Source organism: Cherax quadricarinatus, chromosome 18, assembly GCF_038502225.1.
Source record: "Cherax quadricarinatus isolate ZL_2023a chromosome 18, ASM3850222v1, whole genome shotgun sequence".
NCBI lineage: Eukaryota > Metazoa > Arthropoda > Malacostraca > Decapoda > Parastacidae > Cherax > Cherax quadricarinatus.
In genome coordinates, this window is record NC_091309.1 from 2,976,915 (window position 1) to 3,121,093 (window position 144,179).

General features: G+C 43.5%; 5 protein-coding genes across 10 annotated transcripts in view; all 5 read right to left on the reverse strand.

Moving 5' to 3' along the window:
- shep (alan shepard) overlaps window positions 1-25,088 on the reverse strand; it is a 442,703-nt gene extending 417,615 nt beyond the window's left edge. For 4 of the 6 annotated variants that reach the window (XM_070086068.1, XM_070086069.1, XM_070086067.1 and 1 more), the window contains exon 1: window positions 24,731-24,886. Coding sequence is in view for 1 of the 6 variants with exons in the window: in XM_070086071.1 (XP_069942172.1) it covers window positions 24,731-24,760 (30 nt within the window). In the remaining 5 variants the exon portion in view is untranslated. Of the gene's footprint in view, window positions 1-24,730; window positions 24,899-24,946 lie in introns of those variants that run through there. The other 2 variants (XM_070086066.1, XM_070086071.1) reach the window with 2 other exon arrangements.
- A 15,855-nt stretch (window positions 25,089-40,943) lies between these two features.
- Mapmodulin (acidic leucine-rich nuclear phosphoprotein 32 mapmodulin) lies at window positions 40,944-58,937 on the reverse strand. The gene is made up of 8 exons (XM_053777513.2): window positions 58,800-58,937; window positions 54,635-54,778; window positions 53,956-54,075; window positions 50,287-50,399; window positions 49,791-49,828; window positions 43,876-44,096; window positions 42,315-42,387; window positions 40,944-41,129 (listed from the first exon to the last, which is right to left on the reverse strand). Exons 1-8 carry the CDS (start codon window positions 58,845-58,847, stop codon window positions 41,083-41,085), a joined length of 804 nt encoding a protein of 267 aa, XP_053633488.1. The 5' UTR covers window positions 58,848-58,937; the 3' UTR covers window positions 40,944-41,082.
- A 20,860-nt stretch (window positions 58,938-79,797) lies between these two features.
- Window positions 79,798-95,452, reverse strand: Ufm1 (Ubiquitin-fold modifier 1). Its single transcript, XM_053777512.2, has 4 exons — window positions 95,377-95,452; window positions 91,072-91,128; window positions 82,614-82,744; window positions 79,798-81,048 (listed from the first exon to the last, which is right to left on the reverse strand). The coding sequence occupies exons 1-4, from the start codon at window positions 95,379-95,381 to the stop codon at window positions 80,978-80,980; spliced, it is 264 nt and encodes an 87-aa protein (XP_053633487.1). The 5' UTR covers window positions 95,382-95,452; the 3' UTR covers window positions 79,798-80,977.
- Window positions 86,953-89,752, reverse strand: LOC128689336 (uncharacterized). The gene has a single exon (XM_053777511.2). It carries the CDS (start codon window positions 88,845-88,847, stop codon window positions 87,810-87,812), a length of 1,038 nt encoding a protein of 345 aa, XP_053633486.2. The 5' UTR covers window positions 88,848-89,752; the 3' UTR covers window positions 86,953-87,809.
- Window positions 95,453-134,224: 38,772 nt separating the features above from the next.
- Window positions 134,225-144,179, reverse strand: part of LOC138852899 (uncharacterized) — a 36,942-nt gene continuing 26,987 nt past the window's right edge. Inside the window, exon 3 of the mRNA XM_070086487.1 lies at window positions 134,225-135,041. Coding sequence (XP_069942588.1) covers window positions 134,722-135,041 — 320 coding nt within the window. The 3' untranslated portion in view covers window positions 134,225-134,721. The remainder of the gene's footprint in view (window positions 135,042-144,179) is intronic.

Below are 144,179 nucleotides of genomic sequence, written 5' to 3' on the forward strand. Positions count from 1 at the left end.
CTCAAACACCCAACCTCCCACTCACACCCAGCCACCCACCCACACCCATCAGTTAATAAAGTATAAACTAAGTATTCTTATTCTCATGTGCTATGTGTGTCCAACTGTCTAGTAATTATAAGTTTTAAGCTGCCTGAAATGTTTTGCATAACAAGGAGCTTTCTATAAAGTAGTTTAAACATGTCAATTACCATAATTATATACTGTGCAGTACCCCACTTTATATAAATATTTGTTTGTTTATTTTTACCCACACCCACCCACAATATATCCACCCACTCACACATCATCACCACCCACCCACAACACATCACCACCACCCACAACACATCACCACCACCCACAACACATCAACCCATCCACACCCACCCACCTTGGAGTATGCAGCACCAGTATGGAACCCTCACCTGAGGAAGCATGTTAAGAAACTGGAGAGAGTGCATTAGTATGCAACAAGGCTTGTTCCTGACTTGAGGGGAATGAGCTTTGAGGAGAGGCTAATGGAGCTGAATGTAGCGACATTGGAGGATAGATGAACAAGGTGTGACTTAATAAAAACATAAAAAATACTCAGGGGAACTGACATGGTAGAGGGGGACAGCTTTTTTTTTTTTGATAGGTTGATAGGTAAGAAACAGATACTCAGGGACACAACTGGAAGTTAATAGCACAGATGAGTCACAGGGACATCAGAAAGTATTTCTTCAGTCTCAGGGTGGTCGGAAAGTGTAATGATTTCACTGAAGAAGTGGTGGAGGCAGGTTCTATATATCGCTTTACAGCAGATATGATAAGGCTCACAAGGCTAGAACTGAGTGACTCTGGCAAGAACTAAATTGAAAGGTGGGGCCAGGAGCTAAGACTCAACCTCAATAGCCACATACAACACTCACATTCTGGAGATAAGCCAAGTGTAGGGGAAGGGGAATAATAATTAAAAAAGGAGGAATAGCTAACAGTATGGGAAATGGAACCTCTCAGCCATAACAAAAACAAATGAGACAATGACAAATATAATACAGGAGAGAGCAGAGAGAACTCTGATGATTTTTGGACTGTCAGAGCAACACGGGGAGACAAGAAGTAAGCAGAGGAGAACAAGATATTATTATAATCATTAAACACTAAGACCAAGAGAGAAGATTTGTTAACAGCTACAAATTCAGAGGAAAAAAACTGAGATGGTAACTATTTTTCAGAGTGGATTCTACAAGAGAGAGATAGATGACACCCAGTGAAAGTGATCTTTCAATCCAAAACAATGAAAGACCAGGTACTAAACAGGAACTCAAATCTCAGGAATTGGCAAAGACACTTTGGAATCTTCATTCTGAGAAATCAAACATATAAGTAGAGAAAATCTGAGAAACTGAGGTGAAGGGAGGGGAAAACATATAGAAAGGCAATCACAGAAACATGGGTAGAGGTGCAAGAGCCAGTACACCCAGAGATTCAAGAACTAATAACTAGGTAGTGGGAGTAGTAACCCCCTTTCTTCTGCATCCTCTACCCAGCTTCTTCCCTTCTCAAGCTCCTTGCCCATCCCCACATGCTTTCTCCCACCACACATACCTGCACTAACAATCAGAAACCAGGAGTAACAAACATGAACCTAACCTATTATCCTCAACTCTGCCTCATATCTCCCTGTGTTTGTTTCCTTCTAGAAATTTAATAAGATTGGTAGTGACAGTATCCCTAGAGGCTGGAAAATACCTCTGATGCTTGCAACATATATTAAGTCATATTTGGGATATGCAGTTTCAAGGACCCAGTGGAAAAAAAGTCACTTTGTCTGACTTGTTTGGGTTATCCCAGGTTCTATACACATATGCTGCTATGTATGATAATCTATGTAACTGTATTTGTGTATACCTGAATAAACTTACTGTGTGGTGTTCACACCCAACAAAACACAGTGAATCAAATAGAAAAGTCTAGAACTAAAATATGGATCCTAGAACTAAAGAATATGAGTTATGATGAAAGGTTGAAAATATTAATTTAAGATGCAGTTGCTGGCTGACAGGAGGAAAAGAAGAGATATGCTAACAATGTACTGTACTAGGTCATAGAAGGATATGAAAGACATATTAAGGAAATTTTTTAGTACCTTCAGTGTGAATAATGAAAGGTCACAGATAAATGATAATTAAGAAAAATGGAGCTGGAGGAGGAGGTATTATTACAACAGAAAATTTTAAGAAACCTAAATGACAAGCATATTAATGAAGATGGGTACTACAAGCAAAACTCTGCTCCTGTAGCTATGAATAGGCAATTACATATGACTAATTATACATACTACTTTATAATCTGTACTGCATGTACAGTGTAAATTTAGAAGGAGTAAAGGAGGTTTTGAGTAATAGAGGCTTGAACATCCAGCAGGATTCTGTCAGCATGTTTAATAGGAGTGTAGACATGTGTTTTTTATGACTTGACATGATGCTGGAATATGAGCAAGGCATCACTTGTGCAGGAATTCAGAGAAACTGATTACTACTGTATTTATAATCATCTCATTTACCAGTAGATTAAATAAATAATGAGCTGTACTGTATTGGTCACAGACTGGGCCGTGGGCGTTGACCCCAGAAACTCTCTCCAGGTATGTAAACCTCTTATAACCTGTAGCTTATTTAGTCTTTTACATGATGTATATACTGTACATTTATTTAGTGTTTATGTAATAATAATAATAATAATAATAATAATTTTCTGAAAGTACATTACATTTGATGTGTTGACAAATGCAACTTGTAGCTATGTGTACTTTTCGAAAAGTCTATAAATTTATAATAATAATATATTTCTACAAGTACATGTACAAGGTAGACAGGCCTAGCCGACATCAATGACATTACTATATAGAAAGCTGCTTGTTATGCAAAGCATTTTGGGCAAATTAGGTCAGTTTTGTCCCAGGATGCAACCCACAACAGTTGACCAACACCCAGGTGCCCATTTTACTGATGGGGAACATAGACAACCGGTGTAAAGAAACACATCCAATGTTTCAACCCTTGCTGGGAATCAAACCTGGGCCCTCGCCGTGTGAAGTGAGAGCTTTAGCCACCAGACCATGGGGCACTTATGGAGAAAGAAATGATAGTGTGAAATGTCCAACTGAAGTCCAGAGCAATGATAGGAAAGCAAACCGAGATGGCAAAACCAGGAACAGGTACCACCTTGAGGGTCTAACAGGTCTAATCTCTAGTGTTAAAGACCTACAAAGGCAAAGGAGAGAAAAATACGTACAAACTATACTGAAACCTGCCTCAAAGGAAATAATGATAGCAACAGGAATGGCTTAGAAAGAATAAAATTAGAGTGCACATATCATCTAAAGACAAGGATTGAGGACAAAAGAAGTGACAATTTCCCATTAGTACATTTATATGTTGTCACTCTTTACATTTTCCCTTGAAACAAAAAATTCACACATAATGCAGTGATTTGCCTTTTCATTCCTTAGTAGCTTTCCTATTTCCCATATTAATTCTTCATTGGACTTTCAAAATTCTGTTTGAAATCTGAGTAAATGTAGAGAGTACTAAACCTGTAGGGGCTCATAAAGTACCAAGGGGAATAGGAGGTAATCAGGTACAACCTAAGGAATATAATAACAATAATAATAATATATCTTTATTTACTACATGTACAAGGTGTACAGATCTAGCTGACATCAATGACATGCTACTAGAAAGCTGCTTCTTATGCTGAGCATTTCAATTCAATTCAAGTTTATTCTCTATAAGGGTTACAATGTGGGGTTTACAGGTTTTGGGTATTGTGTGGTTTACATGTTATAAAATACTAATTACAGAGGGGGCCACTAGGACACCTAGCATGGCTAGGCATTTTGAGCAGACTTAGATTAATTCTTAACATTAAATCCTTACAGATTATAGTATTAAGGCTAAGTGACTACATCATAATTTGTGAGTTTAGCAATGTGAATGCTTTTGTTTTGGCACAATACAAAGTGTCTATATTGGAGTATCATAGGCAAGCTTATGACTAGTTAGGATTTATTATTTTAAGATTAAGATTAGTATTTCTGGGTTTATAGTCAGTGGGTGAGTGAGTGTAATTGTGAACCACCAGGTGGTTATCATGTAGTTAGTTGTCGGGGTGGATCAGGGAGATAAGATGTTTTCTAACTGTAGTTTTGAAAGTGATGAATGTGTCTGCAGTTCTAGAGTTTTCAGGCAGGGTGTTCCAGATTTTAGGTCCTTTGAAATACATTGAATTTTTGTAAAGGTTTAGTCGAACACAGGGAATGTCATAGAGATGTTTGTGTCTGGTGGATCCTGTCATAACTATCAAGAAAGCATTTTAGGTCAAGGTTAATATTGGAATTTAAGGTCCTGTAGATATAGATTGCACAGTAGTAAGTGTGGATGTTCTGAACAGGGAGTAAGTTTAGATGTATGAAGAGTGGGGAGGGGTGGTGTTGCCAGGGATGGGATTTAGTGATTATTCTTACTGCGGCTTTTTGTTGGGTTATTATTGGCTTTAGGTGTGTTGCTGCAGTTGAACCCCAAGCACAGATAGCATAGGTGAGGTATGGATATACAAGTGAATGGTATAGTGTGAGAAGGGCAGTTTGCGGCACGTAGTATTGTATCTTGGAGAGGATCCCACTGTTTTGGATACTTTTTTGTTATGTGTTGGATATGGGTGCTGAAATTTAGGTTGTTGTCGAGGTATAGGCCAAGGAATTTGACCTCATTATGTCTGGCAATTAGAGTGTTGTCGATCTTAATGTTAAGTTGCGCAACACCTGCTCTGCTACCAAACATAATATAGTAGGTTTTGCCAGTGTTAAGTGTAAGTTTATTGGCTGTCATCCAAGTCGATATTTTGAGCAGCTCCTCGTTAACAATGGTGTTGAAGGTGGCAAGATTAGGGTGGGAGATGACATAAGTCGTGTCGTTAGCAAAGAGAATGGATTTCAGGTGTTGGGGTATGTTTGGAAGATCATTAATGTAAATGAGGAAGAGCAGGGGTCCAAGGACACTTCCCTGTGGAACTCCAGTATCAAGTGGCCGTATTGATGAGGCTGTGTCTTTAATGGTGACATACTGATACCTAATAGAAAGGTAGGATTTAAAATATGCAAGCGCATGGCCTCTTATACCATAGCGGTCAAGTTTGAGGAGTAGGATGCCGTGGTCTACACTGTCAAATGCTTTTCTTAGGTCAACAAAAATTCCTAGCGGATATTCCTTATTTTCCAATGCTGTGTAAAGCAGGTCTAGCATTTTTATAATTGCATCATGTGTTTATTTTTCCTGAATCCAAATTGGCAGAGGTTGAGTATGTTTTGTGACGTTATAAATGAATATAGTCTCCTGTGCACGAGTTTCTCGAAGATTTTGGATAGCAATGGTAAGTTTGATATTGGCCTATAGTTGTTTACGTCTGTAGGGTCACCACTTTTATGTATTGGTGTAACCCTTGCTGTCTTCAGTAGTGTCGGGAAAGTGCTAGTTTCTAGTGACTTGTTAAAAAGTAATGTAATAGCATGTGAAAGGACATGGGCCGCTTGCTTGTACAATAATGGTGGGACGTGAGACAGATTCCCCGAGTTATTTTTAAGTGACTTTATGATCGCGGTGACTTCCGTGGGCTCAGTTGGTACAAGATAGAAGGAATTTGGGAAATTCCCATCTAGGTAGTCCCCAGCACGGGCAAATTAGGTCAGTTTTGTCCCATGATGCGATCCACACTGGTTGACTAACACACAGGTACCCATTTTAAACTGATCACAAAGCTCACAAAGGGAAAATTCTTAAGAATCCACCTTGATAATACTCAAATTTCAAACACATGTACAATAAATTTCCAAGAAAATTTCCAAGACCGTAGGCATACTATCGAAGATACGGTACTATGTTCCACAGTCAGCCCTCCTGGCCCTATATCACTCACTTATTTACCCCTATCTCACCTATGGAATTTGTGCATGGGGCTCAACAACAATAAACCATCTCAGATCATTAATTACCCAACAAAAGGCTGCAGTCAGAATGATAACAAATTCCCACTACAGTCAGCACACTCCACCAATATTCAAAACTCTAAACCTACTCACCATACAAAACTTCCATACTTATTACTGTACCTACTACATACATAGAACAATTAACTCGGATATAAACCCTCCCCTCAAACGTCTCCTTACCAACCTCAACAGAACACATGACCATAACACAAGGCAGAGATCACTCTTTGATGCTCCTCGTGTCCATCTCAAGCTATGCAAAAACGCAATTGACATAAAAGGCCCAAAAATCTGGAATTCATTACCTGTGAATATAAAAGAAACACTGTCTGTTTATAAATTCAAAATTCTTCTTAAAAACCACTTACTCATCCACAACTAAATAAATACTGAATAATTGTATCTCATAAATGTTTAACCTGTGACCCAATCAAACTTTGTTATTTTTAATTACATTACCTAATAGAATACTCCATTCTACTGAAAGCACAGCAACACAGTAAATGACCACATGACCTGTCTTTGAAATACTCATTTGTGCTTAATTGTTATTTGTTTATAATAATGTTTAGCAATGAATATATTATTGCTTAGTTGTCAGTGCACTAGCGATCGAGCTACAGAAAGGGGAAGTTAAGTCAAATTCCTTGGTTCAAGAGCCCCTTACTAGCATCTCTTGAGGAGTAAATATGGACTACCCATTTACTTTTTATAATAATAATAATAATAATAATAATAATAATAATAATAACAGTAATAGTAATAATTATTATTATTATTACTATTCTTTTTATTAACATACTTGCCATTTCCCACCGAGGTAGGGTGACCAGAAAAAGAAGAAACTGTCATCATCACCCACTCCATTTATTTATTTATTTATTTATAATTTGAGCACACTTACAGAGGTACAAAAAAAAATACAGATAAGAGCAGCATGCCAAAGCCACTTATACTATGCATAGCATTACGGGCTGGCTTAAAATTAACTTAAGATTAACTAAGCAATGATGAAATCAGTGAAAAACATTAATGTAAACTGATTACTATAAAGCACAAGTGAGTATTACAAAGACAGGTCATATGGTTGCATGCATTGTTGTAAATTCAGTAGAATGGAGTATTCTGTTAGGTAGTGAATTTAAAAAATAATAAAGTTAGATTGGGTTTTAGGTTTAACATTTATGTGATATAATTGTGAGAAACATTTAAGATATACAATTTATAAGGTTCAGTTATTCAGTATTTATTTGGTTTTGGGTGAGTAAGTGATCTTTGAGAAGAGACTTGAATTTATAAACAGGTAGTGTTTCTTTTATATTAACAGGTAATGAATTCCAGATTTTAGGGCCTTTTATGTGCATTGAGTTTTTGCATAGCGTGAGATGGACACGAGGAATATCAAAGAGTGATCTGTGCCTTGTGTTATGGTCATGTGTTCTGTTGAGGTTGGCAAGGAGATGTTTGAGGGGAGGGTTAATATCAGAGTTGAGTGTTCTATGTATGTAATAGGTGCAGTAATAAGTATGGATGTTTTGTATGGTGAGTAGGTTGAGTGTATTGAATATTGGTGGAGTGTGCTGCCTGTAGTGAGAATTTGTTATCATTCTAACTGCAGCCTTTTGTTGGGTAATTAGTGGTCTGAGATGGTTACTTGTTGTTGAGCCCCATGCACAAATTCCATAGGTGAGATAGGGGTAAATAAGAGAGTGATATAGGGCCAGGAGGGCTGACTGTGGAGCATAGTACCGTATCTTCGATAGTATGCCTACAGTCTTGGAAATTTTCTTAGAAATTTGTTGTATATGTGTATGAAATTTGAGTCTATTATCAAGGTGGATTCCTAAGAATTTTCCCTCTGTTAGCTTTGTGATAGGTGATCCGTTTATCATTATGTTAAGAGGGACATCTGTAGCTCTGTTACCAAACTGAATGAAGTAGGTTTTGTCAATGTTTAGTGTAAGTTTGTTAGTACTCATCCACTGTCTTGCTAGAGGCATGCCTACATGAGAGTTAAAAAACTGCAACACGACACCCCTCCTTCAGAGCACAGGCACTGTACTTCCCACCTCCAGGACTTAAGTCCGGCTAACCAGTTTCCCTAAATGCCTTCATAAATGTTACTTTGCTCACACTCCAACAGCACATAGTCATAAAAACCATTTGTCTCCACTCGCTCCTATCTAACACGTTCATGTGCACACACACTACAATGGATCAGGGAATACCTGTCAGGAAGACAACAGTGAGTCATGGTACATGGTGAGGCATCAGAGTGGGCACCAGTAACGAACGAGGTGCCACAGGGATCAGTCCTAGGACCAGTGCTGTTTCTGGTACGTGTACTTGTGAACGACGTGACAGAAGGAATAGAATCAGAACTGTCCCTGTTTGCAGATGATGTGAAGTTGATGAGAATTCAATCGGCTGAGGACTAGGCAGAACTACAGAGGGATCTGGACAGACTGCAGGCCTGGTCCAACAACTGGCTCCTGGAGTTCAACCCTACCAAGTGCAAAGTCATGAAGACTGGGGAAGGGCAAAGAAGACCACAGATGGAGTACAGTCTAGGGAGCCAGAGCCTACAAACCTCACTCAAGGAAAAGGATCTTGGTGTGTGTACAACACCGGGCACATCTCCTGAGGCACACATCAACCAAATAACTGCTGCAGCATACGGGCACCTGACAAACCTAAGAACAGCATTCCGACATCTAAATATGGAATCATTCAGGACCCTGTACTCTGTATACATTAGGCCCATATTGGAATATGCAGCACCAGTTTGGAGCCCTTACCTAGCCAAGCATGTAAGGAAACTAGAGAAAGTGAAAAGGTTTGCAACAAATAACAAGGGGGGACATGAAAACGACATATAAAATATTGAGAGGTATAGACAAGGTGGACAGGGACAGGATGTTCCAGAGATGGGACACAGCAACAAGGGGTCACAGTTGGAAGTTGAAGACTCAGATGAACCACAGGGATGTTAGGAAGTATTTCTTCAGTCACAGAGTTGTCAGGAAGTGGAATAGCCTGGGTAGTGATGTAGTGGAGGCAGGATCCATACAGAGCTTTAAGAAAAGGTATGATAAAGCTCATGGAGTGAGAAGAGTGACCGGGAAGCAGCCAGCTGAAGAGGCAGGGCCAGGAACTGTGACTCGACCCCCGCAATCACAACTAGGTGAGTACAGTTTTAATATTTTTAATAAGACTGACAAATATTAGTATACAGTAGCTGAATATTTTTATATACAATGCTGTGCTGTAATGTACAAGTTTTTGCTGATCAAAAATTAAACTTTGATATCAGGCTTTTGCAAGCTCTCTTAGCTTTACTCTTAAATTTTTTTCAGCATTTTACAAACCAAGTCAATAAGAAAGGCCTACCAAAGGGCCTTCTTTGTCACCTTTTTTTAAATATCTGCACAATGTGTGCCATCTTCCTTTTGTCTGCCAGTTTACCTTCTTGTAATAAAACCCAAACATTTTCCTTGAATCAAGCACAGACCTTTTGTGCATTCTTTTAAAATCCATGGTGATACCTCATAGATTCTTGTTACTTTCTTTCTTATCAAAATTCAGCAGAGGCTTTTTTATTCTCTCTCTGGACACTTCAATGTCTGTTGCTTATTTGAGGCTCAAATTTGCTACAATTAACAGTGTCGTCTTCTGTAAGCACACACCACAACTGAATGCTGTTTGCTTTTAACGAACTAAAATAAAAATGTTTTGTTCTATTTTGCTCTTCTCCTCTATTTTACCAAGCTACTGTCTTCTTCGCTCCTTACATTTGCAAACACATTTATTTCTGGCAGGTTTGGATCTCTCGATCTCTGGGCTGGCATGCTTCTTTTATCAGTTTCACTAAACCCACTAGGTTCATACAGTGCTGTTTCTAATTCACACCTATGAAACTCCTTCCATCAAATCATTCTTTACTGTTTTGTCATTCTTACATTTTGGAATAACCTATTTGATTAAATTTATAAATATGTACACTTACCATCCGACTTACGACCGAGCTTGGTTTCGACCAACTGGTCGTAAGTCAAAATGGACGTAAGTCGAACCTTACTACTAAATATCAACATCACATTTTTGTAATGACTTTATTTTATTGTTTTATTCTGGTATTTCATTTTTTACATTACTTTTTATGCTATTAGTACTGTGTTTTATACTGTGAGGTTTAGGATAAACACTGTGTACATCACAAACAGTTGTTTATTTCCCAGAAATCTGGCATACAAAACATGGTCGTAAGTCGAGTGGTCGTATGTTGAGCAGGTCGTAAGTCGGATGGTAGGTGTATATGAATATGTTACAGAACTTTTTGCCTAAATTCTTTACCTTGTAATATTTTATTCAATTATATTTGTCATATATACTATCTCAGATCATATAATTCATCTGAACCTTTGTGATTTTTTTCTTTTTCTTAAGTCATACAACAACTTGCAATTCACAACCCAAAATTTGAAAATGACGCTTTAGATGACATTTCAGCCAGTCCTGGACCAAATCTACACACTACTGTAACATCATGCTAAAGTGAGAGCTATGGGAGAATGTGTAAAAACAACCCAAAGAAGGAACACCCATGGGCTCAAAAAGAGAGCACTGCATCAATTGTGGTCCGAGCTTTCAGAAGATACCAAAAATGTTGCAGAACAAGTAAAACAGTTCTGAAAAGGAAACCAGATCACTACCTCAGGCAAGTGTCTGATCAACCAGGTTATGATGGATAGGCAAGCTTGGAGTTAGTGTTCACAGCATCGTGGTGGAGGAGAGTCTGGAGCAAAGGCAAGAAGACTGGCGTTTTTATAGGCGTCAGTGGAAGGGACGGGCAGCAGACGAGGGCAGTCACTGGTAGGCGGGATTTCCCAGTGGAAGTAGGTCCTTCCCAAAGAGATGGGTTAGTTGCAGCAGCCGTGAAGAAGGTCTTGTAGATGTCCTCTGAACCAAGATTCCATGATGTTGCAGTGTCTGACAAGTTGTGCAAGAAAGGTATAAAATACCGACAATATGAAAGTTAAGACACATGTGCAACATCTGGATATCTTTATTGTAGACGTTTCGCCATCCAGTGGCTTTATCAATACAGATTCTAGGACATAATAGGAAGACAGTAGAACTATATACAAAAGATGAGGTAATCAGTCCCTCGGCCTTGGAGTTAGTGTTCACAGCATCGTGGTGGAGGAGAGTCTGGAGCAAAGGCAAGAAGACTGGCGTTTTTATAGGCGTCAGTGGAAGGGACGGGCAGCAGACGAGGGCAGTCACTGGTAGGCGGGATTTCCCAGTGGAAGTAGGTCCTTCCCAAAGAGATGGGTTAGTTGCAGCAGCCGTGAAGAAGGTCTTGTAGATGTCCTCTGAACCAAGATTCCATGATGTTGCAGTGTCTGACAAGTTGTGCAAGAAAGGTATAAAATACCGACAATATGAAAGTTAAGACACATGTGCAACATCTGGATATCTTTATTGTAGACGTTTCGCCATCCAGTGGCTTTATCAATACAGATTCTAGGATGGCGAAACGTCTACAATAAAGATATCCAGATGTTGCACATGTGTCTTAACTTTCATATTGTCGGTATTTTATACCTTTCTTGCACAACTTGTCAGACACTGCAACATCATGGAATCTTGGTTCAGAGGACATCTACAAGACCTTCTTCACGGCTGCTGCAACTAACCCATCTCTTTGGGAAGGACCTACTTCCACTGGGAAATCCCGCCTACCAGTGACTGCCCTCGTCTGCTGCCCGTCCCTTCCACTGACGCCTATAAAAACGCCAGTCTTCTTGCCTTTGCTCCAGACTCTCCTCCACCACGATGCTGTGAACACTAACTCCAAGGCCGAGGGACTGATTACCTCATCTTTTGTATATAGTTCTACTGTCTTCCTATTATGTCCTAGAATCTGTATTGATAAAGCCACTGGATGGCGAAACGTCTACAATAAAGATATCCAGATGTTGCACATGTGTCTTAACTTTCATATTGTCGGTATTTTATACCTTTCTTGCACAACTTGTCAGACACTGCAACATCATGGAATCTTGGTTCAGAGGACATCTACAAGACCTTCTTCACGGCTGCTGCAACTAACCCATCTCTTTGGGAAGGACCTACTTCCACTGGGAAATCCCGCCTACCAGTGACTGCCCTCGTCTGCTGCCCGTCCCTTCCACTGACGCCTATAAAAACGCCAGTCTTCTTGCCTTTGCTCCAGACTCTCCTCCACCACGATGCTGTGAACACTAACTCCAAGGCCGAGGGACTGATTACCTCATCTTTTGTATATAGTTCTACTGTCTTCCTATTATGTCCTAGAATCTGTATTGATAAAGCCACTGGATGGCGAAACGTCTACAATAAAGATATCCAGATGTTGCACATGTGTCTTAACTTTCATATTGTCGGTATTTTATACCTTTCTTTGCACAAATCCCGCCTACCAGTGACTGCCCTCGTCTGCTGCCCGTCCCTTCCACTGACGCCTATAAAAACGCCAGTCTTCTTGCCTTTGCTCCAGACTCTCCTGCACCACAATGCTGTGAACACTAACTCCAAGGCCGAGGGACTGATTACCTCATCTTTTGTATATAGTTCTACTGTCTTCCTATTATGTCCTAGAATCTGTATTGATAAAGCCACTGGATGGCGAAACGTCTACAATAAAGATATCCAGATGTTGCACATGTGTCTTAACTTTCATATTGTCGGTATTTTATACCTTTCTTGCACAAGCCAACAAAAAACACCCTGGTTGAACAAATAATCACCAAAGTTTTTATTTTTAATCAAGAAATATACAAAACCTATATGGGTTAGGGGTTATATAACACCTGGAGAATAGTAAGTATGCAAGCTTGATTCAAGGCAGGGGAGAATAAGTCGAGTTACTTAAATCAGGGGCCCTTACTGGCATTAAGGCACGTCCCATGAGTCAAGTCTGATGCCCAGCAGGGATGCAAGGGTAGAAAAACTCTCAAAACCAGTGACAAGTACTGTATTGCAATACAATTATAAATTGCACTAATTTGCACTTTGTAATGATATTCACTGTACAGTACTATGTATTTTGTGAAAGTGCTGAATCCACAGGGGTCATATAGCACCTAGGGAATGGGAATTCAGGTTTGATCCAGGGAAAGGAAGGTAGCTACAATTTGGGGGGGATCAAGATATCTTCACTAGCATCAATGCAAACCCCCAACCCCCCCAGTAAGGAAATTAAAAGGCCCAAGTGCACAGGAGCCTGGTCAGATACATTATGTATGAGCTTGTCTCTCCCAACACTGCTGCTACAAAATTAATCTGCAAAATGGCAAATATTTCAGCATTTTTATAATACCTAGTACAGTGTGGGGGATCCTGGGTGTACAGTACGGCACTGAGGCATTGTGTGGTAGCTCCAACATTTTATTTTGTGAAGCACTAAACTTGTGCCATGATAGCTTCAAAGATAACAGGACAATGTTAACAAACTCTTTTACACATGTATATGGAAATTCATTTCAACTTTTAATTCAGTGTAACATTTATAAACAATTCAGGGGAAACCTACAGTCAACCAGACTTGAGTCTTAGAGTATGAATATTGTAGTTTGGAGGGGCATCTGAGCTGTAATGTCAGCATGCTTGTGGCAAGAAAGATGGTGATGAAGTAAATGATGGTGAAACTATTTCCTTTTCAGGTTGCCCTATCTCAGTGAGAGTTGGCTGGTGTGTTAACGAAAAAATGCAATAATCTGAAGGCCCATAGGGTGCACAGCATTTTGGACAAAACCCCAATCACCTGGTGTGGATAAACTGCCCACCCCAATTACCTGGTATGTGGAGGCCCTGCCAACCACCATCACCTATGGTGAAGAGACCCTGTGGCCCCATAGCCTGACTGGCAAAGCTCTTGCTTCACACACAGAGGGCCCGGGTTCGATTCCCAGCAGGGAAGAAACATTTCAATGCATTTCCTTACACCTGTTGTCCTGTTCACCTAGCAGCAAGTAGGTACCTGGGTGTTAGTCAACTAGTGTGGGTCACATCCTGGGGGACAAGATTGGGGACCCCAATAGAAATAAGACAGACAGTCCTCAATGATGCACTGCCTTTCTTGGGTTATCCTGGGCGGCTAACCCTGCGGGGTTAAAAATCCGAACGAAATCTTATCTTATCTTAGCCCACCACCATCAGCTGGGATGTAGAGACCCTGCCCACTCTTTTGGGTTATCTTAAGTAATCTACACATATGCTACTGTGCTGTGTATGATAATATATATAACTGTATTTATGTGTACCTGTACCTGAATAAATATATACCACCAGCTGTAATTTAGAGGCCCTGCCCACTACCAGCTGTGGTTTAGAGACCCTGCTCACTACCAGCTGTGGTTTAGAGACCCTGCTCACTACCAGCTGTGGTTTAGAAACCCTGCTCACTACCAGCTGTGGTTTAGAGACCCTGCTCACTACCAACTGTGGTGTAGAGACCCTGCCTACTACCACCTGTGGTGTAGAAACCCTGCCCACTACCAGCTGTGGTGTAGAGACAATACTCACTACCAGCTGTGGTGTAGAGATCCTACTCACTACCAGCTGTGGTGCAGAGACCCTGCCCACAACTACCACCAGCTGTGGTGTAGAGATCCTGTCCACCACCATCAGCTGTACTCGCCTAGTTGTGGTTGCAGAGGTCACGTCACAGCTCCTGGCCCCCCTCTTCACTAGCTGCTACTAGGTCACTCTTCCTGCTCCATGAGCTTTATCATACCTCTTCTTAAAGCTATGTACGGATTCTGCCTCCACTACATTACTTCCCAGACTATTCCACTTCCTGACAACTTTGACTAAAGAAATACTTCCTAACATCCCTGCGATTCATCTGAGTCTTCAACTTCCAACTGTGACCCCTTGTTGCTATGTCCCATCTGGAGTTTACCTGGAGAGAGTTCCGGGGGTCAACGCCCCCGCGGCCTGGTTTGTGACCAGGCCTCCTGGTGGATCAGAGCCTGATCAACCAGGCTGTTACTGCTGGCTGCACGCAAACCAACGTACGAGCCACAGCCCGGCTGGTCAGGAACCGACTTTAGGTGCTTGTCCAGTGCCAGCTTGAAGACTGCCAGGGGTCTGTTGGTAATCCCCCTTATGTATGCTGGGAGGCAATTGAACAGTCTCGGGCCCCTGACACTTACTGTATGGTCTCTTAACGTGCTAGTGACACCCCTGCTTTTCATTGGGGGGATGTTGCATCATCTGCCAAGTCTTTTGCTTTCGTAGTGAGTGATTTTCGTGTGCAAGTTCAGTACTAGTCCCTCTAGGATTTTCCAGGTGTATATAATCATGTATCTCTAACGCCTGCATTCCAGGGAATACAGGTTTAAGAACCTCAAGCGCTCCCAGTAATTGAGGTGTTTTATCTCCGTTATGCGCGCCATGAAGGTTCTCTGTACATTTTCTAGGTCAGCAATTTCACCTGCCTTGAAAGGTGCTGTCAGTGTGCAGCAATATTCCAGCCTAGATAAAACAAGTGACTTGAAGAGTGTCATCATGGGCTTGGCCTCCCTAGTTTTGAAGGTTCTCATTATCCATCCTGTCATTTTTCTAGCAGATGCGATTGATACAATGTTATGGTCCTTGAAGGTGAGATCCTCCGACATGATCACTCCCAGGTCTTTGACGTTGGTGTTTCGCTCTATTTTGTGGCCAGAATTTGTTTTGTACTCTGTTGAAGATTTAATTTCCTCGTGTTTACCATATCTGAGTAATTGAAATTTCTCATCGTTGAACTTCATATTGCTTTCTGCAGACCACTGAAAGATTTGGTTGATGTCTGCCTGGAGCCTTGCAGTGTCTAAATGGAAGACACATCCTGTCTCTATCCACCTTTTCAATTCCTCCCAGTATTTTATATGTCATTATCATATCCCCTCATCTCTCCTGTCCTCCAGTGTCGTCAGGTCGATTTCCCTTAACCTCTCCTCGTAGGACATTCTCTTTAGTTCCAGGACTAGTCTTGTTGCAAACCTTTGCACTTTCTCTAACTACTATGTATGATAATTTACATAGCTGCATTTATGTGTAACTGTATCTGAATAAACTTACACCACCAGTAGTGGTGTAGAGGCCCTGCCCACCACCAGCTGAAGTGAAGATACTCTGGTCACCACTAGCTGTGGGGTAGAGGCCCTGCCCACCATCAGCTGTGGTACAGAGGCCCTGCCCATCACCTGTGGTGTCGAGGCAATGCCCACCACCATCAGCTGTGGTGTAGAGACCCTGCCCATCACCATCTGCTGTGGTGTCAAGACCCTGCCCACCACCATCAGCTGTGGTGTAGAGATCCTGCCCACCACCATCAGCTGTGGTGTAGAGATCCTGCCCACCACCATCAGCTGTGGTGTAGAGGCCCTGCCCACCACCATCACCTGTGGTGTAGAGGCCCTGCCCATCACCATCACCTGTGGTGTAGAGGCCCTGCCCACCACCATCACCTGTGGTGTAGAGGCCCTGCCCATCACCATCACCTGTGGTGTAGAGACCCTGCCCACCACCATCACCTGTGGTGTAGAGACCCTGCCCACCACCATCACCTGTGGTGTAGAGGCCCTGCCCATCACCATCAGCTGTAGTGTAGAGGCCCTGCCCATCACCATCAGCTGTGGTGTAGAGGCCCTGCCCATCACCATCAGCTGTGGTGTAGAGACCCTGCCCACCATCAGCTGTGGTGTAGAGATCTTGCCCATCCTCAGCAGCTCTGGTGTAGAGACCCTGCCCACCATCAGCTCTGGTGTAGAGACCCTGCCCACCATCAGCTGTGGTGTAGAGACCCTGCCCACCATCAGCTGTGGTGTAGAGACCCTGCCCACCATCAGCTGTGGTGTAGAGACCCTGCCCACCATGAACTGTGGTGTCAAGACCCTGCCCACCATCAGCTGTGGTGTAGAGACTGCCCACCACCATCAACTGTGGTGTCGAGAACCTGCCCACCATCAGCTGTGCTGTTGAGAGACTGCCCACCATCATCAGCTGTGATGCAGATGCCCTGCCCACCACCATCAGCTGTGGTATAGAGGCCCTGCCCACCACCATCAGCTGTGGTGTTGAGGTCCTGCCCACCACCATCAGCTGTGGTGTAGAGGCCCTGCCCACCACCATCAGCTGTGGTGTAGAGGCCCTGCCCACCACCATCAGCTGTGGTGTAGAGGCCCTGCCCACCACCATCAGCTGTGGTGTTGAGGTCCTGCCCACCACCATCAGCTGTGGTGTAGAGGCAATGCCCACCACCATCAGCCATGGTGTAGAGGCCCTGCCCACCACCATCAGCTGTGGTGAAGAGGCCCTGCCCACCACCATCAGCTGTGGTGTAGAGGTCCTGCTCACCACCATCAGCTGTGGTGTAGAGGCCCTGCCCACCACCATCAGCTGTGGTGAAGAGGCCCTGCCCACCACCATCAGCTGTGGTGTAGAGGTCCTGCTCACCACCATCAGCTGTGGTGTAGAGGCCCTGCCCACCACCATCAGCTATGGTGTAGAGGCCCTGCCCACCACCATCAGCTGTGGTGTAGAGGTCCTGCTCACCACCATTAGCTGAGGTGTAGAGGCCCTGCCCACCACCATCAGCTGTGATGTAGAGGCCCTGCCCACCACCATCAGCTGTGGTGTAAAGGCCCTGCCCACCACCATCACCTGTGGTGTAAAGGCCCTGCCCACCACCATCACCTGTGGTGTAGAGGCCCTGCCCACCACCATCACCTGTGGTGTAGAGGCCCTGCCCACCACCATCACCTGTGGTGTAGAGACCCTGCCCACCACCATCACCTGTGGTGTTGAGGATCTGCCCACCACCATCAGCTGTGGTGTAGAGGCCCGGCCCACCATCAGCTGTGGTGTAGAGGCCCGGCCCACCACCATCATGTGTGGTGTAGAGGCCCTGCCCACCACCATCAGGTGTGGTGTAGAGGCCGTGCCCACCACCATCAGGTGTGGTGCAGAGGCCCTGCCCACCACCATCAGGTGTGGTGCAGAGGCCCTGCCCACCACAATCAGGTGTGGTGTAGAGGCCCTGCCCACCACCATCAGGTGTGGTGTAGAGGCCCTGCCCACCACCATCAGGTGTGGTGTAGAGGCCCTGCCCACCATCATCAGGTGTGGTGTAGAGGCCCTGCCCATCACCATCAAGAGTGGTGTAGAGACCCTGCCCACCACCATCAGCTGTGGGGTAGAGACCCTGCCCACCACCATCAGCTGTGGTGTAGAGACCCTGCCCACCACCATCAGCTGTGGTGTAGAGACCCTGCCCACCACCATCAGCTGTGGGGTAGAGACCCTGCCCACCACCATCAGCTGTGGTGTAGAGACCCTGCCCACCACCAACAGCTGTGGTGTAGAGGCCCTGCCCACCACCATCAGCTGTGGTGTAGAGACCCTGCCCACCACCACCAGCTGTGGGGTAGAGACCCTGCCCACCACCATCAGCTGTGGTGTAGAGACCCTGCCCACCACCATCAGCTGTGGTGTAGAGACCCTGCCCACCACCAACAGCTGTGGTGTAGAGACCCTGCCCACCACCAACAGCTGTGGTGTAGGGGCCCTGCCCACCACCATCAGCTGTGGTGTAGAGACCCTGCCCACCACCATCAGCTGTGGTGTAGAGACCCTGCCCACCACCAACAGCTGTGGTGTAGGGGCCCTGCCCACCACCATCAGCTGTGGTGTAGAGGCCCTGCCCACCACCATCAGCCATGGTGTAGAGGCCCTGCCCACCACCATCAGGTGTGGTGTAGAGGCCCTGCCCACCACCATCAGGTGTGGTGTAGAGGCCCTGCCCACCACCATCACCTGTGGTGCAGAAGCCCTGCCCACCACAATCACCTATGGTGTAGAGGCTATGCCCACCACCATCAGCTGTGGTGTAGAGGTCCTGCCCACCATCAGCTGTGGTGTAGAGGCCTTGCCCACCACCATCAGCTGTGGTGTAGAGGCCCTGCCCACCACCATCAGCTGTGGTGTAGAGGCCCTGCCCACCACCATCAGCTGTGGTGTAGAGGCCCTGCCCACCACCATCAGCTGTGGTGTAGAGGCCCTGCCCACCACCATCAGCTGTGGTGTAGAGGCCCTGCCCACCACCATCAGCTGTGGTGTAGAGGCCCTGCCCACCACCATCAGCTGTGGTGTAGAGGTCCTGCCCACCACCATCAGCTGTGGTGTAGAGGCCCTGCCCACCACCATCAGCTGTGGTGTAGAGGCCTTGCCCACCACCATCAGCTGTGGTGTAGAGGCCCTGCCCACCACCATCAGCTGTGGTGTAGAGGCCCTGCCCACCACCATCAGCTGTGGTGTAGAGGCCCTGCCCACCATCAGCTGTGGTGTAGAGGCCCTGCCCACCACCATCAGCTGTGGTGTAGAGGCCCTGCCCACCACCATCAGCTCTGGTGTAGAGGCCCTGCCCACCACCATCAGCTCTGGTGTAGAGGCCCTGCCCACCACCATCAGGTGTGGTGTAGAGGCCCTGCCCACCACCATCAGCTGTGGTGTAGAGGCCCTGCCCACCACCATCAGGTGTGGTGTAGAGACCCTGCCCACCACCATCAGGTGTGGTGTAGAGACCCTGCCCACCACCATCAGCTGTGGTGTAGAGGCCCTGCCCACCACCATCAGCTGTGGTGTAGAGGCCCTGCCCACCACCATCAGCTGTGGTGTAGAGACCCTGCCCACCACCATCAGCTGTGGTGTAGAGGCCCTGCCCACCACCATCAGCTGTGGTGTAGAGACCCTGCCCACCACAATAGTGTACAATAAGTGTCAGGGGCCCGAGACTGTTCAACTGCCTCCCAGCACACATAAGGGGGATTACCAACAGACCCCTGGCAGTCTTCAAGCTGGCACTGGACAAGCACCTAAAGACAGTTCCTGATCAGCCGGGCTGTGGCTCGTACGTTGGTTTGCGTGCAGCCAGCAGCAACAGCCTGGTTGATCAGGCGCTGATCCACCAGGAGGCCTGGTCACAGACCGGGCCGCGGGGGCGTTGACCCCCGAAACTCTCTCCAGGTAAACTCCAGGTAAACCACCATCAGCTGTGGTGTAGAGGCCCTGCCCACCATCAGCTGTGGTGTAGAGGCCCTGCCCACCACCATCAGCTGTGGTGTAGAGGCCCTGCCCACCACCATCAGCTCTGGTGTAGAGGCCCTGCCCACCACCATCAGCTCTGGTGTAGAGGCCCTGCCCACCACCATCAGGTGTGGTGTAGAGGCCCTGCCCACCACCATCAGCTGTGGTGTAGAGGCCCTGCCACCACCATCAGGTGTGGTGTAGAGACCCTGCCCACCACCATCAGGTGTGGTGTAGAGACCCTGCCCACCACCATCAGCTGTGGTGTAGAGGCCCTGCCCACCACCATCAGCTGTGGTGTAGAGGCCCTGCCCACCACCATCAGCTGTGGTGTAGAGACCCTGCCCACCACCATCAGCTGTGGTGTAGAGGCCCTGCCCACCACCATCAGCTGTGGTGTAGAGACCCTGCCCACCACCATCAGCTGTGGTGTAGAGACCCTGCCCACCACCATCAGCTGTGGTGTAGAGGCCCTGCCCACCACCATCAGCTGTGGTGTAGAGACCCTGCCCACCACCATCAGCTGTGGTGTAGAGGCCCTGCAGACCACCATCAGGTGTGGTGTAGAGACCCTGCCCACCACCATCAGCTGTGGTGTAGAGACCCTGCCCACCACCATCAGCTGTGGTGTAGAGGCCCTGCCCACCACCATCAGCTGTGGTGTAGAGACCCTGCCCACCACCATCAGCTGTGGTGTAGAGACCCTGCCCACCACCATCAACTGTGGTGTAGAGACCCTGCCCACCACCATCAGCTGTGGTGTAGAGACCCTGCCCACCACCATCACCTGTGGTGTAGAGACCCTGCCCACCACCATCAGCTGTGGTGTAGAGACCCTGCCCACCACCATCAGGTGTGGTGTAGAGACTCTGCCCACCACCATCAGCTGAGGTGTAGAGACCCTGCCCACCACCATCAGCTGTGGTGTAGAGGCCCTGCCCACCACCATCACCTGTGGTGTAGAGGCCCTGCCCACCACCATCAGCTGTGGTGTAGAGACCCTGCCCACCACCATCAGCTGTGGTGTAGAGACCCTGCCCACCACCATCAGCTGTGGTGTAGAGACCCTGCCCACCACCATCAGCTGTGGTGTAGAGGCCCTGCCCACCATCAGCTGTGGTGTAGAGGCCCTGCCCACCACCATCAGCTGTGGTGTAGAGGCCCTGCCCACCACCATCAGCTCTGGTGTAGAGGCCCTGCCCACCACCATCAGCTCTGGTGTAGAGGCCCTGCCCACCACCATCAGGTGTGGTGTAGAGGCCCTGCCCACCACCATCAGCTGTGGTGTAGAGGCCCTGCCCACCACCATCAGGTGTGGTGTAGAGACCCTGCCCACCACCATCAGGTGTGGTGTAGAGACCCTGCCCACCACCATCAGCTGTGGTGTAGAGGCCCTGCCCACCACCATCAGCTGTGGTGTAGAGGCCCTGCCCACCACCATCAGCTGTGGTGTAGAGACCCTGCCCACCACCATCAGCTGTGGTGTAGAGACCCTGCCCACCACCATCAGCTGTGGTGTAGAGACCCTGCCCACCACCATCACCTGTGGTGTAGAGGCCCTGCCCACCACCATCAGCTGTGGTGTAGAGACCCTGCCCACCACCATCAGCTGTGGTGTAGAGACCCTGCCCACCACCATCAGCTGTGGTGTAGAGACCCTGCCCACCACCATCAGCTGTGGTGTAGAGGCCCTGCCCACCATCAGCTGTGGTGTAGAGGCCCTGCCCACCACCATCAGCTGTGGTGTAGAGGCCCTGCCCACCACCATCAGCTCTGGTGTAGAGGCCCTGCCCACCACCATCAGCTCTGGTGTAGAGGCCCTGCCCACCACCATCAGGTGTGGTGTAGAGGCCCTGCCCACCACCATCAGCTGTGGTGTAGAGGCCCTGCCCACCACCATCAGGTGTGGTGTAGAGACCCTGCCCACCACCATCAGGTGTGGTGTAGAGACCCTGCCCACCACCATCAGCTGTGGTGTAGAGGCCCTGCCCACCACCATCAGCTGTGGTGTAGAGGCCCTGCCCACCACCATCAGCTGTGGTGTAGAGACCCTGCCCACCACCATCAGCTGTGGTGTAGAGGCCCTGCCCACCACCATCAGCTGTGGTGTAGAGACCCTGCCCACCACCATCAGCTGTGGTGTAGAGACCCTGCCCACCACCATCAGCTGTGGTGTAGAGGCCCTGCCCACCACCATCAGCTGTGGTGTAGAGACCCTGCCCACCACCATCAGCTGTGGTGTAGAGGCCCTGCCCACCACCATCAGGTGTGGTGTAGAGACCCTGCCCACCACCATCAGCTGTGGTGTAGAGACCCTGCCCACCACCATCAGCTGTGGTGTAGAGGCCCTGCCCACCACCATCAGCTGTGGTGTAGAGACCCTGCCCACCACCATCAGCTGTGGTGTAGAGACCCTGCCCACCACCATCAACTGTGGTGTAGAGACCCTGCCCACCACCATCAGCTGTGGTGTAGAGACCCTGCCCACCACCATCACCTGTGGTGTAGAGACCCTGCCCACCACCATCAGCTGTGGTGTAGAGACCCTGCCCACCACCATCAGGTGTGGTGTAGAGACCCTGCCCACCACCATCAGCTGTGGTGTAGAGACCCTGCCCACCACCATCAGGTGTGGTGTAGAGACCCTGCCCACCACCATCACCTGTGGTGTAGAGGCCCTGCCCACCACCATCAGCTGTGGTGTAGAGACCCTGCCCACCACCATCAGCTGTGGTGTAGAGACCCTGCCCACCACCATCAGCTGTGGTGTAGAGACCCTGCCCACCACCATCAGCTGTGGTGTAGAGACCCTGCCCACCACCATCACCTGTGGTGTAGAGACCCTGCCCACCACCATCAGCTGTGGTGTAGAGACCCTGCCCACCACCATCAGCTGTGGTGTAGAGACCCTGCCCACCACCATCAGCTGTGGTGTAGAGACCCTGCCCACCACCATCAGCTGTGGTGTAGAGGCCCTGCCCACCACCATCACCTGTGGTGTAGAGGCCCTGCCCACCACCATCAGCAGTGGTGTAGAGACCCTGCCCACCACCATCAGCTGTGGTGTAGAGACCCTGCCCACCACCATCAGCTGTGGTGTAGAGGCCCTGCCCACCACCATCAGCTGTGGTGTAGAGACCCTGCCCACCACCATCAGCTGTGGTGTAGAGGCCCTGCCCACCACCATCAGCTGTGGTATAGAGACCCTGCCCACCACCATCAGCTGTGGTGTAGAGACCCTGCCCACCACCATCAGCTGTGGTGTAGAGACCCTGCCCACCACCATCAGCTGTGGTGTAGAGACCCTGCCCACCACCATCAGCTGTGGTGTAGAGACCCTGCCCACCACCATCACCTGTGGTGTAGAGACCCTGCCCACCACCATCAGCTGTGGTGTAGAGACCCTGCCCACCACCATCAGCTGTGGTGTAGAGACCCTGCCCACCACCATCACCTGTGGTGTAGAGACCCTGCCCACCACCATCAGCTGTGGTGTAGAGACCCTGCCCACCACCATCAGCTGTGGTGTAGAGACCCTGCCCACCACCATCAGCTGTGGTGTAGAGACCCTGCCCACCACCATCAGCTGTGGTGTAGAGACCCTGCCCACCACCATCAGCTGTGGTGTAGAGACCCTGCCCACCACCATCACCTGTGGTGTAGAGACCCTGCCCACCACCATCAGCTGTGGTGTAGAGACCCTGCCCACCACCATCAGCTGTGGTGTAGAGACCCTGCCCACCACCATCAGCTGTGGTGTAGAGACCCTGCCCACCACCATCAGCTGTGGTGTAGAGGCCCTGCCCACCACCATCAGCTGTGGTGTAGAGACCCTGCCCACCACCATCAGCTGTGGTGTAGAGGCCCTGCAGACCACCATCAGGTGTGGTGTAGAGACCCTGCCCACCACCATCAGCTGTGGTGTAGAGACCCTGCCCACCACCATCAGCTGTGGTGTAGAGACCCTGCCCACCACCATCACCTGTGGTGTAGAGACCCTGCCCACCACCATCAGCTGTGGTGTAGAGACCCTGCCCACCACCATCAGCTGTGGTGTAGAGACCCTGCCCACCACCATCAGCTGTGGTGTAGAGACCCTGCCCACCACCATCAGCTGTGGTGTAGAGACCCTGCCCACCACCATCAGCTGTTTTGAAGGGCTGGTCAGTCTCATCAGCTGATATGAGGAGTGGCTGCCCACCCATCAGCTGTTGTGGAAGGACTGCCTACTCCGATCAGCTGTTGTAGATAGGTGCTGCCCACCCCGGTCAGCTGTTATAAGGGTGGGCAGCCCACACTATCAAGGCCTATAATAGGGGGGGGCATCACGGCTCTCCCCTCCCATTTCCACTCCTTCCACCCCCCACCCCCCAACACCTCAAAACCTCAATAACCCCATAGCAAATGTTAGCGGTAAGGTGTGTAGAAGGCAGACTGGTATGAGTGTGAAGGTGTAAAGAAGATTATTGATGGGTAGAAGGTTCAGCAGTGGGTAGAAGGCCATGTAGAGGTTAGTGTTGCTCCCAACAGCTGGTCGCCACCCACTACTTACACTCCACATTTACTCTCCTACACACTAACTACAACCGCTATAACACTCACCTTTCGATACGGGTAAGCTTTGGTGTTCATAACGCACAGCCGTTTCGGTAAATCAACCGCACAGACATCAAGTATAGAGTTAATTGTTAACGTAAAATCCTAAGCTAGAAAACATATATGGAACGTCAAGTGACGAGTAGCGCACCTCAGGCAAAATAACAAACCACTACTCACTCTACACTACCTTCTGTTAAACAACTTGTTTTCTTGCTTTACCTTTCTGTATTGGTGTTTAGCCATTCCAAATTATTGCTAGGGTGGAGTTGAGTTTATGAGGCGGGAGTTTGGGGAGGGAAAGTTAGTTAATATTGAGGAAAATGGTATTATAGTGGTGGTTGGTTAGAGATTATTGGAACGTGCGGCAAGTGGGATGGGCTGGGTGGCTGCCGCACCGACACATATATTACTCTTAAACTTTATAACTCTACACTACTACATCAGTATATCTTAACTGCTGTATCTGAATGTATATCCTACATGCGGTTTACACCAATAATAACCTCAAGACTTATCCTATATTAATATTCACTAGACAGTAAGCGTGACCCTGGAATATAGTTCAAACACCTTGACTTTTCACATTAATATTGCTGACCAGGTATTAAATAATCTGTCAATATCTTACCAGCAGTCGTAAATTAACGAATCTCAGTAGGGTTCATAATGGAGAAGACATCAATTAAAGTAATGAACTTTAGTTCGATGTCACAAAATTCCCAGAAGTCGGCGCGGCAATTTCAATCATTGCCGCGACAGAAAACTTTTGCACCCAAAAAAAAATATTAAGTGCCAACAATTCATGTATATACCTATATGAAGTGTCCCCTTAAGTGTATGAAGTGTATGGAGAGGGTAGGAAGGAGCAGCAGCCAAGTAACAAAGTTTAAATCAAAGAGTCATGACAAGCATGTTGGTGTAAAGTGACCATCCCACACAGGCCGCCTCTTACACGCTAATTGATAAATGACACTAATTCATATTCTGGTGTCAGAGAAGCCCTGATGGATGACCCTTCTATCGTACTTCCCTTCTATCGTGCTTCCCTTCTATCGTACTTACCTTTATCGTGCTTCCCTTCTATCGTACTTCCCTTCTATCGTACTTCCCTTCTATCGTACTTCCCTTCTATCGTGCTCCCCTTCTATCGTACTTCCCTTCTATCGTGCTTCCCTTCTATCGTACTTACCTTTATCGTGCTTCCCTTCTATCGTACTTCCCTTCTATCGTACTTCCCTTCTATCGTACTTCCCTTCTATCGTGCTCCCCTTCTATCGTACTTCCCTTCTAGCGTACTTCCCTTCTATCGTACTTCCCTTCTATCGTACTTCCCTTCTATCGTACTTCCCTTCTATCGTGCTCCCCTTCTATCGTACTTCCCTTCTATCGTGCTTCCCTTCTATCGTACTTCCCTTCTATCGTACTTCCCTTCTATCGTGCTTCCCTTCTATCGTACTTCCCTTCTATCGTACTTCCCTTCTATCGTGCTCCCCTTCTATCGTACTTCCCTTCTATCGTGCTCCCCTTCTATCGTACTTCCCTTCTATCGTACTTCCCTTCTATCGTGCTCCCCTTCTATCGTACTTCCCTTCTATCGTACTTCCCTTCTATCGTACTTCCCTTCTATCGTACTTCCCTTCTATCGTACTTCCCTTCTCCCTCACATACCTACACCTATACAATCCATTCACAAAACTCAGGATATTGAAAGGTATTTGGAAGTATATGGTGAAGAAGACACCAAATATCATATCCCACTAATAAAGGAAGAAACTTCAAAAAGAAAGATTCAAATAAGTATTTACTTATAAAATGAAGACCCTGTGATCTTATTCAAACATCTAAGATACAACAAACTAACACTCAAATATGAAGATTATTTAAAAACAAATACAGTACTACAGTGACATGAAATTTCGAGGCAAAAGGTGCAACACAAATGTAGGTTAAGTTTCTTTAAGCAAAAAACCATTAAGATAATTCCCTCAGAATTTATAAGCACTTAAAGCACATGGCATTTTTCCTTAAAATTAAAAAATTTACATCACATTGTGTAACTACCCTGATATATATTATATTATACAATGTTAAAACAAGAACTAGCTATAAGATTAAAGTAGATATAGGTGCTAGCTAGGTACAGTGGAGGGGTCAGCTAGAGACAACAATGTTAGCTGTGACCACTAAATCTCTAATATTGGGTAACAGCATCATTATAACCAAGTGACCAAAAGAGTGCTGATAATGTAATGTTATTAATTGTAGTAGTAATTTATCCTTTCAAAGGGGATGGGGAGAGTCCCTTGATGTTGTGAAGGGATCTCGATCCAAGGAACTGATATATCCTCCTCTTTCATCGAACCTGAGTACTCCTCACCAATCCCATTCATTCAGCCTGAAGATATTTACTCCCTTTTGTGAAATTCAGCTAATAGACAGGAAAAAGGAATCACTATCTAGTGCGTTTTTAGCAACTAGTGATTGTTACTCACCAGACACAACTTGAACCATCTTAGGACGTGTTAGACAAGATGTCTTGACCGTCTGAGGACGCTAGCAATAATGAAGGTTGCCTGTAGAACCACAAGTGGCAACTAAAGGTGTACTACTGGGGTTCTTTTTGGTTCCCCCCAGTCATTATTATTCTGGTTCCCCTACAGTCATTATTTCTTAGTCATTCTGAGGGTTGCGTGCTAGTGCGAGGTAGGGGAAAGTGATTTCTAGGGAGCATTTATAATTAAAATTATGGGGGGCGCTAAACCCGTAGGATTATACAGTTCCAGGGAGCAGCAGCAGCACTTGTGCTGCATTTGGAGTGACTGCAGTTCAGGATGGGTATATCGTTTTTCTCTTTTTCTTAGAACTCCTTCGCCATTTTTACCTTTATTTATGAACAAATCCATACCTTACCCTCCTGGATCCCGTGTCCAAGGCATCCTTTATGACACTTGGTACGGACATGAACTTTCCTCAGAACCTGGAACCACTCCACAAATAACCCTCACATAGGAGACACTAGTGACGATGTTTGTCCGTCTTGGACCATTAACTAGTGGCACAATCACTGAATCTGGTACCGGCATTGTACCTATTCTTTCAGGCCCTTCTGACCCCCCTCCCTTACTTGGACTCTTAGAGCTTCCTTTTGTTTCATTTTCCGCACAGCTTGCGACCACATTAATGAAACCCCGTGCAGCAATGTGCTTTAAATTATCATTCACGGGGGAGCGCTAAACTATCCCATAAGGATCAGTGTCCATGGAAATGGAGGCAATTAAATTCGATTCATGAAAAAGAGTAGCAGCTTCAAATTTCTTGGGTTGAGATTATTATAATCAAAAAGAAGCGCTAAACCACAAGGGCTATACAGCGCTGCTTGGGTTGAGAGCCCTTCCCTTCCCTTCGAAGGGAAATGGACTTTAAAACAGCTGATCTGAGACTATCTCCCACTTCCTGTGGACGGTCAGTGTTGATCCTGAAAAAAGTCAAGAAGAGCTAAACCCACAAGGGTCATACAGAACCCGAAGAATTAGTAGTAATTAGGCTTGATCCAAGGAATGTGTTTGCAATAATTCTTAGATCAAGAGCCCTTCAACATCAAGGCACTTTAGAACTAGACCGATAGCAGTAACATCCCATATCATAAAAATCTTTGAAAGGGTCCTAAGAAGCAAGATCGCCACCCATTTAGATACCCACCAGTTACACAACCCAGGGCAACATGGGTTTAGAGCAGGTCGCTCCTGCCTGTCTCAGCTACTGGATCACTACGACAAGGTCCTAGATGCACTAGAAGACAAAATGAATGCGGACGTAATATATACAGACTTTGCAAAAGCCTTCGACAAGTGTGACCATGGTGTAATAGCGCACAAAATGCATACTAAAGGAATAACAGGAAAAGTTGGTAGATGGATCTATAATTTCCTCACAAACAACACAAGAGTAGTAGTCAACAGAGTAAAGTCTGAGGCGGCTACGGTGAAAAGCTCTGTTCCACAAGGCACAGTACTTGCTCCCATCTCGTTTCTCATCCTCATATCTGACATAGACAAGGATGTCAGCCACAGCACCGTGTCTTCCTTTGCAGATGACACCCGAATCTGCATGACAGTGTCTTCCATTGCAGACACTGCAAGGCTCCAGGCGGACATCAACCAAATCTTTCAGTGGGCTGCAGAAAACAATATGAAGTTCAACGATGAGAAATTTCAATTACTCTGATATGGTAAACATGAGGAAATTAAAACTTCATCAGAGTACAAAACAAATTCCGGCCACAAAATAGAGCGAAAAACCAACTTCAAAGACCTGGGAGTGATCATGTCGGAGGATCTCACCTTCAATTGCATCTGCTAGAAAAATGACAGGATGTATAATGAGAACCTTCAAAACTAGGGATGCCAAGCTCATGATAACACTCTAACAGCACCTTTCAAGGCAGGTGAAATTGCTGACCTAGAAAATGTGCAGAGAACCTTCACGGCGCGCATAACGGAGATAAAACACCTCAATTACTGGGAGCGCTTGAAGTTCCTGAACCTGTACTCCCTGGAATGCTGGCGGGAGAGATACATGATTATATACACCTGGAAAATCCTAGAGGGACTAGTACCGAACTTGCACACGAAAATCACGAAAGCAGAAGACTTGGCAGACGATGCAACATCCCCCCAACGAAAAGAAGGGGTGTCGCTAGCACGTTAAGACAACACAATAAGTGTCAGGGGCCCGAGACTGTTGAACTTCCTCCCAGCATACATAAGGGAGATTACCAATAGACCCCTGGCTGTCTTCAAGCAGGCACTGGACAAGCACCTAAAGTCGGTACCTGACCAGCCGGGCTGTGGCTCGTATGTTGGATTGCGTCCAGCCAGCAGCAACAGCCTGGTTGATCAGGCTCTGATCCACCATGAGGCCTGGTCACAGACCGGGCCACGGGGGCGTTGACCCCCGGAACTCTCTCCAGGAGAGGTGAGATCAGTGATATCAATAGGTGATATTACATTCATAAGGAGTGTTAAACCTGTAAAGACCACACACAACTATATGGAAAGAAGAGAAAAAGATGGAAGGCAGGAGAAGGGTTGAAGGAAGAACTTAGGGCTGGAAAGATGGAGGTTATACCTGGTGAAGCAAACCAGCGTCAGATAGAACAATAAAGACTGCCTGCAGTAAAGGTGGGATGGAAATGGGAGGTAAGCAAGTTGCATCCATAAAAAGCTAGTTTTTATTCCCTGAATGAAGTGCCCTTCTTGGAAAGTCCAGGATGTCACGCTTTTACACCGGCATGATCCTACACTAACTTAACATGTCAAGTAAAAATGTTTCTACGCACTTTATGCTCATTCGGCACTGTTTTGAGCTACCATGATGTAGACTGGGGATGGAGTCCCAACAATAGAAACCAAAAATGGATTCACTGCTCGGATAGCGTCTACAGGCTGGAAAATAGGATTTCAACTTTGGTAATAGGGAGACAATGCAGCCTGAGTTGCAAGGTAATCTATCAGGCATGTTGGTTAAAGGGAAAATAATTGCTTTCTGTACAGGTAATAGGGGTTCAGATGGCGAGATTCTTAGGAAGTATATGAAAAGGCACATGTATATTGTGTTGAGGTCTATTGGCTTGGAGCCAATATATCCACTGATGTGCAAACTAAGAAATGTTACTGCATCATGGTCTATGGTCATGGTAGAGCAAGGGTCTGAGGCACCAGAAGTGTTAATAGAATGCTGATACTGGGGTCAGAAAATTGTTGCCAAAAACTGATTCCAGATTCCAAGGGCTCAAGGCAATACCATGATCTGTAAAGGAAAAGAAAGTTGCTTGGAATCTAGGCAAATGATCCACCATTGTCCTTTGATCATTAAGTAAACAATGGGGAAAAAGGGCAGTTCCAATAAACAAAGAATTTGTGTACCCATTTTGAACCAGTCACCTCTGCCATCCTAAGATGATCCAGTTTAGATCAGGTGGATTTTAGTAGCCTATGGAAATTGTTAGACCAGGGGCAACAGTGATTCTTTTACCATCAGTCTATTAGATGATTTCAAATTTAGAGGTCATACAGCTCTTGGGAAATGGGAACCAGTCAAGTTCAATCCGAGAGAACAGGTCCAATTCCTTAAATTAAAGAGCCCCTTGCCAGCATCAAGATGCCTTCCTGAAAGTTTATTAGCAAGTTATTCTATGTCCGTAGTGTAGGTGGTAGTCACACTATGTCCTTAGTGTAGGTGGTAGTCACGCTATGTCCGTGGTGTAGGTGGTAGTCACACGTGTGTCCGTAGTGTAGGTGGTAGTCACACTATGTCCGTGGTGTAGGTGGTAGTCACACTGTCCGTGGTGTAGGTGGTAGTCACACTATGTCCGTGGTGTAGGTGGTAGTCACACTATGTCCGTGGTGTAAGTGGTAGTCACACTGTCCGTGGTGTAGGTGGTAGTCACACTATGTCCTTAGTGTAGGTGGTAGTCACGCTATGTCCGTGGTGTAGGTGGTAGTCACACGTGTGTCCGTAGTGTAGGTGGTAGTCACACTATGTCCGTGGTGTAGGTGGTAGTCACACTGTCCGTGGTGTAGGTGGTAGTCACACTATGTCCGTGGTGTAGGTGGTAGTCACACATGTCCGTAGTGTAGGTGGTAGTCACACTATGTCCGTGGTGTAGGTGGTAGTCACACTGTCCGTGGTGTAGGTGGTAGTCACACTATGTCCGTGGTGTAGGTGGTAGTCACACATGTCCGTAGTGTAGGTGGTAGTCACACTATGTCCGTGGTGTAGGTGGTAGTCACACGTGTCCGTAGTGTAGGTGGTAGTCACACTATGTCCGTGGTGTAGGTGGTAGTCACACTATGTCCGTGGTGTAGGTGGTAGTCACACGTGTGTCCGTAGTGTAGGTGGTAGTCACACTGTCCGTGGTGTAGGTGGCAGTCACACTGTCCGTGGTGTAGGTGGTAGTAACACATCTATGTCCGTTGTGTAGGTGGTAGTCACACATCTATGTCCGTTGTGTAGGTGGTAGTCACACATCTATGTCCGTTGTGTAGGTGGTAGTCACACATCTATGTCCGTTGTGTAGGTGGTAGTCACACATCTATGTCCGTTGTGTAGGTGGTAGTCACACATCTATGTCCGTTGTGTAGGTGGTAGTCACACATCTATGTCTGTTGTGTAGGTGGTAGTCACACATTATGTCCATTGTGTAGGTGGTAGTCACACATCTATGTCCATGGTGTAGGTGGTAGTCACACACACATGGTTCATAAGACTGCTTCCCCACTTATAGTGTGGTTGTCAGTTAACACATACCTGCTGTGAATAGGTCATTCCATACTTGTGGTGACAAGTAATTGGTTGATTTATATCCATCATGAGTAGCCAATCCCATACCAGTTCTGTGAGTGGTAGTCAGAGGTACATACCCTAATGGGTCCAGGAACTAGGCCCCAACATTGCTAAGTAAATTACACCAGTACTAGCATTGGATGAGCCACATGAATGTTTTACAAATATTATACCTTAATACTGCATTACATTTAGGGAAGGCACTAAACTCCTAGTAAAAAGGGTCAGATACAGCACTTAGGGAATGGAAAGCAATTAGGTTCAATCCAAGAAGGAAACAGGTTCAATTTCTTGCATCAAGAGCCCCTAAACAGTATCAATTACTATATAATAATAAATTTTATTCATGGGGGTGCTAAACCCATGGGAATCATCTGATTACTGGGAAAATAAGGGGCATTCAGGTTTGACTCAAGGGGAAGACAAGTACGAGTTCTTGGATCAAGAGCCCATTACTAGCATGTAGGAATCTCCCCCCTCAAGGGGTGCCTTGGTGGGCTCTTGATCTAAGGAACTTATCCTCACTTTTCTTAGATCAAACCTAAATACCTCACATTCTACAGGTGCTATATGGTTTTAGCATATCCCTGATTAAAACAGGGTGAGGGGGTGACTTAAAAATTTATTACCAAATGAAGAAAATTTACTTACTTTCCCTCCTCATACATAAAATTAGAATTCTCTAAAGATCACTATCTCCATTTACAGTAACATGAAATACACTTTTGTCTTATAATTAAGAACGAATAATCTGATGCTTAGGAAAAATAAACTACCCTTTACAAAAAATGAATGTGTATTTGCAATTTGCTTTCTACATTATTCATTAAAACAACCTCCCAGGAACACAGTCTTATGATCACCTCCCAAAGCAGAATTAGGAATTAAGAGTTCACAGTATCAATGAGCATTGTACTCAAATCCAATTCAATGTAGTAAAGTACAAAAATACTTTTTTTTTTTGTTAAATCACATGAAATTGCAGGTAAAAATTACACTATTGGAAAAATGCCAAGAGTTTCAAATTCACAAAATACATACAACATTCACTTATCGGAACAACGGTATGACGTACGTTAAATGAAGACAAATTCATAAGTACTTGAAGAAAAGCTTTCAATGCTACACTACTGATGACACGTTGTTTTTACTAACAAACTATAATTCCATTTAAAGGAAAAATTCAAGAGTTTAGGCCATAGCTAAGAAAATTACCTTTTTCACTCTGAAAGCCCGAAAGTTTTTCCAGTTGGTGGGGTTCAACACTGAAGGTGAAAAACAGGAAAAAAGTCATGGAATATGCAACTAGGAAAATTCCCAAGCAACAGGACTAAAGAAATAAGATATTAATAATACTGAACAACCAAGGTCAGATTTAAATAGCATTCAAAACAATAGGATGAAAAATTAATACAATTTAAGATATCTACCTTAAAGCTGCATGACTACCATTACTTTTTTTTGACACCAGCTGCAACTCACTGGGAGCCCACCAAGGTATCCAAAGATTATAATAACACGATTCCAAACAAAGCAGGGAACGGGTGGGGTTTGAACCCATGGCAAGCGAACTGTAAAACTCCAGGCCAGCTGGCTACACTAAGATTCATCCAACTAGGTATATTTATACACCATAGGAAGGTTAGCCTGGGCCCCACTCCAGCTGGCCTGGAGTTTTATAACTTGCTCACCATGAGTTCAAATCCCATCCTGTCCATGGTTTATCCTAAGATCCTTTTACACAGCCAAGGTATCTTAGAATCATTTTCAAATAACTAATGGTTTACTTTTGCTTCAAGACAACCCCGTTGACCCTCAGCGAGTTGATAAGCCGATCTCTTGAATTAATATAAAGTTATTATTGGACCCAGTAAACAACAATCACCTGAACACTTTTATATTAGGCATTGACTTTACATAAAATTAATCCACTGTTAAGGCAGACTATCTCTCACCAGTCACAAGAGTTGACATCAGTAATCACGCTCAGACAATGCCAGTCAAAGCAGTCACAAAATTAAGTCAGACTTGACTAGGAATTGTTCTTAATTGCGCTTTTCCTGAATTCACCTGATATCATGAATGCCACCATTGTGTTATCTTTACCTGACTGAAGGGGGCACTGTGATACACATGAAAGGCTCACTGACACTACACCTACATACACAAGATGTCTACTTTGTAATACTGTATGTACACTCAATTACATGCCTATGTGGGGGGAAAATAAAGGTGTTCACTGGATAAGGAAGCAGAGGCAACTGGTAGGGCCAGATCCTACAGCAGTAGTTAAATAAATGTAAAAAATAATGATCTTTAAAAACCTGCCTTGCCTTTTCCAAAACAGCTGTATCCTGCAATCAAATCAGAACCTCAACCCGCCAAAAAAGTTTATACCACTTGATGCTGGAGTTAAACAGTCTGGATTTAAAACAACTATTACAAATTAAGATGAATTATAAAATATATGTCTAGATTTTGCATATCTTTGATTCTAAGCAATTGTGAAACTCCTTGCCTAACATTTATCGCAATTCCTTCATTTACACACACTAGTTTCATCTGAATATGCTTAACATGTTTAACTTACTTATTTTGGCATTCAGAAAAACTTGAAAAGTCAATTCCAACCACCTGTGGTTGACTCTGCTTTTGTAGTTTCAAGACTGAAGACTGTTGACACTGGAGCAGGGGCTTCATATGGAAGCATACATATGTAAAGTATAACACACATGAAGTGAGGGATGAGAAATTTATGTAAGAATGAGAAAACAAGGGAAATATAGATAATGCTTGCAGAACTATCACTTGTATGTGGAGGATCCAACAAATTAGAGATCCACATAAAGAAAAGCTGTTGACTCAAACTAAAAAAAAAATATACATGGTAATAGTTTAAATAAAGAACAAAATGAATATTTTAACCTAAAAGTCACATGTAAGAACCACACCGGTCATTGCAAAATGTTAAAAGGACCTTGCAGCCCTCAAACTCTTTGGAAGAGGCCAAAATGTCTTTATTAAACAATGAGGATTGCCAACATACTGAGGCACTATGGAAACTTCCATTTCCTACTCTCCTTCAGGGGCTGAATGTAACAAATGTGTGGCAGCCAGATGTCACATTTAATGCACTTACAATGAACATCTCAATCAGATGCTCACTACAGAACTGATCTGAATTCACTAAAGGCTATGAACAATACAACTACTGTAAACATCCAGTTCCTCACCCTTTTATTGTGCATTTTTATGATGATATTGCATCAAGCCTCAACAAATGTGCTTAGAACAAGCCTCCAGAACAGTTCTAAGGGGTGTGGTAGTAAGCCTCCAGAGAAGTTCTATGGGGTATGGTACCAAACCTCCAGAACAGTTTAAGAGGCACAGTACCAAGCCTCCTGAACAGTTCTAAGAGGTGTGGTACCAGGCCTTCAAAATAGCTCTGAGAGGTAGTACCAAGCCTCCAGCAGTGCTTAGGTGTGGCACTAAACCTTCAGAAAAGTACCGAGAGTATGTGTGGTGGCAAGCTTCTAGAAGCGTTGAGAGCAAGCATGGTACCAAGTTGCCAGAGCAGGTGTGGTGTGGTGCATCTTCTGATTACAGACATAGGTTTCATGCAGTGTCAGCCATATGGTACCTGCCATGCAAGTTTGCTAGATAAATGCTTAGCATTCTACCTCAATGCTTAAGTTTTGTGCTATGTAAGTTGCCACAATCATTTGCACTTGCAGACTAGGTGACCAAGTTCTTCCTTGATAAAATGACTTCTAGCCTAAAATGATAATCATATTCATGTGTACCTTGTTCAGAGTGATTCAGCAAGATATTTTACTAATATAAAGCAAAATTTATAAGGTTTATAACTCTTTAAAGATTATTACATTACATTCATGAGAAATAATGCTGAATTTTTGGTAAAGCATGGCATAAGAAAATTTTTTACCTTCAAATTGGTGACATCACCACATTCTTGAAAAAGTAGCAAACTTGCTGATATATAAATTATGACATTTCAAGCTGCCAGCTCTGTAAAGTAACCCCCCATTAACTAAAACCATGCTGATAAACTGGAAAATAAAAATGTCTGAAAATAAGTCTTCACTGTATATTTGTAAAAACTCCCATTACTCATGTTTATTTAATCTTATCTCCCCCTAATTAATATATCTGCTTAACCCTTTCACTGTCCATCACATAGAACTACGGCACTGAGGCCAGGGTCCCTGTAGTAGTTCTACATCATGAGCTCAGCTCACTCAGATATGCTATGAGTGGTAAATTTTGGCCTAGATACGAGAGAATGGGTCTGTGTGGCGAGTGCATAGTATAAAAAAAATCCTGCACCTCACAGTGCATGAACACAGGAAATGTTTTAGTACCAGGAATGTCTATATTACATTTATTATGGACTATTTTAAAGTTGGCATTTTTTTTTTAATTTTGTGTAAAACTGGCCAAATTACCAACTTCTGTACACTTTAGATAGTGGTCAAAATAGCTGAATGGGCAGTCTTGTACTCATTTGACAATGGAAGTAATACTAACAAAATAGCTAAGAATTTGGTTGAACAGAACAATGGAATTGGCTTAAAATAGGACTCAAAGTGGGCAGAATAGCCAATATGTTAAATGCAGTGAGACTGCAAAGTTTGCACTTGCATAATTCTCCAAGTTTTCCAGAAAATTTCGTACTTTTGGTGTCATTACCTTCAGAAAAAGTATCTACCTTTTCAGGTAAAAACCAATAAACATTAAGAGCAATATTAATTTTGAGGGTCTAAACAGTGAAAGGGTTAAACAAAAGTGCCCTCCAACCAGAAACTTTTCTAAAAACTTAGAAATTGTCTTTTATTAATGTAGAATATCTGACTTGGAAAAAACATGACAAACCACAGGAAGCTTTTCTTCAACATAAAAGTGAAATGAAATGAGCTAAACAAGAGTGTGGAAGCAAATTCCATGCCAGGGTGGAAGGGATCAAAACGATGACAAGACTCAGTCACGTTAATCTTTAGGAATAAAGAGCATGACCAGGAGCTGGAGCTCATCCCACAAACTCAACCAGGTAACTAACGTCAGCCTGTCCACAATTAACACAATGCCAGTAACAAAAATGGCCCTGGGCCAAGCAATTCCAGTGCACATATTCAGAAGATGCACTACTTGTTTATATTCTCAAAACAAACTTGAGTGTGTAGGCTATGATGTATGAGAGCCTTAAGGTGCAATGGTTTTCTGGTATAGTAATGGATGTTTATTTCTGGGAGTGAAAACATGACTGTCAATACATAAAAAATACATACAGCGCAGTACAGAGATAGACATCATACATGTGACACCGCTATTTCCAGCAGCCTTGCGTACTGGAGCCTTGACTGACGGAACATAAATGACAAAACTGTCAAAGTGAAACTCAATAGCAGCAAACATTAAAAACATCTATTCAAGCTTAGAAGATATCAGTAATGGCCAAAATTTGGTACTAACTGCTGACAATATAATTATGGAAAAAAAAAAAAAATATTGGTTAAAATGAAGCAAGGTTATGTTAACCACAAACACTGGGTGTGAATACAGACTGGGGCCTCCGACGGGATCATTGAGGGGTGGGAGGCCATGGTGGCACCCCTCAGGGAAGGCACCTCTCTCTGCATGGGGTCTACAGGTCTACTTCTCCATGAGGAAGCACTTAAGGACTTCAGTCTCCTTTATTATTTAAGAGATTCCCCATAAGAAGCTTGTACACATAATTATTGTTATTCATAAGTTCATTACCATAGCAGATCTCCTGAATTTTGAACATTTGGTGGGGGGATTCTCATAGTTAACTCAGGTTCCAGTCCCAAAATGCCACCCCTACTAACTGTTCTGGGAGGTGATCACACTTATGATCTGAGAGCATGCAGTTCAGTGTGACCTTGATGGCACCTCATGCCTCCCATGTCTTCACACAGTGTAGACTATATTTGGCAAGCACTCAGCCCTTCACATATAACAGGGCCTCTTCTATCTCTGGTAAATACTCTATAATAAACCTATGAGTACATGATAAGCATTCCTAATTAATTTGTAACAAATATAAGCCCAACACTTGCCATATTTTGAAAATGTGAAGTTCCTAGTGCCAGCAAAATATGAACTACACGAGACAAGTTGCATCGAATTGCAGCAGGTTGTTAAAAGTTTGGGCATGGGCAGCGCAGGATTATACTGGATGCTCACCAAGGCCAAGTGTGCCACTTTGCGCACCCATACATAACAGCAGCCCAAACTGACTCCTATGTTGCACCCAAAGTTAATTCAAGTTATTTTGTGAGGCATTACACTCAAATCATTTTTCATTAACAAAATGGCAAATACCTCTAATGTCACTCATGAAATAAACATTTCAGTATCTCACTGAGGGCAATTCCTGCTGTTCCAATTTTTTTTTTTTTTGTAATTTTAGTGTTTAAGAAAATATTTCTTTGGTTGCCCCAACACAAGTAAAGTCAGTGGCTGTGGAATGAGAAATTCCTGGAACCAGAAATGCTACTAATCTCTGTTTACTGACAAAACACACATACGAAGAGTGCAATACCTCTTATTCCTACCTCGTAATGAAGAGTGCAATTCTACAATGAATCCAAAAAGTCGACTTTAATGGGTGTTGACAACCTCACATCAATGTAGAGGCACATGGGCTAACTATGTCTTTAACAAATGTGTGTATACTTCACTGTTATAAAGCCTCCTGCTGGCTCAGATGACAGAGCCCACACTAGAAAAGTTCTATGGGGCGAGACGGATAACTTGGCGCAATGCTGCTTGGCCTGTTAAGAGCCTGTGTTCACTGGCTGCAGCAGAGGCATAGCGGCGGGATACTCAATGACGGCTGGGCCCTGTACTTTGTACTCTAGTAACTGTGTGGTGGGCACGCCAACCAAACATCTGCCACCTCCACATCCACCACCATCTTGTTCTCATACATACATACATACACACACACACACACACATACTCATGCATGCATGCACACACAATATATATATAGCCTTCAAATTATTGATATTATTTAACAATTCTCATTTAATAAATTGATTTTAATTTCAGTACTCCTTAAAAAATAAATAATAACATTTACTCCTCTCATTTAGTTATATAAAAGTTGCCCAATTCCACAATAATATAACTTGTAACAAGAGACATGTTAAAACAGGTGGGTCAAGAGAAGTGGTGGTGGTGGGGGTGTGCAAGCTGGTGGTGTGGACCTGCGTGGTCCACACACACACAGTTGGGGGTCATGGCTGCTGCGGCTGTACAAGATGTGGCCTTCACTCGGAGATCAATGACTGACAGTCTTAGTTAATATGTGCCACTCAAAATTTAATCTTGTTACCATTGCACCATTAAGTCAATGTTTTCTTTTTAACATTCTATGGCCAGGTATCCAAGAGACCTTAACTCAATGTCCTTCATATTTTTACTTATATATCCTATTTACAAGATGGTATAAAACTTAAGAAAACTACCTTATGTTTACACTGTTATGACCACAAACACTTTCTGCTTTTCAAAGATTATAGCCACTTTTGTACCCTAACTTGACCACTACACATGAATCTCCATAACTCCCATTTAGTTGGTCCTTGAGTGCAAAACCCAGTACAGTAATAAAACCATTTTAATAAGTGAGTAATAATTAATAGCAACAATAAAAACCTACTGCAAATTTCACACTAAAGGACGGCCCTATTAGATGCAACAAGAATGGGAAAGACTATGGAACTTTCATGGCAGGAGTCCAGCCAAAAACCTAAAAACCAACCTCACCCAGCCTGGGAAGCCATGACAAAGCTCTCAGCCAGACGCATCGAGTCTCGTGAGGCAGACATTGCCTATCATACTAATACACAACAATCTGCTACTATACAAAGTATGAAAATTAAAAAAATTAATCCATTGTCTTATATAATCTTGTTTCAACATGTCTTACAATTACTGTACTGATGATGTTTTCATTATATTTTATATACAAGTCTCTTAGCTAACCATCATAACTAAAATCATGATACATAAACATTGTCCATAAATCACAATTCAAACTCAAAATATTATTGCTGATATCAGATTTAAAAACTGAACTACCATTAAACACATAACAGTTAGATTTCTGACAACATTCCCATTACTTCAACAAATGCAAGACAAACATCAAACGCAAGAATGCAAATTTATGAGATGCAGAGCAGCTGAGATGGATAAATTAATGGGCCATGTCTTGTTGCACAATGGCTCAAGCAATTCACCGATCATACCCTCTTGATGCAATATTGCATTTTCACTGGCACTGACACACACCAAGACCAAACACATGATGTCTAAGCAATTCCACTGGGGCCATAAATTTGATATTATCCTTATCTTCCAGCCAGCTAGCTGTTTCAATGTATGGTTAATAATTGCATAATCCTATGAGTTGCACTTGAGGACCCATTACATGTACTGCTATCCAACAGCTCAGCTAAAACATACAGTATTTATTCAAAGTACGTTAACAAAGTCCCTTAACATTCACTTCAGTCGTGTTTGGGTCAAGTGAGGTAAGTGACGGCTAGGGCAATTGCAGCAAGCTAGGCGTAGAGCTCTAGTCAAGACGAGAGGGCAAGACTTACGCCCCCAAGGGTACAGAAAGAGCTGGGAGAGGGGTTTGTGGCCAGGTCCCGTGGCCATCATCAGCATTCAACCTATGTCTGGTGCAATGAGCAATTCTAATTGGGTAGTTCTTGTATACAGAAAATTATTATAAAACAAGTTGCATTTTGGAGATTATTAAAAAAGAATTAAATTTGATTTTTCCTGAACACTTCAGTTGAGGATCAAAAACTCTAACTGCTAAGTTGCCCAGCAGTATCATTGCGCTTCGAGCCACACACAAGCCCAACGGTATAGCTGCAACGGTGCCTCCACTCACCCCCCTGCTGCCCTCTCGGCTACAGGTTGCCACGTGCCCACTCTTAATGTTAATTCTAATCTCCGTCCGACAGCTTCCTCTTTTGGCCTCGGTTTACATCACCTGGAAGGATAAACCTAGCTTTAGAGACATCGTACACAAGATCATTGCCCTACTTTTCATTCTGATGAGATGAAGTACTTGCTTGGAAATGATGTAAATTATTTAAGGGTACAGTAAATAGTTTCAAAATATTCAATGATGCCAGCTCTCTCATAATATTTTCTATACATTGTACAATCAAAAGTACTAGTACCATCACACTAGCAAATATCCTCACCAGAACCTCACCTACTTCACACACACACACAAAATCTTGGGCTTGGTCACAAGGAAAATAACAACTGCCATTTAAGACCCTACTTCTACTCTGTTCTAGTTCTCATACAATGGTAGCTTACAAGATGAACAAGTGCCCTATCCCTGCCCTTCCATGTGTGAAAAAAAAAAAAAAATGCTAGCACATTTCCATGTGATAATACTTCATTCATATAAATGAAAAATTAATGTTGTCACAATAATCCAGTGAACAAAATGTTGATAAAAAAAAACTGATTTAAACTTTATAGTCTTCCACACGTGAATAAAATGAACATACATGAAATAAGAATGAATTTGGTGAAAAAATCTGGAAAATAGTTTTGTGTAAATACAGTTATTACATCTGCAGATTGACAGCTCTAAGAAATTAACTGATTCTAAAGTGCCTTGCTCATAATTGTGGATAAAGTGGGGACCTGGTGCATAATCATTGAAATAATTTGATATGTATTAATATTCACAGTTCAAACCATGCCCCTGGATCATTCAATCACAACTGGTGAGTGTTACAGGTTGGTAAAAGGTAATAAATCACAACAATATTAAAAAGAAAAAAATACCTGAAATTTAGGCTGAAAATGGGTGGTTAGATTCTTTAGGCAACAGGGTCACAAACTCTGCCACCAAAGTACTGCGATTTAGCGTCAGGGACCTTAAATCCTGCCACCACAAAACAATGATCCAGAATTGGAGAAGAAAAAAGGGCCCTCTTAATTGGAGGGCACTCCAATAACCACAGAAATTAAATAAAACCAGCTACACTTTGAATATATCCCACAAAAAATTTACACAATGTTTATAAAAAGTAATCCTCAACTTCTTTAGCAAGTTGATCTGTATTTTATTTTTCTACATTACTATTTAAAAAATTATCATGCAAGGAAGCACAAAAGTACGATAAATAAGTTGAACTACTAAAAATCTTACCGTCTTCCTCTTCCTCGAGAACATCGTCATCTTCACCTTCTCCTTCTGCTGCTTCATAATCATCATCACCAACCTGATAATACAAATGATAAACCTGTTGATAAAAGATACAGGGAACAAGTTCTATTGATGAGGTTAGTAAATAAAACTACCAAACCATATACAATCAGCTATTCACACTCAAAAGGTCACATTCCAAAAGGCTCCTGCAAATACAAAAAACAACTACAGCTTCTCCTCACTTAGCGACGTACCTGTTTACCGACGACTCGGACTTACAACGGGTTCTCTGACCAGTATGCATACCCAAATAATGTATATAACAACGGATTTCCTCTATTCTGTTTATTACAATATATAGTGCACTATTATTTTCATGTAGTCGGACTTGAGCCCTGGAAATGGGAAGTACAATGCCTGCACTTTAAAGGAGGGGTTTGGGATATTGGCAGTTTGGAGGGATATGTTGTGTATCTTTATACGTATATGCTTCTAAACTGTTGTATTCTGAGCACCTCTGCAAAAGCAGTGATAATGTGTGAGTGTGGTGAAAGTGTTGAATGATGATGAAAGTATTTTCTTTTTGGGGATTTTCTTCCTTTTTTGGGTCACCCTGCCTTGGTGGGAGACGACCGACTTGTTGAAAAAAAAAAAAAAAATAGTGCACTACTGTATAAACATTTAAAAATGCAGCTTCTCCTCGTTTCACAATGGAGTTCCGTTCCTAAGACCATGTCGTTAAGTGAATTCGTCACAAAGTGAGGAGCATACTATAATGGTATTGAGTTTGTGTCAATCATCTGTGATATTGTTTTAATGTCACCTCTGCACCATTTATAACATTCCTGGTACACTTTTAATGTTTACAGAGCAGTGTACTGTATATTGAAATAAACAGAATATACATTATTTAGGCATGAATACTGGTCAGAGAACCTGTCGTAAGTCTGAGGCGTCGGTAAGCAAGTACATCGCTAAGTGAGGAGGCTGTATACCAGAAATGTCACAAATGGTGCAAAGATGACATTAAACAATATCAAAGATGGTTGACACAAACCCACTACCATTTTAATGTGCTCCTAAGACCACCAATGTGGTCTTAGGAATAGAACTTCATCATTAAGTGAGGAGAGGCTGTACCACTTAACATTGTATAATAAGTTTTGTTTCAGATTTGGTTTTATTTTGGGTTTGAGAGACCATCCCAGGGTTCTGGCCATGCCCCGTTAAAGTATTAAAGATGGATCTACCTGCTATATTTAGATTCACGTGAACATCCAAAATGAAAGGATTTGGGAATGTGAAAAAAAAAAAGAAGTCCCTCCAAGAAAACACTGACCAGTTGTTGATCTGGGAATCGTGCATGAAGCTATAACAAAACTGATCCTGGAAAATACCAACGAATATTCAAATTTATTTGTGGGAACCTCTCAGTACAAGCACTGAATAATCAAAATCTAGAATATTGTAAATTTGGAGGACTGACTGTACTATGCAAATCCACCTGTATAATCCAGCTAAAACTCTTCATATATACAACTGCAACAATGTTAAGACATACTGGGTTGTACTCCTTGTAAAGTGCATCTAATGGGACATCTTCCTCCTCCTCATCTTCGTCTTCCTCCTCTTCTACCTCTTCCTCATCAATTTCTTCCTCCTCTTCTCCATCTATGTCATCCTCATCATCATGTTCGTTGTCACCCTCCAGGACCTCTCCACCATCATCGTCATCATTTTCGCCTTCACCCAACACCTCTACTCCATCCTCCTCTTCCTCACCTGTGAGAAAAGAATAAATTAATATGCATATTTCCTATGCTGCTTCCCAGTTTATTTTTTTTTCCAACAAAGAGGCCATATCCCACCAAAGAAGGGTGACCTAAAAAGAAAAACTAAAGTTTTTCTTATTTAAATTTAGTAATTTATTTAGGAGAAGGGGTTACTAGCCCCTTGCTCCCAGCATTTTAATTGCCTCTTACGATACACATGGCTCAGTTGCCTGAAGGTATTCAGGCAGCTGGAGCACAGATCCAGTTCCCTAGATCAAGAGCCCCTCACCAGCATCAAGGAACCTCCCTTGAGGGGCCTACTGAGCTAAAAGCAAGCATTTCATACCAATTCAAGACTGCAGATTTCTAATCTGAAATCAAAATTAGCCATGCATAATGATTTTTAGCTTAAAAAATTAGTATTGAGTAGCTGAACACTTCTTTAAGTTGAAAGACTAACCACCTCAAAAACTATTTCCCCAAGGTTGATGGACTGATTACACTCTTGTATGGGTGTGAAGCATGGGTTTTGAATGCTGCAACGAGGAGGTTGGAGGCAACAGAGATGTCAAGTTGGAGGGCAATGTGTAGCATGAATATTATGCAGAAAATTCAGAGGGCTGAAGAAGGGGGATGTTGAGGTGGTTTGGACATTTAAAAGTTGGAGAAAAATAGGATGACTAAGAAAGCACATCAATCTGGATTATGAGTCACCCTTGGAAACCTTGGAGAGAGGGGTAAAGGAGGTTTTAACTGCTAGGGACTTTGGCATTTAACAGGTTTGTGTGAACAATTGGTGGCATTTTTTTTATGTGCAACTGAAGTATGAGGTAACATTTATAAAGGTATTCAGGGAAACTGATTAGCCAAACTGGAGTCTTGGAGGTGGCAAGTACAGTGCCTGTGCTCTGGAGGAGGGATGGGGATGATGCAGTTAGGAAGATCATCAGAACTGTAATGTAACTGCACTTCTCATAAACATGCAAGATTTCAGGTACGTCTTGCTACTTCTACTTACACTTAGGTCACACTACACATACATGTACACGCTTATTTATTATACACACTCATCTGAGTTTCCTTTGATTTTATCTTAATAGTTCTTGGTCTTATTCCTTTTCCTTTTATATCCATGGGGAAGTGGAATAAGAATCTTTCCTCCGTAAGCCATGCATGTTGTAAAAGTCAACTAAAATGCCGGGAACAATGGGCTAGTAACCCCTTTTCCTGTAATAATTACTAAAAAGAAGAAGAAGAAAACTGTCAAAGTGGGAAGTCTGAATGTGCGTGGATGTTGTGCAAATGATAAGAAAGAAATGATTGTGGATGTTATGAATGAGAAGAAGCTGGATGTCCTGGCTTTAAGTGAAACAAAGCTGAAGGGGGTAGGAGAGTTTCAGTGGAGAGGAATAAATGGGATTAGGTCAGGGGTTTCAAACACAGTTAGAGCTAAAGGAGTAGTAGCAATAATGTTGAAGGATAAGTTATGGCAGGAAAAGAGGGACTATAAATGTATTAATTCAAGGATTATGTGGAGTAAAATAAAGGTTGGATGTGAAAAGTGGGTTATAGTAAGCGTATATGCACCTGGGGAAGAGAGAAGTGTAGAGGAGAAAGAGAGATTTTGGGAAATGTTGAGTGAATGCGTGGGGAGTTTTGCACCAAGTGTGAGAGTAATGGTGGTTGGGGATTTCAATGCTAAAGTGGGCAAAAATGTTGTGGAGGGAATAGTAGGTAAATTTGGGGTGCCAGGGGTATATGAAAATGGGGAGCCTTTAATTGAGCTATGTGTAGAAAGAGGTTTGGTAATAAGCAATACATATTTTATGAAGAAGAGGATAAATAAATATACAAGGTATGATATAGCACGTAATGAAAGTAGTTTGTTAGATTATGTATTGGTGGATAAAAGGTTGATGGGTAGGCTTCAGGATGTACATGTTTATAGAGGGGCAACTGACATATCGGATCATCATTATTTAGTTGTAGCTACAGTTAGAGTAAGAGGTAGATGGGACAAGAGGGAAATGGCAACAACAAATAAGAGAGGTGAAAGTGTATAAAGTAAGGGAGGAGGAAGTTCGGGTGAGATATAAGCAACTATTGGCAGATATGTGGGCTAGTGCAAGTATGAGTAGTGGGGAAAGTTGAAGAGGGTTGGAATAGTTTTAAAAATGCATTATTAGAATGTGGGGCAGAAGTCTGTGGTTATAGGAGGGTGGGTGCAGGAGGAAAGAGGAGTGATTGGTGGAATGATGAAGTAAAAGTTGTGATAAAACAGAAAAAGTTAGCTTATGAGAGATTTTTACAAAGCATAAGTGTTATAAGAAGAGTAGAGTATATGGAGAGTAAAAGAAAGGTGAAGAGAGTGGTGAGAGAGTGCAAAAGGAAAGCAGATGATAGAATGGGAGAGGCACTGTCAAGAAATTTTAATGAAATTAAGAAAAAATTTTGGAGTGAGTTAAACAAGTTAAGAAAGCCTAGGGAACAAATGGATTTGTCAGTTACAAAAACAGAGTAGGGGAGTTTGTAGATGGGGAGATAGAGGTTTTGGGTAGATGGCGAGAATATTTTGAGGAACTTTTAAATGTCGACGAAGAAAGGGAAGCGGTAATTTCATGCACTGGCCAGGGAGGTATACCATCTTTTAGGAGTGAAGAAGAACAGGCTGTGAGTGCGTGAGGCATTACGTAGAATGAAAGGGGGTAAAGCAGCTGGAACTGACGGGATCATGACAGAAATGTTTAAAAGCAGGGGGGGAGGGAGGGGGGAAGAGAGACAGAGAAAGAAAGAGAGAAAGAGAGAGAGAGGGAGGGAGAGAGAGGGAGGGAGAGAGAGAGAGAGGGAGGAAGAGACAGAGGGAGAGAGAGAGAGGGAGAGAGGGAGAGAGGGAGGGAGAGAGGGAGGGAGAGAGGGAGGGAGGGAGGGAGGGAGAGAGAGGGAGGGAGAGAGAGGGAGGGAGAGAGAGGGAGGGAGAGAGAGGGAGGGAGGGGGAGAGAGAGAGAGAGAGAGAGAGAGAGAGAGAGAGAGAGAGGGAGGAGAGGGAGAGAGAGAGGGGGAGTGAGGGGGAGAGGGAGGGGGAGAGGGAGGGGGAGAGGGAGGAGAGAGAGGGGGGAGAGAGAGGGGGAGAGGGGGGGATAAAGAAGGGGGAGAGAGAAGGGGGAGAGAAGGGGGAGAGAAGGGGGAGAGGGGGAGAGGGGGGAGAGGGGGGAGAGGGGGGGGGAGAGAGGGGGAGAGAGAGAGGGGGGGAGAGAGAGGGGGGGAGAGAGGGGGGGAGAGAGAGGGGGAGAGGGGGAGAGAGAGGGGGGAGAGAGGGGGGAGAGAGGGGAGAGGGGGGGAGAGGGGGGAGAGAGGAGGGAGAGGGGGGGAGAGAGAGGGGAGAGAGGGGGGGAGAGAGAGGGGGGAGAGGGGGGGAGAGAGAGGGGGGAGAGAGAGGGGGGAGAGAGAGGGGGGGAGAGGGGGGGAGAGAGGGGGGAGGAGGGGGGGAGAGATAGGGGGGAGAGAGAGGGGGGAGAGGGGGGGGAGAGAGGGGGGAGAGGGGGGGGGAGAGAGAGGGGGGAGAGAGGGGGGAGAGAGAGGGGAGAGAGGGGGAAGAGAGGGGGAAGAGAGGGGGAAGAGGGGAGAGAGAGAGAGAGAGAGAGAGAGAGAGAGAGAGAGAGAGAGAGAGAGAGAGAGAGAGAGAGAGAGAGAGAGAGAGAGAGAGAAATCACCATGTACTATTTGGAGGCTGTTTTCTTTTAACACAGAACATAATACTAACACCCAATACAATATTTTAATTTGCAAATGTCCTTTAATAATTAGGGAAGACTTGTACATAATATAAGAGAAAGCAAGTTTTTCAGCCAATATACAGGGGTTAACTTTACATGAAGTCAGCTTATGTATTTTCAGTATTGCTGATAAATGAATAGCATTCAAACAATATGCTTGATATTTTAAACACTGCCTAAAAAAAAAAAAAATGCATTTTCTTCAAAATTATATGTATCTTGAGTACTGCTGACAAGTTACCAACAATTGAACAGCATGTACATACAGTAGACCATCGATTAAAATGTTGTTCCTTTACCACATTTTCTCCATTACACCACCGTAAAATTGCAGCATATTTTCAACCAACACACTGTAAAAGTCAATTAACAATGTCATTTCTGTGGAAAAAATTTGGAGCACCGCGTGCCGATTCGCAGGATTTCCCCCCCTCAATCTGGTAAGCTCGTGGGCAGCCTAACTGTAGGTCAGCCCACTGTCTTCGTAGGGAAGACTTAGCTTCCTCCCATTCCAAATCTCATTGGTCCATACATACGTGTCCCATACAATTGTCAGATCTGTGTTTGTGATCAAATTAGTCGATTCCTGCATACCAGTCAATACATGCAGTGTTTTCCTATCCATAAGTCGCTTCGACTTTTTTTTGGGTTATCCTAGGTAATTTACACTATGCATGATAATTTTACTTATGTGTACCTATGCCAAAATAAACTTACTGTGCTCAAATGTGAGCTTGCTGGGGACAATGTTTATATACAAATTGAGAGGGTAGACATGAACTGCACCTGTCCATGTGAGGGACCTTCCCAGTGTTTATATACCCTCTGCTTATCTTCCTTTGCATAATAAAGGTTAGAAGATGAAAGAAACCTGGATGTGATATGCATACAGTACCTACTTCATATACATTTGTGCATCAGTTAAGTTGGTACACTTGTATATAGTTTGTTTTAGGACATGTGCGAGAGTTTGTTGTTGGGGGTTAAGGACTAACAGCCTGAGCATCTCACCCACCCTTATACTGATATTTTTATTGAAAATGCAAGGGAAATGATAATTTTATCACATTCCTTTATTGTAATAAATTTATTAATAACAATTTCCAAGGTAGTAGACAGTAACTGCCCAGGGAAGTGCTGCCCTCCTGCCAAGTGAGTGTTAAACGAAAGCCTGTAATTGTTTTACATGAAGGTAGGATTCCTGGTGCCTTTTTCCGTCTCATGATCATGCAAGATTTCAGGTATAGCTTGCTACTTCTACTTACATTAAGGCCACACTACACATGCCTGTACAAGCATATATATACAAACCTTTCTGGGGTTTCTTCTATTTTTCTTACTAGTTCTTGTTTATTTCCACTTATCTCCATGGGGATGTGGAACAGAATTCTTCCTCCGTAAGCCATGTGTGTTGTAAGAGGCGACTAAAATGCCAGGAGCAAGGGGCTAGTAACCCCTTCTCCTACAATTGCATTATCTTTTTTTTTTTTTTTACGATTTGGACCTAAAATAAAGTTTGCCACTTTTGGGATCCAATGAACATAACCTTATTTCCCCCATAGGTTCTTCACTTTATTTTACATGATTTTGTCTTGCACCGAAATTTCAGAACATAATTACCATGTTAATTAACAGTCTACTGTACATCAATTGTACAACATGCTTGAATTTTTAATAAACAATCCCTAAAAATGTGCATTCTTCAGTAACTAAAAATCCAAATATACTGGGTACATTCTGACCACAGATTTGGAATCAACATACTTGAATTAATAATGCACATATACAGTTACCTCAGTAGTAGAGGGAAAGTTCTGTTCCACTGTACAGGGTTATCTATCAATACCTCCATTACTACTTACTCTCCACCACAATTGAACATTTTAGAAACGTACAACATACAGTCAAACATTAATAAGAAATTAACTCACCATCTTCCTCTTCTTCACTGTTATCCTCCTTATCAAGCCTGTCAAAAAATATACACAATATTCAATGTAATATAATTTAGTTTAATCCCACAAAATGACCCATCCCAAGTCTGCCAAAATTTATTTGGAATTATTTATCATGAAATATATTTCAGTAATTTGTAATGCTCACTGATTTTAGTCACTGGAACATAAAATACCAATGAATAAGGCAAATCAACCAGTTCAGCACAGTGATGTGTATGTACCACATGCATAACACTGTTTAGTTATTATCCAGGCATGTGACACAGAAGTAAACACATTCACCATCACTTGCTCCCTGCCTGTAAGTGCAAACTTCCCAATCTAACAACTTTAAGACTGCTTCAATACAAGCAGGTTTTGGACCACTATCAAATGTGAATGCTTAAACCCAAGGAAAAAGTTGAGAGCTTTGAATGGATTTGAAAACTGAAGCCGATTATTTGCAAAAGGATTGCAACAATTAACTCACCCATCAAGATAGACAAGCGAGGGGATGAGAGAAAATACTTTTTCTCTGTAGTTCTCTACCAATGACACCTCACAGTTGAACAGATCCAAGTTGAACAAAGACTTAAGGTTCTTCTGTAACAAGGAAAAATAGGATATGATTATTAATGATGCTGACCATCAAAGTCATGCAATAAAATGACTGCAATTAAAAAATACTGTATAAAGAGCCAATGAAACCTATTGCTAAAATGAAAAATATCACCAAATTTATACACCATCTTAGTCATCCTAAACTTCTCTCTTTTCCTTAAATACCCATAGTACCTCTGCCCATACTCTCAAAACATTACCTCTCCACTACCTCAAGCCTCCTCTTTGATGCAGTGTTTAAAGCCAATGTTTCACACCCATGGAAGTGTAGATACCACTACATTCAGGTACTTTCCTATTTTTTTTTATTAACACATCGGCCATTTTGCACCAAGGCAGGGTGACCAGAAAAAGAAGAAACACTTTTGTCATCATTCACTCCAACGCTGTCTTACCAGTGGCATGCCTACACCACTGTTAAAAAACAGCAACATATCAACACCCCTCCTTCAGAGTGCAGGAACTGTACTTACCACCTCCAGCACGTCAAGTCATAAAAACCATTCATCTCCACTCGATCCTACCTAATATGCTCATGCACACTAGCTGGAAGTCCAGGCCCCTCGCATACAGACCCTCCTTTACCCCTTCCCTCCAACCCTTCCAAGGATGACCCCTACTCCACCTTCCTTCCATTATAGATATATATATGCCCTCCAAGTCATTTCGTTTTGTTCTATCCTCTCAATGTCCAAACCACCTCAACAACTCTCTCTGCCCTCTGGATAATACTTTTGGAAACCTTACACCTCTTCCTAGTCTCCAAGCTATGGATTATCTGCATAATATTCACACCACACATTGCCCTCAGACACGACATCTCCATTGCCTCCAGTCTTCTTGTTGCAACACATTCTTTCCATAGATGCCTGAACACAATGCCTACCTTCTTCCTTCCCTGTATTCTACAGTTCACCTTATCATTCATAGACCCATCTACTGCCATGTCCACTCTGAAATATCTCAAAACATATACAGTGGAACCCTGGTTTTTGTCTGGTCCGGTTATCGTACAATTCAGTTTTCGACCACTTTTTTTTGGCGAAATTTTCCCAGTTTTCATACATCATCTTGGAAATCGGCCATACCAGATGTGTCCGCCTGCCCGCGGGACGTGGCCACTCATACATTTGTGACTCAGTCTGTCTCTATTACTTGTTCAATGAGCCTTACTCCACAAGTTCATCAGAAACAAGACCTTAATCTGGAGCAACACCAAACCTCAGCTGAGGAAACTGCTTCAGAAGAGGGGGAAGAGAGAGGGGAGAATGTGCCTTCTTCAGCGATTAAGGACATTTGTGCAAAGTGGAGTGAGGTGCAAAGTTTTGTGGAGAAATATCACCCTAACAAAGCTGTTGCATGCCGTGTCAGCAACATGTTCAAAGACAATGCCATGTCCCTTGTTAGGCAAATCTTAGATGCCAGAAACAGACCTCTCTGGATAGATTTTTTGTGCGACAGGGGTCCAGTGACTCAAGCTGGTCCTTGTGTCAGTAAAAGACAAAGAAGGGAAGTAACCCCGGATAGGGCTTTGATACCTGAAGTCCTTATGGAGGGGGATTCCCCTTCTAAATAATCTCTCCTCCCTCTCCCCTCCTTGCCATCTTCCATACGCCAATAAGAGTCTTCAGTAAAAGTCATGTTAAATGTTCATTTATCCATTTCATTAGTCATTTATATTTATTTCTCATTGTTTTCTGTATGTAAAACTATAGTTATTCTCTATAAAATGTATTTGTTTTTAATATTTTTGGGTGTCTGGAACGGATTAATTGGATTTACATTATTTCTTATGGGAAATATTACTTGTTTTCATACAAATCAACTTTCAGTAGACCTTCTGGAACGGATTAAAGACGAAAACCTGGGTTCCACTGTATGTACTTCATACTACCTCCCTAAAATCCAATATTAGATACCACATAAGGCTATAAAAGAATAGATTAAAAATTCACTTAGTACAGTACTTCAACAGGAGGAACAAGAGGTCACACATGCAAATCAAGAATGAATGGAGCCAAAGGTACACCAAGAAAAAATTATGAAATGTATCTGAAGATGGGATACCAAGATCATGCTTCACTCCTGTTGCAACAAACAGGTAAAAAACATGAAATAATTTGATTTTTTTTTTTTTTGTCCTTGATTCCTTGTATTTCATCTTTTACTAAATTAAGGTTTGAATTTTGCCAACTTGAATAGGACAGATAGTTTTGTCAGGCTCTTGTCCACTATTTCTTTTTCTAATTCCCCCCCCCCCCCAACCTCCCACTACATTTTTTTTATGCATTTTTGACTTTTTAATTCCCTACCTATTCAGTGTATTTTTTTTTTTTTTTTTTTTGCCTTAGCATTCTAGCACTGTGCTCAACAGTTCATTATTTCTGATGGTTTTCTTTTTCAAGATGAAGTGTGTTGTTCTATTTTCAAATATTTTGCAAAATGTATACTTCCAACTGGCATGTGTGAACGTGTTATATAGGAGGGAAGGCAAGTGGTATTTATAATTTGATGTGCTGTTGGAGTGTGAGCAAGGTAACATTTCTGAAGGGATTCAGGGAACAGGTTAACTGGACTTGAGTCTAAAGTGTGGGTACAGTGCCTGCACTCTGGAGGACTGGGAATATTTCAGTTTGGAGGGAGCATCTTAGCTGTAGTATCTGCGTGCCTCTGGCAAGACAATGATGGAGTGAGTGATGGTGAAAGTATTTCTTCTTTTTCAGGTCACCCTACTTCAGTGGGAGATGGGTGGTGTTAAAAAAAAAAAATTGCTTGTCCATAGTAACATTTCATTAATTTTTCTTTGAAATTATCATGTTCCTTTCCTATAGTCATGTAGTCAACTCTGTTTTGTGTTTTCTTTTTTCTTGCCTAAGTCATAACTTGTAATAACTATTATTTCTAACAGTCAGACAACTATTACCAAGTGGGTTCAGATATTTCTACTTTTGTAACAGATACTAGGTCCGGTTTTAACTGTATTCCTGCTCTGAGTCGAGTGTGCAAGTTTTCCCAATATTTAACCCGTAAACGGTCCAAACGTATATAGTATACGTTTTTTCAACATTTGAATGTAAAAAAAGTAGATCTTTTTGTTTTTTTTACATTTGAAAATGTGTAAAAAACTTTGATCTACTTTTTTTGTTATATTTGAAAATATGTAAAAAAAAACGTAGATCTACTTTTGTAGCACTACACAAGTGAACGTAGATCTGCTTGGACCGTTTACGGGTTAATATCCTGTCTTCTTGTAATATCATTTTTGTTGGTTCAAGTAGAATTAAGCAAGATTATTTCTATGAAAAATCTGTCAAGTGAAATATGTGGATAAGATTCCACACAATAGGGCTCTCTCTGCACATATAATTTATCATTGGAAATGAAAACAGAAAGCAAAGATGATGGTGCAACAAGGAAGCTATACAAACCAACTTTCTGCTACAAAACAATTTGATGACAAATGCAGTCTAAAGCAGGAACAAAATTAATAGATACTAATTTGACAGACTGATTAATCATGATAATGACTCACACTTACCAAAGGTTCTAATGTTTCCAGGTCTTTAATCTTGTTTCCAGAGAGGTTCAAATAGGCAAGCTTGGGTAAGCAGGTGAGAGCATTCAACCCTCCAGAGATTCGGTTGTCGCTTAATTCCAACTTTGAAGGAATAAAATACAATCAGAGGTAAGAATGGGTTAATGTAACTATACATACAAATACAAGCCATCTGTTGCCAAAAAAAAATTAATCAGAAAACTTCAAAAACAGTCATTACTATGTATACAAATGAATGATAGAATAACTGTAATACTGTAATTAATTAGTGTATATTAAGTCTCGTAAAAATGAGCAAGGTGATGAAAGAAAAGTCAGGGCACTGACAGACCGAGTGTCAGACTAGGAGTATGGAGTAAGTGGAAGTATTTAGATATTTGAGAGTAGACATGTCAACAGATGAAAGATAAGGTGAACCATAGAATTGATAAGGGATGAAACAAAAAAGGGTATGTTCAAACACCTGGAAATAAAAGTTTATATATCTATGAAGGAGAGACAGAAAAAACGGAAAAAGCAAGGGAGGAAGGGGGGGGGGGGGATGATTTTTTTTTCTCCAACATAAAAGTTCAGCTTTATTGCACTATGGCCTTGGCTTCAGATTTTTGCTAACCAACATTAAGGCACGATCACAGAACATCCAACCGCACAAAGGCCTCACCTTGCGAAGATTGGGAAGCACTGGTAATCCCTTGAGAGAGGTTAGGCCAACATTGATGAGACTCAACACCTCCAGCTTTTCAAACTCATCTGTCAAACCCACAATGGACGTGCTCCTGCAATTGTCCAAATTCAACTCTGTAATCTGAAAATAACAAGTGTAAGTAACAAATGTTTACCATTTTTGAAGATAAACAAGGTAGTAAAAATACAAACATAACACATAAGCAAACACTAGTACATATTTATGAGAAAACATTTCCATCTTGGGACCTTGATCAGAAGAGATCAAGGTCACAGGACCAAAACATTTCCTAATAAATATGTCCTGGTGTGTGCTTACATGTCTTTCTAAACCAATTTGTTGGTATCTATTACAAAGGTTCATGACAAACATACCAGTATTGTACCAAGTCCTAAGGCTTGATTCTTGGCAATAAGTAACTAAGAAAGTTTTCATTTAGGTTTTAATGGTATGCAGATATTATGGGCACAAAGTGCACACTATATAGATTTAACCTAGAATAACCCAATAATCAATATGGCTTACTTCAATGCAAAGGTTACAAGTGCATAGGACCACAAAAAAGGGCTTATTACACTTTTGTGTAATTGACAGATTTTGTAAGAATCAAGTCTTAAAATCTTTTCAGAAAAATGGGTACTTTACAGTTAGTATACATGAATCTATGATGGGTTTCAAATTTTCCTACTGCCATGGCACAGTCCTGGTCCAGGCTTGTCTGGTGGCATGCTGGCCCATATATCCACAATGCACATACATGTGTGTGTATGCATATATAAATGTATGTACATATGTAGATACTGAATCTAACTTCTTGGGTAGATCTGGGAATATGTAGGTGGGAGAGGTTGGATTTAAGAGACTTGCCTAGTATGGGCCAGTAGGCCTGTTGCATTGTTCCTCTATTCTTATGTTCTCATAATGATGTTTATTTCTTTAAACCATACAAATATTGTAGTTTAAGGTATTAATACAATAGTAGGCACCAAAGAGTCACTAATAATGTAATGTATTTTGGCAACTAATCACAAGGCTCACATGCAACTTAAGAACTAAACATAGCATATTAATTAAGTAGGATTTCATGTGCAGTTAACTACAATCATAAGTACAATAAGGAATGTAGCCAATGACAAAAGGGCAATTACGAAAGAATTATACATTAAAACTTATTTTTTGGGGGTCGAACAGAAACGGTGAAGATACAGCAAGTTACAATACAAACAAAATGGGACAATATATGTTGCCAATTATGTATAGGAGTTGACAGAAGACTGTTAGAGAACAGGGACAGAATTGGATGAAAGCTGTAGCTGTTTGACATAGCATATTGCTGTCTATATTACATTAGGAGATAAGGTATTTTTTAACAATAGTTCTGAAAGAACTGGCAGAAAGGGTACCTTTCAATGCTTCAGGTAGGGAGTTCCAGATCTCATAATCCTTTATGTGCGTAAGTTTTCACACAGGTTGAGTCGGATATGGGGGATATCAAGTTGGTTTTTGTGTGTTGTATTATGCCTGTGTGTTCTGTTGCAGTTATCAAGGAAAAGTTTACATTGGAAATGATTGTCCTATACATAAAATAGGCGGAGTAGTACGAGTGTATATTGGGTATATTATGTACGTGTGTATATGTGCACGAGTGTGAGGCAAAGAAAGGAATGTACAAGAGAATAGTGGTACTGAGACTCTTATATGGGTGTGAAGCATGGGTTGTAAATGCTGCAGTGAAGAGGCTGAAGGCAGTGGAAATGTCCTGTCTAAGGGTAATGTGTGGTGTAAATATTATGCGGAGAATTCATAATGTGGAAATCAGGTGGTGTGGTGTTACTAATTATGCATGACAATTAAAATACTACATAGGTTTAGGTTGACCTAAGACAGATTGGTAAGGATTTAATAAATCTATATATAATATGTTAATTTTATCAATTTTGGGTAACGTTGCTAAGTTAGTTTTGATGAAAAAAAAAAAAAAAAAAAAAAAAGGTGCAGTATATTAATTCACAAAAAGCAAATATTGTTGCATACAGTGTACAACTAATTTGGGGAAAGTATTCTAAAAAACTGAATGGTTATACGTATATACAAGGAGCTGCACTCTAGGGTTAAGACGCCATCTAGTAATGCAGGAATATTATGCCCATTCTTCCCACATTATATTCATATTATTATAATAAAGAAGTGTTAAACCTACAAGGGTCATACAGCGCATTACATTCATAGAAAAGTGCTAACCCCCACATGAACCTGATTTAATCCAAAGATGAAGATAGTAGCTCTAATTCCTTGGAGCAATATCCCATCCTGGTATCAATGTACCACCCTCCCTCCCCTTTCAAGGAACCTTCAACACAGCTCCAAGAACACCACACAAGCAAAAAAATGGAGGTCTCATCTGCTGGAAATGAACAGCTAATAACACTTGTTAAATTTTAAAGGGGGCTTAACAGTAATGAGAGTGGCAGCTGGTTAGATCCAACAGCTGGCTAGTGAGGTCTAGTGGCTGGCTAGTGAGGTCTAGTGGCTGGCTAGTGAGGTCTAGTGGCTGGCTAGTGAGGTCTAGTGGCTGACTAGTGAGGTCTAGTGGATGGCTAGTGAGGTCTAGTGGATGGCTAGTGAGGTCTGGCAGCTGGCTAGTGAGGTCTAGTGGCTGACTAGTGAGGTCTAGTGGATGGCTAGTGAGGTCTAGTGGATGGCTAGTGAGGTCTGGCAGCTGGCTAGTGAGGTCTAGTGGCTGGCTAGTGAGGTCTAGTGGCTGACTAGTGAGGTCTAGTGGATGGCTAGTGAGGTCTAGTGGCTGGCTAGTGAGGTCTAGTGGCTGACTAGTGAGGTCTAGTGGATGGCTAGTGAGGTCTAGTGGATGGCTAGTGAGGTCTGGCAGCTGGCTAGTGAGGTCTAGTGGCTGGCTAGTGAGGTCTGGCAGCTAGCTAGTGAGGTCTGGCAGCTAGCTAGTGAGGTCTAGTGGCTGGCTAGTGAGGTCTGGCAGCTAGCTAGTAAGGTCTGGCAGCTAGCTAGTGAGGTCTAGTGGCTGGCTAGTGAGGTCTGGCAGCTAGCTAGTGAGGTCTGGCAGCTGGCTAGTGAGGTCTGGCAGCTAGCTAGTGAGGTCTGGCAGCTGGCTAGTGAGGTCTAGTGGCTGGCTAGTGAGGTCTGGCAGCTAGCTAGTGAGGTCTGGCAGCTAGCTAGTGAGGTCTGGCAGCTGGCTAGTGAGGTCTGGCAGCTGGCTAGTGAGGTCTAGTGGCTGGCTAGTGAGGTCTAGTGGCTGGCTAGTGAGGTCTAGTGGCTGGCTAGTGAGGTCTGGCAGCTAGCTAGTGAGGTCTGGCAGCTGGCTAGTGAGGTCTAGTGGCTGGCTAGTGAGGTCTGGCAGCTAGCTAGTGAGGTCTGGCAGCTAGCTAGTGAGGTCTGGCAGCTAGCTAGTGAGATCTAACAGCTGGCTAGTGAGGTCTAACAGCTGGCTAGTGAGATCCAGTGGCTGGCAAGTGAGGTCTAGTAGTTAGTTTATGAGGTCCAGCAGCTGGTTAGTGAGGTACACAGGTGGCAGGGAGGTCTGACAGCTGACTCTGAGGTCACACAGCTGGTGGAGTATTTTTAAAGTTGGTTGGGAGGTCTGCCAGGTGGCTGAGAGCTCTGACAGTATGCTAAGAGGTCTGGCAGCTGGCTAAGAGGTCTGGCAGCTGGCTCAGAGATCTAGTAGGTGGCCGAGTGGTTTAGCAAGTTGTTTGGTGTGGCAGGTGGCTTTGTGGTGTGGCAGTTGGACTGGTGGTGTGGCAGGTGGCTTGGTAGTCTGGCAGGTGGCTTGGTGGTGTGGCAGATGGCTCGGTGGTGTGGCAGGTGGTGCAGGAGGAAGCATGCTGATGAAGACTGAGAGGTGAACAAGGTGTTGTGGAAGAGATGGTGATGCTGGCCGGGTAACACCAGCTGCCCCTACCCTCCCCAACGTACCCTGGCGTCTACACCATGCCCCGGGAGGGGCACACCCGCCCAGGGACGCCTATGGACGCAAGGGACGTCCCATACCCACCACACCTGTCAAAGGGACGAGAAGGATGGCCTATCACCGTATGACGCAGCTCACTCCTCTCCTCATTACCCGCCTTCCTACCCTCCTCCTGCCCCATCCTACCCTCACAACACATACCTTGGAAGGACTTCTGCCCCGTCTCTCCAGTTCTATCCTCTTCTCCATGACCGGGGCGTGTGGAGGGCGGCGTGGGACATAACCTGCCTGAGCAGCACAAGTGTTGGCGCGTCTCTCTCCCCGCTCCTCCCCCGCCACCTCCCCGCCACCTCCCCACCTCCCCGCCACCTTCCCCGCCACAACCCAATCTTCCCCCGCCACTACACAAAGACTATCCTACCTTATTTTGTCTTATTTAACAACCTCATATACCCATTTGTGTGTTTTCAGAGGTTTATGATACTTTTTCCATCTATTTGATTCACTTCATTGTTTAATATGATAGATAAAAGCCCCGTCGGGTTTTGAGGGAGCGTTTTGCTAATGATGCCTTTCTTGTGATTTTAGATATATTTTCTCACTATTTTCAATATACCAATAAAATTTTAAGCCTCACATTACAAAATTTATTTCTCTTATAATAAAAGGTATCTATTTTTTGTTAAGAGATGAAATTTATATACATGTTTCTATGTTTTTTTTTCAATTTCGACCAATTTCCAAATTAATTTTCACGTTATTCACGACATATTTATTGAAATTTACTCAAATAAACTTTAAATTGCTAAAATATCCTCGATAAAATATCTGTCACTCGTAATCTGCTCAAAGTTACATATATTTGTTTACGTCCATATACTTAATTACACTTTCAGAAATACATTATTATGTGTATATTCATTTTATTCCATTTAATTGTAAAATCTAATAAATGAACAATAACAAAATAAAAATCCATAAATATACCTCAATAGCAAGGAAAACTGACCTTTATAACAGGTCTTCCGTCTTACCAGGTGACCAGTAATAGAGAACAACACCAGGTTAATATATATATATCTCATTAAAATATAGATAATAATAAAAATTATATAAAAATCCAGATGGTAAGATCGAAGGTTCACAGAGCGCTGGGATAAATTTCCCCAGAGGCGGGGAACTTTGACCAAAACAGCATCGATCTCGGGGGTAGAAGCGGCACCTTTAAAACAACCAATCAGAGGCCGCGACCGCCTCCTGCCTCCGTGACGTCATCAACCACACTATTCGAAAACCTTGCTCGACATCAAATTTAATAATAATAAAGACACTATACTCTCTTCAGCTATCATAACTTTGGGGCCCCAGTCCCTGGACCCATTATGTACCTCTTAAGTTTTTTTTGACTGCAGATTTTGCGAGAAGCTTATAGTATGTAGGGCATTTAGGGAGGTCAGTTTATTTTGGTCTCGTATCCATGTATGATTATTGTATTTATGTGTACCTGTGCTTAAATAAACTTAGGTGATTTACACATGTTATTATGTATGATAATTGTACTAAAGTAAGACTTGACAGGTGGTGGGACATCCTCCCATCAGAAGCAGGGGCGCCATGAGTTTACCTGGAGAGAGTTCCGGGGGTCAACGCCCCCGCGGCCCGGTCTGTGACCAGGCCTCCTGGTGGATCAGAGCCTGATCAACCAGGCTGTTGCTGCTGGCTGCACACAAACCAACGTACGAGCCACAGCCCGGCTGGTCAGGAACTGACTTTAGGTGCTTGTCCAGTGCCAGCTTGAAGACTGCCAGGGGTCTGTTGGTAATCCCCCTTATGTATGCTGGGAGGCAGTTGAACAGTCTCGGGCCCCTGACACTTATTGTATGGTCTCTTAACGTGCTAGTGACACCCCTGCTTTTCATTGAGGGGATGTTGTATCGCCTGCCAAGTCTTTTGCTTTCGTAGTGAGTGATTTTCGTGTGCAAGTTCGGTACTAGTCCCTCTAGGATTTTCCAGGTGTATATAATCATGTATCTCTCCCGCCTGCGTTCCAGGGAGTACAGGTTTAGGAACCTCAAGCGCTCCCAGTAATTGAGGTGTTTTATCTCCGTTATGCGAGCCGTGAAAGTTCTCTGTACATTTTCTAGGTCAGCAATTTCACCTGCCTTGAAAGGTGGTGTTATTGTGCAGTACACTGACAGGCAATACAATAAGTGTCAGGGGCCCAAGACTGTTCAACTGATTCTCACCATATATAAGGGGGATTACTTATAGACCCCTTGGCTGTCTTCAACAGCCCTGGTTGTCTTCAACATCCCTGGCTGTCTTCAAGACCCCTGGCTGTCTTCAAGACCCCTGGCTGTCTTCAATACCCCTGACTGTCTTCAATACCTCTGACTGTCTTCAATACCTCTGACTGTCTTCAATACCCCTGGCTGTCTTCAATACCTCTGACTGTCTTCAATACCCCTGGCTGTTTTCAATACCTCTGTCTTCAATACCCCTGGCTGTCTTCAAGACCCCTGGCTGTCTTCAATACCTCTGACTGTCTTCAATACCCCTGGCTGTCTTCAATACCCCTGACTGTCTTCAATACTCCTGGCTGTCTTCAATACCCCTGACTGTCTTCAATACCCATGGCTATCTTCAATACCCCTGACTGTCTTCAATATCCCTGGCTGTCTTCAATACCCCTGGCTGTCTTCAATACCCCTGACTGTCTTCAATACCCATGGCTGTCTTCAATACCCCTGACTGTCTTCAATACCCCTGGCTGTCTTCAATACCCCTGACTCTTCAATACCCCTGGCTGTCTTCAATACCCCTGACTGTCTTCAATACCCCTGGCTGTCTTCAAGACCCCTGGCTGTCTTCAAGACCCCTGGCTGTCATCAACAACCCTGGCTGTCTTCAAGACCCCTGGCTGTCTTCAAGACCTCTGGCTGTCATCAACAACCCTGGCTGTCTTCAAGACCCCTGGCTGTCTTCAATACCCCTGGCTGTCTTCAATAACCCTGGCTGTTTTCAAGACCCCTGGCTGTCTTCAATACCCCTGGCTGTCTTCAATACCCCTGACTGTCTTCAATACCCCTGGCTGTCTTCAATACCCCTGACTGTCTTCAATAACCCTGACTGTCTTCAATACCCCTGGCTGTCTTCAGTACCCCTGACTGTCTTCAACAACCCTGGCTGTCTTCAATACCCCTGACTGTCGTCAATAACCCTGGCTGTCTTCAAGAAGGTGCTGAACAGACAACTAAAATCAGTACCTGACCAACCGGTCTGTGGTTCGTACGATAGTTTGCGTGCGGCCAGCTGTAACAGCCTGGTTGATCAGGCCCTGATCCACCACGAGGCTTGGTCATGGACCTGGCCGCGGGGGCGTTGACCCCCCGAAACATCCTCCAGGTATGCCTACATTAAACCATACCACGGGTGGGATTTGAACCCGCGGTCAGAGAGTCTTAAAACTCCAGACCGTCGCGTTAGCCACAGGACCAGCTAGCTTCATAAGATTCGTCCAACTAGGTGTATTTCTACGCCATAGGAAGGTTAGCATAGGCACCACTGTGTCCTCAAATGCAAATTTTTACAGACGAATCTCCCGCTAGCATGGCCGTGACGAACTCTAGCTCTAGTCCCCTCAAAGCCGTCAACATGACTCACGAAATCATAATGACACGATTGCAAACAAACCATACCACGGGTGGGATTTGAACCCGCGGTCAGAGTCTCAAAACTCCAGACCGTCGCGGGTTCAAATCCCACCCGTGGTATGGTTTGTTTGCAATCGTGTCATTACGATTTCGTGAGTCACACCTATATTACTTTCTACAGTAAAATAAAAAGAATTTAACCTAGAATAACCCAATAAATTCAAACTGGATTATTTCCACTGTGATCCTCTTATTATATATAGTTTTATTTAATATAGATATACATATAAATACAATCTTATTATTCTGTATCACTAGTGAAACTATTACAAGTGAGGCAACACAAAAATGAATATATAGTATGAATATATTAAGTATGGGCTACTGTGGAGGTTGTTCCAGGGGGTCAACGCCCCCCGGCCCCGACCTTGACCAGGCCTCCCAGTGTATATATCACACATCTCTGTACTAACACCGTATCATGTGGAAATAAATCATCGATTTTGACTCTGACTTTCTGTAGTTTCATTCATTAGATATTGTGTGGCTGTGTTCTTAAACTGTCATACACCAGAAGTGACATTAACATGACAAACACATCATTGGAAATAAGTCACTTTGTCTGACTTTTGGGAGTGTTTATCCTAAGTGGGTAATCTACACATATGTTACTATGTATGATAATTTGTGTAACTGTATACATGTGTACTTGTACCTAAATAAACTTACATTAGTTCACCCATGGACGTAGCACGTCCAGTTTTCTATAATGTTCATTTTCTTTCATTCATTCTCAAAGTTTTGATAGCTGAGCAAGTTAATGTAAGATAAGATAAGATTTCGTTAGGATTTTTAACCCCGGAGGGTTAGCCACCCAGGATAACCCAAGAAAGTCAGTGCGTCATCGAGGACTGTCTAACTTATTTCCATTGGGGTCCTTAATCTTGTCCCCCAGGATGCGACCCACACCAGTCGACTAATACCCAGGTACCTATTTGCTGCTAGGTGAACAGGACAACAGGTGTAAGGAAACGTGTCGAAATGTTTCCACCCGCCGGGAATCGAACCCGGGTCCTCCGCGTGTGTGAAGCAGGAGCTTTAGCCACCAGGCCACCAAGTTACATTACCTTCCTAACTTGCTCAGCTATCTTGACTTTGTAACTTGCTCAGCTATCTTGACTTTGTAACTTGCTCAGCTATCTTGACTTTGTAACTTGCTCAGCTATCTTGACTTTGTAACTTGCTCAGCTATCTTGACTTTGTAACTTGCTCAGCTATCATGACTTTGTAACTTGCTCAGCTATCATGACTTTGTAACTTGCTCAGCTATCATGACTTTGTAACTTGCTCAGCTATCTTGACTTTGTAACTTGCTCAGCTATCATGACTTTGTAACTTGCTCAGCTATCATGACTTTGTAACTTGCTCAGCTATCATGACTTTGTAACTTGCTCAGCTATCTTGACTTTGTAACTTGCTCAGCTATCTTGACTTTGTAACTTGCTCAGCTATCATGACTTTGTAACTTGCTCAGCTATCATGACTTTGTAACTTGCTCAGCTATCATGACTTTGTAACTTGCTCAGCTACCTTGACTTTGTAACTTGCTCAGCTATCATGAGTCCCAGACTCAGTGCTTGTTTCTCGTAGTCGGTTAAGGTGCGTGACGATAAGTTGTTTATCAGGGATTCGCGTCCCATTTCCTTCCATCGACTGTAGTGCAGAGGTACTGAAGTTTGCGATTGAGTTTGATCTTCTGTTGGAGGTTAGCTGTGGTGACTGTGCTGAGAATATGCTCAGCAGTGTGTTGGTCTATCTGAAGATTGGCCCTCATATTCCTTGCAGTTTCAAAGGTTTCCTTAGCGATGTTAGAAAGTTCTTCGGCACATTCAGTTAAGTAAGCTTGGGTAGCTGGAGAGAAGGGGTGCTTGGAGTTGGAGAGTTGTGCAGGAGTAGACTTAGGGATCACCTTCTCTGCCAGGCAATCTTGTAGGAAGTTGTGTCTGTTGCGATAGCAACAGACACAACCTCTCCATCCGTAACAAGAAACTAAGCAGTTTGGATGTGACTTCCCTCTTCACAAAAGTACCTACCAAAAAAGCAATCGAGGTTCTACGACGTAAAGTCAATCAGGACCTTAATCTTCCTCTACCTCCCGGAGATTTTGTTGACTTGATTGAACTCTGTGTTAATTTCAACTGTTTTTCTTTCAATAACAAGCTCTACAAACAAACCTACGGCATGGGAATGGGGTCCCCCATCAGTGCCGTCCTAGCCAACTTATACATGGAACACCTAGAGTCCGAACACTTCGCCAACATCATCCCTTCAAGCGTCACTTGGTTACGTTACGTGGACGACGTCCTCGTAATAACTCCCAAACGTTTTGATGTACGGGATCTTCAGGCAAGGCTCAACGCAGTTGAACCGGCGATCCAGTTTACACTAGAAGAGTCCAATGACAAGATACCTTTCCTCGACGTCCTCATTCACAAAGTAGACAACAACCTAAGATTTCAAGTTTATCGGAAACCCACCAATAAAAATGATCTCACACACTTCTATTCCAGTCAAGATACCAAGACCAAAAGAGGCATCATCATCGGGTTTTTCCTAAGAGCATACCGAATTTGTAGTCCTGAGTTTCTTGACGAGGAATGTACATACATTCACCAAACATTCACTGAGTTACATTTTCCTTCTTTTTTCATCAAAGACTGCAAGAAAAGAGCTCTTCAGATCATTAATTCTCCACGCACCAACACCACTCCCAACAAAGTTATAATTCTTCCCAACAGCCAGGTTGCACTGAACGTCTCAAAAGTACTTTCACAAGCTAACACCAGAGTCGCCATCGCTTCTAGCACTTCAATAAAGGATCTAACCAGGACAAAATCCAAGCATCACGAACCAGTCAATGCAGGAGTTTACACTATACCCTGTGGAGGCTGTGACAAGATTTACGTAGGTGAAACAGCAAGAAACCTCGACACCCGCCTCAATGAACACATTTACGCATGTAGAAACGATAACTTGAACAACGCCTGTGTACAACACCGAAATTCCACCAATCATCTCATGAAATTCAGTGACGCCCAATTAGTGATCAAAGAAACTAATTTCCGTAGACGCAAATGCCTCGAATCAGCACTGATCGCTGTTTCGAATACAATTAAACAAAACAACGGCAGTTTCACCATCTCCGAAGTCTTAGCAAGAATCCTCCTGAAAACAGTAAAGCCTGCCATCACATAGTCTCTCCTGTTATACTACACAAGCACATACAAGGAGTGAACACTGAAACAAGCTGCCTCTTTCAAGTCTATATTTGCCCAACCTATTTTTATGTTACCCAAGTAATAGCTTTTATATCCTTTTTCTCATTTACGAATTAATTGCTCTACCATATTGTATTACTTTTGTCACTACTACTACTACTACTACCACCACTAGTGAACATCGAAATGGTACCTCACTAGTATTGCACCTCACTCTGAGCCTATATATACCCTCTGTGTCCATATATTGTTTGTAATGGCTTGATAAAGCTCCTGGAGAGCGAAACATTGCCACAATAAAATGTCACATTAGTTGCACTTGTGTCCTTTTACTTTACATATTGTCGGTAATTCTACCAACTTTATTACAATCTGTCGGACACCGCAACATAATGGACATTTCATGCAGACGTTATTTGGACACCCTTCTTCGTGCTCACAGCTATCGCAACAGACACAACTTCCTACAAGATTGCCTGGCAGAGAAGGTGATCCCTAAGTCTACTCCTGCACAACTCTCCAACTCCAAGCACCCCTTCTCTCCAGCTACCCAAGCTTACTTAACTGAATGTGCCGAAGAACTTTCTAACATCGCTAAGGAAACCTTTGAAACTGCAAGGAATATGAGGGCCAATCTTCAGATAGACCAACACACTGCTGAGCATATTCTCAGCACAGTCACCACAGCTAACCTCCAACAGAAGATCAAACTCAATCGCAAACTTCAGTACCTCTGCACTACAGTCGATGGAAGGAAATGGGACGCGAATCCCTGATAAACAACTTATCGTCACGCACCTTAACCGACTACGAGAAACAAGCACTGAGTCTGGGACTCAAATTTACCACCAACATACGCAAACCTAACTATCAACTCAATCTAGTTACCAGGAACCATAGACACAGTGACAGCAACTTCCAGATAGGTTATATACAGGGCCTTCTCACTGCAGCTTTATGTGAACCTTCTTCTTCTAATCTTCCTAGACGATACATCACTGCCCTTAAGAACCTCGCCAACGACCCCAACATTATCGTCACCACCGCCGACTTTGTAACTTGCTCAGCTATCTTGACTTTGTAACTTGCTCAGCTATCATGACTTTGTAACTTGCTCAGCTATCATGACTTTGTAACTTGCTCAGCTATCATGACTTTGTAACTTGCTCAGCTATCTTGACTTTGTAACTTGCTCAGCTATCATGATGACTTTGTAACTTGCTCAGCTATCTTGACTTTGTAACTTGCTCAGCTATCATGACTTTGTAACTTGCTCAGCTATCATGACTTTGTAACTTGCTCAGCTATCATGACTTTGTAACTTGCTCAGCTATCATGACTTTGTAACTTGCTCAGCTATCATGACTTTGTAACTTGCTCAGCTATCATGACTTTGTAACTTGCTCAGCTATCTTGACTTTGGGGTCCATTTCCCGGACCCACTATGTATTCTTTTGACTATCGCCCACATGATGGGTATTGGGTGACTATCGCCCACAGGATGGGTATTGGGTGACTATCGCCCACAGGATGGGTATTGGGTGACTATCGCCCACAGGATGGATATGGGGTGACTATCGCCCACAGGATGGGTATTGGGTGACTATCGCCCACAGGATGGGTATTGGGTGACTATCGCCCACAGGATGGGTATTGGGTGACTATCGCCCACAGGATGGATATGGGGTGACTATCGCCCACAGGATGAGTATGGGGTGACTATCGCCCACAGGATGGGTATGGGGTGACTCGCCCACAGGATGGGTATGGGGTGACTATCGCCCACATGATGGGTATGGGGTGACTATCGCCCACAGGATGGGTATGGGGTGACTATCGCGCACAGGATGGGTACGGGGTGACTCGCCCACAGGATGGGTACGGGGTGACTCGCCCACAGGATGGGTATGGGGTGACTATCGCCCACAGGATGGGTACGGGGTGACTCGCCCACAGGATGGGTATGGGGTGACTATCGCCCACAGGATGGGTATGGGGTGACTATCGCCCACAGGATGGGTATGGGGTGACTATCGCCCACAGGATGGGTATGGGGTGACTATCGCCCACAGGATGGATATGGGGTGACTATCGCCCACATGATGGGTATGGGGTGACTATCGCCCACAGGATGGATATGGGGTGACTATCGCCCACAGGATGGGTATGGGGTGACTATCGCCCACATGATGGGTATGGGGTGACTATCGCCCACATGATGGGCATGGGGTGACTATCGCCCACAGGATGGGAATGGGGTGACTATCGCCCACAGATGGGTATGGGGTGACTATCGTCCACAGGATGGGTAGGGGTGACTCGCCCACAGGATGGGTATGGGGTGACTATCGCCCGCAGGATGGGTATGGGGTGACTCGCCCACAGGATGGGTACGGGGTGACTCGCCCACAGGATGGGTATGGGGTGACTATCGCCCGCAGGATGGGTATGGGGTGACTCGCCCACAGGATGGGTACGGGGTGACTCGCCCACAGGATGGGTATGGGGTGACTCGCCCACAGGATGGGTACGGGGTGACTCGCCCACAGGATGTGTATGGAGTGACTCGCCCACAGGATGGGTACGGGGTGACTCGCCCACAGGATGGGTACGGAGTGACTCGCCCACAGGATGGGTATGGGGTGACTCGCCCACAGGATGGGTACGGGGTGACTCGCCCACAGGATGGGTATGGGGTGCATAATAAAGATGTTAAACGAACTCTGTATAGTACACATAACTGTATTTGCTAATGAAACGCGTCTTCTTTTTGGTTTTTGGTCCATCTATCGTTGTCAAACTAAGAAACTGGTGAACTATGCAGAAAAGTCTGTCGTTAATGCTTCGGTGGGTCCCAGGATGCGACCCACACCAGTCTACTAACACCCAGGTACCCATTTTACTGATGGGTGAACATAGACAACAGGTGTAAAGAAACACGCCCAATGTTTCTACCCGTGCTGGGAATCGAACCCAGACCCTCATCCTGTGAAGGGAGAGTTTTAACCACCAGGTATACACCAGGTATACACCAGGTATACACCAGGTATACACCAGGTATACACAAATCCAGTTACATAGATTATTATACATAGCAGCATATGTGTAAAGTACCTGGGATAACCCAAAAAAAGTCAGACAGAGTGACTTATTTCCATTTGGGTCCTTTTACCTTATTATTATAATATAAAGGTGATACTATCTTATTACTATTCTATAATGACGATAACATCTTATTATCGTACTATTAAGACTATCTACTACACCAGGGTCATTAAGACTATCTACTACACGAGGGTCATTAAGACTACTACACGAGGGTCATTAAGACTATCTACTACACGAGGGTCATTAAGACTATCTACTACACGAGGGTCATTAAGACTATCTACTACACGAGGGTCATTAAGACTATCTACTACACGAGGGTCATTAAGACTATCTACTACACGAGGGTCATTAAGACTATCTACAATACGAGAGTCATTACTAGGAATAAGGTAAAATTTACACGTATGTTAGCTAAAAAATAGAAAATCATTCCCCTCCCTTTCTGTAGCTACATTCATCAGACACCTTTTGACACTCTTCTTGAACTGGTTCATGCTATGACTGGCTTTGACATGTGCGGGCAGTCAGTCTGTTCCATTCCTTTATTGCTGTACAATAAAAGGTGTTTGAAGCCTGGCCAATGACTGTGGTACTACAAAGTTGTGCTCTCTCCCCCTAGTACTATGATTGCTTTGGTTCCCAACCTTGACAAAATTGACAGCAAGATATTCTGGACACTGTTTGTGAGCAATTTTATAAACATGATTTAGCTTCAGTTGTTTTACTCTGTCTTCAACATTCAGCATATCCAACTGCTGTAATTCATCCTGGCCTACATGTTCTCTTGGTCCCAGCCCCAGGATGAATCTTACGATTTTGTTCTGGGTGATTTGCAGTCTATCTTTCAGTTTTTTTTTTTTTGTCAAGGCAGAGTACCATGAAGAGCAAGTGTAATCCATATGGCATTGTATAAGGGCTAGACATAGGGTCCTGCGAGCCTCAGTAGGTAGACACAGGAACTTCAGTCTGGCATTCGCTTTTTTTACCATACTGTTCCCTATCAATTCTCCTGACATGCATGGGTCAAAGGGGATTCCCAGATATTTTACTGAGAAAACTGAAGTGATGAGCTCCCTATTACACTGGACATTAAAATTATTTACCCTTCTCAGTTTATGTTTCGTGCCAAAGAGAATGACTTCAGTTTTCCCTAGGTGTAATGATAGTTTGTTGTCTATTAACCATTTGCTGCGGGACTCCAGTTCCAGTGTTAAAACATTAGCTATATCTTGTGGGTCTTTACCTGACACTAACAGAGCACTGTCATCTGCATACAGTAGGAGTTTGCACTTGACACTGATAGGCATATCATTGACATAACATAATAGTAAGGGACCCAGAATACTACCTTGGGGAACTCCACATGCTATCGGCAGGGGTTCTGATTCTGTTTTGTTGATTTTGACTATTTGTCTCCTGTTGCTAAGGTAGGACTTAAACCAGTCTACAGAACCTATACCGATAGCTTGAAGTTTATTACATAATATATTGTGGTTGACAGTATCGAAGGCCTTTTGCAGGTCTAAGGTTACCATACCTATGAGGCTCCCCTTTGACATTTCAGTTCTCAGGTAATCCATCAGATTAATTAGGGAGGTGTCGGTTGAGTAGGATCTTCTAAAGCCCGATTGATAGCTATGGAGAATGTTGTTGTCATTAATCATTGCTTAGTTAATCTTAAGTTAATTTTAAGCCAGCCCGTAATGCTATGCATAGTATAAGTGGCTTTGGCATACTGCTCTTATCTGTATTTTTTTGTACCTCTGTATGTGTGCACAAATTGGAAGGTACTTAACTACTTGAGAATACACCGCCCTCTCTAGAATTTTAGATGTTATACTGAGTATACTAACAGGCCTATAGTTGCTTACATCAGACCTACTATTTTTCTTGAAGATAGTAGTAACTCTGGCCTCCTTGAACCCCTCTGGTACGGTATTAGTGGTGATTGATAGATTTATTATGTGAGCAATAGGGATTGACAGTTCAGAAGCACTTCGACAAGTGTGACCATTGTGTAATAACGCACAAAATGCGTGACAAAGGAATAACATGAATTGGTAGATGGATCTACAACTTCCTAACAAATAGAACACAAAATTTTATAATAAATAAAGTCTGAGGTGGCTACAATGAAAAGCTCTGCTCCAAAATGCACAGTACTCGCTCCCATCCTGTTCCTCAGCCTCATATCTGAAATAGACAGAGACGTAGGCCATAGCTCCATGTCTTCCTTTGCAGATGACACTTGAATTGCCATGACAGTGTCCTCCATCAAAGACTGCAAGACTCCAGGCAGACATCAACCAAATCTTTAAATGAGCTGCAGAAAACAGTACAAAGTTCAATGAAGAGAAATTTCAACTATTCAGATATGGAAAACTTGAGGAAATTAAAACTTTATCGGAGTATAAAACAAATTCTAACCACACTATGGAGTGAAAAACTAATGTGAAAGATCTGGAAGTGATAATGTCTGAGGATCTCACCTTCAAAGACCACAACAATGTATCTATCTCATCTGCTAGAAAAATGATAGGATGGATAATGAGAACCTTCAAAACTAGGGATGCCAAGCCCATGATGATTCTCTTCAAATCGCTTGTTCACTCTAGGCTGGAATACTGTTGTACACTAACTGCCCCCTTCAAGGCTGGTGAAATTGCTGACCCGGAGCATGTACAGAGAACTTTCATGGCATGCATAAGTACGATAATTACTGGGAACGGTTGAAGTTCCTTGATTTGTATTTCCTGGAATGCAGGCGAGAAAGATGCATGATAATATACACTTGGAAAATTCTAGAGGGCTTGGTACCAAACCTGCACATGAAAATCACTCCCTACTAAAGCAAAAGACTGAACAGATGCAACATTACCTCAATGAGAAGCAGGGGGGCCACGTGTTTACCTGGAGTTTATCTGGAGGGAGTTCTGGGGGTCAACGCCCCCGCGGCCCGGTCTGTGACCAGGCCTCCTGGTGGATCAGAGCTTGATCAACCAGGCTGTTACTGCTGGCTGCACGCAAACCAACGTACGAGCCACAGCCCGGCTGATCAGGAGCCGACTTTAGGTGCTTGTCCAGTGCCAGCTTGAAGACTGCCAGGGGTCTGTTGGTAATCCCCCTTATGTATGCTGGGAGGCAGTTGAACAGTCTTGGGCCCCTGACACTTATTTATGGTCTCTTAACGTGCTAGTGACACCCCTGCTTTTCATTGGGGGGATGGTGCATCGTCTGCCAAGTCTTTTGCTTTCGTAGTGAGTGATTTTCGTGTGCAAGTTCGGTACTAGTCCCTCTAGGATTTTCCAGGTGTATATAATCATGTCTCTCTTCCGCCTGCATTCCAGGGAATACGTTCAGGAACCTCAAGCGCTCCCAGTAATTGAGGTGTTTTATCTCCGTTATGCGTGCCGTGAAGGTTCTCTGTACATTTTCTAGGTCAGCAATTTCACCTGCCTTGAAAGGTGCTGTTAGTGTGCAGCAATATTCCAGCCTAGATAGAACAAGTGACCTGAAGAGTGTCATCATGGGCTTGGCATCCCTCGTTTTGAAGGTTCTCATTATCCATCCTGTCATTTTTCTAGCAGATGCGATCGATACAAGAGACAGCGATGCGATGCGATCGATACAAGAGACAACACAGTAAGTGTCAGGGGCCCAAGACTGTTCAACTGCCTCCCAGCATACACAAGGGGGATTACTAATAGACCCCTGACTGTCTTCAAGGTGGCGTTGGACAGACACCTAAGTCAGTACCTGATCAGCCGGGCTGTGGTTTGTACATTGGTTTACATGCGGCCAGCAGTAACATTCTGGTTGATCAGACTGACACAGCTAACAAGATAAATGACTTCTTCTCAACCATAGGTTCTAATCTCGCCAATAAAATCCCACGTACCAATGCCCATGCCGGGGACTACCTAGATGGGAATTTCCCAAATTCCTTCTATCTTGCTCCAACTGAGCCCACGGAAGTCACCGAGATTATAAAGTCACTTAAAAATAACTCAGGAAATCTGTCTCATGTCCCACCATTATTGTACAAGAGAGCGGCCCATGTCCTCTCGCATGCTATCTCATTACTTTTTAACAAGTCACTAGAAACTAGCACCTTCCCGAAACTACTCAAGATGGCAAGGGTTACACCAATACATAAAGGTGGTGACCCTACAGATTTAAACAACTATGGGCCAATATCAAACTTACCATTGCTATCCAAAATCTTCGAGAAACTCGTGCACAGGAGACTAGAATCATTTATAACGTCACAAAACATACTCAACCCCTGCCAATTTGGATTCAGGAAAAATAAAAGCACTAACGATGCAATCATAAAAATGCTAGATCTCCTCTTTACACAGCATTGGAAAATAAGGAATATCCACTAGGAATTTTTATTGACCTAAGAAAAGCTTTTGACACAGTAGACCACGACATCCTACTCCACAAACTTGACCATTATGGTATAAGAGGCCATGCGCTTGCATATTTCAAATCTTACCTTACTAATAGGTATCAGTATGTCACCATTAAAGACACAGCATCAACAACACAGCCACTTGATACTGGAGTTCCGCAGGGAAGTGTCCTTGGTCCCCTGCTCTTCCTCATATACATCAATGATCTTCCAAACATATCTCAACTCCTGAACCCCATTCTCTTTGCTGACGACACGACTTATGTCATCTCCCACCCTAATCTTGCCACCCTCAACACCATTGTTAACGAGGAGCTGATCAAAATATCGACTTGGATGACAGCCAATAAACTTACGCTTAACACTGACAAAACCTACTACATTATGCCAGGCATAATGAGGGCAAATTCCTAGGCCTATACCTCGACAACAAACTGAACTTCAGCACCCATATCCAACACATAACCAAAAAAGTATCCAAAACGGTTGGGATCCTCTCCAAGATACGATACTACGTGCCGCAAACTGCCCTTCTCACACTATACCATTCACTTATATATCCATACCTCACCTATGCTATCTGTGCTTGGGGTTCAACTGCAGCAACACACCTAAAGCCAATAATAACCCAACAAAAAGCCGCAGTAAGAATAATCACTAAATCCCATCCCTGGCAACACACCCCCCCACTCTTCATAGATCTAAACTTACTCCCTGTTCAGTACATCCACACTTACTACTGTGCAATCTACATCTACAGGACCTTAAATTCCAATATTAACCTTGACCTAAAACGCTTTCTTGATAGTTGTGACAGAACCCACAGGCACAACACCAGACACAAACATCTCTATGACATTCCCCGTGTCCGACTAAGCCTTTACAAAAATTCAATGTATGTCAAAGGCCCTAAAATCTGGAACACCCTACCTGAAAATGCTAAAACCGCAGACACATTCATCACCTTCAAAACTACCATCAGAAAACATCTTATCTCCCTGATACACCCTGTCAACTAATAATACGAATACCACCTGGTGGTTCATACTTACACTCACTCACCCATTTGACCATAAACAGAAATATCAATCTCAATCTCAAAATAATGAATCTTAACTAGTCATAAGTTGGCCTGTGATACTCCAATACTGAAACTATGTATAGTGCCAAAACAAAAGCATTCACATTGCTAAACTCACAAACTAGTATTTAGTCACTTAGCCATAATACCAACTTACCTCATAATTTTGTAATATTTTAAACTTAAGATTTAATCTAAGTCTGCCCGAAATGCCTAGCCATGCTAGGTGTTCTAGTGGTACACTCTGTAATTATTATTTTACTACATGTAAACCACACAATAACCAAATTCTGTAAACTCAGCATTGTAATCCTTATTATAATCAAAAAGAAGCGCTAAGCCACAAGGGCTATACAGTGTAATCCTTATAGAGAATAAACATTGAATTTGAATTTGACCCTGATCCACCATGAGGCATGGTCTCAGACTGGGCCATGGGGGCATTGACCCCCAAAACTCTCTCCAGGTAAACTCCAGTTGTCTAATTCACTGTTGTCCAGCGAACCCTTCAAATAAAAGCACTTGTCTAGAGCAGATGTTAATACTCTGTTGTCTATCAGTTTTTATAATAAACGAAGTGCTAGGATAACATAGTTGTTTAATGTACCATTATCTAGTGCAGTTATTTAACACTACTGTCTAGTGCACTGTTGCTTACTGCAATGCTGTCTGGCACATTGTTGTGTAGGTACTGTTGGCTGGTATACCGTTATGGAGTGCTATGTCGTCTGGCATACTGTTGTCTAGCGCTAAGTTGTTTAGCACAATGTTGTCTACCATACTGTTGTCTAGCACTATGTTGTCTGCCGCACTATTGCCTAAAGCTGTGTTGTCTGGTGTATTTTCCAGTGCTATGTTCTTTAGGCACTGTTGTCACGAGAACACCTGTTTGTTACATTTGCTTTAATTTCTTATAATAACTATTAATCAAAATAAGTGCTAAACCCACTAGGGTCATACAGTTTATAATAATACAGCCTCTCCTCACCTAACGATGGAGTTCTGTTCCTAAGACCATGTCATTAAACAAATTTGTCACTAAGTGAGGCACATACTATAATGGTAGTGGGTTTGTGTCAACCATCTTTGATATTGTTTTTATGTCATCTTTGTACCATTTATAACATTTCTGGTATATTTTTAAATGTTTATACAGTAGTGTACTGTATACTGATTATTATTATAATCAAAAAGAAGTGCTAAACCCATGAGGGTCATACAGCACAGCTGTAAATAAGGCATGTGCAACAGACATTAGTCATTGTGCCCCATACCCCAGAGCACCAGGCTGATGTTATGTTGTTTCATCTCATCCTGCCCTGTGCAATGGCTTGAGATAATCCTTGTAAATAATTTCACTAATTTGTGAGTTGTTAAGCATTCTACAAATCTCCGAGGGTCCGGTGCATGAGAGAGGAAAATTGACAAGTTTGGTGCTTTGGAATAAGGGAAATAATGCCTAGTGCCTACTGGACACCTATACTTAGCCCAGGATCTGACTGTGAAGTATTAGAGCCGTGTACTTTGATGCATTGCATGCAGGTTTGAGTCCTGCTCTAGTCTGAGATAATAAACCAGGGAACGGGTGGGATACGAACCCATGGTGAGCAAGTCCTGGAACTCCAGGCCAGTGCATAAGCTGGTTGAGTGGTTAACTCACGGTTCAAACTCCACCCGTTCCCTGGTTTGTTTGTAACTGCATTATTACGAAGTCGTGGGTCTGAGATAATGTTTATTCATAAATATATATACACATACATTTTTTAACACTCTGGCTGTCTCCCACCAGGGAAAGCACTAAACCTATAGGGGTCATACAGTACCTTGAGGCAGCATAACTTTTTAAATGAGGTAAGGTAGGATAACATTATTACATTCAGGGGGAAGCAATAAACCCATTGAGGGCCAAGGAGCCAAGTCTCCTCCCCAGCAAACACAACATGGCAAATATATTGCCTGGAGAATGAGACACTCAGGTTTGATGTAAGGAAAGAGAAGGCAGGTCCAATTATTTGAATAAAAAGCCAGTCGCCAACGTCAAGGAGCCTTCCTTGACGGGTGTCTGGAAACGTGTGTAGCGTGATTTATAAGCCTTGTTCTTACTTCCATATTAATTAATGTAAATAACAAAAACATTTTGCATTATAAAAGTTATAGCATTTATCAACACATGCATGGGTTTGATTGAATTAATATAATAGTATATATGTACTTCTGCATGGCTTGAGGGGAAAGACATGGGTCCATGACCCCAAGCCATGGAGAAGTGCATAAATTCAGTATTAAGTCATTTTTACTTCCGTGCCAATTTACGTAAATAAGGAAGGGTTTGGGATACTGGCTTTTTGAAGGGACATCTAAACTGTCGTATCTGAGTGCCTCTGCAAAGACAGTGATTATGTATGAATGATGGTGAAAGTGTTGAATGATGATGAAAGCTTTTTCTTTTTGGGTTTTTCTTTCTTTTTGGGTCATCCTGCCTCAGGTAGCATTTATCTACACATGTATGGCTTTGATTGAATTAATGAGGGTTTATTGTAGGAAGAAAATTATCACTAAGTTACACTCACAAAAAAAACAAAAAGGAGTGTACAGTATGCAAATTGTATACATAATCAGAAAAATTTAGTTTATACTTCATGCATCACACTTATTAAATTCCTGGGAAAGTGCTAAACCAATAATGGTCATACAGCACTTGAGCAATGGGAGGGGTGAGATGTATAATGTGATTAAGTTTGATCTGAAGAAGGGGAGGGTAGCTCAAATTTCTTGTATCAAGAGTCTTTTAGTAGCATCTGCATCCTTCTTGAAATAGTATTTTATCATGCTTTTGTATGATAAAATTATAAACAATATTCAGAATACAACTTTGATGAATTCCCTTGCTGCACACTTTGAAATTCATGAATTATTATATTCACAGAGAAGCATTAAATTTGTAGTAGTCATAGTACCTGTGAAATGAGAGGATATCAGGTTTGATCCAAGGAAAGGGTTGCTCCAATTCCTTGTATCAAGAACCTTCAGCATCATGGCATTTTCCCTTGGAGAGAGAGAGAGAGATCTGGTTACCTGCTTCATGGACTTTGTGAGATACACGACATCAATAACGATGGTGAAACACCTTCACCTCACTATCCCCACCCACGCTGGAGCAACACTACACACATTATGAGCCTCAGGATTAATGAAGAGTTATGTGAAAGTAACTATCACAAGGCCTGGGAGTAGCAACAAGAGAACAAGGATACATACCCTATAATGCCTACCTGACTCCAGCCAAAAGTACTGCAGACTGCTGGCAGGCCATATGCTAAATCCCTCATCCATTGCCACCCAAAGTCACAGCTTGAGGGAGGTCACAATCTACAAACTTTATCAAAACCTACTAACTGCTAGTTTGAGCAGTAAATATACGTATGGACTGATAAACAATGTATCACCAGACCATGTAAAAGCTAAGCATGACCCACTGATGATTGAAAAGTGGTGAGGACAGAATATACCACCTTACCTCATATCTGCTCACCAAAGAACTATACTGCCCATTAAAGTGCTGTTGTTTCAGGGGTAGAACTTGCGACTTCTCTGCAAGCAGAGGTGAGGTTCCTATAAATCAGATTTTTATATGCCAGTAGTACATTACTGAATTAAAATATTCAGAAGCCCTAAAATATGTTAATATAACTTCTGAAAAGTTCCCGAAATCACAATTATTTTAGCTAAGAATTATAGTCTACTGAATGAGCTGTACATATTTTTTAAGTATAAGATGCATTGGAAAGTGCTAAACCCAAAAGGGTCATCCAGTGCTGCATATGACATAGATGAGAGAGGAGGGTAAGAAGAATGTCAGCTGAAAGGTTGAGGGTTACAGCTGATGAAGCAAACTGATGTATTAAGGAATCACAGAGTGTGTTTGCAGGAAAGGTAGGATCATCAAGAGACAAGGGTGCATAAAGCAAGTATGATAGAACAATTTTTTTAATACTGCAGGTATGTCTAATGGAGCAAGGAGTTAGTAACTCTTTCTCTTGTACAAATTACAAAATTTAAAAACAAAACCTTTCACTTCTCTTTTTATGTCACCCAGCCTAGGTGGGATACTGCCATCACCCACCGAGGAGCAGTGACCCTAAGAGAAGAAACAAAAGCTTTTCTTCTTTTTACATTTAGTAATTTATACAGAAGGGGTTACTTGCACCTTTTTTAAACATATTTTATACAATTTTAATTATACCAAAGTCTTTCATATTTATCATAATGCTACGAAGTTACTATACAAGGTACAAATATCACAATTTTTCAGTAGGAATCATTTTTTATAGTAGCTCAACAATTTAAATCAAATCAATGTTTTTTCCTGCGAAGCAAATATTCATTTAACATTTTCTTCTAGAGAAAATTCCTAATTATGCCTAAACTATAGTTTCAAACTTTTCTATGCAAGACAAGCCAGCTTAAGGTGAGGCTTCTCTTGTGTACAGAATGTTTGGAGCTATGTACGGAGAGTGATCCAGGAGACAACTATATATGTCACAGAGAATAATGAAAATTGTCTGGTTGTGCAATATGCAAAATAAACTTGTATTAGCATTACATTTGGTCAGGGGTTGACCTTTATCAAGTCATACAAAGGATACTTTTTACACATTTGTATACTTATGGAGAGTGAGGCAAGAACAATAAAGAATTGCATGTAAGGTGCTGATGATGACGTAAGGACTAAAGAATCGTATGTACGAGGTTTATCATCAGCAGCAGCACCTGACATGATTCTTTGTTCTATCTCTCTTATTAGTAAATGTGTAAGATGCATTGTAAATTCTGTATGAACTGATAGTCAACCCTGAGTGAAACAGTCCCAATAATTGCTTGTTCTGAATCTTGTCTATTTATATCTCTATCTGTCTGCATTATGCCCCAACTTCCTGTCTAGTTGCAAGACATCACCAAAATGCATAGTATCACCACCATCACTAGCTCTTCCTAATTAAGTTAATTTAGAGAGACACCTGGCAAGAAATAAAAAATACTGAAGAAAAGAAGGTACAGATATAATATTTGCACTCATCCTTTTAAAATTCAGCATTACTAAAAACTAGCATAGAGAACAAAAAGGCACAATACCGTGACTGGAACAATACACAAATAACCCACACATAGGAGAGAAGCGTATGACAACATATTGGTTCAACTTAGACCATTTACAGGTCGGACCAAAATGTCATTACAAACTTCTCTCTCCTACGTGTGGGTTATTTATGTAACTAGCATAGTATCATACTGCTGCAGTACAACAAACATCTAGAGAAATACGAACTAAGAATCAACAACACTGAATATAACATCATAGAAAAAAAGCAGAATGGTAGCAGCTAAAACTTAAAAGACTGATGCTTGCCAGATACACTCTTACTGTCAAGACTACAAACATTCTTAAAAGACCAACAAATGTGTGAATACACTTGGGTGTAAGAAGTCCTAGACTGTTCATTCTGTTGGCAGTGCATACATGTGACAAGCATCAGTCTGTAAGTTCAGGCTCACACTACTGGGTGTTTTCCATCTACAGCAAGTCTCAATAATTTTATTAACAAAATACATACTGACTTGTTACAAAAAAAGTATCATTTAGTTTATAAAAACTAGAAACTACTTATACAAAATATTTTATTGATATAACAAAGCTTTACTGATTAAAAGGCAGATGACATGACAATATTTTCATTCCACAGATCACAATTTGTCTTACTCTGGTAAACAATGGTAGATCTCAAGCTGAAATAAAGACACTGGTAGCTGGGAAGCCACTTATGATGATGTTTCACCCAAGGCTGAGCTGTATCAGGTATGATAATGCTCAATCTTGGGTTAAACGTCATAATAAAATCCTTGCTACCGGTGTATTCCCTTGTGTTATTGCGTAGTGTACATTTAACCATTTATCGTCCTCTTATAATTAAATACATACAGCCATATATTTAATTTACCTAAGAATACTTAACAAATAACAAGTTTAAGAGAAATTACCAATGAAGGAAATATCTACATAGCCAAATGAGTTTTAGGTCAAATACTGACTGAGTTCAGAGAAGAACTTCACTCTCATCTCATGATAAAATGAAATTAAATACTATATACAGTGGAACCTCAAAAATCGAACTGCTCCTAACACGACCAATTATGTAAGTGTATTTTTGTAAGCGCTTTTATTAGTGTATTTTTGAGGGTTTGAAATGGACTAATCTAATTTACATTATTCCTGATGGGAATAAATTAATTCGGTAAAGGCACTCGAACAGCCTTCTGGACCGAAGAAAGTTCGATTTTTGAGGTTCCAGTGTATAATGGTGTTAAAGCATTTCCAAAAATATTTTTTCATATGAATAGCAATAAAAACTACAATATAAATGTATCAATCAATTCATATATGCTAGATATTATTTTTAAAACAATAAAGCAAATTTTCATAAAAAGAAATATAAACAATCTTAAATGCAATGAGAAACATTGTCTGAATCTAAGCCATTTATTTTAGGAATCATTTGAACACCTCAGCCTGTCTGTACGTACCCCCACTGTTATACTTTGCAAAGCTTTCCCCTCACCATGATGCAAAAAATCGTCCTTCTGTTAGGTTGCAGTAAAGTACCGTATATAGCGTATCAAATTAAAATATTTATAATTTGTTTATACAGGAGTAACTATTAATTAAACCGAAGCATATAACTGAGAAAAAAATGCAAGTCTTGAAAGATGTCAAGTTACATGTTGATTAACTGTGTCTCAGGAATGCAGCCATCACAATGTTGTAGCATCAGGTGCAATATTTTCTATAGTATCCCACCAACGCGATCACGAGGAATAAGTCGAAGTTCCGAGCCATGTTTCAAAAACACACTCCCTGAAAGAACATCCACAAATTATATGTGTAAAAACATGACAAAGCATTATTTAAAATATAGTAAAATACTGTAATCTTAAATTACATAATTATTTAATTTTTTTTTCACATTTTTTTAGCTAGTTTAAAAGTGGTAAAAAATATTTTTAACTTGACATTAATGTCAAGTGATAACACAAGGGTACACATGTTACATTTCAGAGGGTCATTTGAATTGTGATACTTGTGCTTTTCTGGCAAGACAGCTGTTGAATGAATGTTAGTAAATATTTCCTTGTTTGGCTCACCTCACCATTTTATTTATTTATTTTATTTATTTAGTAATTTGAACATACATACAGAGGTACAAAAAAATACAGGTAAGAGCAGCATGCCAAAGCCACTTATATGCATAGCATTATGGGCTGGCTTAAAATTAACTTAAGATTAACTAAGCAATGATGTAATCAGTGATAAAACATTATTGTAAACAGATAACAATAAAGCACAAATGAGTATTACAAAGACAGGTCATATGGTTGCATGCATTGCTGTACATTCAGTCCAATGGAGTATTCTGTTAGGTAGTGTATTTAAAAAATAATAAAGTTAGATTGGGTTTTAGGTTTAACATTTATGTGATATAATTGTGAGAAACATTTAAGATATACAATTTATAAGGTTCAGTTATTCAGTATTTATTTGGTTTTGAGTGAGTAAGTGATCTTTGAGAAGAGACTTGAATTTATAAACAGGTAGTGTTTCTTTTATATTTACAGGTAATGGATTCCAGATTTTAGGGCCTTTTATGTGCATTGAGTTTTTGCATAGCGTGAGATGGACACGAGGAACATCAAAGAGTGATCTGTGCCTTGTGTTATGGTCATGTGTTCTGTTGAGGTTGGCAAGGGGATGTTTGAGGGGAGGGTTAATATCAGAGTTAAGTGTTCTATGTATGTAATAGGTGCAATAATAAGTATGGATGTTTTGTATGGTGAGTAGGTTGAGTGTTTTGAATATTGGTGGAGTGTGCTGCCTGTAGTGATGGAAGATGACCAATGTGGTAAAAAAAACTGAAGTTTACTGCTAGGCTGACTCTGGTAAACATCTTCCCAAGAGACAGAGACAGGAAGATCAAAACACATGCAACATTCTCTTCCACAAATACCGTAATATGGACACTATTTAGGTCTTTTAAAAAAACAAAAGTGCCATGATATTATACTGAATCAATTGCTAATTTTATTATATACAAGTTCACTTTAAAACATTTCCCTTTTAGATGGAGTAGAATACTGTACTGTAATTACAATGTAAAATGATTAGAATGTTTAATTTATTAGTGTAAAATGATTAGAATGTGTAAGGATGGGAGTGGGCAGGCTTCAGCCTCCTCAGAAATTACCTCAGCCCCCAAAATCACTCCAATAAAAATAAGCAATAAAAACACTGCTTCAAAAATGTGTCTCCACCCCCTTCCTTTCAAACCAGATAGCCATGCCAAAACCCTCCCTTCAGTACAGAAATTTTGGCACTGCTCCTGAATGTTACTGGATGTTAACATAAGGGTAACAGCGCCAGCTTACCTGCTGCCTGACTTGGGTTAATGCCAATGCCGTCATCAGTGATGATGGCGGAAGTGGCTGGAGCCACCTTAAATTCTTCTGCAGCAAACTTTAAGACAGCTGTAAAGGGTGTGTTCTCTGGAACACTCAATCTGGAAAATATGGAATTAAATGATTATTATATTCACAGGAAGTGCTAAACCCACAACCACCATTCTGTGGTACATGGAAAAGTTGGCGGAGGGGGAGTTAATTGGAGGTGTTGAGGGATTGACAGTGGTAAAGAGGAGATAAGGAGTATACTCTACTGAATGTGCAACTTTTCATGTTACCACCAGGATATTATGTACAGAATGTCCTCTTTCAGGAGGCAGAGACACTTAACTACTTGAAGAAGATCCATGCTGGCAGTATGCTCCTGGTGAATTATACAACATACTCCCAACTAGTACCACTGCTGCAGGCATACACATACCATCACATATGTATGTATTACATTATTGTCATTATAAACTAGATTTTACTTAGCAGTGTTTGAAGTCTGAGGATTTACAGAGATCTCAAAAACTCCCAGGAGTTTGAAGATTACTATACATACCTTACATGATTTGTATTTACAAAATATATACTGCATGGTTTGATTTTATGGCTTTCATGGAAATGTAACAAAAATTTTGCACCCACTTTTTATTTCGAATATTAAAATACTTAACCATCAGGTGATGACAGAAAATTGAGGGGAAAATGTCTTCCCACAACATTCCACTTGGTAAAGTGTTTGTGCTAACAACTAAAATAAATTATGCTTCAAAAACTAATAACAGACTTAGTCAGCTCAGATAAAACAATATTTTCAGGTTCTTGAAATTTTTAATGATGTTCAATTAAATTATGAGTTTGAAGGCTGTCATAATAAAATTCTGTACTTTACACAAATTATATAGAAAGGCTGGTGAAGAGATACACAGGGATGATTAATGTACATGGGACAGAAGTCTGCTATTGAGTGAGCTCGATACAGCAGCCTTTGCCCTGGGATCTGTATGTTCATTTCCTTGGACAGCAACCTGGCCTAGGTACCAACCTGGCCTAGGTACCAACCTGGTCTAGGTACCAACCTGGTCTAGGTACCAACCTGGTCTAGGTACCAACCTGGTCTAGGTACCAACCTGGTCTAGGTACCAACCTGGTCTAGGTACCAACCTGGCCTAGGTACCAACCTGGCTTAGGACACCACGAGCCCCACATCCCTGTGCTGCTAGCTGGAAACCAAAGTAATGGATCCTATAGGTGTAGAGGAATGTTACTTTTATTGTTGTATCATGGGGCAGCACTAAATCTGTTAGGTAAATGGACACAGAACAGAAATCCCTCTGCCCAGTGCAAGACTTCTCTGCAAGATATTAAGAATGGACTATGTTAAAACACTCCCCCAATGGAGAGCCAATGCCGGGTCACCTCATGGACAAGACCCGGGCCTGGACTATGCCGGTGAATCAAATTATGGTGAATTATGCCATGGGTCGAATACTGCTCACTTTAATAGTTAACTTGGAAATGAGTGTGATATTTATTATTTTTTGTTGGAAAGTGAATGCCCTAGACCAGCATGCCCAACCTGTGGTCTATAGTCAAAATAATTTTCAAATTAAAATATCTCTTTAGTGCAATAGCTCTGCTGACATAATACCCTTTCTTCTCTTCATAATTATATTTTTTGTTTAAACAAACCATCCAGTTTTTTGTTGCGGTCCCTCACTATTACAAAATACAAGTGTTCCATATTGAATATTTGAGGGGACAACAGCTCTAAGCTACATTCACCAGCAATATAAAAACACTTGGAAAATTGCATTGCATTTTTTCTTCAAAATATTAAATTCTTGTTAAACCTTCTAATATGAACCTGATTTTGGATACTGAAACAATATATTTGAATATTATTTATTTAAAAATATAAATGCTAAAAAATATTTAGTTCCCCAAAAAGTTTTAATTCTGTAATGAATTAAGAAAGCATGATTTGTAAAATATTAAAAAGCTAAAATGTGATAAATGAACAATGTAAACAAAACTAATATCAGAATACATATTGATATCGACTCGTATTTTCATTCAACTACAGTATTTCAATATACACCTACCATCCGACTTACGACCTGCTTGACTTACGACCACTCGACTTACGACCATGTTTTTTATGCCAAATTTCTGGGAAATAAATAACTATTTGTGTTGTACACAGTGTTTATCCTAAACCTTACAGTATAAAATACAGTACATGTACTAACAACATAAAAAGTAAAGTAAATCATGAAATACCAAAATAAAACAATAAAATAAAGCCATTACAAAAATGTTTTGTTGATATTCAGTAGTAAAGTTCGACTTACGACCATTTCAACTTACGACCGGTTTCTCGGAACCGAACTCGGATAGTAAGTGTACATAATATCAAGTGATTAGAAACCTCAAGAGAGAAAAAAAGTAGCCTAAACTGATTCTCATATATTTACAGTAATACAAATTAGAATGTAAATGTTCAGGAAAGTATTTAGCTCTTTGGAAAATATCTTTAACATAATGAGAAACATTTCCAATAATTGACTGCATGTCATAAATCAATACATGGCAGAGGCAAAACAGATGAGAGAAAGAAAAAGAAAAAAGTGTGTACAAACATGTGCGCATGTGTGTGTGAAAGGAAGAATATCTACAGATAAAACAAGGGAAGGAAAGATGAGGGAAGGAAGGACAAGGGAAGGAAGAATGAAGGAAGGGAGGGCGAGGGAAGGGGCTGAAGTAACAAATCAGTCAGTTAAGAAATTATGAAGTTTGCCTCAGATGTGAGACTAAAGGATAGCAGGGTAAACATTACTATTATTATTATTATTATAATCAAGAGGGAAATGCTAAACCAACAGAGGTTATAGTGCATGGAAAATGGGAGGCAATCAGGTATGATCCAAGTAAGTAAAGCACAAGTTCACTTCCTTGGATCTAGATCCCCCTCACTGGTATCAAGGCACTCTGGGTGGACAACGTTTGTCAGGGCATTGAAAAAACGTGTTTGAGATCAAGTTGGCACACACTGATGAACAGAACAATCATGTGTATGACTTGATAATTACCTCTTTATATAGGTACCTACGCTGGTATTATTATTTGCAAAATGACTTGGATGTATGATGAACTTTTTTCCTTCTAGTAACATTACTTTTCTAAACAATGGGTGTCTTAGAACACTGTGGTGTTCACTGTGGCAGTATTCCACTCACTGTAATACAAACTACATTTGATCCCTCAGGTTTGTCTTACTTAGGTTGCAATCAACTTTACAACCAGACTGCATCTTGAAATAAAAAGAGTACTCCTTTAAAATGAACAATACAATTATTTTTACAATATTTACCAGTATTATATTATCTTGGCATGTTGCTGCATGTTTCATTTAAATATCATTTCAAGCTAACAATGTATGAAGGTTATTACAGAAATTTACAAAATATTGTGTATTAAGAAAACAATAGTAAGCAAGTTCCTGTAGGAGTGTTTCTATTTATGTGTTGGGTGAGTTCAAACACTGTATGTAAAGAAAAAATTGGTAGAAAATGGGAATGTTAGATAATGAAATTAGAAATGTATGATATAGAATAGAGAAATGATTTAAATAAAAGAATTACAATGGAAGACTAGTATTTTTTGCAGTGCAGAAGTGAATTACGTATTTGATGGTTCTGCAGAGTGCTATTATACACACAACACTGATCACTTATAATAGTTTTTAATAGTAAATTTCAACTCAATGGAGAAAAATGGCTTGCTTTCAATACAAATAAATACTATACTACTACATTACAGCTTTAAATTGTACTATTTATTATCACACTGGCCGATTCCCAACAAGGCAGGGTGTCCTGAAAAAAAAAAACTTTCACCATCATTCACTCCATCACTGTCTTGCCAGAAGGGTGCTTTACACTACAGTTTTTAAACTGCAACATTAACGCCCCTCCTTCAGAGTGCAGGCACTGTACTTCCCATCTCCAGGACTCAGGCCCGGTCTGCTGGTTTCCCTGAATCCCTTCATAAATGTTACTTTGCTCACACTCCAACAGCACGTCAAGTAAATAACAAAAAGGCACAATACTGTGACTGGAACGATACACAAATAACCTGCACATAAAAGAGAGAAGCTTACGACGACGTTTCGGACCGACTTGGACCATTGACAAAGTCACACTGACTTTGTCAATGGTCCAAGTCGGTCCGAAACATCGTCGTAAGCTTCTCTCTTTTATGTGCGGGTTATTTGTGAGCACGTCAAGTATTAAGAACCATTTGTCTCCATTCGCTCCTATCAAACACGCTCATGCATGCCCGCTGGAAGTCCAAGCCCCTCACACACAAAACCTCCTTTACCCCCTCCCTCCAACCTTTCCTAGGCCGACCCCTACCCCGCCTTCCTTCCGCTACAGACTGATACACTCTTGAAGTCATTCTGTTTCGCTCCATTCTCTCTACATGTCCGAACCACCTCAACAACCCTTCCTCAGCCCTCTGGACAACAGTTTTGGCAATTCCGCACCTCCTCCTAACTTCCAAACTACGAATTCTCTGCATTATATTCACACCACACATTGCCCTCAGACATGACATCTCCACCGCCTCCAGCCTTCTCCTCACTGCAACATTCATCACCCATGCTTCACATCCATGTAAGAGAGTTGGTAAAACTATACTCTCATACATTCCCCTCTTTGCCTCCAAGGACAAAGTTCTTTGTCTCCACAGACTCCTAAGTGCACCGCTCACCCTTTTCCCCTCATCAATTCTATGATTCACCTCATCTTTCATAGACCCATCTGCTGACATGTCCACTCCCAAATATCTGAATATATTCACCTCCTCCATACTCTCTCCCTCCAATCTGATATCCAATCTTTCATCACCTAATCTTTTTGTTATCCTCATAACCTTACTCTTTCCTGTATTCACTTTTAATTTTCTTCTTTTACATACCCTACCAAATTCATCCACCAACCTCTGCAACTTCTCTTCAGAATCTCCCAAGAGCACAGTGTCATCAGCAAAGAGCAACTGTGACAACTCCCACTTTATGTGTGATTCTTTATCTTTTAGCTCCACGCCTCTTGCCAAGACCTATGTACTATATATTAAAAATGTCTTGTGCATATATTAACTCATTACACTGTATCAGTTACTGTCACTGTTTGATTTTCTTGATATCAGACTATTATCAACCTTTCCCTTTTTCTTCAGATTTGCATCTTTGATTATATCTGTCCATGTACTGCCTCCATCTTCTAAACACCAGTCACATACAGTCACATGTACATGTGCAGCTAATAATTTATTCTGTAATATTGATGCATACACACACACCAAATCTTGGTAGCTTAGGATAGAAGTAGCTGGATTTTTTGGCATCCAACTACACCCTTCAGCACAATAGTAAGGTTCTAATTTTTGTACCTCTGTATTAAGAATTAAAAGAACCATCTTAAAGATGTTAGGGCAACTGCTTAAAATTTCACATAATAATGATGATGACAAAGTACAAAGGTCACGAACAACCCTCCTGTGCTGCCGCCAGTCTTGTGGATGATGTAACACACCTTCCAACCAGGCAATTATCTGTAGACTCAGGTTAACATTTTCCTTAGCACTGCCCATATCATCCAGGTTTACAGTCTCAAGAATCTTGGAAAGTCCACCTGGCTGCATCACCATTTTATCGAGACAGTCCTGCACCTGTCTTGGCCCAGAATAGTTGGCAGTCTCAAGGATTAACCTTATTTCTAGTTTCTTTTGCATCTCATCATCAACTGTTTCTTTCATTCTATGTAAAACTTGCTTATAGAAATCTTCTTGCTGTGCGACTTGCTTATTGAGCGTAGCCAACACATCTGCGCCCAGCAATGTGTGAGTAACTTGTTGCACATGCTCTTTAACACTAGCATCCAATAATTGGTTCTGCATCAGGAGACTTAGTAGTAGTTGACGGGCATTCTGAAGATCGTGTAAGACCAGTACCCACTGGGATTGCTTAGATATGCAAGAGAGAGCAATATCCATATTACTGTTTTGAAATTTCCTTGCTGCTCTCTCACAGTAGGCAGCCCAAGATGCTGCTTTGTCAATGTCATCCTTAGTCCAGTTGGTTTTGTTAATGGCAGCTGGAAGGAGGTCATGCATGAAGTACAACATGTTATGGAGCACATCCTTCCACATGCTGAAAACTTACTTTTACAATAACTGCCTCTAGAAATTTAAAATTATATTTTATTTTCATCTCACTTTTGACTTCAAATTATACCTAGGAAATTAAATGTTATTTTCTAGGAAATGTGGAACAATTAGTGTCACAAAGTTATTATTATGCCTATAGCAGGTTTCTTCTTCTCAACTGCTACAGAGGGTTATGGTGCAACCTTCCTCAACGGGGAAAAGAAAGTATTCCCTGATCCATCTGTACAACATTTACACAGTCCAAAATCGTATTTTATGAGGGTAATTATTTTGTTGACTTTGTGAACAATTGTACTGGAATTAACAGTTATGACTCCTGCACTAAAAACTGATTTCATTAAAAATATAACTTCATTTCTTCTAAGTTGAGAATCCTGCTTGTGCTGAGCAGACAGCCTCCCTCCTCCCTCAGTAGTCCACTTTACTCTGCTCAGGACAGGGTTCATCTGCTGAGAGAAGAGGAAGGCCGCATTCAGTCTTGACTTGTGATAACATTTTGCTTTGTGTATCATGCTTTTTAGGTACAAGTTGTCATCTTGGCTTATAAAGCAACAATTGTTTTGACAAGCAAGTGCACATTTATTGTTGCAATAATGCAACACAAATCAACCTGAACATCCCAATATCAATATAGTATTTCAGTGATGTGTAATACTAACAAAATTTAGGCTCACATAAGATAAGTTTGGCAGGACTGAGTTAAATTATACTGCACTAATTTTAGCAATTTGGCAAAGTTGCTAAGTTAATCCTGGTGCAAAATTATAAATTTGAATTTTGTAGATTGTTAAACTTACAATGTTCTAAATATTTTTCGGGCAGCTCAGCTTGTCTGACTCACTGACTACCTAAAAAGCATGTCACATATATACACTGGTGGACTTCATAGGTATATTCTAGATTAAATTCTACATAAAACCATCGTAAAATTCTAAAATTATGTTTGTGTTTTCAATATACCAGCCGTCACCTACTGTGGCAGGGCGACCCGACAAAGAATAAAACTATAAAGTTTATCTTCTTTTTACATTTAGTAATTTATACAGGAGAAGAGGTTACTAGCCCCTTGCTCCCGGCATTTTAGTCGTCTCTTACGACATGCATGGCTTACGGAGGAAAGATTCTTTTCCACTTCCCCATGGAGATGAAAGGAAAATATACAGTAAGGCCCCGCTTTACGGGTGGAGAGACAACATTACGTTTTCTCTGTTCAGCCATCAGAGAAAACGTGTATGAATCTGTGTTTGGCCCAGCCACTCCCTCACTCCGCTTTTGTTTACAATTTTCGGCATGAATTATTCATTACTTCTACCTTCGTTTATGATGGCATCTAAAGGTAGTTGTTAGAAATGATTAAATTCAGTGAACAAGGCATGTCGATGTTAATAATATGGCTCTGGGCCACAGTGTAGGTAGCCGGTAGGTGTAGCCCAGGCGGGCTACACCTACCAGCTACCTACACTGACTTCCTACAAATAAATACTACTCACCTCTCTTCCTATATTAAGACTACACATATTTTAAGGTAAATAATGAGTGTACTGTATGTGTATTTTACCTCTCTGGGATGTTTTAAATATCGTATATTAAGTATGAAACAGGGAGCCAGTGCTACTTACACTTGGGCTACCTGCACCTGACTTCCTACAAATAAGTACTACACGTACTTAAGTTTACAAATACTTTAAGATAAGTAATGAATTTACTGTGAATGTATTTTACTTTGTGTGTTTTTAATGCCTAGTTCTATTACTAACTTAATATAATTTAGTGTAAACTTGTTGTCTGGCATTTATATGCATTTATAAATGGAAAAAAATGGCGTTCTGCCTTCTGGCGATGTCTGCTTTCCGGCGACAGCCTGGAACCTAACCCGCCGTATAAGTGGGGCCCTACTGCATAAGAAAGAACTATTAGGAAAGTAGAAAAAACTCAGATAAGTGCATATACATAATGGTGTACATGTCTGTGTAGTGTCACCTATGTGTAAGCAGAAAGAGCAACATGTACCTGATATCTTTGCATGTTAATGAGACAGAATCCTACTGTGGTGTAAAACAATTACAGGTTTCCATTTCACACTCCTTTGACCTTGCTGGGTTATCCTGGGTGGCTAACACTATGATTTTAAAAAACGAAAAATCTTATCTTACAGTACTGTATAACATAATTTTGGTACAAGGCATCGGTGCCAAATAATACTCACACTTTGAAGGGAAGTTTTGGGTCTGAAGTAAGAGTGATCTTGAAAGTAACTTTGGATCTGCAACAAAGGTCGAACATTATTTCCAAGTCTTGCAACCTTGATCATATTACATGACAATAAAAGCGAGGAATGGACCAACTTACCAAGGTCTGTAAAGTAAAAAGGACACAAGTGCAACTAATGTGACATTTTACTGTAGCAACATTTCACTCTCCAGGAGCTTTATCAAGCCGTTGCAAGCTCCTGGAGAGCGAAACGTTGCCACAATAAAATGTCACATTAGTTGCACTTGTGTCCTTTTACTTTACATACTGTCGGTAATTCTACCAACATTAATACAACATTAATATGACCTGTATTCCCAGTTTTTTAAAAGTTTGGTAATACTGGGTTATGTTATCAAACTTATGTACCAAAATAAAGTTTCTCTTACAATCACTTACAATACAACTCCACTGCACAACCCACTCAATAAAAAAATTTACATAATAAAATTATATTCTTATTTTGCCTCTTATCATGTAAACAATTTCCACAAGAGGTCGTAAAACTGTTATTTATAGTACAAAATGTTAATAGATTTCTGTTTCCAGATGATGTTCATAATGAGGCATTGTATGGCTGTGAAGAATACCTGCTACCCCAATGGAAATACATGGACCCCAATGGAAATACACGGACCCCAATGGAAATACACGGACCCCAATGGAAATACATGGACCCCAATGGAAATACATGGACCCCAATGGAAATACATGGACCCCAATGGAAATACAAGGACCCCAATGGAAATACATGGACCCCAATGGAAATACATGGACCCCAATGGAAATACAAGGACCTCAATGGAAATACACGGACCCCAATGGAAATACACGGACCCCAATGGAAATACACGGACCCCAATGGAAATACACGGACCCCAATGGAAATACACGGACCCCAATGGAAATACACGGACCCCAATGGAAATACAAGGACCCCAATGGAAATACAAGGACCCCAATGGAAATACATGGACCCCAATGGAAATACATGGACCCCAATGGAAATACATGGACCCCAATGGAAATACAAGGACCCCAATGGAAATACAAAGACCCCAATGGAAATACAAGGACCCCAATGGAAATACATGGACCCCAATGGAAATACAAGGACCCCAATGGAAATACAAGGACCCCAATGGAAATACATGGACCCCAATGGAAATACAAGGACCCCAATGGAAATACAAGGACCCCAATGGAAATACATGGACCCCAATGGAAATACAAGGACCCCAATGGAAATACAAGGACCCCAATGAAAATACATGGACCCCAATGGAAATACAAGGACCCCAATGGAAATACATGGACTCCAATGGAAATACATGGACCCCAATGGAAATACAAGGACCCCAATGGAAATACATGGACCCCAATGGAAATACATGGACCAAAATAGAAATACATGGACCAAAATGGAAATACAAGGACCCCAATAATGGAAATACAAGGACCCCAATAATGGAAATACAAGGACCCCAATAATGGAAATACAAGGACCCCAATAATGGAAATACAAGGACCCCAATAATGGAAATACAAGGACCCCAATAATGGAAATACAAGGACCCCAATAATGGAAATACATGGACTCCAATGGAAATACATGGACCCCAATGGAAATACAAGGACCCCAATGGAAATACATGGACCCCAATGGAAATACAAGGACCCCAATGGAAATACAAGGACCCCAATGGAAATACAAGGACTCCAATGGAAATACATGGACTCCAATGGAAATACAAGGACCCTAATGGAAATACAAGTACTCCAATGGAAATACAAGGACTCCAATGGAAATACAAGGACTCCAATGGAAATACAAGGACTCCAATGGAAATACAAGGACTCCAATGGAAATACAAGGACCCCAATGGAAATACAAGTACTCTAATGGAAATACAAGGACTCCAATTGAAATACAAGGACTCCAATGGAAATACATGGACCCCAATGGAAATACAAGGACCCCAATGGAAATACAAGGACCCCAATGGAAATACAAGGACCCCAATGGAAATACAAGGACCCCAATGGAAATACATGGACTCCAATGGAAATACATGGACTCCAATGGAAATACATGGACTCCAATGGAAATACAAGGACCCCAATGGAAATACAAGTACTCTAATGGAAATACAAGGACTCCAATTGAAATACAAGGACTCCAATGGAAATACATGGACCCCAATGGAAATACAAGGACCCCAATGGAAATACAAGGACCCCAATGGAAATACAAGGACCCCAATGGAAATACAAGGACCCCAATGGAAATACAAGGACCCCAATGGAAATACAAGGACTCCAATGGAAATACAAGGACCCCAATGGAAATACAAGGAACCCAATGGAAATACAAGGACCCCAATGGAAATACAAGGAATCCAATGTAAATACATGGACTCCAATGGAAATACATGGACTCCAATGGAAATACAAGGACCCCAATTCAAATACAAGGACTCTAATGGAAATACAAGGACCCCAATGGAAATACAAGGACTCCATTGGAAATACATGGACTCCAATGGAAATACAAGGACCCCAATGGAAATACAAGGACACCAATGGAAATACAAGGACCCCAATGGAAATACAAGGACTCCAATGGAAATACATGGACTCCAATGGAAATACATGGACTCCAATGGAAATACATGGACTCCAATGGAAATACATGGACTCCAATGGAAATACATGGACTCCAATGGAAATACATGGACTCCAATGGAAATACATGGACTCCAATGGAAATACATGGACTCCAATGGAAATACATGGACTCCAATGGAAATACATGGACTCCAATGGAAATACATGGACTCCAATGGAAATACATGGACTCCAATGGAAATACATGGACTCCAATGGAAATACAAGGACTCCAATGGAAATACAAGGACTCCAATGGAAATACAAGGACCCCAATGGAAATACATGGACTCCAATGGAAATACATGGACTCCAATGGAAATACATGGACTCCAATGGAAATACATGGACTCCAATGGAAATACATGGACTCCAATGGAAATACATGGACTCCAATGGAAATACATGGACCCCAATGGAAATACAAGGACCCCAATGGAAATACAAGGACTCCAATGGAAATGTGTCACTTTGACTATTTTAGTTATCCTGGTGGGTAATTTACACTATGTACGATAACTGTACTTATGTACCTGTGTCTAAATAACTTACAGCAGTGAGGTGACCAGGAGGGGCAGTGAGGTGATCAGGAGGGGCAGTGAGGTGATCAGGAGGGGCAGTGAGGTGATCAGGAGGGGCAGTGAGGTGATCAGGAGGGGCAGTGAGGTGATCAGGAGGGGCAGTGAGGTGATCAGGAGGGGCAGTGAGGTGACCAGGAGGGGCAGTGAGGTAACCAGGAGGGGCAGTGAGGTGATCATTAGGGGCAGTGAGGTGATCAGGAAGGGCAGTGAGGTGACCAGGAGGGGCAGTGAGGTGACCAGGAGGGGCAGTGAGGTGACCAGGAGGGGCAGTGAGGTGACCAGGAGGGGCAGTGAGGTGACCAGGAGGGGCAGTGAGGTGATCATTAGGGGCAGTGAGGTGATCAGGAAGGGCAGTGAGGTGACCAGGAGGGGCAGTGAGGTGATCAGGAGGGGCAGTGAGGTGACCAGGAGGGGCATTGAGGTGACCAGGAGGGGCAGTGAGGTGATCATTAGGGGCAGTGAGGTAACCAGGAGGGGCAGTGAGGTGACCAGGAGGGGCAGTGAGGTGATCATTAGGGGCAGTGAGGTGATCAGGAAGGGCAGTGAGGTGACCAGGAGGGGCAGTGAGGTGATCATTAGGGGCAGTGAGGTGATCAGGAAGGGCAGTGAGGTAACCAGGAGGGGCAGTGAGGTGATCAGGAAGGGCAGTGAGGTGACCAGGAGGGGCAGTGAGGTGATCAGGAGGGGCAGTGAGGTGATCAGGAAGGGCAGTGAGGTGACCAGGAGGGGCAGTGAGGTGATCAGGAGGGGCAGTGAGGTGATCAGGAGGGGCAGTGAGGTAACCAGGAAGGGCAGTGAGGTAACCAGGAGGGGCAGTGAGATGATCAGGAAGGGCAGTGAGGTAACCAGGAGGGGCAGTGAGATGATCAGGAAGGGCAGTGAGGTGACCAGGAGGGGCAGTGAGGTGATCAGGAGGGGCAGTGAGGTGATCAGGAGGGGCAGTGAGGTAACCAGGAAGGGCAGTGAGGTAACCAGGAAGGGCAGTGAGGTAACCAGGAGGGGCATCAACTTACGTCATGGTGACAGCTGTTGTTTACCTCCTCCAGGTGACTGATGTTTCTCGCCGCCGCCGCCAGGTGACTCTCACCTCTCACCAGCACCAAAATATTCACTTTATTAAACTCATTTAACCACAAGATGGCTTTCCAATTCATCAGATTATAAACTACATAATTATTGTCATGCTTTTCGAAAGAAAATCATAATTGATCAGCATCTATGAGATATTTAATAATCCGAACCAAATCTGCCAGCAGTGGCATGACTAGGGACCCCAATGAAAATTAGGACCTTTAATGGAAATCAGTCATTTTGACATTTCTGGGGTTTATCTTAAGTTATTTGCACATATGTTATTATGTACGATCATTGTAATTACTTAAGTTTTTATAATTGTATATATATGTACCTGGTACTTAAATATATTTATTTACTGCGGCCTGAGTCAAATGAAGCCGGCTCTAGAGGGGCTCCAGGTGTCGGTAACTGGTAGTTCGGACGGTGACTTAAAGCTCAGTGTACCAGTCTTAACGCCACAACTCAATGCCCTGAATTTAATCATTTAAGATAAGATAAGATAAGAATTGTTGGGATTTTTTAACCTGAGGGAGGGTTAACCACCCAGGATAACCCTGTAGTCAATGCGATATCGGGGACTGTCTCTTATTTCCATTGTTACACAACAGTAGACTAACACCTAGGTACCTACTTCCTGCTAGGTGAACAGGGACAGCAGGTGTAATGCGACTAACGCCTAGATACCTACTTACTGCTAGGTAAACATGGACAACAGGTATAAGGTGACTAACACCCAGGTACCTACTTACTGCTAGGTGAAGAGAGACAGCAGATGTAAGGAAACATGACCAATAATAATAATAATAATAATAATAATAATAATAATAATAATAATAATAATAATAATAATAATTATTATTATTATTATTATTATTATTATTATTATTATTATTATAAATACCGAAGCCACTCAGATGTGATACATATATTTTAATCATGATAATTAAACTGGAAAAATAAGTGCCTAGTAAATTTACTCGTGAAAATAAATCTTTGTAGTATAACTTTGAAAGTTTGAAGCAGAAATATCTGCAGAACCGGGCTATTAGTCAACTGTTATCACACTGTATCGGATGCTGTGACTGTGGTTGCTGACGTTGGTCACTGCCACTTTCCCTGACACTTGTTACTGGAGTGTGGTCTCCTGTGACTGTGGTTGCTGACGTTGGTCATGGCCACTTTATCTGAATTAACTGGAGTGTGGTCCTCCTGTGACTGTGGTTGCTGACGTGTCACTGCCACTTTCCTGACACTTTTACTGGGTTGGTCCTCCTGACTGTGGTTGCTGAGCTTGGTCACGACTTTCCCTGACACTTGTTCTGAGTGTGGTCCTCCTGTGACTGTGGTTGCTGACGTTGGTCACTGGCCACTTTCCCCTGACACTTGTTACTGGAGTGTGGTCCTCCTGTGACTGTGGTTGCTGACGTTGGTCACTGGCCACTTTCCCCTGACACTTGTTACTGGAGTCTGGTCCTCCTGTGACTGTGGTTGCTGACGTTGGTCACTGGCCACTTTCCCCTGACACTTGTTACTGGAGTCTGGTCCTCCTGTGACTGTGGTTGCTGACGTTGGTCACTGGCCACTTTCCCCTGACACTTGTTACTGTAGTCTGGTCCTCCTGTGACTGTGGTTGTTAGAGAGAGAGAGAGAGAGAGAGAGAGAGAGAGGGGAAGAGAGAGGAGAGAGAGAGAGAGAGAGAGAGAGAGAGAGAGAGAGAGAGAGAGAGAGAGAGAGAGAGAGAGAGAGAGAGAGAGAGAGAGAGAGAGAGAGAGAGAGAGAGAGAGAGAGAGAGAGAGAGAGAGAGAGAGAGAGAGAGAAATCTGAAAAGTTAGGAGGAAAAAAATCAGAGACCTAATTTAAGATTTCCCCCTCCAGGGATACCTAATAAGCCATGTTGCATAGCTCGAGTTTACTGTAGGTCTGGTCTACTGTAGGTCTAGTCTACTGTAGGTCTGGTATACTGTAGGTCTAATCTACTCTAGGTCTGGTCAGTTGTAGGTCTGGTCTACTCTAGGTCTGGTCGCTGTAGGTCTGGTCTGCTGTAGGTCTGGTCTACTGTAGGTCTGGTCTACTGTAGGGATGGCCTACTGTAGGTCTGGTCTACTGTAGGGCTGGTCTGCTGTAGGTCTTGTCTGCTGTAGGTCTGATCTGCTGTAGTTACTGACTAAAACAAACAACATTGTTACGTTTTCTCTTATTCCAGAAAAAAATAAAAAAAACGATCTTAAATGATGAACTATTTTAAAATCTTGGGAGGTAATTCATTCACCTCCCTCGAAGAAGGAAGGAGGGAGAGAAAGAAGAAAGAGGAGGAGGAAGAGGAAGAGGAAGAGGAAGAGGAAGAGGAGAAGGAGACTTAATTATAATTATATGGCTAGTAATGCAGTCCAGCAGGATCCTTGCCCAGGATGCGTCCCACAACACCCCACTATTTCCTGAGTGCCTGCCTATTGAGGAATAACAGGAACGAGGAGACTTAACCCACACGTCTCTCCCTGCCCAGGATTATACCCGAGCACTTCGGTTGCTAGCTTAACACTGCGACTTTGCCGGGAGGTGCTCAGCTGCAGTAAATAGACCTAAAGAGGCACCTAAGTTCTCCCGTCTTCTAAAAACATATTCATTTTCCCCTATAATCTACCGTGTCCATAATTACTATCACATTTGCTTTGTTTGTTTCGTAAGGTGAAGTCCAGGATCTTTCTTTAATTCATGGTATAACTTAACAAATATTTGAAGACAACTGTGCTGCGGAAGTCTGAGTTGTGCTCATTGTGAGGACAATTGTGTTGTAGAGGTCTGAGCTGTGCTCATTTTGAGGACAATTGTGTTGTAGAGGTCTGAGTTGTGCTCATTTTGAGGGCAATTGTGTTGTAGAGGTCTGAGTTGTGCTCATTTTGAGGGCAATTGTGTTGTAGAGGTCTGAGTTGTGCTCATTTTGAGGACAATTGTGTTGTAGAGGTTGAGTTGTGCTCATTGTGAGGACAATTGTGTTGTAGAGGTCTGAGCTGTGCTCATTTTGAGGACAATTGTGTTGTAGAGGTCTGAGTTGTGCTCATTTTGAGGACAATTGTGTTGTAGAGGTCTGAGTTGTGCTCATTTTGAGGGCAATTGTGTTGTAGAGGTCTGAGCTGTGCTCATTGTGAGGACAATTGTGTTGTAGAGGTCTGAGTTGTGCTCAATGTTTATCTGGAGTTTACCTGGAGAGAGTTCCGGGGGTCAACGCCCCCGCGGCCCGGTCCGTGACCAGGCCTCCTGGTGGATCAGAGCCTGATCAACCAGGCTGTTGCTGCTGGCTGCACGCAAACCAACGTACGAGCCACAGCCCGGCTGATCAGGAACCGACTTTAGGTGCTTGTCCAGTGCCAGCTTGAAGACTGCCAAGGGTCTGTTGGTAATCCCCCTTATGTGTGCTGGGAGGCAGTTGAACAGTCTCGGGCCCCTGACACTTATTGTATGGTCTCTTAACGTGCTAGTGACACCCCTGCTTTTCATTGGGGGGATGTTGCATCGTCTGCCAAGTCTTTTGCTTTCGTAGTGAGTGATTTTCGTGTGCAAGTTCGGTACTAGTCCCTCTAGGATTTTCCAGGTGTATATAATCATGTATCTCTCCCTCCTGCGTTCCAGGGAATACAGGTTTAGGAACCTCAAGCGCTCCCAGTAATTGAGGTGCAGTTGTGTTGTAGAGGTCTGAGTTGTGCTCATTGTGAGGACAATTGTGTTGTAGAGGTCTGAGTTGTGCTCATTGTGAGAACAATTTTGTTGCAGAAGTCTGAGCATAGATCTCTGCAACACAATTGTCATCAAAGATTTGCTAAGTTATACCCTGAATTAAAGAAAGATCCTGTACTTCACTTTATTAAACAGGCAAAAACAAATACGATAGTAATTATGTACAAGGTTGATTATAGTGGAAAAATAAGCATGTTATTAGGTGACGGGGGCACTAAGGTGCCTCTTAAGGAACGCCTGCGTTCAACACCGACATTTCTGAACCTCTTGACAAGTTACTTCTGAACCCCCTGTCAAGTTACATCAGTAATAATAAAGTCGATACATTTGTAGTAGTTAGAAGCAAGTAAGTAAGTTTATTCAGGTATACACAATACAGTTACATAGAATTATCATACATAGCAGCATACGTGTAGGGAACCTGGGATAACACAAACAAGTCAGACTGAGTGACTTATTTCCATTGGTGTCCCTAGTGAAATTCCCTCTATAATTACTTGAGTACAAGTGCTACTTAAGTACTAGTAACACTTGTACTCAAGAGTGAGTGTAGTAACAGCAAGTATGTACTCTAGCATGGTGAGTGTTAATGTAGCAGGAAGTATGTACTCTAGCATGGTGAGTGTTAATGTAGCAGTAGATATGTACTCTAGCATGGTGAGTGTTAATGTAGCAGCAGATATGTACTCTAGCATGGTGAGTGTTAATGTAGCAGCAGATATGTACTCTAGCATGGTGAGTGTTAATGTAACAGCAGGTATGTACTCTATCATGGTGAGTGTTAATGTAGCAGCAGATATGTACTCTAGCATGGTGAGTGTTAATGTAGCACCAGATACGTACTCTAGCAGGTGAAATTGCTGACCTAGAAAATGTACAGAGAACTTTCACGGCGCGCATAACGGAGATAAAACACCTCAATTACTGGGAGCGCTTGAGGTTCCTAAACCTGTATTCCCTGGAACGCAGGAGGGAGAGATACATGATTATATACACCTGGAAAATCCTAGAGGGACTAGTACCGAACTTGCACACGAAAATCACTCACTACGAAAGCAAAAGACTTGGCAGACGATGCACCATCCCCCCAATGAAAAGCAGGGGTGTCACTAGCACGTTAAGAGACCATACAATAAGTGTCAGGGGCCCGAGACTGTTCAACTGCCTCCCAGCACACATAAGGGGGATTACCAACAGACCCCTGGCAGTCTTCAAGCTGGCACTGGACAAGCACCTAAAGTCGGTTCTTGACCAGCCGGGCTGTGGCTCGTACGTTGGTTTGTGTGCAGCCAGCAGCAACAGCCTGGTTGATCAGGCTCTGATCCACCAGGAGGCCTGGTCACAGACCGGGCCGCGGGGGCATTGACCCCCGAAACTCTCTCCAGGTAAACTCCAGGTAGCATGGTGAGTGTTAATGTAGCAGCAGATATGTACTCTAGCATGGTGAGTGTTAATGTAACAGCAGGTATGTACTCTATCATGGTGAGTGTTAATGTAGCAGCAGATATGTACTCTAGCATGGTGAGTGTTAATGTAGCAGCAGATACGTACTCTGGCCTTGAAGTTACTCAACTCTGAACTCGTAATTAACATAAAACTCTTTTATGAGACTAATTCTCTGGCGCCTCGTGTGTACTCACCTAATTGTACTCACCTAATTGTGGTTGCAGGGGTCGAGACTCAGCTCCTGGCCCCGCCTCTTCACTGATCGCTACTGGATCCTCTCTCTCTCTGCTTCCTGAGCTTTGTCATACCTCTTCTTAAAACTATGTATGGTTCCTGCCTCCACTACTTCACTTGCTAGGCTATTCCAGTTGCTGACAACTCTATGACTGAAGAAATACTTCCTAACGTCCCTGTGACTCGTCTGAGTCTTCAGCTTCCAGTTGTGACCCCTTGTCCCTGTGTCCCCTCTCTGGAACATCCTATCTCTGTCCACCTTGTCTATTCCCCGCAGTATCTTGTATGTCGTTATCATGTCTCCCCTGACCCTTCTGTCCTCCAGTGTCGTCAGTCCGATTTCCCTTAACCTTTCCTCGTACGACATTCCCTTGAGCTCTGGGACTAGCCTTGTTGCAAACCTTTGTACTTTCTCTAACTTCTTGACGTGCTTGACCAGGTGTGGGTTCCAGACTGGTGCTGCATACTCCAGTATGGGCCTAACATACACAGTGTACAGTGTCTTGAACGATTCCTTATTAAGGTATCGGAACGCTATTCTCAGGTTTGCCAGGCGCCCGTATGCTGCAGCGGTTATTTGGTTGATGTGTGTCTCCGGTGATGTGCTCGGTGTAATGGTCACCCCAAGGTCTTTCTCCCTGAGTGAGGTCTGTAGTCTTTGTCCACCTAGCCTATACTCTGTCTGCGTGCAGCCAGCAGCAACAGCCTGGTTGATCAGGCTCTGATCCACCAGGAGGCCTGGTCTCAGACCGGGCCGCGGGGGCGTTGACCCCCGGAACTCTCTCCAGGTAAACTCCAGGTAAACCCTCCCCAATCTTCATGACTTTGCATTTGGCTGGATTGAATTCGAGAAGCCAGTTTCTGGACCACATGTCCAGCCTCTCCAGGTATCTTTGCAGTCCTGCCTCATCCTCGTCCGATTTAATTCTTCTCATCAACTTCACGTCATCTGCGAACAGGGACACTTCAGAGTCTATTCCTTCCATCATGTCGTTCACATATATCAAAAATAGCACTGGTCCTAGAACTGACCCCTGTGGGACCCCGCTCGTAACAGGCGCCCACTGTGATACCTCTTCACGTACCATGACTCGTTGCTGCCTCCCTGTCAGGTATTCCCTTATCCATTGCAGTGCCCTTCCTTTTACGTGCGCCTGATCCTCCAGCTTCTGCACTAATCTCTTGTGGGGAACTGTGTCAAAGGCCTTCCTGCAGTCTAGGAAAACGCAATCTACCCACCCCTCTCTCTCGTGTCTTACTTCTGTTACCTTGTCATAAAACTCCAGGAGGTTTGTGATACAAGATTTGCCTTCCATGAACCCATGCTGGTTTTCATTTATAATCTTGTTCTTTTCCAGGTGTTCGACCACTCTCCTCCTGATAATCTTCTCCATGACTTTGCACACGATACATGTCAGAGACACAGGTCTGTAGTTTAGCGCCTCGTTTCTGTTTCCTTTCTTAAATATGGGGACTACATTAGCTGTCTTCCATTTCTCAGGTAGTTGCCCAGTTTCAAGGGATGTGTTGAAGATTGTGGTTAGAGGCATGCACAGCATCTCTGCTCCTTCTCTAAGGACCCATGGGGAGATGTTTGTGTGTATGTGTGTGTGAGCCTGGTGTAGTACAGTGCTTAATGATCCGTGCGGATTTAGCACTTTGTTTTTTAATATAATAATTTAAATCGAAGTGACAGAGATATCCCCCGTCACAGAGTTGTAAACATAGAGATATCCCCCGTCACAGAGTTGTAAACATAGAGATATTCCCCATCACAGAGTTGTAAACATAGAGATATCCCCCGTCACAGAGTTGTAAACATAGAGATATCCCCCATCACAGAGTTGTAAACATAGAGATATCCCCCATCACAGAGTTGTAAACATAGAGATATCCCCCGTCACAGAGTTGTAAACATAGAGATATCCCCCATCACAGAGTTGTAAACATAGAGATATCCCCCATCACAGAGTTGTAAACATAGAGATATCCCCCATCACAGAGTTGTAAACATAGAGATATCCCCCGTCACAGAGTTGTAAACATAGAGATATCCCCCGTCACAGAGTTGTAAACATAGAGATATCCCCCGTCACAGAGTTGTAAACATAGAGATATCCCCCGTCACAGAGTTGTAAACACAGAGATATCCCCCGTCACAGAGTTGTAAACATAGAGATATCCCCCGTCACAGAGTTGTAAACATAGAGATATCCCCCGTCACAGAGTTGTAAACATAGAGATATCCCCCATCACAGAGTTGTAAACATAGAGATATCCCCCGTCACAGAGTTTTAAACATAGAGATATCCCCCGTCACAGAGTTGTAAACATAGAGATATCCCCCGTCACAGAGTTGTAAACATAGAGATATTCCCCGTCACAGAGTTGTAAACATAGAGATATCCCCCGTCACAGAGTTGTAAACATAGAGATATCCCCCGTCACAGAGTTGTAAACATAGAGATATCCCCCGTCACAGAGTTGTAAACATAGAGATATCCCCCCGTCACAGAGTTGTAAACATAGAGATATCCCCCATCACAGAGTTATAAACATAGAGATATCCCCCGTCACAGAGTTGTAAACATAGAGATATCCCCCGTCACAGAGTTGTAAACATAGAGATATCCCCCGTCACAGAGTTGTAAACATAGAGATATCCCCCGTCACAGAGTTGTAAACATAGAGATATCCCCGTCACAGAGTTGTAAACATAGAGATATCCCCCGTCACAGAGTTGTAAACATAGAGATATCCCCCGTCACAGAGTTGTAAACAGAGATATCCCCCGTCACAGAGTTGTAAACATAGAGATATCCCCCATCACAGAGTTATAAACATAGAGATATCCCCCGTCACAGAGTTGTAAACATAGAGATATCCCCCGTCACAGAGTTGTAAACATAGAGATATCCCCCGTCACAGAGTTGTAAACATAGAGATATCCCCCGTCACAGAGTTGTAAACATAGAGATATCCCCCGTCACAGAGTTGTAAACATAGAGATATCCCCCGTCACAGAGTTATAAACATAGAGATATCCCCCGTCACAGAGTTGTAAACATAGAGATATCCCCCGTCACAGAGTTATAAACAGAGATATCCCCCATCACAGAGTTGTAAACATAGAGATATCCCCCGTCACAGAGTTGTAAACATAGAGATATCCCCCGTCACAGAGTTGTAAACATAGAGATATCCCCCGTCACAGAGTTGTAAACATAGAGATATCCCCCGTCACAGAGTTGTAAACATAGAGATATCCCCCGTCACAGAGTTGTAAACATAGAGATATCCCCCGTCACAGAGTTGTAAACATAGAGATATCCCCCGTCACAGAGTTGTAAACATAGAGATATCCCCCATCACAGAGTTATAAACACAGAGATATCCCCCGTCACAGAGTTGTAAACATAGAGATATCCCCCGTCACAGAGTTGTAAACATAGAGATATCCCTCGTCACAGAGTTGTAAACATAGAGATATCCCTCGTCACAGAGTTGTAAACATAGAGATATCCCTCGTCACAGAGTTGTAAACATAGAGATATCCCCCGTCACAGAGTTGTAAACAGAGATATCCCCCGTCACAGAGTTGTAAACAGAGATATCCCCCGTCACAGAGTTGTAAACATAGAGATATCCCCCGTCACAGAGTTGTAAACAGAGATATCCCCCGTCACAGAGTTGTAAACAGAGATATCCCCCGTCACAGAGTTGTAAACAGAGATATCCCCCGTCACAGAGTTGTAAACAGAGATATCCCCCGTCACAGAGTTGTAAACAGAGATATCCCCCGTCACAGAGTTGTAAACATAGAGATATCCCCCGTCACAGAGTTGTAAACAGAGATATCCCTCGTCACAGAGTTGTAAACAGGACCTCAACTGTCCCTCATGTTCCTCACTATTTAAAAAACATCAAATCGGTCCCTGATCCAGCGTGAGGCCTGGCCCCGGGGGCGGGCCCCGGGGGCGGGCCTCGGGGGCATTGATTCTCCAGAATACCCTCCAAGTATACTCCAGGTCTCCACTACTCTCCTCATTGTAGATAAATAGTTCAGAGAAGCGACAAGTGGATAAACTAACAGGCTTATGTGTGGTGATAAAAACTCTGGCTTCACACGGTGAGGTTCCCGGAGAAGACGTGGAAACATTGGACGTGTGTCCTGACACCGGTTGTCTAGGTTCAACCATCAGTAAAATAGGTACCTGGGTGTTAGTGGACTGGTGTGGGTCGCATCCTGGGTGTTAGTGGACTGGTGTGGGTCGCATCCTGGGTGTTAGTGGACTGGTGTGGGTCGCATCCTGGGTGTTAGTAGACTGGTGTGGGTCGCATCCTGGGTGTTAGTAGACTGGTGTGGGTCGCATCCTGGGTGTTAGTAGACTGGTGTGGGTCGCATCCTGGGTGTTAGTAGACTGGTGTGGGTCGCATCCTGGGTGTTAGTAGACTGGTGTGGGTCGCATCCTGGGTGTTAGTAGACTGGTGTGGGTCGCATCCTGGGTGTTAGTAGACTGGTGTGGGTCGCATCCTGGGTGTTAGTAGACTGGTGTGGGTCGCATCCTGGGTGTTAGTAGACTGGTGTGGGTCGCATCCTGGGTGTTAGTAGACTGGTGTGGGTCGCATCCTGGGTGTTAGTAGACTGGTGTGGGTCGCATCCTGGGTGTTAGTAGACTGGTGTGGGTCGCATCCTGGGTGTTAGTAGACTGGTGTGGGTCGCATCCTGGGTGTTAGTAGACTGGTGTGGGTCGCATCCTGGGTGTTAGTAGACTGGTGTGGGTCGCATCCTGGGACAAAACTGACCTAATTTGCGGGAAATGCTCAGCATGACAAAGGACTGTCTGTATAGTAGTATGTCATTGATGTCAGCTATGGTCTGTAAACCTTGTACATGTACTTGTATACCTTGTACATGTACTTGTATACCTTGTACATGTACTTGTATACCTTGTACATGTACTTGTATACCTTGTACATGTATTTGTATACCTTGTACATGTACTTGTATACCTTGTACCTGTACTTGTATACCTTGTACCTGTATTTGTATACCTTGTACATGTACTTGTATACCTTGTACCTGTACTTGTATACCTTGTACATGTACTTGTATACCTTGTACATGTACTTGTATACCTTGTACATGTACTTGTATACCTTGTACCTGTACTTGTATACCTTGTACATGTACTTGTATACCTTGTACATGTACTTGTATACCTTGTACATGTACTTGTATACCTTGTACATGTACTTGTATACCTTGTACATGTACTTGTATACCTTGTACATGTACTTGTATACCTTGTACATGTACTTGTATACCTTGTACATGTACTTGTATACCTTGTACCTGTACTTGTATACCTTGTACATGTACTTGTATACCTTGTACATGTACTTGTATACCTTGTACATGTACTTGTATACCTTGTACATGTACTTGTATACCTTGTACATGTACTTGTATACCTTGTACCTGTACTTGTATACCTTGTACATGTACTTGTATACCTTGTACCTGTACTTGTATACCTTGTACATGTACTTGTATACCTTGTACATGTACTTGTATACCTTGTACATGTACTTGTATACCTTGTACATGTACTTGTATACCTTGTACATGTACTTGTATACCTTGTACATATACTTGTATACCTTGTACATGTACTTGTATACCTTGTACATGTACTTGTATACCTTGTACATGTACTTGTATACCTTGTACCTGTACTTGTATACCTTGTACATGTACTTGTATACCTTGTACATGTACTTGTATACCTTGTACATGTACTTGTATACCTTGTACATGTACTTGTATACCTTGTACATGTACTTGTATACCTTGTACATGTACTTGTATACCTTGTACATGTACTTGTATACCTTGTACCTGTACTTGTATACCTTGTACATGTACTTGTATACCTTGTACATGTACTTGTATACCTTGTACATGTACTTGTATACCTTGTACATGTACTTGTATACCTTGTACATGTACTTGTATACCTTGTACATGTACTTGTATACCTTGTACCTGTACTTGTATACCTTGTACATGTACTTGTATACCTTGTACATGTACTTGTATACCTTGTACATGTACTTGTATACCTTGTACCTGTACTTGTATACCTTGTACATGTACTTGTATACCTTGTACCTGTACTTGTATACCTTGTACATGTACTTGTATACCTTGTACCTGTACTTGTATACCTTGTACATGTACTTGTATACCTTGTACATGTACTTGTATACCTTGTACATGTACTTGTATACCTTGTACATGTACTTGTATACCTTGTACATGTACTTGTATACCTTGTACATGTACTTGTATACCTTGTACATGTACTTGTATACCTTGTACCTGTACTTGTATACCTTGTACATGTACTTGTATACCTTGTACATGTACTTGTATACCTTGTACATGTACTGTATACCTTGTACATGTACTTGTATACCTTGTACCTGTACTTGTATACCTTGTACATGTACTTGTATACCTTGTACATGTACTTGTATACCTTGTACATGTACTTGTATACCTTGTACATGTACTTGTATACCTTGTACATGTACTGTATACCTTGTACATGTACTTGTATACCTTGTACATGTACTTGTATACCTTGTACTGTACTTGTATACCTTGTACATGTACTTGTATACCTTGTACCTGTACTTGTATACCTTGTACATGTACTTGTATACCTTGTACATGTACTTGTATACCTTGTACATGTACTTGTATACCTTGTACATGTACTTGTATACCTTGTACATGTACTTGTATACCTTGTACATGTACTTGTATACCTTGTACATGTACTTGTATACCTTGTACATGTACTTGTATACCTTGTACATGTACTTGTATACCTTGTACATGTACTTGTATACCTTGTACATGTACTTGTATACCTTGTACATGTACTTGTATACCTTGTACATGTACTTGTATACCTTGTACATGTACTTGTATACCTTGTACATGTACTTGTATACCTTGTACATGTACTTGTATACCTTGTACATGTACTTGTATACCTTGTACATGTACTTGTATACCTTGTACATGTACTTGTATACCTTGTACATGTACTTGTATACCTTGTACATGTACTTGTATACCTTGTACATGTACTTGTATACCTTGTACTTGTACTTGTATATCTTGTACATGTACTTGTATACCTTGTACATGTACTTGTATACCTTGTACATGTACTTGTATACCTTGTACATGTACTTGTATACCTTGTACATGTACTTGTATACCTTGTACATGTACTTGTATACCTTGTACATGTACTTGTATACCTTGTACATGTACTTGTATACCTTGTACATGTACTTGTATACCTTGTACATGTACTTGTATACCTTGTACATGTACTTGTATACCTTGTACATGTACTTGTATACCTTGTACATGTACTTGTATACCTTGTACCTGTACTTGTATACCTTGTACATGTACTTGTATACCTTGTACCTGTACTTGTATACCTTGTACATGTACTTGTATACCTTGTACATGTACTTGTATACCTTGTACATGTACTTGTATACCTTGTACCTGTACTTGTATACCTTGTACATGTACTTGTATACCTTGTACCTGTACTTGTATACCTTGTACATGTACTTGTATACCTTGTACATGTACGTGTATACCTTGTACTTGTATACCTTGTACATATACTTGTATACCTTGTACATGTACTTGTATACCTTGTACATGTACTTGTATACCTTGTACCTGTACTTGTATACCTTGTACATGTACGTGTATACCTTGTACATGTACTTGTATACCTTGTACATGTACTTGTATACCTTGTACATGTACTTGTATACCTTGTACATGTACTTGTATACCTTGTACATGTACTTGTATACCTTGTACATGTACTTGTATACCTTGTACATGTACTTGTATACCTTGTACATGTACTTGTATACCTTGTACATGTACTTGTATACCTTGTACATGTACTTGTATACCTTGTACATGTACTTGTATACCTTGTACATGTACTTGTATACCTTGTACATGTACTTGTATACCTTGTACATGTACTTGTATACCTTGTACATGTACTTGTATACCTTGTACATGTACTTGTATACCTTGTACATGTACTTGTATACCTTGTACATGTACTTGTATACCTTGTACATGTACTTGTATACCTTGTACATGTACTTGTATACCTTGTACATGTACTTGTATACCTTGTACATGTACTTGTATACCTTGTACATGTACTTGTATACCTTGTACATGTACTTGTATACCTTGTACATGTACTTGTATACCTTGTACATGTACTTGTATACCTTGTACATGTACTTGTATACCTTGTACATGTACTTGTATACCTTGTACATGTACTTGTATACCTTGTACATGTACGTGTATACCTTGTACATGTACTTGTATACCTTGTACCTTTGTGGATGAATGGTTCAGAGAACCGACATGTTGATAAATTAGACACATGTGCAACTCTTGGGTATCTTTATTGAGGAAACGTTTCGCCACACAGTGGCTTCATCAGTCCATACGTAGGAGAAACTTGAAGAACAGGAGGAGAATGAGGTAATCAGTCCCTCAACCTTGAGTCGATGTGTTCAGTCTATCAATCTTGAATAGAATACGGCATACCAGCGGAGTAGCAGCTTATAAACCGTATGGCAGGAGAGGTGTCCTCACCTGAGTAACTGTTACGTTCCTTAAGACTGTGTCCTCACCTGAGTAACTGTTACGTTCCTCAAGACTGTGTCCTCACCTGGGTAACTGTTACGTTCCTCAAGACTGTGTCCTCACCTGGGTAACTGTCGCCTGATTGTCCTCACCTGAGAAACTGTTCGTTCCTTGTGTGTCCTCACCTGGGTTTTTTCCCGTTCCTCAAGACTGTGTCCTCCCCCGGGTAACTTTTTTCCTCAGACTTTTCCTCCCCTGGGTTTGGGCTTTCCCTCAAATTTGTCTCACCTGGTCTGTTACTTCCGGGGGCTTTTACCTGGGAAACTTTCTTCCTTAAGATTTTCCTCACCTGGGTAACTTTACGTTCCTTAAACTGTGTCCTCCCCGGGTAACTTTTGTTCCCCAAATGTGTCTACCTGGGTAACTTTACTTCCTTAAGACTTGCCCTCCCCGGGACTGTTCTTCCTTAAATGTCCCCCCGGGTACTTTTTTCCTCAAGACTTTTCCTCCCCCGGGTAACTGTTCGTTCCTTAAACTTTTCCCTCACCGGGAAACTGCGTTCCTCAAGACTGTGCCCTCACCTGAGTAACTGTTACGTTCCTGGACTGTGCCCTTTCCCCGGGGTTGTACGTTCCTTAAGACTTGTATCCTACCTGTGGTAACTGTTACGTTCCTTGACTATGTCCTCACACTGGAACTTGACGCTGTGCCTCAAGACTGTGTCCTCACCTGGGTAACTTTACGTTCCTTAAGACTGTGTATCACCTGAGTAACCTGTTGCACTTCTCAGATGTGTCCTTCACCTGAGTAACTGTTACGTTGCCTTAGACTGTGTCCTCCTGGGTAACTGTTACGTTCCTTAAGGCTGTGTCCTCACCGGAACTGTTCGTTATCTCAAGACTGTGTCACTCACTGGGTAACTGTTACGTTCCTTAAGACTGTGTCCTACTGGTAGCATTCGTTCTTACATGACTGTGTCCTCACCTGCTGTAACTGTTGCGTTCCTCAGACTGTTCCTCACCTGTGGTAACTGTTGACGTTCCTTAAGACTGTGTCCTCACCTGGGTAACTGTTAGCGTTCCTCAGACGTGTCTCACCTGATCATACTGTAGCTTAAGACTAGTGATCTCTCCTGGAGTAACTGTTGTTCTCTAAGCTGTGTCCTCACCTGGGTACGCTTACGTTCGCAGACTGTGTCCTCACCTGGGTAACTGTTACGTTCCTCAAGACTGTGTCCTCACCTGGGTAACTGTTACGTTCCTTAAGACTGTGTCCTCACCTGGGTAACTGTTACGTTCCTCAAGACTGTGTCCTCACCTGAGTAACTGTTACGTTCCTTAAGACTGTGTCCTCTCCTGGGTAACTGTTACGTTCCTTAAGACTGTGTCCTCACCTGGGTAACTGTTACGTTCCTCAAGACTGTGTCCTCACCTGGGTAACTGTTACGTTCCTCAAGACTGTGTCCTCACCTGGGTAACTGTTACGTTCCTTAAGACTGTGTCCTCACCTGGGTAACTGTTACGTTCCTTAAGACTGTGTCCTCACCTGGGTAACTGTTACGTTCCTCAAGACTGTGTCCTCACCTGGGTAACTGTTACGTTCCTCAAGACTGTGTCCTCACCTGGGTAACTGTTACGTTCCTCTAGACTGTTATTACACTCACTTTAATACAATGCTACACTGTATGTACAGAGATGTGTGACATGCAGAAAGCCCCTTCGTGTGCGGAGCATCACCTGGAGTTTAGCTGGAGAGAGTTCCGGGGGTCAACTCTCCGGCGGCTCGGTCTGAGATCAGTCCTCATGTTGGATCAGGGTCTGATCACCCTGGCTATTACTGCTAGGGATGCCAAGCCCATGATGACACTCTTCAGGTCACTTGTTCTATCTAGGCTGGAATATTGCTGCACACTAACAGCACCTTTCAAGGCAGGTGAAATTGCTGACCTAGAAAATGTACAGAGAACTTTCACGGCGCGCATAACGGAGATAAAACACCTCAATTACTGGGAGCGCTTGAGGTTCCTGAACCTGTATTCCCTGGAACGCAGGCGGGAGAGATACATGATTATATACACCTGGAAAATCCTAGAGGGACTAGTACCGAACCTGCACACGAAAATCACTCACTACGAAAGCAAAAGACTTGGCAGACGATGCAACATCCCCAATGAAAAGCAGAGGTGTCACTAGCACGTTAAGAGACCATACAATAAGTGTCAGGGCCCGAGACTGTTCAACTGCCTCCCAGCACACATAGGGGATTACCAACAGAGCCCTGGCGTCTTCAAGCTGGCACTGGACAAGCACCTAAAGTCAGTTCTGACCAGCCGGGCTGTGGCTCGTACGTTGGTTTGTGTGCAGCCAGCAGCAACAGCCTGGTTGATCAGGCTCTGATCCACCAGGAGGCCTGGTCACAGACCGGGCCGCGGGGGCGTTGACCCCCGGATCTTTCTCCAGGTAAACTCCAGGTAATTACAGGCAATGTATATATATATATATATATATATATATATATATATATATATATATATATATATATATATATATATATATATATATATATATATATATATTATATATATATATGGAACTGAACTTCTCCAGGCCGAGGGACTGACAACCTCAATTCTACGACTACAAGGGTGATGGACTGATTACATCGTCTTCACATCTCTACTGTTCCTGCCTACTTTCTGTATTCGACTTAGAAGCCTACTGTGTAGGCGAACGTGTCGGAATAAAGTTGCCTAACTGTTGCCTATGTGTCTTACCTACCAACCTGTCGGTATTGTATACCATTTTGATGTTCATATATATATATATATATATATATATATATATATATATATATATATATATATATATATATATATATATATATATATATATAGTGCTAACATATTTGAAGGTCACTTGTGAGTTATACAGTTTTCTGATATCTATGGATATGTTTGAGACAGAAGGAAGACAGTATGTGCACACAACTGTCTACTTCTGTCAAGACTACGAACTGTCACAGATCATCGTACATTAGCTATGTGTATGAAACAAAGATGGGAAAAGCAGAAGGCTCTCTCCCCTTGCTCCGGCGTGAAAAACAGAGAGTAAGCAGCAAGTAGCGAAAACTAAGGTGGAATTTACAAGAGAGAGAAAGAGAGAGAGAGAGAGAGAGAGAGAGAGAGAGAGAGAGAGAGAGAGAGAGAGAGAGAGAGAGAGAGAGAGAGAGAGAGAGATAAAGTGGGTTGGATATGTGATTGTGTGTGTCAGTGAGAGTTAGTGGTAGTGTGTCTGGAGACAGACAAGGCGGCCTCCACCACCTGACAAGCCTCCCATATCACCCACCTCACTTAACCTAGTTATCCCTCCCTCTCATTACTACACCCCCACCTACACCCACCTCCCGTCTTACCTGGACGGGGATCACCCACCTGGCGTCTCACCTGGCGTCTCCCCTGGCGTCTCGTTCAGCCATCTGGCGTCTCGTTCAGCCATCTGGCGTCTCGATCAGCCATCTGGCGTCACACCTGGCGTCTAACTCATCCACCTGGCGTCACACCTGGCGTCTAGTTCACCCACCTGGCGTCACACCTGGCGTCTAGCTCACCCACCTGGCGTCACACCTGGCGTCTGGTTCACCCAACTGGCGTCACACCTGGCGTCTAGTTCACCCACCTGGCGTCACACCTGGCGTTTAGTTCACCCACCTGGCGTCACACCTGGCGTCTAGTTCACCCATCTGGCGTCTAGTTTGCCCACCTGGCGTCACAACTGGCGTCACACCTGGCGTCACACCTGGCGTCTAGTTCACCCACCTGGCGTCACACCTGGCGTCTAGTTCACCCACCTGGCGTCTAGTTCACCCACCTGGCGTCTAGTTCACCCACCTGGCGTCTAGTTCACCCATCTGGCGTCTAGTTCACCCACCTGGCGTCACACCTGGCGTCACACCTGGCGTCACACCTGGCGTCACATCTGGCGTCACGCCTGGCGTCACACCTGGCGTCACACCTGGCGTCACGCCTGGCGTCACACCTGGCGTCACACCTGGCGAAACGCCTGGCGTCACACCTGGCGTCACACCTGGCGTCACACCTGGCGTCACACCTGGTGTCACACCTGGCGTCACACCTGGCGTCACACCTGGCGTCACACCTGGCGTCACACTGGCGTCACACCTGGCGTCACCTGGTGTCACACCTGGCGTCACACCTGGCGTCACACCTGAGTGTCACACCTGGCGTCACACCTGGCGTCACACCTGGCGTCACACCTGGCGTCACACCTGGCGTCACACCTGGCGTCACACCTGGCGTCACACCTGACGTCACACCTGGCGTCACACCTGGCGTCACACCTGGCGTCACACCTGGCGTCACACCTGGCGTCACACCTGGGGTCACAGCTGGCGTCACCTGGCGTCACCCTGGCGTCACACCTGGCGTCACACCTGGTGTCACCTGGCGTCACACCTGTCGTCACACCTGGCGTCACACCTGGCGTCACACCTGGCGTCACACCTGGTGTCACCTGGTGTCACCCTGGCGTCACACCTGGCGTCACACCGGGCGTCACACCTGGCGTCACACCTGGCGTCACACCTGGCGTCACACCTGGTGTCACACCTGGCGTCACACCTGGCGTCACACCTGGTGTCACACCTGGCGTCACACCTGGCGTCACACCTGGTGTCACACCTGGCGTCACACCTGGCGTCACACCTGGTGTCACACCTGGCGTCACACCTGGCGTCACACCTGGGGTCACACCTGGCGTCACCTGGCGTCACACCTGGCAGTCACACCTGGTGTCACACCTGGTGTCACACCTGGCGTCACACCTGGTGTCACCCTGGTGTCACCCCTGGCGTCACACCTGGTGTCACACCTGGTGTCACACCTGGCGTCACACCTGGTGTCACACCTGGTGTCACACCTGGCGTCACACCTGGCGTCACACCTGGTGTCACACCTGGCGTCACACCTGGCGTCACACCTGGTGTCACACCTGGCGTCACACCTGGCGTCACACCTGGCGTCACACCTGGCGTCACACCTGGCGTCACACCTGGCGTCACACCTGGCGTCACACCTGGCGTCACAGACTCACGGTACAGTCACTGGATTAACAAGTAATTTAGTTTTCCATTTCACGGTCTTGGTCCTTGTTTAGTGTAGTTCCCCTCCCCCTTCCCCCTCCCCTTCCCCTCCTTCCCCCTCCTTCCCCCTCCCTTCTCCCTCCTTCACCCTCCTTCCCTCTCCCTTCCCCCTCCCCTTCACCCCCCCTCCCTCCCCTTCCCTCCTTCCCCTCCTTCACCTCCTTCCCCTCCTTCCCCCTCCCTTCACCCCTCCCCCTTCCCCCTCCCTTCACCCTCCCTTCCCCTCCTTCCTCCCCTTCCCCTCCTCTTCACCTCTCTTCACCCCTCCTTCCCCCTCCCCTTCCCCTCCCCTTCCCCTCCTCCCCTCCTTCACCTCCCTTCCCCTCCCTTCACCCCTCCCCTTCCTCCCTCCCCCCTTCACCCTCCCCTTCCCCTCCTTCCCTCCTTCCCCTCCCCTTCCCCTCCTTCCCCCTTCCCCCTCCCCTTCACCCCTCCCTTCACCCTCCTTCCCCTCCTTCACCTCCCCTTCCCCTCCCTTCACCCTCCCCTTCCTCCCTTTCCCCTCCTTCACCCTCCCTTCATCCCTCCCTTACCCTCCTTCACCCTCCTTCTCCTCCTTCCCCTCCCCTTCCCTTCCCCCTTCCCTCCTTCCCCTTCCCTTCCCCTTCCCCTTCTCACCCCTCTCATCCTTCCTTCACCTCCCTTCATCTCCCTTCACCTCCCCCTTCACCCTCCTTCACCCCTCCTTCACTCCTCCCCTTCACCCTCCCCTTCACCTTCCCTTCACCTCCTTTTCACCTTCCCTCTTCACCTCCCCTTCACCCTCCTCTTCACACCTCCCCTTCACCTCCTCCCTCATTTACCCCTCCCTCTTCACCCCCTCCCTTCACACCTCTCCCTTCACCCCTTACCTCCGTTACTTTCCCCCTTCACCCCTCCTCTTCACCCCCTCCCCATCACACCTCCCTGTCCCTTCCACCTTTCCTCCTTCCTCTCCACTCCCCTCCCTCCCTCCACAACCATCCCTCCCCTCCACACCCTCTCCCCTCCACCCCCTCCCCTCCACACCACTCCAGCTCTGAGAATTGTACCACCACAGAGGACTCTAGGTGAACAAACTTAACCTGTGTGTGTGTATGTGTGTGTGTGTGTGTGTGTGTGTGTGTGTGTGTGTGTGTGTGTGTGTGTGTGTGTGTGTGTGTGTGTGTGTGTGTGTGTGTGTGTGTGTGTGTGTGTGTGTGTGTGTGTGTGTGTGTGTGTGTGTGTGTGTGGTGGTGTGGAAGAGAGAGAAAATCCAAATGGGTTGGACCCTATTTTTATCAGTGGGTTTGAGAAGGACCTCCTAGTATGGGCCAGTAGGCCTCCTGAAGTGCTCCTCCCTTTCCTGTCTTCTCTTAACAGTAATATTTTCTTGCGGTTGTGATATCCGAGGAACTGCTGCCTTCCTAGCTCTTTTTCTAACAACCTCTCACCATATATATATATATATATATATATATATATATATATATATATATATATATATATATATATGTATATATATATATATATATATATATTATATATATATATATATATATATATATATATATATATATATATAATTTTTTATTTTTTATTATGACACTGGCCGATTCCCACCAAGGCAGGGTGGCGAAAAGAAAAACTTTCACCATCATTCACTCCATCACTGTCTTGCCAGAAGGGTGCTTTACACTGCAGTTTTTAAACTGCAACATTAACACCCTCCTTCAGAGTGCAGGCACTGTACTTCCCATCTCCAGGACTCAAGTCCGGCCTGCCGTTTCCTGAACCCTTCATAAATGTTACTTTGCTCACACTCCAACAGCACGTCAAGTATTAAAACCATTTGTCTCCATTCACTCCTATCAAACACGCTCACGCATGCCTGCTGGAAGTCCAAGCCCTCGCACACAAAACCTCCTTTACCCCTCTCTCCAACCTTTCCTAGGCCGACCCTACCCCACCTTCCTTCCACTACAGACTGATATACTCTTGAAGTCATTATGTTTCGCTCCATTCTCTCTACATGTCCAAACCACCTCAACAACCCTTCCTCAGCTCTCTGGACAACAGTTTTGGTAATCCTGCTCCTCATCCTAACTTCCAAACTACAAATTCTCTGCATTATATTCACACCACATTGCCCTCAGACATGACATCTCCACTGCCTCCAGCCTTCTCCCTCGCTGCAACATTCATCACCCATGCTTCACACCCATATAAGAGCGTTGGTAAACTATACTCTCATACATTCCCCTCTTTGCCTCCAAGGACAAGTTCTTTGTCTCCACAGACTCCTAAGTGCACCACTCACCCTTTTCCCTCATCAATTCTATGATTCACCTCATGTTTCATGGACCCATTCCTGACACGTCCACTCCCAAATATCTGAATACATTTACCTCCTCCATACTCTCTCCCTCCAATCTGATATCCAATCTTTCATCACCTAATCTTTTTGTTATCCTCATAACCTTACTCTTTCCTGTATTCACTTTTAATTTTCTTCTTTTACACACCCTACCAAATTCATCCACCAAAGTCTGCAACTTCTCTTCAGAATCTCCCAAGAGCACAGTGTCATCAGCAAAGAGCAACTGTGACAACTCCCACTTTATGTGTGATTCTTTATCTTTTAACTCCACACCTCTTGCCAAGACCCTCGCATTTACTTCTCTTACAACCCCATCTATAAATATATAGAACAACCACGGTGACATCACACATCATTGTCTAAGGCCTACTTTTACTGGGAAATAATTTCCCTCTCTCCTACATACTCTAACCTGAGCCTCACTATCCTCACAAAGACTCATCACTGCTTTCAGTAACCTACCTCCTACACCATACACCTGCAACATCTGCCACATTGCCCCCCTATCCACCCTGTCATATGCCTTTTCCAAATCCATAAATGCCACAAAAGCCTCTTTACCCTTATCTAAATACTGTTCACCTATATATTTCACTGTAAACACTTGGCCTACACACCCCCTACCTTTCCTAAAGCCTCCTTGTTCATTTGCTATCCTACTCTCCGTCTTATTCTTAATTCTTTCAATTATAACTCGACCATACACTTTACCAGGCATACTCAACAGACTTATTCCCTACAATTTTTACATTCTCTTTGTCCCTTTGCCTTTATACCAAGGAACTATGCATGTTCTCTGCCAGTCCCTAGGTACCTTACCTTCTTCCACACTGAACCTTATTCAACTAAAAATATGTTGGTTCTCCCTTACCATCAAAACTTGGTTGATATGTCTTCTCTTCTTAAGACTTTTAATATCAAAGTTGTATTTAAAAATTTTGATACAGTAAAAAAAATTTTGATAAAGAATTACCTCCCAAAATGCTGACGGATGTGTCTATAAGATTCCTTGTAAAATTTGCGATAAAGTTTATTACGGTCAAACTGGTAAAAATCTCGAACTAAAATTTAAACAACATAAATATAGCATTAGAACTGGACAAGATTCCAATGCTCTATTTATTCATGTGAGAGATTTTAACCATCCAATTGATTTTCAAAAAGTTGAGAAAGTTGTATCAAGCAAGTCCATGGTCAACAGGAATATAATTGAATCTTGTTTCATAAAAAGCAGTTTTGACAATAATATGAATATTTCCTTTGGTTTATATAAATTAGATCCATTTATAATTAATAAAATTTGGGAAGAATTTAATAAAACATTGGACAAATAACAAATGTTAATTCTTGGGTAGAATACTAGGGTTAAGCAAATATTTTGTTAGTGGGATGTCGTGAAGGACCTGACTAGTAGGGCCAGCGGGCCTGCTGTAGTGTTTCTCCTTTTTATGAGTCGGGCGTCGTTGCGCGTCAGGTGTTGCTTTGTTGTAGGATGTGATGGTGAGGTGTAGTCTCTACCTTTCATATGCCTTCCTTTGATGTATTGTTTTTATAGTTCCTTGATAATGCGAAAAGTCGCGAAAGCACTTGGAATTTCACTATCCTTTCACAGTGGTTTTTTGCATATATACATACATATATATATATATATATATATATATATATATATATATATATATATATATATATATATATATATATATATATATATATATATATATATATATATATATATATATATATATATATATATATATATATATATATATATATATAAATATATATATATATATATATATATATAGGATGGGGTCCACCTCTGGTGTAAATTGTGGGACCTATAGCCTCGCAGAAGTGGATAAAAAGGCTTCAAGGAGGAATATTTGGATTTCTTCCTGAAGCCGTTTGAATATTCCACTTCCCCTACCACCCCATCTGTTAAACTATTTTTTTTTTTACCAATAGGAACATTTTATTACATAATATGGCACAGAAGATTTAAGAGATACATTGTTAATATAAAGGTGGCATATACGGTACATGTTGTTACGTGTGTATCACCGATTATAAGGCGAAAATCTCATCCAGCTCCTCAGAGCTGGGGCGTGTGCCCAAAATACAGCAGGCATTACCCCTTTGAACAGCCGCACTGAGCCGCTGGAACAGAAAACTAGCTGCCCTGGGATCCCTAGTTACCCTGATGAGTCTTTTCTCCCCAGCTCCTTAAGGAAATTAGATGCACTCTTTCCCCATGAGCCAAGGGTCTCTGAGCCTATGGGAACAAACATATAATGATGGGCAAGTTCTCCATATTTTCTAGACTTTTGGGACTCCCTGAAGCTGGCAGCTGCCCCTCCTTCCTCCCTGGTGTATTGGAGATAGGTATCAGCCAAGGTGGATGGACATGTATAGTCCCACACCACCTGCTTCCCATCTGTACAGGCTTGTAGGGTGATACCATCTGGACGCTTCTGGCTGCCATCAGATCTGCATAGTTGAGATGGCTCCCTTACTGCTGGGCATCCAGCTGTTGTGAGGCTCCTCTTGATAATGTTATTAACCTCCTCATGTCTTGCAATCTTTCCCTCGGATTTACGGCACACACACACACACACATACACACACACACACACGTACACACACACACACACATACACACACACACACACACACACACACACACACACACACACACACATATATATATATATATATATATATATATATATATATATATATATATATATATATCATCCCGTAAGACAGAGGGGGGTCGCAGTGGCATCAATTTTGCTTATCCTGGGATCAGTTGTTTTGTGTTCTCCCCTATTTGTACTCCCCTATTTGTGGTTGCAGGGTAGTCTTGGCTCCGGGCCCCCCGCCTCTTCACCGTTGCTACTGGGCCCTCTCTCCTGCTCCAGTCTTTATAAAACCTCGTCTTAAAATGTGTGGTTCCTGCCTCCACACGTCTTTTTCTAGGCTATTCCACTCCCCACAACTCTATATAAAAAATCCTACTTCTCTCTGACTCATTTTTTCTTCCTTTTAATTGTCCTCTTGCTGTTCCCCTCCGGGAAATCCTGTTTTTTCCACCTTGTCTTTTCCCAAGTTTTTTTATTGTTATCATGTCCCCCCTACCCCCTGTCCTCCAGTGTGTGGGTGGGGGTTTACTCCCTTTTTGGGGGTTTTAAAAAGGTCAGTCATAGCTCCTGCCAAATAAGGAAAAAACTAGGGGAATAAAGAATAAACCTAAAGAAAAATGGGGCCCCCTAAAAAGAAATAAAGGGGGAAAAAAAACCAAAATAAGCCAAATAAAGGGGAATAGAAATAAACCGAAAAAACCCCCATAAAGGAAATAAAAAATTAAAAAAATGGGGTGGGAAATGAAAAGGGGGGTGGAGATAAGCCGTAAAAAAGGGAAGGGGAATTTGTGGGGGGAGTGAGCATAGGGGGAAATGGGGCCTGAGGGGAATAGGTGAAATTTAAAATACCATGGGAAATAGCTAAAAGGGGAATAAACCCATAGGGATTACATTAAAAAAATGGGCAAATAAATGAATAAAAGCCCATAAATGAAATAGTAAATAAAGAGGGGTAAAAAAAAATGAAATAAATAATTTTGGGGAAATGGGGATATAAAATGGTAATAAAAGGAATAAGGGATAAAAAGAAAAATAAACCCCCATGGGAAAATAACCCCCAAATGGAATAAAAAAATAAAACCAAAATAAAAACCACAATAAAAAAATAAAGACAATAAAGAAATAAAACAATAAAAGAAAAAAAGAAATAAAAAAATAAAAATAAAGAAATAAAACAATAAACCAAATAAAATAAAAAGTCGAAAAAAAAGCAAAATAAAAAAATAAGCAAAAAAAGAAATACCAAAATAAAACCAAAAATAAAAAAAATAAAGTCGAAATAAAAGGCAAAAAACCAAATAAAACTTAAAAAAAAAAAACCCTAAGACAGAAAAAAAGATAAAAGGTCAAAAAACGAATAAGGAAATAAAGCAAAATAAAAAGAAAAAAAAATAAATAAATAAAAATAAAGAAATAAAAAAATAAAAAAAAAAGAAATAAAACAAAAAAATGAAATAAATACAATAAAAAAATAAAACAATAAAAGAATAAATACAAAAAAAATGAAAAACAAAAAACCAAAAATAAGGCCAAAAAAAAAGTCAGAAAAAAGCAAAAAGGAAAAAATAAATAATAGAATCCCCCAAATAAGACCAAAAATAAACAAGGGAAAGGAGAAAACAAAAAAAGGAAATAAATCGGGAAGAAATAAAACAATAAAAAAAATTAAAACAAAAAAAATAAAAATAAAAACAATAAAAGAAATAAACCCACAAAAAAACCCAAAAATAAACATAATAAAGTCAAATAAACAATTAAAAAAAAAACAAAAAAAGGGAAATAAAAAATAAAAACCAAATAAAAAAAAGGTAAAATAAAGCAAATAAAAGAAATAAACAACAATAAAGCCAAAATAAAACAATAAAAGAAAAAAAGAAAAAAAAAGAAAAATAAAGAAATAAAAAAAGGCCAAAAAAGACAATAAGGGCCAGAAAAATACAATGAAATAAAACAATAACCAAATAAAAAAATAAAATAAATGACAATAAGAAGAATGGATAATAAAGTAAATAAAGGAAAAAAAAGAAAATAAAATCAAAAAAATGAAAAAAAACCCCAATAAACAAGTAATAAATAAAAAATAAAATAATCAATAAAATGAAAAAAAAAATAAAAAAAAAATACAAAAAAATAAATAAATAAATAAAATAAAAAATAAAAAAAAAACCAAAAATAAGAAATAAAAGAAAAAAGTAAAATAAAATGAATAAATAAATAAATTAAATAACCAAAATAAATACCAAATAAATGAAATTTTCAAATTAAAAAAATAAAAAAAGGGGAAATAAAATAAAAAAATAAAATCAAAAAAAAATAAAAAATAAATAAATAAATACAATAAAGAAAATAAAACAAAAAACCAAAAAAAATATAAAAACCAAATAAATCAAAAAAAAACCGAAATAAACCCACAATAGCCAAAAAATACAATAAAAGAAAAATAAAAAAAAAAAATAAATAAAGCCAAAAAAAAACAATAAAGAAAAAAACCACAAAAAAACCCAAAAATAAAAAAATAAAGTCAAAAAAAACCAGCAAAAAAGGAAATAAAGCCACAAAAAAAGAAATAAAACAATAAAAAAAATAAAAAAATAGTCAAATAAACCAAAAAAATAAAAAGAAAAAATACAATACGAAATAAAAAAATAAAACCAGAATAAAAATAATAAGTCAGAAAAAAAGCAACAAAAAAGAAAATAAAGCAACAAAAAAAGGAAATAAAACAATAAACCCAGAAATAAACCCAAAAAAAAAGCCAAAAAATAAAACAATAAAACCAAAATAAAACAAAAAAGCCAATAAAAACAATAAAGCCAAAAAAAACAATAAAGCCAAAAAACCCCAAATTGGAAATAAACCACAATAAAACCAGAAATAAAGCCAATAAAGTCAAAAAAGCAAATAAAAGAAATAAAGCCACAATAAAAAATAAACCCTAAAACCAAAAAAAACCACAAAAAAGGAAAACCCAATAAAAAAAGCTGCACCTCCAAACAAACCAAATTTTAAACCAACTTTTATGGGGTCCAGGTTATTCTCCCCTCCCCCGGGGGGGTGGAAAAAAGGGGTCCCTCCCCCGGGGGTACCATACCCCTCGGGAGGGAGTGGTAAGTAGGTGCCTTACCCATCACCCTGGAGGGTAAGTAGGTACTCCCGCCACCAGCCCGGTGGGTATGACCGTACCTACCCACGGTAGGTGTCCACCTACCACAGTCAGGAATAAAGCACATAATTAATGAAACTGCAGGAAGGGAGGAATGTGATTTGTTTTTGTATGCGAATTGTTGGTAAAGAATTGTGTGAGCGTAGTAGATAGTATTGTAACCTTCCTACCCTACTCGGGGGAACTGATGCTGGCGAAGGCTCTTGATCCAGGGGGTAAACTGGAGCTATGATCCTCAGGGGGAATCCCCCCTGGGGGGAATTAGACAAGATGATGTCACAGCCATCATGAGTGCCAAGACAAGATGATGTCACAGCCATCATGAGTGCCAAGACAAGATGATGTCACAGCCATCATGAGTGCCAAGACAAGATGATGTCACAGCCATCATGAGTGCCAAGACAAGATGATGTCACAGCCATCATGAGTGCCAAGACAAGATGATGTCACAGCCATCATGAGTGCCAAGACAAGATGATGTCACAGCCATCATGAGTGTCAAGACAGGATGATGTCACAATCATCATTTTCAAGGGAGAAGACAAGAGAAGTCAGTGTGTTATTTGTAGCAAATCTTTGTTAAGTGAGTCCCATTCCAGCACCACCATGGAAGGTTTTGATCCATGGTCAGACACTGTCCTCAGCAACACTTCCAGCTCCACCAGGGAAGGTTTTGATCCATGGTCAGACACTGTCCTCAACAACACTTCCAGCTCCACCAGGGAAGGTTTTGATCCATGGTCAGACACTGTCCTCAACAACACTTCCAGCTCCACCAGGGAAGGTTTTGATCCATGGTCAGACACTGTCTTCAACAACACTTCCAGCTCCACCAGGGAAGGTTTTGATCCATGGTCAGACACTGTCCTCAACAACACTTCCAGCTCCACCAGTCCAGGTTTTTGGATCAAACAATTGACAGGGACGCTGGCCATGACTTGTTTCTTTCCCACACAAATGTTCGATGTCTTCCAGGAGGAAATGTAACTTAGAGATGAGTTAAAATTGTATTTTAAAATGTATTCTTTTCCCTGACCGGATGATGAGGAATGGTTCATGAACCTGGCCTATTTGGCTGACATTTTTGAGCACCCGAAATAAAAACTGAATCTTCATGTGCGAGGAAAGAATGCAAACATGAAAATCATGGATTTCTTGCAAACTTGCACGAGCAATCTGGAAAACTGGAAGAGAAAGGTCAGGGTGAAAAACAATGTTGCAAATTTTGAGGAAGTGTCTTGAGTTTGTGTTGCTGGTGGTGAAGACAAAGTGATTCCAGAATTACGAAAAAAATGAAAATTTGGAGCATTTGATAGCACTGGAGAATGAAGTTAGTTGGACTTAGTGAGAGAAGAGAGAAGTAGAGGAGAGGGAGAGAGAGAGATTTGGAAGATGTTAAGTGAGAGAGTAATTGTGGAAAGGGATCAGTTGAAAAAGTCGCCGATGATTGTCAAGATGAATTACTGGAGTTGAAGACTGACTCAGCAGCAACTGAGAGTTTCAGTGATGAGTCACTAACAGAACTTTGGTCCTTGATGCGCCATTGTTGGCCACAAGTGACAGACACAGCTCCCCGTGCACTGTTGATGACCATTGTTGGCCACAAGTGACAGACACAGCTCCCCGTGCACTGTTGATGACCATTGTTGGCCACAAGTGAGACACGCTCCCGTGCCCTTTTATGACCATTTTTGGCAAGTGACAACACAGCTCCCCTCTTTGTGATCATTGTTGGGCCAAGTGAAACACAGCTCCCCGTCACTTTTATGATCATTGTTGGCCCAAAGTGACAGACACGTCCCCCTCCTGTGTATCATTGTTGGACAAGTGGGAACCACTCCCCGTGCATTTGTGACCATTTTGGCCACAAGTGGCACAGCTCCCCCTGCACTTTTATGATCATTTTGGCAAGTGGCCGCTCCGTGCACTGTTGATGTCATTTTTACAAGTGAAACACAGCTCCCCATGCACTTTTTGACCATTTTTGGCCCAAGTGAACACACTCCCCGTGCACTGTTATGACCATTGTTAAAAGTAAGACACAGCTCGTGTGTTATGCCATTTTGGCCACAAGTAAACACGCTCCCCCTGCACTGTTCCGCCATTGTTGGCCACGTGACAGACCGCTCCCCCTGCACTTTGATGACCATTGTTGGCCAAAATGCAGACACACTCCCCCTACTGTTGATGCCATTGTTGCGTGACAGACCGCTCCGTACTGTTGATGACCATTGTTTGGGCCCCAAGTGCGAAAACCCCCTACGTTTAATTTTGGGCCCCAATGAAACCAGCTCCCTGCACTTTGATGACCATTTTGGACAAGTGCGACACAGCTCCCCGTGCACTTTGATGACCATTTTGGGCCCCAAGTGCAGACACAGCTCCCCGTGCACTGTTTGACCATTGTTGGCCCAAAATGACAGACACAGCTCCCCGTGCCCGTTATGACCCTTTTGGACAAGTGACAGACACAGCTCCCTATTTGATGACCATTGTTTGGCCCAAATGACAAACAGCTCCCCCTGCACTTTGATGATCATTGTTGGCCCGTGCAGACACAGCTCCCCGTGCCCCCGTGACCATTTTGGCCCAAATGAAGACCAGCTCCCCGCCCGTTGATGACATTTTTGGCCCGTGCAGACCGCTCCCTGCCCTTTTTGACCATTGTTGGCCGTGAAGAAAACACTCCCCCTGCCTTTTATGACCCTTGTTGGCCCGTGACGCCGCTCCCCTGCACTGTTGTGATCTTGGCCCTGGAAAGTCCCCGTGCCCGTTGTACCCTTGTTGACAAGTGAAACACAGCTCCCCCTGCACTGTTATGATCATTTTGGACAAATGGAAAACAGCTCCCCCTGCCCGTTTATGACCCTTTTGGCCCGGGGACGACCAGCTCCCCGTCATTTATGACCATTTTGACAATGACAAAAGTCCCCCGCACTGTTGTGATCATTGGCCCAAAATGACAGAAAAGCTCCCCCCTGCATGTTTATGATCTTTTGGACAAATGACGCCACAGCTCCCCCTGCACTTTGATGATCATTGTTCCCAAATGAAACACAGCTCCCCCTCCCGTTGATGTCATTTTGGCCACAAAGGGCGAACAGCTCCCCCGCACTGTTGATGACCATTGTTGGGCCGTGACAGACACAGCTCCCCCTGCATTTGGCCATTGTTGGACAAATGAAACCGCTCCCCCTGCACTGTTGCCATTTGGGCCCCAAGTGCGACACAGCTCCCCCTGCACTTTGTGACCATTTTGACAAGTGACGACACAGCTCCCCTCACTGTTTTATACCCTTTTTTAAAAATGACAGCCCGCTCCCCCTGCTTTGATGACCATTGTTCCCAAGTGAAACACAGCTCCCTGCACGGATGACCATTTTGGCCCAAAATGACAACACAGCTCCCTGCCCCTGACCATTGTTGGCCCAAGTGACGCCCCAGCTCCCCCTGCCCGTTTAGATCTTATTACGTGCAGACCGCTCCCCCTGCACTGTTTATGTCTTTTTGGCCAAAGTCAACCGCTCCCCTACTTTGGTCATTTTAAAGTGACAGCACAGCTCCCCGTGCACTGTTGATGATCATTGTTGGCCCAAAATGCAGACACAGCTCCCCGTGCTTTGATGACCATTTTGGCCCAAAATGACGACCCCCAGCTCCCCTGCACTGTTGATGACCATTGTTTGGGCCAAAGCCCAACCCCGTGCACTGTTGATGACCATTTTGGACAAGTGACAGAAAATCCCCCTGCCCGTTGATGACCTTTTTTACAAGTGACGACACAGCTCCCCCTCTGTTTATGACCATTGTTGGCCACAAGTGACAGACCCCCAGCTCCCCGTGCACTGTTGATGCCATTTTGGCCCTGAGAAAACCAGCTCCCCCTGCTTTGATGATCATTGTTACAAGTGACAACCCTCCCTACTGTTGATGATCATTTTGGACAAGTGAAACCGCTCCCCCTGCCCGTTGATGATCATTTTGGCCACAAGTGCAGACACGGGTCCGTGCACTGTTGATGATTTGTTTCAAATGCGAAAACGCTCCCCTGCCTTTGATGATCACTGTTTGGGCCCCAAGTGCAGACACAGCTCCCCCTGCACTGTTGATGATCATTTTGGCCCGTAGGACCAGCTCCCCCTGCCGTTTATGATCTTTTTGGCCAAAAAAGACCGTCCCGGGACTGTTGTGACCATTTTGACAAGTGACAGACACACTCCCCTGCACTTTTGACCATTGTTGGCCCGTAAGAAAAGCTTCCCCGCATTTATGACCATTTTTTGGCCACAAGTGAAACACCTTCCCCTGCACTGTTGTAATTGGTTTGGCCCAAATGACGACACCTTCCGTGCATTTGATGCCCTTGTTGCCGTAAAAAACATCTTCCGTGCACTGTTATGACCATTGTTGGCGGGGCGAACGGGTTCCCCTGCACTGTTGATGACCTTGTTCCCAAAAGGCCACTTCCGTGCACTGTTGATGACCATTTTTTGGGCCCCAATACAGACACAGCTTCCCCCTGCCCGTTGATGACCATTGTTCCAAGTGAAACGCTTCCCCCCGCATGTTGTGACCATTGGTACCCAAAATAAACAAGCTTCCCTCACTTTGATGACCATTTTGGACAAGTGGACACACTCCCCTCACTTTGATGATCATTTTACAAGTGAAAACGCTCCCCCTGCCCGTTGTGATCATTTTGGGCCCAAAGTGACCAAAGCTCCCCCCCACTGTTTATGATCATTTTGACAAAAGAGCCCCAGCTCCCCTCACTGTTGATGATCGTTTCCCAAGTGACGGGGCCGCTCCCCCTGCACTGTTTATGATCATTGTTTGGCCCTGGAACCGCAACTCCCCGTGCCCGTTGATGATCATTGTTGGACAAGTGACGAACCGCTCCCGTGCCCGTTGATGATCATTGTTGGGCCCAAAGTGACAGCCCCCTGCACTTTTTGACCATTTTGGGGGCCCCAAGTGCGACACAGCTCCCCCTGTGTTGATGACCTTTTGAAAAAGGCGACCACTTCCCGGCACTGTTTATGACCATTTTGGCCGTGACAGACACAGCTTCCGTGCACTGGGTGAATTTTGGCCACAAATACAGACACAGCTTCCCCTGCCTTTGATGACCATTGTTGACAATGCGAAACCTTCCCTCATTAGCCATTTTGGCCCAATGACGCCCGCTTCCGTGCACTGTTTATGACCATTTTGGACAATAGGCCCGCTTCCGTGCACTGTTGATGACCATTGTTGGCCACAAGTGACAGACACAGCTTCCCGTGCACTGTTGATGACCATTGTTGGCCACAAGTGACAGACACAGCTTCCCGTGCACTGTTGATGACCATTGTTGGCCACAAGTGACAGACACAGCTTCCCGTGCACTGTTGATGACCATTGTTGGCAGACACAACTGTGATGACCATTGTTGGCCACAAGTGACAGACACAGCTTCCCGTTGTTGATGACCATTGTTGGCCACAAGTGACACACAGCTGTTGCACTGTTGATGACCATTGTTGGCCACAAGTGACAGACACAGCTTCCCGTGCACTGTTGATGACCATTGTTGGCCACAAGTGACAGACACAGCTTCCCGTGCACTGTTGATGACCATTGTTGGCCACAAGTGACAGACACAGCTTCCCCGTGCACTGTTGATGACCATTGTTGGCCACAAGTGACAGACACAGCTTCCCCGTGCACTGTTGATGACCATTGTTGGCCACAAGTGACAGACACAGCTTCCCCGTGCACTGTTGATGACCATTGTTGGCCACAAGTGACAGACACAGCTTCCCCGTGCACTGTTGATGACCATTGTTGGCCACAAGTGACAGACACAGCTTCCCCGTGCACTGTTGATGACCATTGTTGGCCACAAGTGACAGACACAGCTTCCCCGTGCACTGTTGATGACCATTGTTGGCCACAAGTGACAGACACAGCTTCCCCGTGCACTGTTGATGACCATTGTTGGCCACAAGTGACAGACACAGCTTCCCCGTGCACTGTTGATGACCATTGTTGGCCACAAGTGACAGACACAGCTTCCCCGTGCACTGTTGATGACCATTGTTGGCCACAAGTGACAGACACAGCTTCCCCGTGCACTGTTGATGACCATTGTTGGCCACAAGTGACAGACACAGCTTCCCCGTGCACTGTTGATGACCACTGTTGGCCACAAGTGACAGACACAGCTTCCCCGTACTGTTGATGACCATTGTTGGCCACAAGTGACAGACACAGCTCCCCGTGCACTGTTGATGACCATTGTTGGCCACAAGTGACAGACACAGCTCCCCGTGCACTGTTGATGATCATTGTTGGCCACAAGTGACAGACACAGCTCCCCGTGCACTGTTGATGACCATTGTTGGCCACAAGTGACAGACACAGCTCCCCGTGCACTGTTGATGACCATTGTTGGCCACAAGTGACAGACACAGCTCCCCGTGCACTGTTGATGACCATTGTTGGCCACAAGTGACAGACACAGCTTCCCGTGCACTGTTGATGACCATTGTTGGCCACAAGTGACAGACACAGCTTCCCGTGCACTGTTGATGACCATTGTTGGCCACAAGTGACAGACACAGCTTCCCGTGCACTGTTGATGACCATTGTTGGCCACAAGTGACAGACACAGCTTCCCCGTGCACTGTTGATGACCATTGTTGGCCACAAGTGACAGACACAGCTTCCCCGTGCACTGTTGATGACCATTGTTGGCCACAAGTGACAGACACAGCTTCCCCGTGCACTGTTGATGACCATTGTTGGCCACAAGTGACAGACACAGCTTCCCCGTGCACTGTTGATGACCATTGTTGGCCACAAGTGACAGACACAGCTTCCCCGTGCACTGTTGATGACCATTGTTGGCCACAAGTGACAGACACAGCTTCCCCGTGCACTGTTGATGGCCATTGTTGGCCACAAGTGACAGACACAGCTTCCCCGTGCACTGTTGATGACCATTGTTGGCCACAAGTGACAGACACAGCTTCCCCGTGCACTGTTGATGACCATTGTTGGCCACAAGTGACAGACACAGCTTCCCCGTGCACTGTTGATGACCATTGTTGGCCACAAGTGACAGACACAGCTTCCCCGTGCACTGTTGATGACCATTGTTGGCCACAAGTGACAGACACAGCTTCCCCGTGCACTGTTGATGACCATTGTTGGCCACAAGTGACAGACACAGCTTCCCCGTGCACTGTTGATGACCATTGTTGGCCACAAGTGACAGACACAGCTTCCCCGTGCACTGTTGATGACCATTGTTGGCCACAAGTGACAGACACAGCTCCCCGTGCACTGTTGATGACCATTGTTGGCCACAAGTGACAGACACAGCTCCCCGTGCACTGTTGATGACCATTGTTGGCCACAAGTGACAGACACAGCTCCCCGTGCACTGTTGATGACCATTGTTGGCCACAAGTGACAGACACAGCTCCCCGTGCACTGTTGATGACCATTGTTGGCCACAAGTGACAGACACAGCTCCCCGTGCACTGTTGATGACCATTGTTGGCCACAAGTGACAGACACAGCTCCCCGTGCACTGTTGATGACCATTGTTGGCCACAAGTGACAGACACAGCTCCCCGTGCACTGTTGATGACCATTGTTGGCCACAAGTGACAGACACAGCTCCCCGTGCACTGTTGATGACCATTGTTGGCCACAAGTGACAGACACAGCTCCCCGTGCACTGTTGATGATCATTGTTGGCCACAAGTGACAGACACAGCTCCCCGTGCACTGTTGATGACCATTGTTGGCCACAAGTGACAGACACAGCTCCCCGTGCACTGTTGATGACCATTGTTGGCCACAAGTGACAGACACAGCTCCCCGTGCACTGTTGATGACCATTGTTGGCCACAAGTGACAGACACAGCTCCCCGTGCACTGTTGATGACCATTGTTGGCCACAAGTGACAGACACAGCTCCCCGTGCACTGTTGATGACCATTGTTGGCCACAAGTGACAGACACAGCTCCCCGTGCACTGTTGATGACCATTGTTGGCCACAAGTGACAGACACAGCTCCCCGTGCACTGTTGATGACCATTGTTGGCCACAAGTGACAGACACAGCTCCCCGTGCACTGTTGATGACCATTGTTGGCCACAAGTGACAGACACAGCTCCCCGTGCACTGTTGATGATCATTGTTGGCCACAAGTGACAGACACAGCTCCCCGTGCACTGTTGATGATCATTGTTGGCCACAAGTGACAGACACAGCTCCCCGTGCACTGTTGATGACCATTGTTGGCCACAAGTGACAGACACAGCTCCCCGTGCACTGTTGATGATCAAGACATATGTGCAACACTTCGGTGTCTTTATTAATAAAACATTTCGCCTACACAGTGGGTTTCTTCAGTCAGATACAGAGGCAGCATGTGTTGTAGTGAAATGAGGAGGAGTTAATCAGTCCCTCAACCTTGCAGATAAAGTATCTGAGGTAATCAGTCCCTCAGCCTCCAGGCTGAGGGACTGATAATAATAATAATTATTATATGCTTAAGGGAAGCACTAAACCCGTACGGGCCTCGCAGCGCCTGGGGAACAGGAGACAGTTTTCTCGGCCTGTAGAACAACCGTTCACTATAGACAGGGTCTGGTATATAATAGAAAACAACCTGGTTTTAACGTCTTTATTAACATTCTCGTTTTCACTATACACGATATTTATATATAAATTCTATATATATATATATTTATATATATATATGCAGAGACAACGTGACACAACATACACCTGTGTGGACTCAGACACAGGTGCAACACCTGGGTGTCTGTGTTGTAGACGCTGCATGGTAGTGGCTTCATCAGTCCACTACAATGCGAGATAATCAGTCCCTCAGCTGAGGCTGAGGGACTGATTATCCATGTATTGGACTGATAAAGCCACTGGTGGGCAAAACGTCTACAACAGAGACACCCAGGTGTTGCACCTGTGTCTGAGTCCTCATATTGTCGGTACTGTCTACCATTTATGTACAAGGTAGACTTATGTGTAGAGTCGGTCTACCATAATACAACCTTGATATATACAACACAAGTAAAGTTTTTATACAGGACGTCCGTCCACTCCCCCTGGGTGGATATCATGGGGAGAGGACAACCACAGGGGAGATAGCATGATATGTTGTACCCATGTGTTGGGGACGACCACAGGGGAGATAGCATGATATGTTGTAACCACGTGTTGGGGACGACCACAGGGGAGATAGCATGATATGTTGTAACCATGTGTTGGGGACGACCACAGGGGAGATAGCATGATATGTTGTACCGATGTGTTGGGGACGACCACAGGGGAGATAGCATATGTTGTAACCATGTGTTGGGGACGACCACAGGGGAGATAGCATATGTTGTAACCATGTGTTGGGGACGACCACAGGGGAGATAGCATATGTTGTAACCATGTGTTGGGGACGACCACAGGGGAGATAGCATGATATGTTGTAACCACGTGTTGGGGACGACCACAGGGGAGATAGCATGATATGTTGTACCGATGTGTTGGGGACGACCACAGGGGAGATAGCATGATATGTTGTAACCATGTGTTGGGGACGACCACAGGGGAGATAGCATGAAAGAAGGAAGGAAGGAAGGAAGGAAGGAAGGAAGGAAGGAAGGAAGGAAGGAAGGAAGGAAGGAAGGAAGGAAGGAAGGAAGGAAGGAAGGAAGGAAGGAAGGAAGGAAGGAAGGAAGGAAGGAAGGAAGGAAGGAAGGAAGGAAGGAAGGAAGGAAAGGAATAGTCTGTGTCTTGTCTAGGTGACTGTCCTCTGGTAGGTCGAGTAAAACAACAGGTACACACAAGGCTGGTGTGTGCCTAGTCAGTGAGCCAGGCTACGGTGAACCTAGTCAGTGAGCCAGGCTACGGTGAACCTAGTCAGTGAGCCAGGCTACGGTGAACCTAGTCAGTGAGCCAGGCTACGGTGAACCTAGTCAGTGAGCCAGGCTACGGTGAACCTAGTCAGTGAGCCAGGCTACGGTGAACCTAGTCAGTGAGCCAGGCTACGGTGAACCTAGTCAGTGAGCCAGGCTACGGTGAACCTAGTCAGTGAGCCAGGCTACGGTGAACCTAGTCAGTGAGCCAGGCTACGGTGAACCTAGTCAGTGAGCCAGGCTACGGTGAACCTAGTCAGTGAGCCAGGCTACGGTGAACCTAGTCAGTGAGCCAGGCTACGGTGAACCTAGTCAGTGAGCCAGGCTGGTGTGAGTCTAGTCAGTGAGCCAGGCTGGTGTGAGTCTAGTCAGTGAGCCAGGCTGGTGTGAGTCTAGTCAGTGAGCCAGGCTGGTGTGAGTCTAGTCAGTGAGCCAGGCTGGTGTGAACGTGGTTAGTGAGCCAGGCTGAGACAGGTCATACACACACAAGGTAAACATGGCCCAGTATAGTCTTCCTTCATGTTGTCCTGCCAGGAGCTCCACGTTCATGGTTGTGGCTCATGCAGCCTCATGTTATCCTGCCAGGAGCTCCACGTTCATGGTTGTGGCTCATGCAGCCTCACTGCAGCATCGTCAGTGAGACTTTTTTAAATCGAGCCAACCAGGGGGCCATCAAGGTCTTTCATAAGGGGAATTTAGAAGTGAAGGGGTCGTCGACGCGTTCTTGAAATTTGAAAGGGAAAGGGGTCAAAGAAATGTGAATAATCTTTGTATGCAGAACAGGGTGGATTACTTCATGATGTTGTCTCTTCAGTGTGCTTGTAGGTCAATATATATATAATGTTGCAGGTGTTGTAGGTCGCCATGCAGAAATAATTTGTGTATATATGCTCTCCTGCGTCTCCAGCGGATATATAGTGATCCTGTCAGTCTTAATGCGTGTATATGTGGAAAGTACATTAACAACCACTCAACACGTAATAAATCATTCAGTCTGAGACCAGCATCATGCATTATAAATGAATATTTAGAGACAAACACAGACATACACCGTAAGGCTCTGGTTTGGGGGCGGCAGGGTTGCACCACACCACATCTCCAGCATGCCCCGCCAATTCAAGGCGAGGGGCCACTCTGGGAGCCAATTAGGATAAGGAACCGAATAAGTCAGGTTGGATTTGTATTGAGGGAGACTGGGAGGAGGACTGGAGAAGTGGAGGGAGGTAGTAACCTGTTTTTAGGAACTGGTGGCAAGTGTTGTTGGGCTGCCTTGAGTGCTCAGAAAGATGGAACTCCAGGCTAGTTAGGTGCACACCACAAGCCTACCCTTATCTGGCGAGCAAGGAAATCATACAATATACTTAAGAAATATATTTATATATATATATGTATATATTTTTACTAAAATGTTGTTTATGTAGTTTCTGGTGCAGGTGTTTTAACGAGAGGTGAGGTCCGCTGGTCGAGACGAGCACAGGGTGAGTAGTGGTGGCAGCCAGTGGGATCCAACACCACATCTTGTGGAACATGATTCCTTCTGAGTTCTTAGTTATGCACATCATAAACAAGAAATGTGAACGTATGGTTAACTGTTTATGGTTCTCACATCCTGTACTGCACCATAATAATTTTCTGTTTGTTTCGAAGGCCCATTAAGTAGAGTTCTGACACAGCAATCTTGTAGTCTGGTACAAGTAGGCTTGTCTTGCATGGCGTGGGAGCCAGGTTTGTCAGCCATCACCCACACAACACACTCCCCAGACCAGCATATTTATTGTTGAGCATGTCTTGCTGGCTTGCTGGCTGCTGGGACACACCGAGGGGGACGCACAAGGAGACACACGCACGTAACGATTCACAAGAGGACACAATAGCAGCCATACATAGAGACGCTGGCACCGCCATGACCTATACTCTTGACCACATCACCATCCACGAGATGACTGAGGTCACTAGCATTACAGAAGAGACTGATATAGACCCACACACTCCGTGGTCCATGCCAGAGCTGGTAGGGGAGTAAGGTACGGCATGGGTGTTTTGGGGTCGCATGGGTGGCAGTGGTCGCGTGGGGACAGGTTTGCCCTGATGGGGAGCAGCAGCATGTCTGTCATCAGGGACGGGGCCCAATAAGTCCTGCTGGTTATTCAAGGGTTTCTGAATCTCTTCCCCAATGGTTTCAATAAGCAGTTCGTGGGCAGTGGTCAGTGGCTTAGGCAGCTCGATCTCTGCGGGAGACACAAACTGTTAGTCCAGTACTTACAGGAATACAACACTCATTACCAATATTTGATGACATAAATAAAGTATTCCTCTGATACATCTAATATTTACGAAATGGTAAAATGTGTTTTATATGTAAATATAAGTTTATGTCGCCTTAAAGAGTTCATACAGGGTTTACACAGAAAATACCATGTTTTAACAACAGTCTATGTAACTTGTACCCCTCCCTCACAGTCTATGTAACTTGTACCCCTCCCTCACAGTCTATGTAACTTGTACCCCTCCCACACAGTCTATGTAACTTGTACCCCTCCCTCACATTCTATGTAACTTGTACCCCTCCCTCACAGTCTATGTAACTTGTACCCCTCCCACACAGTCTATGTAACTTGTACCCCTCACACAGAGTCTATGTAACTTGTACCCCTCCCACACAGTCTATGTAACTTGTACCCCTCCCTCACAGTCTATGTAACTTGTACCCCTCCCACACAGTCTATGTAACTTGTACCCCTCCCACACAGTCTATGTAACTTGTACCCCTCCCACACAGTCTATGTAACTTGTACCCCTCCCACACAGTCTATGTAACTTGTACCCCTCCCACACAGTCTATGTAACTTGTACCCCTCCCACACAGTCTATGTAACTTGTACCCCTCCCACACAGTCTATGTAACTTGTACCCCTCCCACACAGTCTATGTAACTTGTACCCCTCCCACACAGTCTATGTAACTTGTACCCCTCCCACAAAGTCTTGTACCCCTCCCTCACAGTCTATGTAACTTGTACCCCTCCCACACAGTCTATGTAACTTGTACCCCTCCCACACAGTCTATGTAACTTGTACCCCTCCCTCACAGTCTATGTAACTTGTACCCCTCCCACACAGTCTATGTAACTTGTACCCCTCCCACACAGTCTATGTAACTTGTACCCCTCCCTCACAGTCTATGTAACTTGTACCCCTCCCTCACAGTCTATGTAACTTGTACCCCTCCCTCACAGTCTATGTAACTTGTACCCCTCCCACACAGTCTATGTAACTTGTACCCCTCCCTCACAGTCTATGTAACTTGTACCCCTCCCACACAGTCTATGTAACTTGTACCCCTCCCTCACAGTCTATGTAACTTGTACCCCTCCCTCACAGTCTATGTAACTTGTACCCCTCCCTCACAGTCTATGTAACTTGTACCCCTCCCTCACAGTCTATGTAACTTGTACCCCTCCCTCACAGTCTATGTAACTTGTACCCCTCCCACACAGTCTATGTAACTTGTACCCCTCCCTCACAGTCTATGTAACTTGTACCCCTCCCTCACAGTCTATGTAACTTGTACCCCTCCCTCACAGTCTATGTAACTTGTACCCCTCCCACACAGTCTATGTAACTTGTACCCCTCCCTCACAGTCTATGTAACTTGTACCCCTCCCTCACAGTCTATGTAACTTGTACCCCTCCCTCACAGTCTATGTAACTTGTACCCCTCCCTCACAGTCTATGTAACTTGTACCCCTCCCACACAGTCTATGTAACTTGTACCCCTCCCTCACAGTCTATGTAACTTGTACCCCTCCCTCACAGTCTATGTAACTTGTACCCCTCCCTCACAGTCTATGTAACTTGTACCCCTCCCTCACAGTCTATGTAACTTGTACCCCTCCCTCACAGTCTATGTAACTTGTACCCCTCCCTCACAGTCTATGTAACTTGTACCCCTCCCACACAGTCTATGTAACTTGTACCCCTCCCTCACAGTCTATGTAACTTGTACCCCTCCCTCACAGTCTATGTAACTTGTACCCCTCCCTCACAGTCTATGTAACTTGTACCCCTCCCACACAGTCTATGTAACTTGTACCCCTCCCTCACAGTCTATGTAACTTGTACCCCTCCCTCACAGTCTATGTAACTTGTACCCCTCCCTCACAGTCTATGTAACTTGTACCCCTCCCACACAGTCTATGTAACTTGTACCCCTCCCTCACAGTCTATGTAACTTGTACCCCTCCCACACAGTCTATGTAACTTGTACCCCTCCCTCACAGTCTATGTAACTTGTACCCCTCCCACACAGTCTATGTAACTTGTACCCCTCCCTCACAGTCTATGTAACTTGTACCCCTCCCTCACAGTCTATGTAACTTGTACCCCTCCCTCACAGTCTATGTAACTTGTACCCCTCCCTCACAGTCTATGTAACTTGTACCCCTCCCTCACAGTCTATGTAACTTGTACCCCTCCCTCACAGTCTATGTAACTTGTACCCCTCCCTCACAGTCTATGTAACTTGTACCCCTCCCTCACAGTCTATGTAACTTGTACCCCTCCCTCACAGTCTATGTAACTTGTACCCCTCCCTCACAGTCTATGTAACTTGTACCCCTCCCACACAGTCTATGTAACTTGTACCCCTCCCTCACAGTCTATGTAACTTGTACCCCTCCCTCACAGTCTATGTAACTTGTACCCCTCCCTCACAGTCTATGTAACTTGTACCCCTCCCTCACAGTCTATGTAACTTGTACCCCTCCCTCACAGTCTATGTAACTTGTACCCCTCCCTCACAGTCTATGTAACTTGTACCCCTCCCTCACAGTCTATGTAACTTGTACCCCTCCCACACAGTCTATGTAACTTGTACCCCTCCCACACAGTCTATGTAACTTGTACCCCTCCCACACAGTCACAGTCTATGTAACTTGTACCCCTCCCTCACAGTCTATGTAACTTGTACCCCTCCCACACAGTCTATGTAACTTGTACCCCTCCCTCACAGTCTATGTAACTTGTACCCCTCCCACACAGTCTATGTAACTTGTACCCCTCCCTCACAGTCTATGTAACTTGTACCCCTCCCTCACAGTCTATGTAACTTGTACCCCTCCCACACAGTCTATGTAACTTGTACCCCTCCCTCACAGTCTATGTAACTTGTACCCCTCCCTCACAGTCTATGTAACTTGTACCCCTCCCACACAGTCTATGTAACTTGTACCCCTCCCACACAGTCTATGTAACTTGTACCCCTCCCTCACACAGTCTATGTAACTTGTACCCCTCCCACACAGTCTATGTAACTTGTACCCCTCCCTCACAGTCTATGTAACTTGTACCCCTCCCACACAGTCTATGTAACTTGTACCCCTCCCTCACAGTCTATGTAACTTGTACCCCTCCCACACAGTCTATGTAACTTGTACCCCTCCCACACAGTCTATGTAACTTGTACCCCTCCCACACAGTCTATGTAACTTGTACCCCTCCCACACAGTCTATGTAACTTGTACCCCTCCCACACAGTCTATGTAACTTGTACCCCTCCCACACAGTCTATGTAACTTGTACCCCTCCCTCACAGTCTATGTAACTTGTACCCCTCCCACACAGTCTATGTAACTTGTACCCCTCCCACACAGTCTATGTAACTTGTACCCCTCCCACACAGTCTATGTAACTTGTACCCCTCCCACACAGTCTATGTAACTTGTACCCCTCCCACACAGTCTATGTAACTTGTACCCCTCCCTCACAGTCTATGTAACTTGTACCCCTCCCTCACAGTACCCCTATGTAACTTGTACCCCTCCCTCACAGTCTATGTAACTTGTACCCCTCCCTCACAGTCTATGTAACTTGTACCCCTCCCTCACAGTCTATGTAACTTGTACCCCTCCCTCACAGTCTATGTAACTTGTACCCCTCCCTCACAGTCTATGTAACTTGTACCCCTCCCTCACAGTCTATGTAACTTGTACCCCTCCCTCACAGTCTATGTAACTTGTACCCCTCCCTCACAGTCTATGTAACTTGTACCCCTCCCTCACAGTCTATGTAACTTGTACCCCTCCCTCACAGTCTATGTAACTTGTACCCCTCCCTCACAGTCTATGTAACTTGTAACTTGTACCCTCCCTCACAGTCTATGTAACTTGTACCCCTCCCTCACAGTCTATGTAACTTGTACCCCTCCCTCACAGTCTATGTAACTTGTACCCCTCCCTCACAGTCTATGTAACTTGTACCCCTCCCTCACAGTCTATGTAACTTGTACCCCTCCCACACAGTCTATGTAACTTGTACCCCTCCCACACAGTCTATGTAACTTGTACCCCTCCCTCACAGTCTATGTAACTTGTACCCCTCCCTCACAGTCTATGTAACTTGTACCCCTCCCTCACAGTCTATGTAACTTGTACCCCTCCCTCACAGTCTATGTAACTTGTACCCCTCCCACACAGTCTATGTAACTTGTACCCCTCCCTCACAGTCTATGTAACTTGTACCCCTCCCTCACAGTCTATGTAACTTGTACCCCTCCCACACAGTCTATGTAACTTGTACCCCTCCCTCACAGTCTATGTAACTTGTACCCCTCCCACACAGTCTATGTAACTTGTACCCCTCCCTCACAGTCTATGTAACTTGTACCCCTCCCTCACAGTCTATGTAACTTGTGCCCCTCCCACACAGTCACAGTCTATGTAACTTGTACCCCTCCCACACAGTCTATGTAACTTGTACCCCTCCCTCACAGTCTATGTAACTTGTACCCCTCCCTCACAGTCTATGTAACTTGTACCCCTCCCTCACAGTCTATGTAACTTGTACCCCTCCCACACAGTCTATGTAACTTGTACCCCTCCCACACAGTCTATGTAACTTGTACCCCTCCCTCACAGTCTATGTAACTTGTACCCCTCCCTCACAGTCTATGTAACTTGTACCCCTCCCACACTAGTAACTACCCCTCCCACACAGTATGTAACTTGGACCCCTCCCTCCCAGTCTATGTAACTTGTACCCCTCCCACACAGTCTATGTAACTTGTACCCCTCCCACACAGTCTATGTAACTTGTACCCCTCCCTCACAGTCTATGTAACTTGTACCCCTCCCTCACAGTCTATGTAACTTGATCCCTCACAGTCTAAACTTGTACCCCTCCCTCACAGTCTATGTAACTTGTATGTCTAACTTGTACCCCTCCCTCACAGTCTATGTAACTTGTACCCCTCCCTCACAGTCTATGTAACTTGTACCCCTCCCACACAGTCTATGTAACTTGTACCCCTCCCTCACAGTCTATGTAACTTGTACCCCTCCCTCACAGTCTATGTAACTTGTACCCCTCCCTCACAGTCTATGTAACTTGTACCCCTCCCTCACAGTCTATGTAACTTGTACCCCTCCCTCACAGTCTATGTAACTTGTACCCCTCCCACACAGTCTATGTAACTTGTACCCCTCCCTCACAGTCTATGTAACTTGTACCCCTCCCTCACAGTCTATGTAACTTGTACCCCTCCCTCACAGTCTATGTAACTTGTACCCCTCCCACACAGTCTATGTAACTTGTACCCCTCCCACACAGTCTATGTAACTTGTACCCCTCCCTCACAGTCTATGTAACTTGTACCCCTCCCACACAGTCTATGTAACTTGTACCCCTCCCACACAGTCATGTAACTTGTAGTCTATGTAACTTGTACCCCTCCCTCACCCTTGTACCCCTCCCACACCGACTATGTACCTTGTACCCCTCCCACACAGTCTATGTAACTTGTACCCCTCCCTCACAGTCTATGTAACTTGTACCCCTCCCTCACAGTCAGTCTTGTATGTAAACTTGTACCCCTCCCACACAGTCTATGTAACTTGTACCCCTCCCTCACAGTCTATGTAACTTGTACCCCTCCCTCACAGTCTATGTAACTTGTACCCCTCCCTCACAGTCTATGTAACTTGTACCCCTCCCACACAGTCTATGTAACTTGTACCCCTCCCTCACACAGTCTATGTAACTTGTACCCCTCCCACACAGTCACAGTCTATGTAACTTGTACCCCTCCCACACAGTCTATGTAACTTGTACCCCTCCCTCACAGTCTATGTAACTTGTACCCCTCCCACACAGTCTATGTAACTTGTACCCCTCCCTCACAGTCTATGTAACTTGTACCCCTCCCACACAGTCTATGTAACTTGTACCCCTCCCACACAGTCTATGTAACTTGTACCCCTCCCACACAGTCTATGTAACTTGTACCCCTCCCACACAGTCTATGTAACTTGTACCCCTCCCTCACAGTCTATGTAACTTGTACCCCTCCCACACAGTCTATGTAACTTGTACCCCTCCCTCACAGTCTATGTAACTTGTACCCCTCCCACACAGTCTATGTAACTTGTACCCCTCCCACACAGTCTATGTAACTTGTACCCCTCCCTCACAGTCTATGTAACTTGTACCCCTCCCTCACAGTCTATGTAACTTGTACCCCTCCCTCACAGTCTATGTAACTTGTACCCCTCCCTCACAGTCTATGTAACTAGTACCCCTCCCTCACAGTCTATGTAACTTGTACCCCTCCCACACAGTCTATGTAACTTGTACCCCTCCCACACAGTCTATGTAACTTGTACCCCTCCCTCACAGTCTATGTAACTTGTACCCCTCCCACACAGTCTATGTAACTTGTACCCCTCCCTCACAGTCTAAGTAACTTGTACCCCTCCCTCACAGTCTATGTAACTTGTACCCCTCCCTCACAGTCTATGTAACTTGTACCTCTCCCACACAGTCTATGTAACTTGTACCCCTCCCACACAGTCTATGTAACTTGTACCCCTCCCACACAGTCTATGTAACTTGTACCCCTCCCACACAGTCTATGTAACTTGTACCCCTCCCTCACAGTCTATGTAACTTGTACCCCTCCCTCACAGTCTATGTAACTTGTACCCCTCCCTCATAGTCTATGTAACTTGTACCCCCCCTCACAGTCTATGTAACTTATACCCCTCCCTCACAGTCTATGTAACTTGTACCCCTCCCACAAAGTCTATGTAACTTGTACCCCTCCCACACAGTCTATGTAACTTGTACCCCTCCCTCACAGTCTATGTAACTTGTACCCCTCCCACACAGTCTATGTAACTTGTACCCCTCCCTCACAGTCTATGTAACTTGTACCCCTCCCAAACAGTCTATGTAACTTGTACCTCTCCCACACAGTCTATGTAACTTGTACCCCTCCCACACAGTCTATGTAACTAGTACCCCTCCCACACAGTCTATGTAACTTGTACCCCTCCCTCACAGTCTATGTAACTTGTACCCCTCCCTCACAGTCTATGTAACTTGTACCCCTCCCTCACAGTCTATGTAACTTGTACCCCTCCCTCACAGTCTATGTAACTTGTACCCCTCCCTCACAGTCTATGTAACTCGTACCCCTCCCTCAGAGTCTATGTAACTTGTACCCCTCCCTCACAGTCTATGTAACTTGTACCCCTCCCCCACAGTCTATGTAACTTGTACCCCTCCCTCACAGTCTATGTAACTTGTACCCCTCCCTCACAGTCTATGTAACTTGTACCCCTCCCTCACAGTCTATGTAACTTGTACCCCTCCCATACAGTCTATGTAACTTGTACCCCTCCCACACAGTCTATGTAACTTGTACCCCTCCCTCACAGTCTATGTAACTTGTACCCCTCCCTCACAGTCTATGTAACTTGTACCCCTCCCTCACAGTCTATGTAACTTGTACCCCTCCCTCACAGTCTATGTAACTTGTACCCCTCCCTCACAGTCTATGTAACTTGTACCCCTCCCTCACAGTCTATGTAACTTGTACCCCTCCCTCACAGTCTATGTAACTTGTACCCCTCCCTCACAGTCTATGTAACTTGTACCCCTCCCTCACAGTCTATGTAACTTGTACCCCTCCCTCACAGTCTATGTAACTTGTACCCCTCCCTCACAGTCTATGTAACTTGTACCCCTCCCTCACAGTCTATGTAACTTGTACCCCTCCCTCACAGTCTATGTAACTTGTACCCCTCCCTCACAGTCTATGTAACCTGTACCCCTCCCTCACAGTCTATGTAACTTGTACCCCTCCCTCACAGTCTATGTAACTTGTACCCCTCCCACACAGTCTATGTAACTTGTACCCCTCCCTCACAGTCTATGTAACTTGTACCCCTCCCTCACAGTCTATGTAACTTGTACCCCTCCCACACAGTCTATGTAACTTGTATCCCTCCCACACAGTCTATGTAACTTGTACCCCTCCCACACAGTCTATGTAACTTGTACCACTCCCTCACAGTCTATGTAACTTGTACCCCTCCCTCACAGTCTATGTAACTTGTACCCCTCCCTCACAGTCTATGTAACCTGTACCCCTCCCTCACAGTCTATGTAACTTGTACCCCTCCCTCACAGTCTATGTAACTTGTACCCCTCCCTCACAGTCTATGTAACTTGTACCCCTCCCTCACAGTCTATGTAATTTGTACCCCTCCCTCACAGTCTATGTAACTTGTACCCCTCCTTCACAGTCTATGTAACTTGTACCCCTCCCTCACAGTCTATGTAACTTGTACCCCTCCCTCACAGTCTATGTAACTTGTACCCCTCCCTCACAGTCTATGTAACTTGAACCCCCACACAGTCTATGTATCTTGAACCCCCACACAGTCTATGTAACTTGAACCCCCCACACAGTCTATGTAACTTGAACCCCCCACACAGTCTATGTAACTTGAACCCCCCACACAGTCTATGTAACTTGAACCCCCACACAGTCTATGTAACTTGAACCCCCCACACAGTCTATGTAACTTGAACCCCCCACACAGTCTATGTAACTTGAACCCCCCACACAGTCTATGTAACTTGAACCCCCCACACAGTCTATGTAACTTGAACCCCCCACACAGTCTATGTAACTTGAACCCCCACACAGTCTATGTAACTTGAACCCCCCACACAGTCTATGTAACTTGAACCCCCACACAGTCTATGTAACTTGAACCCCCACACAGTCTATGTAACTTGAACCCCCACACAGTCTATGTAACTTGAACCCCCCACACAGTCTATGTAACTTGAACCCCCACACAGTCTATGTAACTTGAACCCCCCACACAGTCTATGTAACTTGAACCCCCACACAGTCTATGTAACTTGAACCCCCCACACAGTCTATGTAACTTGAACCCCCCACACAGTCTATGTAACTTGAACCCCCCACACAGTCTATGTAACTTGAACCCCCCACACAGTCTATGTAACTTGAACCCCCCACACAGTCTATGTAACTTGAACCCCCACACAGTCTAT

Bases quoted from the DNA above. Each gene is read 5' to 3' on its own strand.
- Mapmodulin (XM_053777513.2), bottom strand. From the start codon at position 58,847: ATGGAGAAGAGGATAGAACTGGAGAGACGGGGCAGAAGTCCTTCCAAG. The intron at 50,400-53,955 runs GTAAGTGTGAGT...TCCTTGTTACAG, and splicing joins TGGAAACATTAGAACCTTTG to AAGAACCTTAAGTCTTTGTT. The intron at 41,130-42,314 runs GTAAGATTTTTA...TTATCCTTCCAG, and splicing joins TCTCGAGGAAGAGGAAGACG to GTGATGTAAACCGAGGCCAA.
- LOC128689336 (XM_053777511.2), bottom strand. From the start codon at position 88,847: ATGTGGAAGGATGTGCTCCATAACATGTTGTACTTCATGCATGACCTC.
- Ufm1 (XM_053777512.2), bottom strand. The intron at 82,745-91,071 runs GTGAGTATTATT...CATATTTTCCAG, and splicing joins CCAAAACTTCCCTTCAAAGT to ATTGAGTGTTCCAGAGAACA. The intron at 81,049-82,613 runs GTAAGCTGGCGC...ATGTTCTTTCAG, and splicing joins TAACCCAAGTCAGGCAGCAG to GGAGTGTGTTTTTGAAACAT.